The sequence below is a fragment of the Rhinolophus hipposideros genome (assembly GCF_964194185.1).
Source record: "Rhinolophus hipposideros genome assembly, chromosome: 3".
Lineage (NCBI taxonomy): Eukaryota > Metazoa > Chordata > Mammalia > Chiroptera > Rhinolophidae > Rhinolophus > Rhinolophus hipposideros.
The window spans coordinates 36,352,736-36,496,914 of record NC_138049.1 but is presented as its reverse complement, the minus strand read 5'-3'; the positions used below and the strand labels follow the sequence as shown (position 1 = coordinate 36,496,914).

The 144,179-nt window shown below is 35.9% G+C and overlaps 1 protein-coding gene across 2 annotated transcripts; it reads left to right on the top strand.

The window, feature by feature from the left end:
- Positions 1-74,061: 74,061 nt before the first annotated feature.
- On the top strand, positions 74,062-139,276 carry CLVS2 (clavesin 2). 2 transcript variants are annotated; one of them, XM_081031485.1, is made up of 6 exons: positions 74,062-74,759; positions 75,157-76,087; positions 86,611-86,785; positions 121,506-121,616; positions 125,959-126,179; positions 134,775-139,276. In XM_081031485.1, the coding sequence occupies exons 2-6, from the start codon at positions 75,699-75,701 to the stop codon at positions 134,860-134,862; spliced, it is 984 nt and encodes a 327-aa protein (XP_080887611.1). In that variant the 5' UTR covers positions 74,062-74,759; positions 75,157-75,698; the 3' UTR covers positions 134,863-139,276. The 2 variants fall into 2 exon arrangements, with proteins under 2 accessions (XP_080887611.1, XP_080887612.1); XM_081031486.1 differs by having other exon boundaries at positions 74,196-74,707.
- The last annotated feature ends 4,903 nt before the right edge of the window (positions 139,277-144,179 follow it).

Genomic DNA, 144,179 nt, shown 5'->3' with positions numbered 1-144,179 from the left:
CTGAATCCCAGTAGCTCGAGTACATCTTTATGGGAAATGCATTACCCTACCTTCTAGCCTGAATATGACATTAAAGGATGTGAGATAGGTTCCGGGGGAGTGGGGTTCCTGTTTGATTTAGAATTATGAAATATTAGGGCTGGAAGGGAATCGAAGTTAAACAAATCTAGGGTTAGCTCTTGAAGTAAAATATGAGTAAACTGAGACCCACAGAGTGATGTTCAAAGTCATACACACAGCAAAACAGAGGTTGACTCAACTACCCTTGATTTCCCCTTCTATGTAGTACATGATCTGGGTTTGAAAAATTTTCTCATCTATGTGTGCACCTGGGTTTTAGTAGGTCTCCAGCTTCCACTATTAAAACCTTAATGCTTTTGTGCTGCCCTCTGGTGACAAAGAGTATGTACTACAGTTACAGGATCTTGTCAAGCACACCTCTCCTTTATTCATTTCTTCAAAATTTATTGAGGACTACTAAATGCCTGCCATTACTCTAGACTATGCAGTTTCAGCAGTAAAATAAAAGACAGTATTCCTGCTGTAATATATCTTATGTGCTAGAGGAGAGAGACAAGACAGTAAACACATTATATAATTTGGAGATGCGTCTCTTGAACATGCAAGTGAAGACACCAAATAGGTAATTTGATGTGAGTTTGGAGTTCAGGAAAGAGATTCAGATTGGAGATATACATTCATAATATAAATGTATCACGTATTGCTTTACATAATTTCTCCCCACTTTTGGCTCCATTTCTTTTATCAGAACTAGATTTTTCCGTGTTCCATCCCATTAGGTCTCTATTAAGGAAGAGACAGACTAACACAATAATATAGTGTCATTGAGTTACTCTTTCCAAGTACACATTTATATGCTAATAAGTCTACCCACGGTCAACATCTTTGTCAAGCAAGCACAAGTAGATTTTACCTGAAGTGCCAATTTCTCTCTATTAATAGTAGCTTCCTGAAGTGTTATGTGCAGAAGGACTCTGAGACCATGCCCAGGCTCAGGGGGAAAGAGTACTATGATTGATTACTAATTTCTGCTGTAGGAGCAGGAGAGAGAATAGAGGCAATTGTACCATGTGTTTTCTCCACCTGTCTTAGCATAAAATAATGAATGGATATATTTGGGGCAGATGACACACAAATGACACAATGTACACTATCAACTATTCTGCTTTCATTGAGATAGATATTAGGTATATAAGCATATACCTCCAACCCCAAATTAGTCAAGAACACACATGTCTGTTCCATTTTCTCTAGTACCATGTGGTTGGAAAACAGAATGTTTCCCTATGCAAAACCATAAGTGGTTTCATTTGACATAGTAGCGGGTGGTGCCAACAGGCTAAGGATATCTTTTCTCTCTGCTTTATATCTTGTAGGGCTCATCACTGGAACCCCATTGTCTTTCCTGTGTAAGGGGCAACGTAGAAGAACAAATCTATTCACTAATCTAAAAGTTAAGAAAAGATTTACCTGTAACATCAGAGTTAAACCTTCTTTCAATTACATTGAGTTCTATATTCAAGCTTGGCTTGTATAGTATTTAGAATATAGTATGCTCTCGATGAGTATTTTGTGAATGCATTAATGTGATCTTTAAAATTTTCTACCTTGAATAAATACCTCAGCCTATTTTTGAGGATTTTTCCTGGAGGAAAATTTTGACACACTGGGTTAACAAAACATCTCAGAATAGTTGGGAACGTTTAGTGGCATAAAGGCTACTAACTGGGGCAGATCAGTCCTTCAAAAAGGTGAACTTAACCTAGACGTGAGACAGAGGTTCCATCATTGTCCGCAGAGCACCTATCATAGGTCATAGTCAACCCCTTCAATTGACTCAAGCAGAGTTAGTTGCACTAGAGAATTGTGTGTGCAGCTCCAGTTTCATTCAGTAGGACAAACATTGAAGGAGAACTTACTCTGGGGCAGGGTTTCTCGACCCTAGTACTATTGACATTTTGGGTTGTCTAATTCTTTCTCGTACTGCACTGTCTTGTGTACTGTCAGAGGCTCAGCAGCTTCCCTGGCCTCTGCCTACCTGTTGTCAGTAGTGTTTCCTAATCCAGCCCTCCTTTCAGTTTTTTTTTTTTTAATTGGGGGAAAGGAAACAGGACTTTATTGGGGAACAGTGTGTACTTCCAGGACTTTTTCCAAGTCAAGTTGTTGTCCTTTCAATTTTAGTTGTGGAGCGTGCCGTTCAGCTTCAAGTTCTTGTCCTTTCAGTCTTAGTTGTGGAGGGTGCAGAGCAGCTCTAGGCCCAGTTGCCGTTGCTAGTTGCTAGTTGCAGGGGGCGCAGCCCACCATCCCTTTTGGGAGTCGAGGAATCGAACTGGTAACCTTGTGGTTGAGAGCGCACTGGCCCATGTGGGAATCAAACTGGCAACCTTCAGAGTTAAAGAGCACGGAACTCCAACCGCCTGAGCCACCAGGCTGGCCCCCCTCCCTTCAGTTTTGATGTTCACAGATATTGCCCAATGTCCCCGGGAATAAAGTCACTGCCATTTGAAAATCATTGCTCTACACATGCACCTTTGTGAATAAACCCTCCTTGAATCCTTGAATTATCCTATTTTGAGTATGACATCTGTATCCTGTTGGAATTATGACTGATACACAGTGTGTGCAAAGCTAAATGAAATGGTTGTTCAATTTGTAAGGCGCAAGGATAGATAATAAGTATTTGGTCATAGAGGATTTGGCTAACTTATAATTTAAAAACTCACTTTGGCTAGTATTAAGTGTTTGAAGTGCTAAAGTTGGAATTAGCCTAGACAGCTACAAAAATATTCAAGACATGTGATTCTGAGGGCCTAGAATAAGTTTCCCCACAGAATGGATGGGAAGAGCTGTGCAGGGAGACGGGTCCTCTCAACCCTGGGGATGGTGGGAGGAGTCCCCAGGCCTGTTGTCTCCAGCAAACTACAATTCGATCTGTTAACTTCTTTCGCCTTATATAGTTATTTTTTATATGTAAAGTATGTGAAAAGTATGGGGACACTGGCCTAAACTAATTCATTGACAATGGAAATGGTAAAGAGGGGTTAGATTTCCAAAATAATGAAGGGGTATTCTTGATTAGACTTGGCAGTTAATTAATGTGGAGTGAGAGAGTCGGATGGGTCAAGAATGACCAATGTATTTGCTTAGGGGCGTAGATACATAAAGTGATGACTTTGTCCACGAAGATTGGGAACACAGCAGGAAGAGCATGGTTTGGAGCAGTGATTCTCAATGTGTCATTCTCAGACTGGCAGCACCTGGAAACATGTTAGAGATGGAAATTCTCAGGCCCTAACCCAGCCCACTGAGTCAAGACCACTGGGGGTGGGACCCAGCAATCTGTTTTAATAAGCCCTCCATTGAGGTGATTCTGGTACTTGGTAAAATTTGAGAGCCTGTATTATGGAGGAAAGGCAATAATTTCCATCTGATACTTATTAAATTGTCTAGTAGGACATATGTGTGGAGATGTCTAAGTAGAAAGTCTACTATCACTTTCACGTATGCATTGTACTCAGTCACACGTATGTATTTTTGTGAGTGAATGAAGATGTAAGACTCCTTCACTTTTTTACTTCCTGAGGATAGCAGATAGGACCACAGGAAGATTTCTTTTAGGAACATGACACAAAAACTTGGATAAATGATGGTTATAGAGCTTATATTTCAGTCTTAAGGCTACTCTTTCTTTCCTAGCCCTGGAATTTTACTGACTAACTGGTGGCTTTATGTTCATCGCTTTCTACTATTTTCCTTTCTTTGACTCACTGGTAATTACTAAATGGCTTGAGTACTTCCTGTACACAGTTCTCAAGTGGAAGCAGGGATGTGCACGCTCATTGGAAGTTACTTTGGTGCCATCTGGACTCATCACTAGGTGTCAGGACCGGTAAAAGGGTAAAGGTGAGAAGGAAGAAGTAGTGAACAAACTCGCTACTTCCTCCTCCCATTAGTTTTGTACACAGTGTTCTGCAATGGCATTTAAGCCAAATCTGCCCCATAACCAGTTTTTTTGTGAACAAAATTTTATTGGAACATGGTCATGCCTATTAGCTTACATATTGTCTGTGGCTTCTTTTTCACTACATGGAACAGCTGAGTAGTTGTGACAGGACAGTATGAACTACAAAATCTAAAACCTTTACTCTCTGGCCTTTTACAGAAAAAGTTGGTGACCTCTGCTTTCGACCAGGGGTTCTCACATCAGATGGGGTCTTTTAAAACAGGAGACACTGAGCTTTATCTCCAGAGTTTCTAATTCAGTAGGTTTGGGGTACAGCCTGGGAATTTGGCTGGTGCTGCTGGTCCGAGGACCACACTTGAGAACTACTGCTTTCTGTAGTAAGTTTAAGCTCTTCGGACACCCATGTCTAGATCGCAGCAAAACTTCCTTAGCGACAAGGTCAAGGGACTATGTCAGGTTCTGCCTCTACCTCAGCTTGGACTGTCATTCTTATGAAACTTTATTTTATCTTGTGGGCTTTCTCCTTGTGTTCTCCTTCTCTGCCCCGGCCTTTAAGATAGGAAATTCATCTAAAAAATAAGCCAGAAAATCTTATTGTACTGAGGTAAAAATGTGCTAAAATTCTGGCATTTAGCTCTTTTCAAGAATTAGCATCTATTCTAATCAATAATGTATTTTCCTTGTGCTTTGCTCTTAGAGCTATTGGCCCTATTCCTGTACCATATCAAATAAATAATTTGAAGCAACAACTTTTGTTTTCTTTATTTGAGTGAAAGCTTCAAAGGAAAGAGAAACTGTATGTATGCTTCTTATCAGTCATAGAAGTGACTACATATATGTATCGATAAGTATTATGGATTGCTGTGCACAGACTTATTTTCAAGGCCCGATATGCAAGACACACCACCACAAGCTGGGATGAAGGGTTTAAAGAGTTTTATTACAGAGTGAAAGTAAGTAAGACAAGACAGAGATTAGGGGAATATATTATCATACCACTAACAAGCAAGGAGGCAATTCATCATACCACCAGGGCCCAGTCAATTACAGTTGTAGAAACAGCAACGGCCTTTCATCAGCATGGGCAAAATCCCAATCGAGTAAAGTTATCAGCACAGGAGAAACATCATGCGCAGAAACAGCACTGGCCCTTCATCAGCACGGGAGAAATACCTTGCAGCAGCCCAGGCAACCGGGAACAACAACTACTGCTGCTATGCCTGCCTCGGCTTTCTGGGGTTTTGAGGACTTCACTAACAACAGCGGCAAGGAGCCAATAAGCATACGTGTTAATAACACAAGGAACTAGTCTCGGATCTGGCTAGGAGCTGGGGCCAGTCCTTGGTAAGAGATTAGATGTATCGGAGCTCGGCCCACCTATACCAAGGTGAAGGCCAGGCTCCACATCCTGTAAATATTTTCTTGGTCCTTGGGAGGGTAGCCAATCCTTCCAAGGCCAAGCACGTATCTCAGCCACTGTGAGAGTTTACATCCCCAAATGTTCCCAGACAGACCTTCATATATTCTATTCCTTACAATATATCAGCTTGAAATAGGGTTTAGGGAGAAGTTGAGATTGTATCTACTAGAAATGGTGGTTACTTTCCCCATCTTGATGAGTTATGCCTTTATAAGATTGTTTCATTATGTTGTTAAAAGTGCTGTGACTTAATTACCAGAGTAATAGACAGGACCACATATAAACATAGGTAAAAGCAGGTTCAATGCTAAAAGCTTTTGTAATATTCACCATTCAGAACTATCCGTATGGCTTCTCCCTTCCATTGTCTCACAAATGTAAACGTGACTGCCTATGGATTTACAATAGAATAAAAGCTTGATATATTTCAATTGTGCACTTTAAGTTCATAGGAAGTAGGAATATTTGTTTTATTAGATGACCAGCTAGTGATAAAGTACTATATCCACCCAATTGCTTAATAAATATATGCATTTCCCCCTTTTCTCATACTATGCTTAATAAGGCCATTGTTCGTGGGAGAAACGACCAAAAGATAACGATGGTTGATAAATCAGTTTATTGCTCCCATTCTATGCCTTGAATAAAAAGAAAAATTGGTAATAGGGAAATGTGATTAATTCATCACCCAACTTTTAAAGAAGGTGGAAATTGATGGACTAGTTGAGTGAAGAGTAAGGAAAACAACTCCCCAATCTATAAATTGCTCAGCCAGAATGAAGAATTACCAGGCACTCTTTAAATATGAAATGTGCTAGTGCTGGTTCTATCCATTTATTATCGATTTTATGCCTCAAATATATTCATAATGTATTACAATGCTAAAGTTTATTCCTCACATGTGTATATATTTAATATTTCTCCCTCAGAAGATTTGAACATGGCTAAAGGCAAAGTTATATTTCTTCTTGGTAATAATAAAATACTAAAGTGTACACATAAAGGAAGTTTACTCTGAATTGATGACTGGAGCCATGCTGTAATTCATGCTGCAATAATGAGGCGGTTGCTCGGCGGACACAGTGACTCCTTTCAGCATCGTTACTCTTCTGTCTCAAGACCTTACTTAACATAAATAGGCATCTTTTCAAACCTGGCAAAGTCAGATCTTGATCATTCAAGATGATGTACTTCCAAAAAGAAAAAACAAAAACTAAAGATACCCTGAAGAATACCTTAAAGAAACCAAATATGTCTAATTATTATGTATTTGATTTAATACCAAATGGATAGTCACACAAATACTACAAAATGGCAGAATTGTTTCTACGTAAAAGTGCATTGGTAAAGCTATTCTATGGTGTTAGGAGGTAGAATGGTTATACCAATTACATATGGAAGGTAATCCCTTGGAAAAGGCGTTAGGGATCTTTGGAGGTGCTGGGAATATTGTTTCTTGATCTCAGTGCTTGTTCCATGAATGTGCTCATTTTGTGAAAGTTCACTGAGCTCCATAGACTTATGATTTCTGTCTTTGATGGGTTAAACTTTAATAAAAATGTTTATTCAATAAAAAAGTACAATAAATTAGGATGACTTAAAAAATCAATTCTACCTTTTTTATAGTTGAAATTTTCATGTGTGAAAGTGCTATGCACAGTGAAGTTCTCTTTAATTTAGAAAATATCCTTAAAAATTATTTTGTGTTGCCCAGCCGACATGGTTCTTTGTGCCTGGACATCCTTTCCTCTATTAGTTGCTTCTGGGATTATAATATTTCCCCTTGCTTTTGACATTATTTTTATTGTGGCATGCCCAGTTAGGGCATCTGTTCATGAAAACACAGCAAAGAGTTTTTTTTTCCTTTATAGAATTTATTATAAATTGAACATTCTCGAGAATGACCCTGGAAAGATGCTGACAGGATCTACTCCTCCAGTTTACTTCTATTACTTGAAATAGCCCTGTAGGAACAAAACACAGCATAATATTTTCATTCAAATAGGCGTGGGAAGGATAACAAGCATGATTTATTAACATTTCTGGGTAAGAGTTCATCATAACCTGTCCTATGATCTGACAGCCAGCTGATGGAAGTTCAGTAGAGAATTTAAATAATAGGACCAAAGATAGGAAAGTCCAGTGTGGGAAGATTCATTAGTATATGGGTCGGAGGGCATGCTTCACACTTTGAGCACCACAAAACCTGACACTAGTGGTCTGTGACCACCCGTTGGCAAGGGAGTTCTTGCAGACATAGGGAAGAGAGATGTGTAGAGGGGTGAGGAGGGCACTGAGTTGGCTCCTGCAGTGCTTTGTCAACACTGATGTATGAGTGACATCAATAGCTCCTTCCTAACGTGTATGATTGGCTACTCAAAATGCCCTGGCCTGCTGGGTAGACACATGATGAAACGATTCAGCCCATAAAGTTAATAACACCATCAGATCATAAATTACATCTGCTGCTCTAGATTGGATTTCTACAAATGAGTGTATACATTTTTATTGAAGGCACTTATGCACACAGTCACGCCGTTATGCTTATAATGCGAACATAAACATTTCCACAATTTTCAATATAAATATCAAGTAGCTAGAGTGTGTGTGTGTGTGTGTGTGTGTGTGTGTGTGTGTGTGTATGAAAACATTGTTACATGACGTTGCTTTATTTGGCAAGACTGAAATTTCTAAATGTCGCAATTAAAGTTTATATTAGGTCCTCCTTCTATGTCTTGCATAATCTCCACTCTAAAAATAAAACACCTGCAGAAAACTTTTATTAGCTTTTCTCAGAGAGTAATTTATTTCTTGATGACAGAAAACAGTTTCTTTGAAATAAACCCATAAATTACATTTTTGTATGTCTAGAAGCTAAAGAGAATAATAATAATAATAATAAAAAAATCCCAGGGGAGGGATTCCATATATGTTGCCATCTATTGTTGAATTGTGCAGTGATTGCACTGGGTATCTCTTTACAAAGAGTGCTTCTTTTTGGTAATCCACCAGTGTATTTTGAAAATGAAAAGTAAAGCCCAGGGTATCCTCATTTAACCTATGGAAACAATTAATAGCCCACCTGGGCCTAGGAGAGGACAATGTGATGGTGGATCTGGACCAATTTCTTGGTACTGGTTAAAAGTATTAATCCTTAACCTCATTTCAAATAAAGTGAAGACCAGGAGTTTCTATAGATAAAAAGGACAAGAGTCCCTTGGTTATATCAGGAAAAAGAAAAACAAAAAAAGATTAGGAATCAGAATCTGTCAGTTCAGAGTCTGTCATTTATGAGTACTAGGACTAAGCTTATAACCAATCGGAACACTGGCTTCTCCATCTTTAAAATTAGCGTAAAACTGCTCTTCTGAGACAAGACATGAAAATGAAGTAAAACATTATAAAACCTTTCAGAAACTATGACTGTGATTAATACAAACACACCAAGGACCTGTATGCTTTGTGCCCTTGGACAACCTACACAGAACGTGGGAGGAGCATTTGGAGCAATTTGCTATGTGACAGAACTTCCTTCATTGGAGCATGAATGGACTTGATAAACTGTTTTTAAGGAGACAGGTACAGCAAGGCTGGGCTTGCTCCATAAGTTTCAACAAGGGGAGAGAAGGAGAGAATGAGGCTTTCTTGAGCTGTTCCATCTGGCTCTGCGCCTTGTTTGCTAATTTGTCCCTATTGGGAAATAGAGGATGTCTTTTGCTCAGTGCTCCACATAAGAAGGGAAAAGTATAAGTAGATGTAACCTGTGTTGATCTTTTTGACTTTAAATGAGGAAATCAAATCTTCTATGGGGAGAAGAAATAGAGAAAACTTGATTGTGGTGATGGTGGGTTAGGGTGGGTATTTCCACTGGCGCCCAACATTTAAAAGAGGTCAAAGAGAGAAGCTTCACCAGCAGGCTGTGGAACAAGTCTGGGTAAATCTGATTATTACCTAATGTTATCTTGAGTTGAAAAAAATGCTTAGAAAACTCTTCAGACTAATATCTATCTCGTGGTGTTCTGAATCTTTTGTTCCTGGTGTATAAATGCATTAATTTGGGACTTGGTAGGGAGAAAGTGATCTTTCCTGACCTTTGTCAAAGATTCCCCTAAAATATAATTTCTTGCATATAACAAGTGACATGTTTGATTGCTCAATCTCCTCTCCCTCTTCTTTAACCTATTTCAAATAAATTGCTAAGTTCTGTATTTTTGTGCAAGAATTGCCATTTATGTGAATTTCTTTTTTTCTGTCATCATGGCCATGACTATGAACTTGACTGCTACAAAAGTGAGTTGTTTCCTCTCTCTGTCTTGGTCTCTCATGCTCTCTACATCTACTACATCCTATAAATCATTGCCTACTCTTCGTAGAGAATTTTTAGGGAAACTTTTAGAGCTTCTCATACCTACGAAATTAGGCTCACTCCTCAATCCTTCATTAACAACCCTCTCCATTTTAATCTCACCCTACCTCAGTTTTAATTCCCACTCTTCTCAGGCATTTGTCAAATATGCTGAAGTAGTTTCCATCACCAAATATGTCCTGTGTCCTTTCATCCAGACCTTGATCCACCAGTTAACGTCTCTTTGTTGGACATGTTTTTCATCTTTCCCTGACCAGGGCAGGTCAGTTGTAAAGTCCTGTCAATATAATGGTTTTAGAGAGAGGAAGGGACCCAAGGACCACTGAATATGTGCTTCCAGGGTAAAGTGAGAAAGGGAGGAAAAAAATCTTAACACCAAGAAGAAAATGAGTTCTCCTTCCATCACCATATATTTGATCCCCTTTACCCTCATCTCCCACCCCCCATCCCCCTTACCCTCTGGTAACCCCTAAACTATTGTCTGTGTCTATGAGTTTTTGTTTCTTCATTTGTTTGTCTTGTTCCTTTGTTGTTTTCAGTTTTATATACCACATATGAGTGAAATCATATGGTTCTCGACTTTTTCTGTCTGACTTATTTTGCTTAGCATAATAATCTCAAGATCCATCCACGTTGTTGCAAATGGCACTATTTCATCTTTTCTTATGGCAGAGTAGTATTCCATCATGTATATGGTGATGGAAGGAGAACTGACTCTTGGTGATGAACACACAATGTGATATATAGATGATGTATTGCAGAATTGTACACCTGAAACCTATGTTACTTTACTAACAATTGTCACCCCAATAAACTTTAATTAAAAACAAACAAACAAAAAACATATATAGTGAAAAAGAAGAAAATCATGCAGTCCTGGAACAATGAAGCCACAACAGTGTCCCATTCTGAGAGCACAGTTATTGTTCAATAGTTCATTTCTTTCTGTTGCTGAATAGTATTCTATGGTATGATGTACCGCATGGTTTATTTATTTATTCACCTGGTGAAGGACATTTAGCTTGGTTCTACTTTTTGGAGATTGTGAATAAAACTGCTATAAACATTCATATGCAGGTTTTTCTGAGTACATAAATTTTATTTTCTGTAGGGTAAATACTAATGTCTTAGTTTGGGCTGCTATAACAAAACATTGTAGACTGCGAGGGGTGTAAACAATAGAAATTTATTTCTCACACTTCTGAAGGCTAGAAATCTGAGATCAGGGTCTAGTATGGTTGGGCTCTGGGATGGCAGACTCTCTCCTGGGTGGCAGACTGCTCACTTATCACTGTATCCTCTCATACCAGAAAGAGAATTAGAGAGCCCTCTGGGGTATTTTTTATAAAGGCATTAATCCCATTCATGAGGGCTCTACTCTCAATACCTGATTACCTCCCAAAGACACTGCCTCCTAATACCATCAGGGTCAGGATTTCAACACGTGAATTTGGAGGGACTCATTCAGTTCATAACCGCATGTAAGTTGGATTGCTGGGTCATATGGGAAGTGTATATTTAACGTTATAAGAACTGACAAACTATTTTCCAGAATGGCTATATCATTTTTCATTCCCACCAAAAATATATTCCTCTTACTCTGTGTTCCTTCACTAGCACTTTGTGAGTATTTTTCATTATAGCCATTCTGAGAGGTGTTTAGTGGTATCTCAATGTGGCTTTATTTGCATTTCTTTAATGGCTGATAATATTGAATATCTTTTTACGTGCTTATTTCCATCTGTGTATCCTTTTGGGTGAAGTGTGTTCAGTTCTTTGGTCTACTGTTGAATTTAGAGACTTTTTATGTATTTTGCATACATGTACTTTGTTGAATATTTCATTTGTAAATATTTCTCCTAATCTGAAGCTTGTCCTTTTCATTTTCTTAACAGTGTCTTTAGCAGACTAAAAGGGTTTGTTGTTGTTGTTGTTGTTCTTGTTTTTTTTTTATTAACTCCAATTTATCAAGTTTTTTCTTTCATGGATTTTGGTTTTGGTGTCATATCTAAAAATTATTTGCCTAGCCCCAAGTTATTGAGATTTTCTTTTAAGAGTTTTATATTTTTATATTTACATTTAGATGATACATTTTGACTTAGTTTTTATATAAGATGTGAAGTTTAGGTCAAGCTTTTTCTTGTTGTTTTGTTTTGTTTCTGTTTTGCATATGGATGTCCAATTGTTCCATCACTATTTATTGGAAAATAATATCCTTCCTTTATCAAATTTTTTTTGCAAAAATCTATTGGCCATATCTGTATGGGTCAATTTCTGTGTTCTCTGTTCTGTTCCACTGATCTATGTGTCCATCTCTCTGCTAATACCACACTATCCTGATTACTGTGATTTTATAGTAAGTCTTAAAATCTGGTATTATTATTATTTTTTTTATTTTTCAAAATTTATTATTATTTTTCAAAATTACTTTAGCTGTTCTAGTTTTTTTGTCTTTCCATCTAAATTTTAGAATTATCTTGTCTCTGTACACACACACACACACAAAAACACTGCTGGCATTTTTATTGGAATGCATTAAATCTATAGATAACTTTGGGGAGAATTGCTATCTTTACTGTTTCAGATCCTTGCACATAGGATGTATCTCCATTTATTTAGATCTTTGATTTATTTCATTAGAATTTTTTAGTTTTCAACATACAGATCTGGAATACATTCTGTTAGATGTATACTTATTTTGTTTTTGGAGGAGCTATTATAAATTATATTATTTTTTAAAATAAGTTTTCAAACATACATTGTTAATATATAGAAATGTAATAGATATTTGTGTGTTTACTTTGTATCTTGTGATCACACTAGTCACTTGTTTAAGATTGTTTTTGCAGACCTGTTTTTTTCCCCCCAGATGGACCTGTTGAAATTCTAACCTTTCTCCAAGTCTCTTATTAAATATAATTCCTTTTTGAAGACTTTCTATTTCCCCTTACCAGACGCAATTTCTTTCTCTCTTAAATACACAATCATTTTTTCATTACATGTCACTTGTCTATTTTCCCCTGTGTTATGGTGAATTGAGCACTTGTCCTATTCCTCCTGTATAATATGGGGATTACGGTGGTAAGTATGTTTAATCATAAATCTGTCTCTTCTCACTCTAGGATATTGGTCAAGTTTCCTAATCTTTTTGACTTTCCAAGATTTAGTTTTATTTGTAAAATGGGAGTAACAATAACTATTTCATAGGTTTATTGTGAGGATAATGTGTTAGGAGCTCAGTAAATATTAGTTTCTTTCGTCCATTCCCTGGAGTTATACATTTTTGAGAACATATTGCTACATACTTGCTTGAGTCCTCTGCAGTGTCTGGGCTGGAGAAGGTCTTCTCTAGATATGTTTAATCATAATGACAGAACTTAGCACAGGAAAAGGCACATCATCTGTGCTTAGCAAACTCTTGTCTTACAGTTCTTCATTGTTCCTATGACAAATTTTAATATTAAATGATAGTGAAGGTCTTTGGGAAATGTGCCAACCTGAAGCACTTACATATGGAGAAAATAAATTACACCAGGTTCTTTAAACAAATAAATTACACCAGGTTCTTTAAACAGCTACTTAATAAATTTAAGGGAAATTACCATGAACTGGGTGGGGGATTAAGAATAGAGGAATCAGGAGAAACAGGAGGGAGTAATCCAAAGACCAAATTTAACAGCAACTGAAAAATGGATGGGGCATGAGAAAGACTATCCACTTCAAAGAGATTACTTTGGGATCTCAGGTGGAAGAGATAAGCAGGGAAGCATCCAGCTTGCTGGGTTAGAGGAGATAAAGAGTAGTATCTTACCCACACTGGTCACTATGGAGTTCCCTGATGGGGTTACAATTCTTGCTATTGCTATCACAGTGCCAACGGGCTACCTCACAGGCAGAATTAAGGTGTGCCTGTTTGTGCACCACAAGATAAATAAAAATGACTTTAACATTCAGAAACTTGCTTTCAGTCCCTTGATACCAATTCAAGTTACCTAATATCTTAGCTCAGGCGGCTATCACAGAAGTACTGTAGATTGTGTGGCTTAAAGAGCATTCATTTCTCACACTTCTATCTGGAGGCTGGAAATCCAAGATCAAAGTGCCAGCAGATCTAGCGTTTGGCGACGACCCACTTCCTGACGTTAGACAGCTGCCTTCTTGCCGTGTGCTTACGTGGCCACCAGAGAGATGTCTTTTTCCTGTCTTTTCTTAGAAGGGCACTCACTGATCCCATCCATGAGGGCTCCATTCTCATGACCTATTATTTCTCAAAGGCCCCGTCTCCAAACACCATCACACTAAGAATTAGGCTTCAACAGTTTTGGAGGGACCTGAACATTCAGGCCATTGCACTGAGAAAGAGCAAGCTTTTGCCGAAAACTGTTGATGTCTAAATTTTATTATTTGGGTCAGTCTGTGAACCAAGGAAAAGGAGGGAAACATTTCTGGGGTCAGAGCATTGGAGGCTATGTTTCATCTATGAGTATGGTAAGAAGCTTGTAAGAGCCGGTTGCATTCCCGCGGGAGTCCAGCAGTGCAGCAGTGAGAGGCGAGGGCAGGGGAGCACCCTGGGGAGCTGCTCCCAGGAGACCTCTCACCCCGCTTAACTGAATGCCTGGGCTCTAGAAATGTGTGGCCAGCTAAATCTGCTCCGTTACCAGCTTCATCTGTTCCACACTGGAAAAAGCAAGGCTGTGTAAGGAAGAATGCCTACTGGTCACACAAACACATCTCAACACCAAAAACACTAAAAACATCTAGACCAGGGATATACAGAATAGAAATATATACCTTGACGCAGTCACAGGTCAACTAGGTCTGAAGCAGTTTTCCAATTGTAAAAGTAGAGTTAAAGGCCGTTAATTATACAAGACAACACAATGGAAAGAGCTGGGGACTTTAATAATGTCGAAATACGTAGTTTTGGGGCTTAGAGATCACAGTCTATGCACTGAGTTGTACGTATAAATTATTAAGCTCTATCAATGCTTGAGAGAAGGAAAAAGTGAGGTCAGTGTTTTCTTTTCACAGCTTTGGTTCACCAAGAAATGGGAAGAAAACTCAGAGGGGAGCTGTTGTGCCAACAGCACTTACTGAGTAATCCATTCTTTTCTGACTGAGGTGAAATGTGATCTTTCTCGACCACTGACTGATTACACATACACCTCTGTGTTTAGACTTGAATATGTTCTATTGATTGTCTGCCTAGTCCTCTGCCAATAGCACATTGTTTTAATTATCCTTTGTTATTTATTTCAACTTGTTTGTTTTTGTCTAATAAACATTTATATAACACCATGCTCCAAACATTATTTTTAGTGATTTATAACTATTAAATCATTTCTTTTTCCAATAACCCTCTGAGGAAGGTCCCCATTTTCACACTGGCAGTCAGTCAGGGGCTGTTCTGAGCTCCAAAATGTCACATGCATTCCTTGCTACACGGTCCCCACCATCTTCAAGCCACCTTCAAGCAATGGTACGCTGATCCAATTCTTTTTGCACTTCAGATCTTTGACTTCTTCTTCTGCCAGTTGCCAAAGAAAATATTCTGTTTTCAAAGGCTCATGTGATTATATTAGGCCTACCTGATAATCTTATCTCAAGTTTGACTGACTTGGGATCTTAATAACATCTACAAAATGCCTTCAGAGCAGTACTTAGATTAATGTTTGATTGAATTACTGGGAGTTGTGTGTATGCCAGGTGCTGAGAAGCTTGGGCCATGCTAAAATTCTGTCTACTACATCCTATTCAAGTTTAATATTTGTTTCGGGAGGTTTTTGTTCCATAATCCATCCTTAATTATGAAAGCAACATTGCAGTATTTAAAAAAAAATGCTTTCATGATATCCTGAACAAAGAACAAATCTGTATAATAAAATAAAACAACCAAACAGCCAATCAACTTAATTTGTAAAATATAAGAACTAATCTTCATTCCCCAATAAACGTTAAAGTAAGGAGTTGTTTTCTCTTACATACAACTTTTTTCACAGATAGGGTAGGAACAGCATTCCAGGGCAGAGGAAGCAATACACAAACTGCATAGAGGGTGAAACTGAGTGCTGCCATCCAGAAACTTGAAGTGAAAATTTTAAGCTAAGGAGTGACTTTTCATATATATATATATATGAAACATCAACCTAAGGCCAGAGGATGGGCTGGTTTTGGAGAAGGTTTGGAGGCTGGAAGGTCTGTTAGGAGGTTTCCAAATGGGAGTGACGAGGCCTGTAACAGCAGGGAGGGAGAGAATGGTAAGGAAGAAGAGTGGACAGAATTTACTGACAGATCAGAAGTGTGAGGGAAAGAGGGGGAGGTTAAGAGGACTCCTATTTTGTGTTAGGTTTTATTTGTTTGTCTCTAGAAAAAGACAGACAGTCTGTTGTAAAGGGCAATCTGATGTCTTGGTTGCTGTGCTTTGTGGTTAGGGAAGTGCAGGGAGAGTTGGAAGGAAGGAATGGATTAGAGAAACCACATTGAGGGAAGAATGCTTTTTACCCCACAGTACTGGAGAGGGCCCCTAAATCACCCGAGTATGTGACAATAGAAAGAGGCTTGCTTTTGGCATTAGGTTTGACCCAAGGACTACATTCATTTTCATTTTTTTTTTTAATTAAAATTTATTGGGGGTGACAATGGTTAGTAAAATTTACATTCATTTTCAGTTACCAACTTCTTTCTCCCTCTTTTCTACTCTCACTCATCTGTATATCTCAGCTACCTCCTAACTTATGCCAAGAGAAATAACCCCTAATAAAAAATGATTACTTACATTTCAAACATTAATGATTACCAAGCATTTATTCATAGGCATTGATTTAGTTGATCCTCATCACAATATTGTGAGGTTTGCAGGACAGATGTCCTTCTGATTTGATAGATAAAGAAACAAAATATCAGATTAAATTAATGCTGTACTCCACATCCTGTAACCATATATGTATTAAATTATAATTGACATTCAATATTATTCAGCTTCAGCCTCAGGTATACAGCGCAGTGGTCAGGCATCTATACCGTCCATGAAATGGTCTCCCTAATAAGTCCAGTGCCCATTTGGCACCCTACAAAACCTTTACAACGTTATTGATTATATTCCCCAAACTGTCTTTCAATCCCTGTGGCAATATTGTGGTCAGCAATTTGTGCTTTCTAATCCCCTCACCTTCTCCCTTATCCCTACCCACTCCCATCAGTTTTTCCTCTATATCTAGCAACCATCAGTTTTTCCTCTATATCTCTGAGACTATTTCTGTTTAGTTTGTTCATTTATTCTGCTCTTTAGATTCCACATATAAGTGAGATCATATGGTACTTGTCTTTTTCCGTCTGATTTATTTCACTTAGCATAATGTTCTCTAGGTCCATCCATATCGTTGCAAATGGTAAGATTTCTTTCTTCTTTATGGCCGAGTAATGCTCCATTGTCTAAATACACCGCAGTTTCTTAATCCAGTCCTCTACTGATGGGCATTTCTGTTGTTTCCATCTCTTGGCTATTGTGAATAGCGCTGCAATAAACATAAGGGTGCATATACTTTTTCTAATTAGCATTTTGGATTTCTCTGGATAGATCCCTAAGAGTGGAATTTCTGGGTCACAAGGTAGTTCCATTTCCATTTCTTTGAGATACCTCCATACTGATTTCCATAGTAGCTGCACCAGTCTGCAATCCCACCAACAGTGCACAAAGGATTCCATTTTCTCCACATCTTCACCAGCACTTGTTGTTTGTTGATTTATTGATGATAGCCATTTTGACTGGGGTGAGGTGGTATCTCATTGTGGTTTTTATTTGCATTTCTCTAATGATTAGTGAGGTTGAGCATTTTTTAATATGTCTGTTGGCCATCTGTATGTCCTCTTTAGAGAAATGTCTCTTTATGCATGTCCTCTACCCATTTTTTAATTGAGTTGTTTGTTTTTTTGGTGTTGAGTTGAATGAGTGTTTTATATATTTTAGATATTAACCCCTTATTAGATCTATCATTGACAAATATCTTCTCCCATTCAGTAGGATGCCTCTTGTTTTATTGATGGTTTCTTTTGCTGTGAAAAAACTTTTTAGTCTGATATAATCTCATATGTTTATTTTTTATTTTACTTCCCTTGCCTGAGGGGATATTTCAGTAAAAATATTACTCAGGGTAATGTCTGCAAATTTACTTCCTATATTTTATTCTATGAATTTTATGGTTTCAGATCTTACATTTCAGTCTTTAATCCATTCTGAATTTATCCTCGTATATGGCGTAAGGATGTGGTCCGACTTCATTTTTTTTTTTTTTTACATGTTCCAGTCCAGGTTTCTCAGTACCATTCATTGAATAGACTCTTTACCCCAGTGTAAATTCTTGCTTCCACTGTCATAGATTAAATGACCATAAAGGAATGGATTTATTTCTGGCCTCCCTATTCTGTTTCATTGATCTATGTATCTGTTTTTAAGAGCATTATGTTTTATGTAAGGATCTAGAGCAGTGGTTCTTGTAATATTTCACTAGTGATATCTTGACCCAGTTTTGAAGTCATGTTTAAAAATTCTCACTTCCCCTCTGCTGACAGTTTGCTAAGCTCCCACCCCATCTACTCCCCTTATCAGGCTGTTAACACCACTGCATTACAGTTCACATATACTCAATTACAAGAAAGCCCCAGATACCTAACTTTTAGGGATGACCCCTTCTTCCTTGGACTTGAGGAATTTTTCAAAATAGCCAATCTCTAGGAAGTCCATGAAACCTAGCTAATGTCACTCCCACCCTAGTTAATCCCACACTACTTGCCACCTCCTCCTACAGTTCTAGTTTACTGCTACTGTGTCACTGGGGACATCCTTCTATATGGCCCTGCACAGCAGCCTTCTCTCTGACAAAGAGTTTTGATTTCCATCTATCTGAGTACATCTGTGTTGTGTCCCACCATCCAAAGAACCTGTAATCATACCTAAGATCATATAACAGTTCTCATCCTTGGCTGTGCACTGGAAATCCAGAGAGCTTTACAAACTACTGATGCCTGTATCCCACCTCAGAGATTCCAATTTAATTGGGAAGAAGACTTGGAAATTAAAAGTTCTCCAGATGATTCTTTATGCAACCATGAAAGAGATTCTGCTATCGATCTAGACATTGTGGGGGAAGTTCAGAAGTGAACGGATCTCTAGAAAGTCCAGTATTCCCAAAACCCCTTAGATTTTACCAAGTATTCCCAATTTGGCCCCAACCATGTGTAAAATTTAGTAATGAAAAACTGAGCATAGAAATATTGTGAAAGCACTAAGGCATCATTTCGTAACAGATTTGTAATCAGATGTCCTCAGCATTGATAATGATTATAGCTAATATTCACTCTTTATTGTCCGGTACTGCAAGGACTACATTTATTTTATCTCATTTTACCCTCACAACAAAACCATATAAGGGAGTTATTATTATTACCCTGATTTCACAAACAAGGAAGCTGGGTCATAATGGTTAAAATGTAGTCAGGATTGGAGACTCAAATGCTGGTCTGTCTGATTTCAAAGCCGATGCTCTTAGCCTCTGAAATGTACCTATGGATAATATTGAAATGTGTAATATATCATTAGCAAGCTAAGAAGTTATTTTGTCCTAATCCGCTATTAAAGAACACAACATACACACTTGTACACTTAGGCATGCACATGCACATAAACAGACCCAGTAATAGGAAGACCTTATTTACTAGATTTCTTAATTTTGCAGGTTGTTTTATTTGCTGAAAGTGGAGTTTATTATAGTCCATCTATAGTATAAGAATTGTAAAGGGTAGAAATGAACTAGGAATTAGGAAATTTGAGTCAGTGACCGCTCCCTACCTGCCTCCACACCCCAGACCAGCTCCAGAACCCTGGGTTAGTGACTATTGTACCCGCAGTTGTACAATGAATGTGTCATTCGCTTTTGAATGATCTCTAAGACACTTTCTAGTTAAAAAGGCAATAATTTTATTACTGAATTATTGGAAACAATTGTGTTTCTTTTTCATTTTCTCTAGTACTTATTTATTTAATGTTCTGGACTTGCATTATTTATTTTATTTTTGAAGTTCAATTTTATGTCAAATAGTTCAGTGATAGTAAATTAATGATCATGATAATTATAACAATAGCTAACATTTATGAAATACTAAATTCTATATGTATTTATTAATTATATATGTTAAATCATTTAAGCCTCATAAGTGTCTAAAGAAATAGAAACTATTATTACCTCATTTTAGAAATGATGAAAGTGAGGTGTGGTAAAGACGGTAAGTAGCCTGACCAAAGTCGAACAGCTAGTATGTGGCAGAAGACTGAGGTAAACTATCACACTCTATTCTTCAGTATTTTTTACGTGCTATAAATGAAAGACTTATATGTCAATTAGTGTAGTTTACTTAATGACCCATTAAAAAATGTGGAACCACAAAATAATAAAGCTGCTGTCAATGATATTTGATTTAATAAAATTCTGGCTTTTTATGACCACCCTCCAACATATACACACACAACATACCCTGAAGTCTATTCCTTGGTCTATTTATAGCCCATGAGACAGACAATATCTGGGATATTCCTTTATAAGAAAAACATAAATGTCATATTTAGAAAAAAATAAGAGTATCTATTTTTATGGTCAGGACATTACACTTCATTTTTCTCTGCCTCCTGGGAATTGAATTAAAATAATAAAATAGAGAGAGCTACCATAGTTTGTCACATAATGACAAAAAAACAGAACAGTATAAAGTTAATTCCTTCTTTCCACAATGTGGTCTTATCTGCACATTCATCCAGAAGTGGATGATGCCCGTCATATCAATAAAGGGCAACAAGTTCCCCGCAGACTCTGTAGGATTGGCTGATGGGGCAGCAGTGTTTCAAGTCTCAATCATAAAGATCTAGAAAATGACACAGGAAGTGACACAGGAAGTTGTCTTGACCATTGCGGTTTGTTACCATGGTTTACAAATCCGAAGGTAGAGCCACTATAGCTTTAGTGGCTTCTGAGTACAAACCCTTCCTCCCAAGGCAAAATACTGACTTGGAGCAATAATCTAGCTAACAGTCACAATGTGATGCAAAGGTGGGTCCCCACGCTCCAGGAATGATCGTCTAGATAATAATTGTAATCATTTTCCATTGCTTGGATAATATGCTGCTAACCCATCATGGAACACATGGATTAACATGTGTTATGCTTTTAGATAGTGCTGTGCTTTTATGTGAAAATGGACTTTTTTTTTTTTTTTTTAAGATTTTTATTGGGGAAAAGGAACAGTGTGTATTTCCAGGACTTTATTGGGGAACAATGTGTTTTTCCCAGGACCCATCAGCTCCAAGTCAAGTTGTCCTTCAATCTTCGTTGTGGAGGGTGCAGCTCAATTTCAAGTCCAGTCACCGTTTTCAATCTAGTTGTGGGGGACACAGCCCACCATTTCATGTGGGAGTCGAACTAGCAACCTTTTTTGTTGAGAGCTCATGCTCTAACCAACTGAGCCATTTGGCCGTCCCACAGCAGTTCAGCTCAAGTTGTTGTCTTCAATCTACTTGTGGAGGGTGCAGCTCACTGGCCCATCTGGGAACAGAACTGGCAACCCTATTGCTCAGAGCTCACACTCTATCCAACTGAGCCATTCAGCCGCCCCTGAAAATGAACTCTTGCAGAAATTTTTGAGAATTTTGTCTTTCTAATAGCACCTACAGGATTGTACATATTAATATATATTAATGATATATAATATATGCATGTATATTAGATATTAAGACAGCTGAGACAAATAAGGACAAAAATGAAACATTGTAGATAGTCTCCAACTCACTAATATGTTACTTTCCCAAAGTTTCTGTATAAATTAGTTGTTTAGGAACCCGTAAAGCATTTTCCTATAGAAAATAACAGTCTGGCTGATTTTTCTTTTCACTTTTACTTTATAAAACATATTTAGCATTACATGCGCTTTAAATATGTTACAATTTTTCTGGTTCCTGGAGTTAGGAGTCTTTTGTTGTTATAAAAAGAGGGTTTAGAAGAAACCAAAGTTCATGGAGAGGTCTATGGGAAATTCCACGTTCCCTCATACCTTCTGCCTCCTCCTCATTCAGCTGGGTCCCTGGGCTCCTCTGCTCCAGGAGCTATTCTGAATCTCTCTCCAGGGCACCACACACAGGTGAACCCTAAGCTCTCACAAGGACTGCTTTTTAAGATCATTCTCTTGATTCTTTTTACTTATCAATCAAAAGCACACTGATGTATATAATTAATAACAAGCACAAATCCAGATTTTTCACACATAAGGAATACACAGATTTCTTTTTTTAAAATAGATTTTCCCCATGATGACTGTATAATCATTATCACAATATTACTTTAAAAAGATCTATAACCATATTACCAGGTATAAATTTCTTATACTTATTGCTTTTAACACAGCTAGAAATTAAAACTATAAAACATTTATAAATCAAATGCAAAGCTAGAAAATTCAAATAACATTAATATTATATAATGAATGATATTTGGCTGAAAATAAATAATTAATGTTGAGTTTAATAATAGAAATATGTTATTGGAGTACTTTATATTTCACTTGTTTTTAGCTTGATTCTTTAGATTTTTGAGTGTGAGAGACCATTAACTGATTTTAAAGTATTAGAAGTCAGAACTAAGTAATAAGATGGGTATTTGAATGGCTATTCTAATTCTAAGAAATTATCAAGGAATTCATAAAAAATTAGGAAAAAAACAAAATTTAAAAACATATAGAACTCCTAAAATACAACCATTTCTGAAAATGATAGATGCCCTTTAATTTTACTAGAGTGATTTTTCAGAGAATACAGCATTACTGTCTAGTTGCCTCCCCAGCTCAGAGTGAGCCCTCTGCATTCCTCAAGGGGCATCAGGGGAGATGATCTCATTCTCCAGAGGATGAGCACTCACTCTGCTCAGTTCTTCAAGTAGGATTTTCCAATGGAGTTTAGCTTCTAGACGCTTTGAACTCTCTTTAATGCCTACTGCAAAGAACAAATTCTATGCCTCATACCAGGTCCAGATGGAACACATATACATTTTGGGCAAGTGAATGATTCACTTGATAAAGCACTTCTCTGATTATTGCGCATGGCTTAGAAATTTCCTTAATCTTAACTTTCTCAAGTTAAATTTAAGCATGTTTGCTAGAATAGCATTACACATAAACTGAATGATGGTAGAACTAGATCTTTTATGATGATGTGATATAACCTCAAGAATTCACCTTAATAAAAGTTAATGACATGCCTTTCTGGGTGGTAAGCATTAGTGGCGGCATCACTGGCAGAAGCCTCACCATCACAGTCATTGTTGCAAACCTCATTGCCTCTTCTGCCCATCTGTTCTTTTGGCTTCTTTACTCTCCAATTCCTTAGTTTTGCACTTGGCTCTTTGTACTAAGGTTTCAACTTCCTGCACCTTACCTTTTCTTAGGGGCAGACTTGCTAATTCTTAAGTATCACACATATTTTATTCAGGTTCCTAGTAGTACATGTATTATCACAAGATACTAATTTAAAAATCTTACTACACATTACATACATATTCATGGTATTTTCACTAATGCAACTCTAATTTCATAAACATCCTCATGGAAAATCTCCCACTGAATATAAATGACAGTATTTTTTTCCTGTCTTTTTATCCCCTTACTTTTTTACTGAACATATACTTTTATTTTCATACTTATATTTACTTTTACACAAAATAAGAGCCACTACCAACCTAAATATGAAGTCTGTATCAAACATAAGCAGAAACACATTTTTAATACATATACCATGTGACTCGGAATCATAGAATTTATAGGTGAAAGAATCCTGAGGGATCATTTAGCCTAATCATTTATTTAGTGATAGAATTTCCTTAATTGAGAATACTGTTCCTGATGGATAACTCCCTGGCCCTTGCTTTCAAACACTGTTTGAAAGTCTTTATTAACACAATCTATTTTTCTTTCTGTATATTTATATATCTGAAGGACCTGGGATTATTTGGTTTAGGCTGTACTTAGTGATAGTTGATCTAGGTGCTCGTGGTAGAATGGGTAAAGACCCCTCAGAGATGTCCACGTCCTAAACCCTGGAACCTGTAAATGTTATTTTATATGGCAAAAGGGACTTTGCAAATGTGGTTAAGAATCTTGAGAAGGGGAAATTTTTCTGGATTATCCTTGTGGGCCCTAAATGTAATCACAAGCGTCCTTGTAAGTGGAATGCAAGAGATCAGAGTCGGTAGTAGGAAATGTGAGGGAGGAAGCAAGAGATTCAGGGGTATGGCCATGAGACAAGGAAGGCAGATAGGCTCTATAAGTTGGAAGAGACAAAGAATGGATTCTTCCCTGGAGCCTCCAGAAGAAACAAACCCTTCCAACACCTTGACTTTAGCCCTGTAGGACTCATTTTGGATTTCTGATCTGCAGAACTATCAGAGACTAAATTTGTGTTGTTTTAAGTCATTCAGTTTATTATAACTTGCTATAACAGCAATAGAAAACTAACACAGTGTTTTGTTTGTTTTCTATTAATTTAACTTCTTCCTGTAAATCTAGTTCCAGACCGTTTGTTTCCATATGAGATATTCACTGGGTGCTACTATGAGTGGAAAGCAGGTTGGGGGAGTATACATTCAACCATGAAATAGCATGAAACTAAATTGTATTGTTCAAGGGTTTTAGTTGCAAGGATCAGAAAACAACTCTGACAGATTTAAGCAGAAAATTAATTTACTGAGAGAACACTGGGAACATTATCAACTGTAGGGTTCGACAAGTAAGGTTGAGGGAGCCAGGCATCAGCTAGCACCAGGCTAGCAGTATGTCCCAAAGGGTCCGGTGGAGACATGGCTCTGCTGGTACTGACGCTGACTGTCAGGGCTCAGCGCCCTGACCGTTCATCAAGACCCCAGCCCCGGAGTGCCACCTCACCTAGCTGTCCCTGATGATTCAGAAACCATTCCCTGATACCAGAATGGGATTTGCATGGCTTTTGCATCTTTGAATCACTAACTCCTGTTCATAGTTTAAGTTGGGTAAATCTGATTCATCAATTCTGGATCGCGTTTGGCACACCTGAGCTGCAACAAAAGCTGGGAAAATGAGCTTTCAGCTTCATTAGAGAGAGGTTGCTCTGTTTCTCACTGGGACTGGTAAGATACAAATTCTCAAATCATAGGAAAGAGTTTCAAATGATAAGTGTCTTAAAGAAGTACATATGTTCATGACCCAGCTGTTAAGGGGGCTGGTATAAAATGCACTGATACATGAGCAGAAAAATTAATATAAGACTATAGTAAAATAAGCATACTAAACAACATATTTTGAGACTTGGGGAGATCAAGCTTAAAACAAAAACAAAAACAAACAAAGAAACCCACAAATGATGAAGTATCATTATTCAAACGAATAATAGTAATAGTTAACATTTATTAAGTGCTTTTATATGTCAGCACTCTTCTAGGTATTCAGCACATGTTAACTCTGTTAATCCTGTAGGATAGTGTTTACCTCATTTGTAGGTAAATAAATGAAGTCATCAGATATTTAAATAATATGCCAGAGGTCACTCATCTAGAAGTATCAGACTCAGGCTGCAAATCCAGGCAGTCTGATCCAAAGCTGTCATCATTAGAGAAGTTCATTGATACCTGAGAAAAATATCTGCTTCTTTAAAATAAACAAATAACAACAACAAACCTTTACTGCCTTTTTAATTTATGCTTATTGTGGAAACAGCAAACAATACAGAATTTATTTGCAGTGGAAAGCAATAGTGATATTCTCCTTTTTCCCATAAATCCCACACCACCCAGATGGACATTTATTGGTATAGTTCACGTTCTTGTGGTCTCTAAATTGAGTTGTCAGGCTGACACTGTATTATATAAAATCCTATGAAACTGATACTATTAATCTCAGGAGACTCTCTGAATGAGAATTAAAAAGGCAGATAAACTTTGGTATTTATGATGTAAAAAATTTCTGTTGGGCTTTTATTTTATCCTTTTTTTTTTTCCTGAGCCTCATCTTACACATCTGGGTTTTGGATAGTTTCAACATAAAATTTAAGTTCAGATAATGAGCCAATGACAATGATACATTGATATTAAATTACAGTTGCATTTTGTGTGTGTGTGTGGGGGGGTGCTGGTGGTAGGCTTCAAGGTAGCCTATTGGATTTGGTGATTCTAGCTTAATGAATTAAATTATAATTGAGTACTATCTGAATTATATCTAAGAATATTTATAAAAGGGTGCAGTATGGAGATATAGATAGGTATATATTCTTAAAACTTTTGGAATTTATATTTCTCCATTGATTTTGTCAAGCACTCCTCCTTGAGATTCTAGTTTGCAGATGTTAACCATTGAATTACATCATAGGATAAAATGTCTAAAGATCTTTAGGGAATTGTGGGAAATGCACATTTCACCCAGCCCTCAAACCTCCAACACTCTCACCCAAATCTTCAATCCAGTTAATGATCCTGCTTTCTTACTCATATGTGAAAATACTGAAGCTATCAGAAGAAAATTTCAACAAACTGCCACACACATGCACATCTTCCCACCTCTTAGCTTCTGTCCTCTTACACTCTCTGCTCCCTGCCTCGTTATCATAGAACTGTCTCTGCTCCGTGGAAGGCAAATCTCCCATCCGTCTGCTGGATCCTGTTTCCTCTCTCCTGCTCAACGCCATCACTCCTGTGATTTCCCCTTCAGCTGAATGTTAGTGGAGAATACACAACCATGCTGACTGCTATCCTTTTAATATTTTCCCGTGAAAAGTTATTTGAATATTCACTAAAATTATTGTAATGGAAAATTGTACCACCTGATACCACCTGACTCATGCTGGCAGAATGTCCATTCATTTCTCCCCAGATCTTATACAGTAAATCAGATGCCTCATTCTTTGCACTCTTTGCTTTTCTCCTATATTATCTACCAAAACAAAAACAAAAACAACCCAGACTGGGTGGTTCTCTTATTTCGTTAACTCCCTCCCACCTCCCACCCCACCTGTGAAAATTCCTCAGACCTTAGGGAATGTGTCATGTATAAGTATTAGGAGGGGGAGGCTGGAATTAGAAAGGAAGATCATTGAGGTTTCTTTTTTATTTTAAAATAATTTTTTAAATTTAAACACTGCCTACATGAATAAAAGCATTGCTAAATATTTCCACCCTCATGATCTAATCAATTCCCAAAGTCTCTACCTTCAAATACTGTCACAGTAGAGGTTAGGATTTAAACATATGAAATTTTCGAGGACACAAGCATTCTGTGTATAACATCCACAACCAGTCTATCAACAAAAAATATACTGAGAATGTATTCACGTCTCATCATTTCTGCTTCTACAATCCTGGAACAAACCACCATCATATTGCCTCTGGATTGGTGGACTTACCTCCTAACTGGCCTTATTTTTTTTCATATCCCTTGTTTACACAACACAGTGCAGCCAGAGGATATCTTTGAGTAAATATCAAATCACTGCTCAGGTGAAAACACTCCAACAGTTCCCATCTCATTTGGAGTAAATGGAAAACTACTTATTATGGTCTAGAAGGCCCTATTAAACATGCTACCCTTTTATTTCTTTGACTTTATCTCCTGCTTCTCTATGCTTTCTACCATAGTTGCCATATTGGACTCTCTGCTGTTCCATGAACTGATCAGGTGTGCTCCCATCTCAGAGCTTTGGTACTGGAATGCTTGTCTCTCAGGTATCTTCATGATCCATCCTGTCAACTCTTCTGGGTCTTTGTTCACATTCTATCTTACCAGTGAGATTCTTTCTTGACTCCCTATTTAACATTGTGCTTCCCACTACTAGTATTCTCTATTTTTTATGTCTGAATTTTTCACAATGCCAGTTGTCATCTAACATAATATGGCTGTATATTTACCTTATTTATTTTGGGCCTCTCCCAAATAAAATGTAAGCTTCACCAAGGTAGAGGTTTGGGTTTGTTCTAATCATTATATCCCTAGCATCTAGAAAAGTGCCAAACACACAGTTAATGCTTAATACATATTTGTCAAATTAAAGAATAAATATTAGGCTCTCTTATTCCATCAATAAACAAACACTGAATAATTTAAGATTAGGGACAATTGTAGGAAAGACTTAGGAATTTAGTTGATATTAAACTGTATGACTTGTCAATGGGATATGATTGACTAAAAAGATGCTGTTATCTTAGGCTACATTTATGTAGTTTAAACCTGTGAGCAATGGAGGTAAGATAAAACATGAATATTTTACTCAGTTTCTTTTAAAAGAAATACAACCAAACTGGGAGTGGTAATAAAGAGACTTGGTTATGGAATAGTATAAGAAAATAAGATATAAAAATAGAAGAAAGGAAGACTCTGGGATGATAAGATAGTTGTCTTCACATGCTTGAAATGACTCCTCTTTGAGAGAAGCTGTAAAGTAACTCTTACAGGACCCCAAAGGGTGGACTTACTACTGGCTGCAATAATCATGAGACAGAGTTCTACTAATGTAAGTGGGACACATGGAAGAACTTACCTCCAACCATGACTCCTTAGATCCCGTTGGTTCTTCATCCATCCTCAGGAACTTTCAGACTTCAGGCATTCATTTTCAACAAAGCCTATAAATAAGACTGGACAGCAGCCATTAATCTTTCCTCTCTTTTTGTCTTCAATTTAGACCCCTTCCAGGGAGTCTGAGGAAGCACCTAGTATCCAGAGACCTCAACCCTCAGAAGCCAGACTTCAGTGCAAATGGTTGCTCATATTGTACCACATACAATGTGCACAATAGTAGACAGTTACTGTTCAGATGGGTTCTCTGTCTAGACTTTAGTTGTATCCCGTGAAAGCAAAAGGTCCCTCATACACCAGAAGCCAATAGAAATTAAAATAAATCCTCATGCATATTTATGATCACCTAAATCTACACTGGTGTCAGCCATTTTATCCTCTGTCATTGCCTAAAATGAAATGGTTCTGGATCACATGTCCTTCTTATTCCCACATCTGCATTCTACTTTTTGTTTCCTATTTCCAAACCTAACCTTTTCTCTTCTTTCCCCTCTATAACTTTTTAGTACGCACTGTTAAACCACAGTTCAGTTGTTAACAAATAGCCCACATCCTTGATTTCTTTACTGATATTTCCTCAAATTTCCTCTTTTCCCTTGAAAATTATCTCTCCTAGAGAACATCATGTCACCTGCATTCATTTCAGAATGAGGCTATAAATCTTACCCCCAATCTTAGGGGAAAGAAACTGGCTCTCAGTCCACATTACCATGTTGGAACCACTAATCAGCCTCCTTCACGTAAGTTTCCTTTGTCTTTGAGGGTCATGCAATAAGTGTGCTTTTTGTATTATCAATAGATGTTGTCATCATTATTTCTTTTTCATCCTTTGCTGTCACCCTTATAAGAATCAAGGTGACATCAACATCTCTGGGTAAAGAGCTGACATCCAGGCTGCCCCATCAATTGTATGCCTCTTCTCTACTGACATTTTCACCTTCTCAGTCACCTGTTTCCATGGCCATATTCTGGACCAGATTGTCACTCAAAACTGTTCTACTCTATCACCCCAGCTTTTAATCTCTCTACATATCTCATTCAGTGTATCAGTCAGATTTTTTAACTGCAAAAAAAAAATAAATAAATAAAAATAAGTAAATGAAATAAAATCTGGTCTAGCCAGTTTAGGCAGAAAAAAATATTAAAGTATATTAGTTAGCTCAAGGAAGCCAGAGAGCCTTGCCTAAATGCCAGAAATCAGGAATGGTGTTTTCCTGATTTATGGGCTACTCTAGTGAAAATATCCCTGCTACCACTATTCAGTACCACTGTTGTCATTGGATGCTCAAAACTCCGAGCCAGTTCTCCTGAACAGCCAGGCATCTTTGCTGATATGGTTGCTAGGAAATGAATCCCTCTGGCCCACTTCCTCACATTGCTTACGTTTTAAATTTGACGTTCTAAGAAGACGCACCAAATAGTTGTACTTTGGTAGAAAAGTTTTCCAGGGAAGTTTCTTGGTGTCTACCTTGGATAAGAAGGACTTATAAGGCAGAAAAGGCCAGGCATCTTTGCTGATATGGTTGCTAGGAAATGAATCCCTCTTGCCCGCTTCCTCACATTGCTTACTTTTTAAATTTGACGTTCTAAGAAGACGCACCAAATAGTTGTACTTTGGTAGAAAATTTTTCCAGGGAAGTTCTTGGTGTCTACCTTGGATAAGAAGGACTCATAAGGCAGAAAGTAGTGAAATATTACACAGGTGTTGAAAAGGTTCCTGGAAGCCAGAAAATATTACAAATAACCACTATATTAATTACTTCTTTTTACATTGGTTCTGCCTTATCAGGAATTCTAGTACAGATTCCTCTACACCCACCTTACATTTTCCATTTTCATATCCTCTCTAAACTAGGTTAGATTAATGGTGCACAATATCAGTCAATCCCTTACATGTATAATGAGTTCTCTTGACCCATTATTTTGTCACACAGACAAACCTAATGTTGAAAAACATGTAACTCTTTACATTCTTTTATGTGTGCATAGGACTGTGCAGTATTGTTGGAAATGATCACATAATCAAGCAGGTAATTGCCAGCATAAATTAGTTGTTCTGGGGGATGTACCAACCGGGCCCTCAAGGTTGTCCAAGAGTTCTGTTTCCCTTGTCAGTTCTCTCTCTTTCTCCGCAGATCATTTTAAATGCTTTATTCTGTTCTTAGACCACCTCTCACTCTACACTTCCATTAAACCCTGTTATATTTTGAGCAAATTATCTTGTCTTTTATTTCACAAAGAAAAAAATCATCAAATAGAATATTTTCAAAATGTCACCCAAGAAACCCAATATTAACACCAAAATTTTCTTCTCGGCCTAGTAAAATGAGAGAACTCTTTGGAGTCTATCTCCTTCCATCAGAGTTTAAACACTCATATAATTACATGTTAAATAATTTAACACATTAAAAACTAAGTAAACGATTGGACAAACACACCTGTGCTGTGTCAGCTACTATGCTGTTACTTTCATTCTTCAAAGAAAAACTTCTTGATTTCTGCCTTAACTATCCACCCAAATACCGTATTTCCCCGAAATAAGACCTAGCCGGACAATCATCTCTAATGTGTCTTTTGGAGCAAAAATTGATATAAGACCCGGTCTTATTTTACTATAATATAAGACCAGGTATAATGTAATGTAATATAACATAATTTCGGGTATCATATCATATCATATCATATCATATCATATCATATCAATCATATTACACCAGGTCTTATATTAATTTTTGCTTCAAAAGACACATTAGAGCTGATTGTCTGGCTAAGTCTTATTTTCAGGGAAACATGGTAGCTGTTTATAAGGTTACTCATTATTACCTACTTCACTTTCTTCCTCCATCCCTCCCTCCTTTTTTCCCTCCCTCCCTTTCCTCCCTTCCTTTTCTTCCTTCCTTCCTTCCTTCCTTCCTTCCTTCCTTCCTTCCTTCCTTCCTTCCTTCCTTCCTTCCTTCCTTCTTTCTTTGTGGTAAAGTCAATACAGGGTTTTTTGACATTATCTTACTTGACTTCTCTAGGTCTTTAAGGATAGGGCCTCTGCCTACTTCTTCAGCCTCATTACCTGGAATCATGGGAAATAGCATTATTATCCTGGAAAATGATATCTGGTAGATCCACGATTAAACCTCAAGTGAGTTTGGATTCAAAAGTGTGTTACAAATTCTGATAAGGTTATACTCCATGAGTCTTTCTGTCATGGTCTGGAGAGTCTGGTTGCAAAGAACAGAAGCCCATTAAAATTAGCTTAACTAAAACTAGGAAAATATTGGATGGATTCAGAGTTGTTTTGTGGGACTGACCATCTGGAAGCACAGATGGTCCTCAGAAGGGCCTGCAGCCAGGAGCTAGACAGTGATGACCTGGTGCTTCTTTCTCCATGTCTCAGGGCTGTGAGGTGTCTCTTGGTGGCTTCTCAAGGAAGGCAGCTTTATTCTTACTCTCTGTAGATTGTCTTCTTCTGTTTCCCAGTGCACAGGGGCAGCTGAATTTGGATTTGTATTTTCCATACATAGTGGAGATACAATACAACACTTGAGCTCTGAAATTAATGTTTTACTTGTATTTTACTTTGGACACAGGAATCTTTCTGACTTTGTCCCTCTTTTTCTTCCTGCTCTAAAATCTTCCACTGTATCCTGACTGATGAATGCATGCAGGTGTTTTTGTGACCTCAAATAAGCTAGCTTACCTCTTTGACAGTTTCTTCATGTGTTCCGCTCTCCAGTTCTCTAAGACACCCTCTTCTTTACCCTTCACATGTCTTACTCCTTTTATTTTTTAAAAGCAAGTCTCAAATTGTTTTTCTTAAAATATCGTATAATCTTTAAAAAGGTACACACTCTTATTCCAGTAAACATAGATTTTAAAAATAAAACCATCATTTATATAGTTAGTTATAAACATCTATTGAATGCATACTATGTATTGTGTGCTATGTTAGGCTCTGGATAAACAGAATGCATAAGATTTACTCCTTGTCCTCCATCTTCTGGCACCATGATCTTTGCCTCAAATATTAGCAACGTTATCACCATCATTTCATAGATGAGAAAATTAATCTTGGAGAGTTTAAGTAATATTTGCCTGAGATTCCATGGTTATAAGTGTAGAGACAGGATTCAAACTCAAGCCTGAATCCCCCAAATCCATATCAAATTCTTGTGGAAATCTTTAATGGTGGCAGATGTCCAATCTTTTTGTTTGGTGGAGAATTATGTTAAATGGACGCTCCAAAAGTTATTTGGACTCAAAAGTTATAAGAAAGACATTTTATTAAATTGGTATGCATGATAATCACAATATGAATATAAAGTTGTAAGTTTTGTTTTTTTGTTCTCAGAACTTGTATACAAGCAATGGCAAAAGAAGTTCCAAAACTATGTTGACTATTGACAGCCTTTCTGGAATGGAGATATATATATATATATAGTAGTTTTCCAAGGTGAAGGAGACTATGAAGAATAACTTTCAATTATATGTACAAGTTCTTTGGTATTAAAACAAATCTTATTATTTTGCCATTAGTTCTGGAAGGCTTTTAAGGCTTTTAAAACAATATTTCATTATCCATCATTACTGCTTTAGGCCAGTTAGTTTATCATATTAATTTCTGTTACTTAGGAAATCTAGAAAGAATGTGCGGGCAAAGAGTTTTCAAATACTAAGCAAAAGGCATTCTGAAACATAATAGGTTCTATCATAAGTTGGACATAAATGTGTGTTTGTGTAATTGGGCTAGTAAAAAGATTAAGATCTATAGAATCTCAAAAATATGTATTTCCGATACTTTGATTTGGACTTTAAATCAACCTTCTTTAGATTGTAGCATTTTTAATTGAAGGAAAATGTGATCTTCCCTTTTGTAACTCACAAAATTTATTTATGTTCATTGTTTGCTCACCATGTCATTTTAAAGGTGATTTTATATCCCTTCAGATCTTTCTGGATTTTCATTTCATATAAGATAAATGTGTGTCTTCATTCTTGTTCAAAAACACAGACAAATACCATCTGTTCCTTGAACTGTTCCAGGTACAGTGACCACCTATTGCTCTCCATCTGTCTGATGTACATTTATCCATTTCATCTGTGCTGCTTTTGATTCTATTCTTTAAGACAGTGGCAGTAGTCTCCTGTGTCTCTTTTTATGTTTGTTAGGTGTGGAATTTTGATTTACAAATAAAATATGAAACTATAAAATAGTAAATATGGTTTCCTAAGTTGACTTGGAAGAATATTTCAAAGGAGGATTCCAAAAATGGTTGCAGTATCATTGGCATATGTAGTATTTAGCCTTTCAAGTTTTGTTGTTTGGATGTTGACACTCATTTGGATTGTTTACTGTTCAGTAAGTTAAGCTTTTAATAAGTAAAGATTTATTTTATTGTCACAACTTACATAAGTAAATATTATAATAGTAAGCATATTAGAAAAACTTAAATAAAGGTAGGCATTTAAGTAACAAAAATTCACACTGACTCCCAAATTTTAAGCAGCTTTTATTGTGATGTTAAAACTTGTTTAAGCAATATTCAAATTAAAAAGTTTTGCCTCAAAACTTAAGTTAAATGAAGCTAAAAGGAAGAACCCCACAAATCACAGGGCATTGGACTACAATTTCTAGATTTTTATTAAAATAATTCTATCTATTTGTCTTTATAGTTGAAGAAGTTAACTAGGGATTTAAAAAAAAAATATGAAACACACATTGATAGAAGGAGTTCATGAAATGAGAGGCCCACAAAGATGTCAACATACGAAGTCCCAGCCCTTATTGCCCCCACAGAAGTAACTTTTTGATTATTTACCTATGATACATGGACCAAAATAACTTTATGAGAAAACCAGAATCCAGTTAAAAAACTGTCATACTCCAGGTGAGCACAAAACCAAGAACAACCACACTGAAAGGGATAAGAAAAGCAATCTCTCTTTGCCTCTATTGGCCCACCCTAAGAAGACACAGCTCAGTACTGGGAAAAGAGTGGAGTTGGCCTCTGATAACCCTTTCTTTTGGTGCATTGCCCAGGGGCCAGTTTCTGTCTCACCTCATATGTCGTACTGATTATACTGACATAGTTCAGATGCCTAGGTTCAGTTAAAAACAAAGGAAAAGGAGTAGGTGGCATATTGTAGCTGTCATTGATCTATCAGTTTGAAAGGAGGCACAGAAACCTGAGGCTGCTCTCCCAGGAAGTAGTGAGACTCATGATGCATGCCTCTACCATCCTACCTTTCCAGTGCATTGCTTGAGGGGCTGGATTCTGTCTTGCCTCACCTGGACGACTAATAGAACCTGCATAGAAAGATGGAGGCAGCTAAGAACGAAGAAAAAGGGGCAGGAGACTTTTTATATCCAGCACATCTAGGAGGACTAGGAAGACAAGTGTCAGTGCTTAAAAAAAAATGGATTGAAGATATTAAATATCATTACAGAGAAAACACAGAATATTATAAATATCGCCTGAAAGACTATATATAGAAAATCCTATTTGACTATTAATAATGCCTCCCAGTGGTGACTTACCCACTTTTAAATATTTTAACTATTTCTTCTCTGGTTGTCTTCATATCTCTAAATCATATCCTCATATGGATATGTTTTATGTTATCCATTTTATGCTTCTTTTTTTAAATTTCTTGCTATGGTGGCTTATTTATATTCTTTCATTCCCCTCTCTCATTTATTCATTCAAGAAATATTCTCTGAGTCCATACTATGTACCAGGTGGTGGGGAGGCAGCAATTTACAAGACTAATAAGCTCCCTGCTCACAGAGCCTCCTGTCTAGTGAGGAGAGGGATCAGCATATAAATGAATTAGTGAGACAATTCAAATTTTTTTTGCCCTTTTTCCACCTCTGACCCCTACTGCAGTTCAAGCCGTTGTTTCTCAGTCTACTTGTATAGGACGCAGCTCCCTGGCCCATGCTAGTGTTATGAGCCTTGTGCTCCCCCCTGTGAGGCAGTTGGTTGCTGGTCATTGGTCAGCTGCTCACAAAAGCTCATAGCAGCTCTTGCCCTGCTGCTGGCCACTCACGCTGGCCACTGGCTGCTCCTGGAAGCACACGGCAGCCCACGGCAGCTCACGCCCAACCTTCTCCGGCTGCTCTGGGCAGCCCATCTCCAAGGAGAGCCAATGTTCACAATCTTAGCTGTATAGGATGCAGCTCATTGGCCCATTTGGGAATCAAACTGGCAACCTTGGCGTTAGGAGCACAGCGCTCCAACCACCTGAGCCACCGGGCAGCCTGACAATTCAAATATTAATGAAGACAAAAAAGCATGGAATGTTAAGGGGAAAAAGTGGTTGGAACCATGCACAGTTTTACACAGGTCTGTAAAGGAAGGCTCAGCTGGGGAGATCTTGAGCTGGGATCTGGGTAGAGGGATTCCTCTTATGGAAATGGATGGATCTTGAGATTATCATGCTAAGCGAAATAAGTCTGACAAAAAAAGTTGAGAAGTATATGTCACTCATATGTGGGATATAAAACTGAAAGCAACAAAGGAACAAGACAAACAAACAAACAAAATCTCATAGACACAGACAAAGTTTGGTGGTTAACAGAGGGTAAGGGGGAGGGGTGGTAGATGAGGGTAAAGGGGATCGAATATGTGGTGATGGAAGGAGAACTGACTCTAGGTGGTGAGCACACAATGTAATATATAGGTGATGTATTATACAACGGTACACTTGAAACCTATGTAACTTTACTATCCATTGTCACCTCAATAAATGTAATTAAAAAAAAATTGGGGCACTGCATTCCAGACAGTAGGAACAGCAAAGATACAGGCCCTAAGAGGAATTTTCTGTCAAGATTAGAGTTAGCCATTACATACATTTTCACATATTTATATATTTGAACAACTGTTGGCTCCATTTATATTAGATACCATATCTTCAATTTTCAATATATAAGATAAGGATTTTAGGTTTCCTTTCCATCTTTTCCATTTTAGGGTGTTTCATCTAAACATTTAAATTGTTCATGTGAATGATATCTATATTATGCTCTGTAACCAAGTGAGTCATTCCACTTATCCATAAGTTAATTCTAAAAAGTCTACAGTAAAGTGTTTACACTATTGTGAATAGCAAAAATCTTGCTCTTTGCAGAGCCAGGGTTTTGCCACGAGCTTTTTGTGTGTGTACAGTTGTTGGCTTTCCTTAAGTTTCTCTTGCTTTTTTTCTTTATTTGTACTCCTTGTTTTATCATATTTTCATTTTTAAATCTCTATATACATAAGCATTCTATTAACGTCTCCTTTTCCCTAGAGGCTCCCTTCTGAATGTTTCCTGTTCTTATTTGCTACCTATGCCTATTACATATCAAATGATATCCACGAGGGAGAAACTAAGATTATTTGAGAGAAATGTAGACAAACCCTCTCCTTTAAAAAAAAAGAAAAAAGCAGGACTATGGTAAGATTGATTATTGAAATGTGTCTGCTGTACTTTTTCTTGACTGAGACCTTTGCTGACTTGGGAGTACATTGCATTAAATAGTGTCCAAAGGAAAAGGATGTAGAAGCAAAATTGTTGGGTCCCTGCAAGTATGAAAATGTCTCAACTTTATTGTAAAAAAGACTGATAATTGTCTAGTTTTGGATGCCTAGAATGAAAAAGTTTCCTCAGAACTTTGAAGGGATTGATCTATGTCTATCAGGTTCCAGTGATGAGAATTTTCATACAAAACTTTGTAAGTGAACAGTTTTCTGGAAGTTTTAAAAAATTTTTATTAAAATATAGCTAACACACAATGTTATCTTAGTTTCAGGGGTACATCATAGTTATTCAACATTTATATACATAAAGAAGTGATCACCATGATAAGCCTAACAACCATCTGATACCGTACAATGCTATCACAATATTATTACTATATTCCCTATGCTGTATATTACATCCCCATGACTTATTTGTTTTATACCTGGAAACTTAAAAGTCTTATTTCCCTTCACCCCACAACACTTTAAAAATTTTTTCAATTACAGTTGACTTTAGTATTATTTTGTATTAATTTTAGGTGTGCAGCATAGTGGTTAGACATTTATATAATTTAAGAAGCGATCCCCCAACTAGTCAGTACCCACCTGGTGCTATACATAGTTATTACCATATCATTGGCTATATTCCCTATGCTGTACTTTATATCTCCATGACTATTTTGTAACTTCCAATTTGTACTTCTTAACCCCTTCACCTTTTTTCACCCTGTCCCTCAACCTCCTCCCATCTATTACCCCAACAAATCTAGTACCTATCTGATACCATACATAGTTATTATAATATTATTGACTATATTTCTTATTCTATACCCTACTTCCCAGGAACTACTTTGTAATAACAATTTGTACTTCTTAATTCCTTCCCCTTTTGTCATCGGCACCCGCAAAACCCTTCCCATCTGGCAACCATCAAAATGTTTTCAGTATCTATGAGTTTGTTCTGTTCTGTTTGTTTATTTTGTTCTTTAGATTCCACATATAAGCAAAATCATATTGCATCTGTCTTTCTCTGTCTTACACTCCACTAAGCACAGTACCCTCCAGGTCCATCCGTGCTGTCACAGAGGGCAAGAACCCATTCCCTTCCATGATGGAGTCATATTTCAATGTATATATGTACCATCTCCTTTCCATCCATTCTTCCATTGACAGACAACCAGGATGACTCCACGTCTTAGCCATTGTAAACTATGCTACAATGAACATATGGATGCACATGTCCCCTCGAAGTAGCATTTTGGGTTTCTTCAGATAAATACTCAGAAGTGGGACTACTGGGTTCTTCTCTATCTCCTGATATAGCCTTTGTTTTAAAGTCTATTTTGTCTGGCATAAGTTCTGCTACCCCAACTTTTGTTGTTTTTTGTTTTGTTTCCGTTTTCATGAACTGTCTTTTTCCATCCATGACTTTCTGTGTGTGTCGTTCAATCTGAAATGTTTCTTTTGTAGGCAGCATTTGTAAGGGTTTTGTTTTCTTATTCATTCAGCCCTCCTATGTCTTTTGATTGGATAATTTAATCCATTTACATTCAAAGTAATTGTTGATAGATATGTAGCTATCACCATTTTATTATTTATATTTTTTATCTTTGTTTTTTCTTCTTCTTCTTAAAGAAGTCCCTCTAAGATTCCTTGTAATACTGATTTGGTGGTGATGAATTTCTTTAGCTTTTTTTTTTTTTTTTTTTTTTTTTTTTTTTTTGTCTGGGAAGCTCTTTATCTGTTCTTTGAATCTAAATGTTATCTTTGCTGGGTAATCTACCTGCTTGCAGAGAAAGTGACTCCAGAGTTAGGGGAGTTGGGTAGAGCGGGTTCCCAGTGAGTCAGCAGGGTGGAAGAGTGGAGCTCACCAGACCAATCAGATTCAGATTTGGCCATGTGGGAGAGAGCTCAACAGAGGTAAGATGGTACCCACCCCTGCTGGCTGCATGGGAGAAGGACTCCACGTAGCACAAATGACAACTTTCCCTCCAGCCCTATCCCAAGGCCACACACCTCAGTTTGCTCCCTGTATGCCTGACTTCCCCCACGTCACCATCTCTCCATGGGATCCCAGGGTGAGAGACTGAGTGAGTGAGTATGTGCAGGTCTCTTAAGAGGACATCTGGGTTTCCCACAGACTTCTGTCCCACTCAGATGGTCAGAATCCCCACTGTTTTTCATAGCCAAATTTTGTGGGGGCTTCTCTGTTTGGCACCGGTACCCCAGGTTTGGGATTTTCGTGTGGGGTGGTGTTTCTCACTTCTCCTGGAGGAACCTCTGTGGCCAAGATACCCCTGCTGATTCTCAACTGCCACATGGAGGTTTGGGGCCAGGCTGTTTTGCATCTCTGCCCCTCCTACCAGTCTGGACATAGCTTCTTTATATCCTTAGTTATAAAACTTCTGTTTCTCTAAGCTTCTGATGATTCTTCAGGTTTATTGTTCTATAATTTAGTTGTTATTTTAATAACAATTAAAAAGGATGGAAGCAGGCACAATGTTTATGCACTCCTCCATCTTGGATCTCTCCTCTTCTGGAAGTTTTTAGGATATACTCTTCATTCTTGGTGTGCTACAGTTTCATAATGTGGTGTTTTTAAGTTAAATTAACTTTATTTATTTAATGCTGTCCACCTTTGAATCTAGAAAGTTTTCTTTTTTCTTTTTTTTTTATTGCTTCCACTTTGGGATACTTATATTGCTTAAATAATAATTTTCTCCCTTCCTTTTCTTCATTGCTTTTCTCAAATTTCTATTTATTATATCTTTGATGGCATGAATTAGTCTTCTAAGATTCCTTAATTTTATCTTTTCTCTCTAATTTTTACCTCTTGTTAATTGTCATGATTTTTGTGAGATTGTCTTCCTTTCATCATCTAATTCTCAGGTGAATTTTTATTTCAGTAATCATATTTTTAATTTTCATGATTTAAAAAATTTACTCCCATTGTTCCTTTTTCATTGCAGAGCATTCTATTTCAATTGTAGACACAATATGTCTTCTCCTGTCTAAACTTCATGATTTTGAACTTACAAAAAGATTGAAGGGAAACTTTAATACCTGTTTCTGTACAGAGATATTAACTGTAAAGTTTTGCTTTTTGACTGATGAGACTAATTCGGGCAGAGTGGAGAATGATGTATGCATCACCAACAACATGTGATGGCCAGCATGTTGATTTCAGTGGTGTGGTCTTAGGGATACTATCAAAATTTGCCATTGTCAAAATGCTGAATTTGTGTTGAGTGTTATCCTAATTCTCTTTCTTTTTTCTATTCTGTATTGGCATTGTTTCCAGTTTTTGCCATCTCCAAATTGGTTACTGTTCTCATTCTGAGAGCCTACTAATGCCTTCCTCCCCCTGCCAAAGTTCATCTAGTTTACTTAGACTGTCCTTCTTTATTACTGCTATTCTGTAGTAAGAAACATATGAAAATTAACTGGTTAATATGTGTTGAGATGTGAATGATTGATAGTCCAAAGAGAGGTATTGAAAACTCCATAATCTTTAATTTGCATAACTGAGAAGGGAGATATTTTTGAGAGCCTTTCCAGGGCCTCTTGTTTTCTCTAGACAGACTCTCAAAAGTCTGTTCCAAACTCATTAAAGCAGCAACTAGCAACTTAATGTCTTGATTCTGAAAGAGATTTTAATACCAAAAATGATCTGTAAATGTATTCAGTTGCTATAAATCTACATATACATCATATACTCTGTTTTTAGGCTGATGAGTATATCTGACTTTCCATGTTTTTAAACATCCAAGTACACATTATACCAATATCTTTATAATAAAGTCTGTGGAGCAAAAGAATTAGCAGGGAGTCCTTATACTTTATATCTTCTTTCCTTCTCAAAGACATCTAATGTCATTTTGACTACAACTTGAAGTTCTTTCTAATATTGACTGAAGGAATATATTAGCTAGATGATAAACAAGGATGTTGCACATGTTTTTATGTATTAGTTACTGACTTAGGAATGCATTTTGAAGCATATAGCTGGTTGTTCACTCTCTTTACTGTGCACAAATTTGTCACATATCACCAGAGCTGCATTGAAGAACGAATGTTAGTTACATAGCCAGAATGGAAGTCCATGGCTAGTATGATACACATGTACATAGAACCCCCAAAACGATAAGGTTTCCTTTAGTTGAACTTGCCCTCAGTTAACTCATTATCATGGAACCACACATAGTTGTGCTAGATAAGACTTGTGTTTTCAGACAGTCTATTTAATGTTGTGATCACACAGCCCGTGTATATACATACATCTACTATTCACGGTGTCTTTAAAGGAAAAATGTACTCAGGTGAACACACACCTCCCTGCTATATTTGAATACAAGCACAAAAGAAAGGAATTATTGTATAATTTAAAGAATAAGAACTTTGGAGTTGGACCTAGGCTTAAATTCCATTTTGGTAATTAACTAATGTATCCATTTCAGCAAGTTACTTACCTCTCTGAATTTCAGTTTCCTCACTAGCAAGAAGAAGACATATTAGTAATTTTAATAAACTATATAATTATATGAGATAATTTATTGAGGATACTTTAGTCTTATCAGATAGTAGATTCTTAAAATACCCGATTTTCTCCTCTTTATTCCTTGCAGGTCACACTTGGAAACCATTCTTTTCTGGCATAGCTATTAATCTGCTGCACACACATATATACATAAATGTACTCAATTATACACATTCTGACATAAATATGTGCACTTAGATTTACTGAGGAGGATTTTGTGACTACAAATCACGATAACTGAATAGATAGAAAGACAGAAAAAGAAAGTTTTCTTTACAATGTGAGAATCAATGATGAGCAGTAAAATCAAGTGTCAAAAGCTGAATATTAAATTAAAGAATCAAGCTTTTCTATTACAATACAGATGTCACCAAAAGTGTATTTTGAAAAGATAGATCTAGGTTTTCATTTTGGAATTATTTTTAACCATGCGTTCTATCAATTTCCATACACAACCCCTTTGCATTTTATATGCTAATCTCATGCGTCTGCCCATCTCTGTATAACCTGGAACATCCCATTCCCTACAATGGCTTTTTAAGTTCCTGTCATACAACTATAGCATGGGAGGTTTTGAAATAAAGAAATGTGTTGGTTGTTAGTCCCAAGAATAAGGAAATGTCAGTAAAAATGGAAAGAATATTTGCTGTTGGTGTCAATTAAAAGAGAATTGATGTTACTGATGTTTTTTGAAAGGGTTGTCTTGGAGTCACTCCAGAAAGACATAAATTTAAAAATAATAGCTATATATGGTATATATAGCCTAATGGTATATGATATTTATAATTTTAGATGGTGCATATATTTAAATGCTTAATTATTTCCAATTATAATTTTAGCCATATCATGTGCATTGAACTATTTTTTGGTAACTTCTTTTGTGTAAAAACACCCAGTTTAAGTAACTTAATGAGGTATTGATTTTGACTGATATAGTGGGAATTACAGTTTGAGCTCAAATTATATTCATATCTGGGAAGTGGGCATATGATATGGACATTTCTGGAAAACTGGTGGGACAATCATATGGGTGTCCATTTCTATGGATGGTAATTCACCCTAAGAAGAAGGAACAACACACTGAAGGATTGACTTAGTAAGAAAACTTAAATGAAGTGTGAATTTTTCTCTGTTACGTCAGATTTATGAAACTTTGGCATTTTGAAGACTTTAGTGCAGCTGCTTTGGTCCAGACAAAGTGGAGATTAGCTACATTAAGGCTGCAGGAAAGGCCTTCAGTGCTCGTGAACTTGGAAGCACTCATGAAGCAAAAACCTACACAGAGCACAGTGAGCATGGCCTGGACCGGGCTGATGATAGATAATCCAGTCTTTAGGAATACATTGTAATTAGTTATTTACATGACTTAAGCTCAGTAGAGTACAACCAGGAAACAGGAGTTTTTTTTTTTTTTTTTTTTTACCCCCTAAAACCATCACTCAAACACCCTCTTCAGGACTAATCTTTCTTAACTCTTCTCAGAATTTTGGAAACATTTCAAACGTTTTAGTCATGTTTAGATAATAAAAAATAAAATCTAGTGTAAATGAAAATTCTAACTTTACCTACAATTTAATGCTTTTCTCTTTCTTAGCCCAAGTGTAACCCAAGTCTTAAGAACAGAAATGGGAAAGAATCAGAGAGAGAGAGACACACAGAGATAGAGAGCACGCACATGCTTAGGCAAGCACCTGAGTCGAGGTGACTACTTAAGAAAGCACCACATATGGTGCAGAAAATTTCCCTTCAGTATGACAACACAGTGGCCTTTAGAACACAGTTTTAAAAAATGATGGCCAGACATTTCCGGTTAAAGCTTTAAAATGCAAAAACTGAAATACATTTTATTCCTTTTCAAACCATTTCTCCTGTGGCATTGGGAAAAACGGTTTAAATGAGTGATGAGGAGAGCAGGGAGTTTTCATATCATCCCAAATGTTTAGAATGTATGTGTGAAAACATAAATTCTATACCCTCATCCCTGCAAATTTGAAACTGGGAACTTAAAGCTGTTGGGTAGTGATACGGATTGAGGTTACCTGGAGAGAAATAAGACATGCTGATGAATAGTTATGTTCTCAGTGAAGATCTGAAGAATTTCTTTTATGGTCACATGGCTAAAATTGCTGTGCTGAAACTAAAGTCACAAGTAACAAGGAATAGAAACATGTGACTGTGACCAACACTCAATTAGCAATAGCTATTTTACAAGCACTCTATTGAGCAGTTCCTTCCAGAAAATAAATATTGGTGTTGATGTCATGATGCATGTATATTTAAACTTCTGTAGTTTACTGGTAAACCTTTGAATAAAGAATTATTTATTTTCCCGGTTTTAAAAATTTTGTATAATAATGTCCATTATACAAAATTAAGAAAACCATTTTTTAACAAAAAAAAGTTTAAAAATTAGCATCACTTGGAATTCTACCACCCAGAAATAATAACTACTGCAAAATGTTTGATTAATGACTTTCTTTTTCTTTTTCTATGCAAATATAAACTTATACATACTTTACAAGTGTGACATATAAACTATATTTTCAATTTGAATATTTTTCATCTTATGATTTTTTAAATAAGTTAATATGCCATATATGTATATATATATATATATGTATATATATATATATATATATCTACTTTTATCAATAGTGCTACAATAAAAAGCCTAGCACATATATCTTAGGTGCTGCTATGATCTGAATATTTGTGTCTCTTGCCAAATTCAGATGCTAAAATACTAACACCCAATGTGTTGGTATTAGGAGGGGCACACAGTTGAGGGGTGCTTAGGTTAGGAGTGTGGTCTCATAAATGGGATTAGTGCCCTTATAAAAAGAGACCCTCCAGAGCTTCCTAACCCCATATGCCATGTGAAGATACAAGTCTGCAACTTGGAAGAGGGACTTCATCCAATCATGCTGGCATCATAATCTCAGACTTCTAGCCTCCAGAACTGTGAGAAATAAGTACGAGGTGTGATCAAACCATACAGTAAATGTTTAAATAAAAATAAAATTATTGCAGTAAAAGACACATTGCCATTAATCTCTCTCAAAACACTCCTCTTCTCTTCAAACACACTTATCCCATTGTTCTTCCCCCTTTCCGAAGCAGTTCTGGAAGTCCTCTTTCATGAGTGTCTTTATTTGCGCTGTTATGGCTGCCTTGATGTCCTGAATCATTTTGACTTTAGGGAAAAGTCAGAAGTTGCAAGGTGCCAGATCTGGTAAATAAGGTAGATGAGGACACACCGTAATGTTTTTATTGGACAGAAATTGCCACACCAGAAGTGATGTGTGACACGGAGTGTTGTCATGATGGAGGGTGATTCGTGGCAAACTTGAAAACATATCTCTAAACCATAGCTCACATCCAACTGACTGCACCTAGTAAGTTGAAACTTGTCCCCCACTGTTACTAAGCTTGTTGGATGTGCCTCTTCCCCTATTGAAGACCATGCCTTTCCTTTGGCTAGCACGAGGGGGCAGCATGCACCATATATATATTTATTTATTTATTTTATCACAAGGGAAAGGCTCTATGTCACACATCGCTTCTGGTATGGCAACTTCTGTCAAATAAAAACATGGTGTGTCCTCATCCATCTTACTCATGGGATCTGTCACCATGCAACTTTTGGCTCTTTCCCAAAGTCAAAATGACCATGAAACATTAACATTTTGAATCGATTGAGGACATCGAGGCAGCCAGGACAGCACAACTTAAAGACACAAAAGAGGACTTCCAGAACTGCTTCAGAAAGTGACACGAACAATGGAATAAGTGTGTTCAAAGCAAGGGGGACTATTTTGGGAAGATTAATGGCAATATGTCTTTTACTGTAACCAATTTTTAAAAATTTAAACATTTACCACATTTTTTATCATACCTTGGATTTGTTATATATAAGCCACCCAGTCTGTGACATTTTGTTATAGCAACACAGATAAAGACAGGTACACATAAGTTCATCATTATTTTACATTTTTGATGGAGTTGTGCTTTTCTTTTTATGTACTGCTTTATCTCTTTTAATGGATTTTGCCTTAACTTACATTTCATCTAAAATTAATATGCTACCTTAGCTTTCTTTTGGTTAGTTTTTGCAAAATATATCTTCTGCCATCATTTTATGTTCAACCTGTCTGTGTATATGTTTGTATATATGTGTATGTGAGTGTTCTGAATATTTCTCTTTTCAGCAGCATAGAATTGTTATTTCTTTCAAAAATCTAATCCAACAATCAGTTTTTTAATAGGTAAATTTAATCCATTTACGTACATTGGAGCTAATGATTGTAATTAATGTTAGTGATACGGATTTATTTTTGCAAATTATTTTGTGTTTTCTGCTTTTCATTTTTTTTTCTATTTTTGCTTTCCTGACTTCTGTTGGATTGTTTCTTTTTATTCCTCTATTATTTTAGAAATTTCATTCAATTCAATATTAAATTATCAATATGTGTATATATATATATATATATATATTAAACTAAGTATATATTTACTATTTGAAACAGCTTCACGAGTTATATACTGTTAGTATGCTTCTTTTATGGATAAAGGAAAATGAGTCATAGAAAGATGAAATAATTAGTCTACTAAAATCACACTGTCAGTAAGTAAGTAAAAGAAACAGAATTCAACCCAGATATTTTTATTCCAGAGTCTATGCTCTTCCCAACCACTGGGCTAAATCAGTGCTATGTAACAAAATATAAAGTATTGGACAAGTCTGTGGGGAGGTTCAATATTACATACTACGGTAGTAAATAACATGGTTAGAAAGGCCTCATTCAGAAAGTGATATTTGAGCAGAATCTTGAAGGCAGTGAAGAAACAAGTCATAGAGATATCTGGGAAAAGAGAATTTCAGGTAGAAACAAGTACTAAGCCCTATAGTGGTGGCCAAACAAGGAGTCTTTGTGCCTATGAGCAAGCAAGGGTTCAATGATGACTGTGCGCAGTCTGGAGGCCAGGTCATAGAGAGCCTAAAAGGTTACAGGAAAAATTGCTGTTTTATTGGAACACAGCCATACCATTTATTTGTGAATTATAGAATTGTGGAGTAGAATGGTTCTGACAGAGGCTGTATGGCCTTCGAAGCCTAAAACATGTACCTTCTGGCTGTTTACAGAAAAAAACATGTACAATCTCTGTTCTACTTCAAAAATGTTTGTTGTGTGAATGAACAACTCAATTTTAGTACTCTATTATACAGTTATATTATTATAGACAACAAAATGAATATTGTATAATATACATTGTACATTAAATATATACATGTATATGTATACAGATATAAACCTATATATGTAAATATAATATTCATTACATGTATATTAGATTCATATTTAAAGTATGTTATTCAATATATAATAATATATAATTTCATAAATACATATACTATATAATTATGTATAACTATATAACAATATATAATTATAGCTCTATATAACTCTATGTAATACATGCATGCATGTATGTATATGAAAAATATTTACCCATCTTTATAACTTTTATTCTCTTTTGTCAACTAAATTCTAAAATAGGAACCATATCTTATAATTTCTTTTCCCAATTTAGCCTGGTGCTAAAGTATTTAATAAATACTTGACTTAATGTAAAATTGTTTAAACTGTATTAATTCTTTACCTACTAACCCATTATAACCTTTTGTTCCTAAACGGGAGGCTTATATCAGAGCTCTAGAAGACAGGAATATACATAGTAAAACAAGTGATACAAATATAAGCAGTAAGGTAAGAACAGTTATCTGCATGCAGAACAAGTACACAATCCTCTGTGAGTTGTAACTAAGCAGTTTCATAAACTTCTTAAAAGTGCCTTATTAGTAATGAGTAGTTTATACATAGGGAGTAGCCAGCTCCATGTCCTATGGGATCAGAACTTGCTTTGTTAGATTTGTATGCTTCTTTTCCACAGGGGTTTTGGTCCATTTTAAAAGCCATGAACATTGATGGATTAAAAAGTAATATGGTTAGTATTGCTTGAAACCATGTGGTCTCAAACTGCATGCTGCCTTGAAGCTGCTTGAAGTAGTGTAACTCTTGTTTAAAAAGAAAATGGAAGTTGGAGAAGTGAACACAATTTGGAGGAAACTAAATCCACAAGTGAAGGGCAGTGATGTATGTTAAGTTGGGAAAAAAAAATGTCTTTGGTAATGTGTGCTGAGAGCAAACATCTATAGTAGAATTGTATTAGAGCTAGCTTTCTCTTCTATTATAATCTGTCACAACTGTGTGGGTGTTTTAAAGTATCACAAACACTGCCTGACGACACACAAAATTAACAACCTTCTTTATGTTACACAATGGACACTACTTGTATCGTTGTCATTTATCCAATGATGCCACAAACCGCATAAATGATATAGTTCATAAATGCACAAATCTATCTCAAGGGGACATGAAATACTAAATTTTTATTTTATCAGCTTAAGTCTGTTCTAGCTTATTATCTGTCATAGTGTCTAGCTGATTGATACTCCAAGATCTCCATGAAAAAAGATGGAAGTGTAAGCCATGATTTGCATGGTAGAAGTTACTGAATTGATTGATTTCTTGACCTCACGTCTCTCACTACTTTTGCATTTTCATTTATATATTTTGGGTTGACATAAACCCATTGGTCTATTCTAGTGCATACCATGTAAGTACATCTTCTCCTGTGCTTTCATGTAAAAATTACTGCCTAAATATAACCTGTCGAGTTTGCTGGGGAAACACTCTCTCTGGTCTTAGATTTGGAACATGAGGTGTCAGCTTTGTATCTTATGTTCCTATACCCTGATTTTTATAACATAATGGACAACAGTTATTTCAGGCATGTAAATTTAAAATTTTTTAGAGAAATGGGTGCTGGGCTATAAGGGTAGAAATTAGTAAGGAATTTGCACTAGTTTGTTACTGGGAACAGAAGAGAAAAAAACATTTTTCTGGTGGAAGAATTGTACTCCTTCCTCATGGGACCCCTGAGAAATGTATTTATTTTTACTTTAGGAAATAAGAAACAGGAAGAACTTCTTGATAAGCCTAAGGTTATGAGGAGAAAGAAATACTAAGCCTCGGTATACAAGGAAGGAAAAGGAATAGACATTTACTGAGAACTAAACGTGTGTGATACTATAATAGGAGCTTTACAAACATTATGACATTTAACCACAATAAGAACCCAACAGATCTGAAAACTGAGTTTTAGACATATTAATGACATTCTCCATTTTAATCCATAAGTTTGGGTCTGCAACTATCAGAATATGTAATTTAAGCTTATACCTAAGGATTCACATTGCATGAAATCAAAGCTCAGAGGTGGGGCGAGGGGGTTAGCACCGATTGATTCAATGGACCAAATATGTTATGAAGTAGACTATTTTGGTCTCATGCAAACATAAACAGTTCGGGCTTCAACCTAAAGCAAGTTCCTCGTGGCTCTAGGATGCATGCCAGTGGCAACGGAGCTTTATGTTTCCTCATTCACATGCGGCAAGAGTGAGAGAGAACATTGCTTTTGGAGGCTCTCCTAGAAGAGCAATGCAGACTTTTCCAGAACCCTCAACAATAGCAACCTTTTCCTCAAATTTCATTCCCCAAAACCCAATTAATCTCACAGGTAGCACACTGAGGATTATAACCCTTATACTATTGTGCACTCATAAAGAATCTGTAGTTCTTTTCCTGTAAAACCCTGTCCCTGTATTGCTATATAAGGGTCTCAGAGTAAAGCAGTAGTCCAATATCACGATTTTGAAGGCCAAATTTTATTTTTATTTTTAATACTATATTAAATTTGTACATATTCTTGGTTTTAGTCTTGTATTATTTAAAACGATATATGTACTCTAAGTTCCATAAAAAAGCTTAAAATTAAAGTGTGCTAAGCCATAGTATATAGAATTTGAAAACAATATATTCAAATGGTAGTTTCTTATCATGTCTCCTTTTCACATTGTTCTTATCATCCATTATTCTGAGAATATATTTTAGTTTTTTTAATGTATCATTTTTCCTTTTACTGTTTGTTTGGTTAGTTCATGGAAGAATTTGAATACTCAATAAATGTTTTTGAAAAGTGAACATTTTATTGAATAGGGATGAATTAAGCAGAGTTTTGGCCAAAACTCTAAGGATTGAAATCTTGGACTTTCTTCAGAATGAATCTCATGTCAGCATCAGAATTAATCATTCTCTTAAATAATTTACCAGGTATGCTCCCAAGTGAATGTTTCAAAATCCTCTTTATTTTCTGTAACTTTTCCTCATCAGGATTTTCAAACATAAAAAATTAGAGAGAATAGTGAATATATAATGTATATAAAGTGTACCTTTAAATCACTTGACATTTCAGTCTTTTGTCAATAAAATACTATATAATTGACAGACATTTTCACTTTTGATTTAGATGCTTTATTATTATGTAGTAACAGCAAGAGAAATACTATGTTTTGCTACTGCTTAGGTTAAAGGTCAGATCTTTGCAGCTAGTTTACAACCTGTGTGGTTAGGGTACATTGTCGCCTGACATGGTGACTAAATGATCTTCTCACAGGGACTCTTGTTAATCCTTGGTTGTTTACTGTAATCACAGTGATTGATCATTTGCAAGAAATTATGTCTTTCCCTAAGTGAGTTTTTAAAAAAAAGTAACACTATTTTGGATTGGTTAAGTTAAACTCAGTTCAATTAGACACAAAAATATTGAATTTTGCCTCTTTGATGAGTACCATTTGTTTGTGCCTGTGAGGAATGCAAAGATGAAAAAGTCATGGGCACTGCCCTTTAAGAGCTTGCAATCCTGTCATAGAGAAAAACATGTAAAAAAGTTCTGTTGCTAGACAGAATAAAATAAGTACTTTAATAGAGGTATGAATAAGTGAGAACAAAGGAAGGCACAATTAAATCCAAAGGAAAAGTAGAGTGGGAGTAAACAAAATATTGGACTAGTGGGTTGCAATTTGCAACAAAATCAAATATAGGTAATATATTTTCTTGCCCTGAGAGACCACTAAAAAGAAAGAAAAAAATTGCACGAAACAAGTGTGAAGTCTAAAGAAATCAACATAGGTTTTTCCTTTCCTTTTTTTCTCAACAAGCTCAAAGGAAGGTTTGTAATATGTGTAGTATTATAGTTGATAATAGAAAAATATTACTAATAAAAATAAAATAAAAGATGGCTATAATCAGCAGTTTTTTCTAAATGTACTATAGAACACTGTAGGATTAAATGGTTTCCGTGGGAAAAAATGGCATAGAATTACAGTCAGCTTTTTAGCCAAAGCAGTTGCTCTCATGATTTTGTGTAACACTCACTGAATTCATACTACCCAAAGAGCTTTCTCAAGCACCATGGTGGTTTGCCTGTTTCATGGCACTGCAATACTCAATTGTCTGTATAAACCATAAAAGGTTTACAACGTCTAATAAATGGAGCTGACGAGATTTAAGGCCTTTGTTCTCATCATTCTAGTGCTATGTAACACACCATGTAGAACCTGATAATTTATTTTTTCCATTTAAAAAATGCCGTTAGGGAATCTTTGAGTGTATCATAGTTGCAGTGGGAGGACTTGAGAAATTTCTGTGGCTGTGAAGAGATCGTGAGGGATACATCAACACCCAACACTTTACAGGCACATTTTAAAGGCACGTACTTTATGCCTGTACCCTAAGGAATGCACACCACCTGGCGATAGTGGAGAAGGGGCCTTTTCTGCCCCTCACCCAGATACTCCTCTGAGAGCAGTTTTTCTCTTCCAAGAAGAAGCCCTAGATCTACCTGGGGTCAGCTCTGCACAGTTTTCTCTTCAGTGTCTTCATCAGGCTAGCTGGCAGCTAAGTGGCATGTATGCAGGCCTGCATCTGGTGTTTCCTTGGTCACACATTCTTTGGGAACATCCTCAGCTTTCTAGAACACTAAAACAGTGCCGTGAAACATACAGAGCCCATCTTTCTCCCCAGCCATCTTCATAGCTCTATTCTCTGAGACAGTGAGGGGAGGATCATGCTTATTATACAGATAGAGTCAATTGATTTCCATTCAGTGTGAGTTATATTTGCTTTAATTGGTACATAATCAATGCTGGTTCTTCTAAGATAGTATGCTCTTTTGATGAATTGCTTTTAATTTGGCTCTGACAGTTTGTGGACAGATTCTCAAAGGTGATATTACCTTGTTCATCTAAAACTGGAAATTCCAAGTCTGTATAGCAAGATGGAAATGTACTGAGATTAAATCATACTCATTTGAAGAAGTATAATAGTAACATTTTGAATTCTCTATGCCACCTTTAGTACTGTTCTAATCAAAGTAGGTAATGCATGAAAAGTTACTAATAAAACACACAGAGTCAGAGGAAAACACCATCAATTTGTAAGTGAATTTCTAAGGTTGAATCATACTGATTAGAATTGAATTACTTAGAGTAGATTCAAGAGTGGGTTTAGAGACACCTTTTTAATTGAGACAAACTGTTTTCTACTTCAACTTTATTTAAGAATCAAAATTGCCTTCAGTGGCAAAATCACAAAAACAAACCAATTTATCAGGGGAGTGTGAAAGATATTTAGTCAAACCCTAATGGTTATAAAGATATATACTTTTCCTTTACTTACATTTTATGCAACTGAGTAGAAGTAAACAGACCATATTGTTATTTAAATAGAGTGAGAAACGTTTGTACTTTACATAGATTTTACTTAAATGTTATTATCTGAGTAAAGAATATTAAATTTGAAAGAAATCTTGGAAATTGTCTAACTTCTTTTTTTTAAATTAAAATTTGTTGGGGTGACAATGGTTAGTAAAATTACATAGGTTTCAAGTATATAATTCTGTAATACATCACCTATGTATCACATTTTGTGTTCACCACCCAGAGTCAGCTCTTTTTCCATCACCATATATCTGACCCCATTCACCCTCATCTACCACCACAGCCCCTTTACCCTCTGGTAAGCACCAAACTATTGTCTGTGTCTATGAGTTTTTGTTTCTTTATTTGTTTGTCTTGTTCCTTTGTTGCTTTCAGTTTTATATCCCACATATCAGTGAAATCATATGGTTCTCGACTTTTTCTGTCTGACTTATTTTGCTTAGTATAATAATCTCAAGATCCGTCCATTTTGTTGCAAACAGCACTATTTCATCTTATGGCAGAGTAGTATTCCATTGTGTATATATAAAGTCAGACAATTAAGTTCACAAACTCATCCTAGAAAAAGTACTATATACTTCATTGCTGAATATCGCTACGGTCACCTCTGAAGTACGCCCCTTGGAAAGCTATGCACCGACACCAGCACTGAGTCCACCCTTCATAGAAGATTTGGAACTCTTTTTCTGGAATGGCCATGAGAGCTATCATTGTATTACTCTTGATGTCCTGAATGTCATCAAAATGTCTTTTTTTCAATATTTCCTTTATCTTTGGGTAAAGAAAGAAGTCATTGGGGGCCAGATCAGGTGAGTAGGGAGGGTGTTCCAATACAGTTATTTGTTTACTGGCTAAAAACTCCCTCACAGAGAATGCTGTGTGAGCTGGTGCATTGTCGTGATGCAAGAGCCATGAATTGTTGGCGAAAAGTTCAGGTCGTCTAACTTTCACGCAGCCTTTGCAACACTTCCAAATAGTAAACTTGGTTAATTGTACAGAATTATATACAATTGGTACAAATTCATAATGAATAATCCCTCTGATATAAAAAAAATATGTTAGCAAGATCGTTGCAACAAGTTCACGAACCTAATTGTCAAACCTCGTATGCCACATCTTCTTTATCCATTCATCTATCGAAGGACACTTTGGTTGTTTCCGTGTCTTGGCTACCGTAAATAAAGCTGCAATGAACATCAAATCACATACTCAGATATCTTTATGGATAAATGTTTTCAGATTTTTGGGGTAGATACCCAGGAGAGGGATTGCTGGGTCATATGGTAATTCTATTTTTAATTTTTTGAGAAACCTCCACACTGCCTTCCATAGCGGCTGCACCAGTCTGCATTCCCACCAACAGTGTATGAGGGTTCCTTTTCCTCCACAGCCTCTCCAACACTTGTTATTATTTGTCTTGTTGATGAAAGCCATTCTGACTGGGGTGAGGTGATAGCTCATTGTGGTTTTTAATTGCATTTCTCTGATGATTAGTGACATTGAGCATCTTCTCATATGTTTATTGGCCATCTGTATGTCTTCTTTGGAAACATATATTCAGGTCCTCTGCCCATTTTTAAATTGTATTGTTCATTATTTGTTGTTGCTGAGCTGTATGAGTTCTGTATGTATTTGGGATATGAGCCCCTTATCAGAAGCATTGTTTGCCAATATTTTCTCAATTTGGTTGGTTGCTCTTTATTTTGGTGATGGTTTATTTTGCTGTGCAGAAGCTTTTTAGTTTGACATAGTCCCATTCATTTATTTTAGCTTTTACTTCCCTTGCCTTTGAGGTCAAATTCATAAAATCCTCTTTGAACCCATGGTCTATAATTTCGTACTGATATTTTCTTATGCAGTTTATTGTTTCAGTCTAATGTTTAGGTCTTTGATCCATCTTGAGTTAACTTTAGTACACTGTAACAAATAGCAGTCTAGTTTCATTGTTTTGCATGTGGCTATCCAATTATTCCAGCACCACTTATTGAAGCCGCTTTCTTTTCGCCACTGTGTGTTTTTAGCTTCTTTGTCAAAAATTATCTGTCCACATTTATGTGGGTTTAATTTTTGTTTTTCAATTCTATTTCATTGGTCTGTGTGTTTCTTTTTCTGCCAATACCTTGCTGTTTTGATTATTGTTGCTCTGTAGTACAAGCTGAAGGCAGGGAGTATGATACCTACAGCATTATTCTTTTTTCTTAAGATTGATTTGGCTATTCAGGGTCTTTTGTGGTTCCATACAAATCTGATGATTTTTTTGTTCTATTTCTTTAAAAAATGACATTTGGATTTGATGGCGATTGCATTTATCTACCACCATATCACTATGAATGTTCCTCATCTCATCTCAACATCCTTACTTTACAAATAAAGACAAAGTGGTTAAGAAATCTTAAATAACTTAACCTAACAGCACAGAAAGTAAGAAAGACCTGACTAATATCTGGTTTCTTGACTCCTACCAATGCAATTTCTACCATATAATTCATAAAGCTATTTCTTATCTGTTTTAAATCGATGCTATTTTAAGATTTTATTTGATATATTTATCTGAGTTTTTTAATTCCCTGAGAAACCTGGCATTTTCTTTAAACCAGAAAATCAAGTGGCATTATTCATTAATTCAGCATACAGAGGGTGCCAAAAAAAGTATATACATTTTAAGAAATGAAAAAAAAAACTATTAAAATTGTAATACAATATACACCAATAACAAAAGATGAATACAATCATGTGTATACATCTTTTGGCACCGCCAGTATTTTATCACATCCCTACAAGACAAAACCCTAATTTTACAGAACTTACGCACGTTAGGATGCAAGATAAAAAAGAAGAAAGCAGGCAATTATGCTGGGGCATGATGTACAACACAAAAAGGTATCATACAGTGTTATGAATACAAAGTATGAGTCCATTTTGGACAGAGGTGGGTGGGTTGCATAATGCAGTTGATTTCAAGTTGAGCCCAAAATTACCACCAAAATGAAGAGGAAAACACAAGTATGTCACAGTATTAGGGAAGAGAATGTGTACCACAGCTCAGAAGCAAGACTGTGCAGTATTTTTGCTTTCAAGGATGTGCTAAGAGATTTATTTTTCTGAAGCTGAGTGAATGACAAGAGAAGTGAGTAGATAAATAAGCAAAGGTAAGATAATACTTAGATTTCAAACTGAGGAAAATAGAAATCTACTGAAAGATTTTAAGGAGGAGATACAAAATTTACTCTGATTGAAAGCCAGGTACTGACACCACTGTGACCACGATGATTGTCTTACTATGTAATTTTCCCGCTTGAAATCATTCAGTGGCTCCTATTCTCCTTAGGACAGACTCTAATCGCCTTACAAAGTTTATAGGGATCTGCCTCTGTTTCTTGAAAACTGATGTCAATTTTAGCCATACCCATACTAGAACAGAATGTTTCGTGCTGAGAAAACTGGCCTCTAGGACATTGAAAGTGATGCTTCTTGCCTGGGACACTTCTCCTCTTCCTCTTTGTCTAGCCAGTATCTACTCAGACTTTAAGTTTCAGCTCAAGTGTTACTTCCTCCAGGAAGTCTTCGCTGAATTCACTCAGTCCCACTCAGTCCCGCTGGTTTTTATCTATTCTGTGTCTTCCAGATCCTTCTGATACTAAGACGATCATATTGTTATCTTATAATGCGATTGCATTAAAATGCTTATGTTCTTAAAAAATTGAATGTTAATAATGTATGCATGATATTTATATGAAATAAGAATAATAAATCTGACACTGATGGAAACAGAAGCTGTGACTGCAAATTTACTTAGCTTTCTCCCCACTGGCTATAAACTGTGTTCAGTAAGTACTTCTTCCATAAATGAATTAGGATGGTATAAAGCTGGGGCAATGAGACCAATACGAGGTGGTTACAAATGTGATAAACACACTGACGAAGGGAATGAGCTCTAGATGGAAGTGGATGAAGGGGATAAAGGGGAAGGACGACTGGACCAGAGACCAGTTGTGAAGGACAGTGGCAGAATAGTTGTTGACCTTCAGGTTTCCGGCTTGCACAATGGCTTGACTGCGGTATCAGTCACTGAACTAGGGAGCCCAAAGGCAGAGTATTTATAGAAGGTGAAGAAGAAGACTTCAGTCTTATGTATGTTTCAGTTTTAGGCCTGAAAAATTTCCAGGTAAAAATATGCTTGAGACTATGGAAGGGGAGCTGGAGCTCCTCAGGGTAATTTGGCTAGAGCAGTGTGTCACTGGCATGCAAGTGGCCCGGGAAATGTATCAGGTAATAGGAAAGAACTGGCATGCAACTCAGAAAAACACAAACATTTTAGGTTTGGGAGAAGAAGAATAAAGCTATAAAGGTGTAGCGAGGTAATAATAATCGTCAACATTTACTGTGGGCTTACCATATACCACAGATAGCGCCAAATGCTATATTATTTAATCAGTCTGACAGTGCAATGAAATCTCTTTCCCTATCTCTCACCTTCTCTTTTACATTTTATAGCCATCAAAGTAATATGCACTTTTATAAAATTCACAATGATATAAATATATAATTTGGAAGGCAACTATACTATATAATCCATTCCACAAAACAACTTTTGGTAAAATTTACTGCGTATTCCTCTAAATTTTCCTAGTCTCTGCATATTTATATTGCTAAAGATAATTCTTTTTTTGTTTAAGGATTGTGTTACTTTTGTGCAACTTATTTTTTCCAGATGTCTGCAACTGATTTGCTTTATATTTTAAAACAGTTATCTCATATTCTGTTGTATAGATTGAATAAGCAGTGCGAGTAATGCTGCAATGAATAACTTTTACAGTGAAGAAAATTAGGCTTATAGGTAAAAATAGGCTGAGAGTAAAATTTTCAAGGGAAAATGGCTCATAAGTGCTGGAAATAGGACTCAAAATAGAGAAAGGAAATAAATATCAGATCATGGAAGCCTAAATATGACTGGATAATATGACAAGAAAGATGGGAATATTAGTAGTAAAATGCCACCGAGATTAAGTAATATTTAGTAAGAATGTGCTAGTGACAACCACTAATGAGTGATGAGGACAACTTTAATGGAGCAAGCCAGAGAGCATGGTCGAGGGTGAATGGAGAGTGACTAAGAGGAGATGGTGATTCTATGTATTTATTTATTTTTACAGTTTTTATTTTTTTAATTAAAAAATAATTTATTTTCTAATTACAGTTGACATACAATATTATATTAGTCTCAGGTATACAACATAGTGATTAGACATTTACATAACTTAGGAAGTGATCACCTCGATAAATCTCGTACCCATCTGACACCATACATAGTTATTACAACATTATTGTCTATATTCCTTATGCTATACTTTACATCCCCATGACTATTTTGTAACAACCGATTTGTAGCTAAGTTAATTTTCATGTAAACCAGACAGTCTAAGCATTATAGTAAAAGATAAAGCTTATGCGATAAGCTGAAGCTTTTGCTTTGACTGATGCTCCTAATTTCATGACATTTCCTATTCTCATGGTATCTAATATAATATTTTATGCTTAAAGTTATTTTTTTTTTTCTGGGTTAAGCACTAGTCTTTCTTGTGAATTAATGCAGTTCATTTAGTGGAAAGTATGTGCTGTTTATAAAAGTGAGTCTCACAGAAGTCTAAGTCAAGGCACTGGGCTAGTGATATGAGATGAGAGAAGGCTAAGATGGGACATTATTCTGGAGGTACATGACCAGATGTTAATCAAGTCAGTGCTCCTCCACATGTACTCCTCATCGATCCCATAATATAATCATGGTCACCTTAAAATCACTCTATCACTGGAGTATAGCTAGCCATGTCCTTTAGACAGGCGTTTGGTCTTTCACAGAGATCGTTTTTAGTGTTTAAACAAAGTGAACTATTTCAACTTTATATTAATAAATAGATGCAATTATTTTTTATTTATTTATTGGGGTGACAATTGTTTGTAAAATTACATAATTTCAGGTGTACAATTCTGTATTACATCGTCTGTAAATCCCATTGTGTGTTCACCACCCAGAGTCAGTTCTCCTTCCATCACCATATATTTGATCCCCCTTACCCTCATCTCCCACCCCCCACCCGAGTTGCAATTATTTTTACCAGATTACTTTTTCCCTCTTTTTAAAATATCTCAAGTACATTTTGATTTATTGATCATTTCTGAAACAATGTATAGTTCTTGATGTTCTGAAAGGCCCATTTTTTTTTTTTTGGAGACAAATAATTTTTAGTCTCATAATCACAAAACATCAAATCAGCATGAACCTCCACAGCAGCTCCTTTGAGACAGGCTTGCATCTGGTATTGGGAAGTCAATATAAATCAGATTTAGTCTTTTTCTAAAAGAAGCCCAAGGATGTCTTTGTGGATGCAAGCAGTCAGTCATGCCTCCTGTTTCCACAGCACACGTCAAATGCTGGGGTTATACTCAAAGACAATTTTACCTCAAACATCCACTGTGTTTCTGAACTGCCAACTCTGAACCTTTTGGTTCCCTCGCACGAGACAGAGGAATATCCTGGAGTCTCTGCCCTACCTCTGAATGTCAAGGCAATCATGTAAGAGAGACCATATAATCAGATGACCCAGGCTTCCCAGGCTGCAGACACACTAGGTGAGTCCCGAGAAAGTCCTTCCCAAATCCAGGGCTCATATTCCTCAATCATGGCCACCTCATAGTCCTGTAGACATTTGATCACCTGACCTGACAGGTATAGTGCCATCACCAGTTCCGCCCCTTATTTCCTCCCTGCTTCCATTTATGCTATTGATAAAATAGGTTATCTCTCTCTTTTTTTTACCATTCCAGATGAAATATAGGATGTCCAGTTAGATTTGAATTTAATTAAAACAAAATTGTAGTGTGTCCTAAGTATTTTATGGGACATATTCATGCTACAAAATTTTTATTTGTTGTTTATCTGAAATTCAAATTTATCGGAGCATTTTTTTTCCTTCCTAAATCAGGCAACCCTGCTTTCAACTTGCATTAGGTAGCCCAGACCCCAAGTGACCAGGGCAGTTTTGGCACTTGAATGTTAAAGCTCTAGCAAGTTTGAAGCGCCCTCTGTTGAGAAGTCTGTCCACACCTTTGACCATCTCCACTCTGAGTCTCCAAGCAGAGAATAATGGGTGGCACTGGAAGAAAACGTATGATTATAGGCAACAGCGAGCAAACCATTTGCATAAAGCAGGGTGTATTTTGAAGATTTGGGCTGGAAATTGTTTTTTGTCCCCATTATTTTATATTTTAGAAATTCGTACAGCCTTACAAAGTCACTTATTCTTTGATTTGAAATCATAACACCAGTATTTTATTTCTTCTGCTCTGTGCTGAATATATATCAAACTCTTGGTATTTTTTTGTAACTTGGTTCCCAGAAAATCTGCAGCTATTTTTTAGAGTCCTGTTTTGTAGCTTCTAGAGGATTATAGGATCGGAAGATGGAAGTAGTATATTATTTTCAGTGATTAGTGTTCTAGTAATAGACACTTTGAAAACTCTAGTGGGAGAAAATTGCTACTAATGTTTTTTCTTATTATAATGTTATATTCTTATTATGTTTTCCCTCATAGTGAAAGTTGTTCTAATATTTTTCCATAGTAACTTGATAGGCATATGCTACAAAGTTGCTGAGGTGTGGGAAAGTATTTATAGTAAATATGTCTCTTAGTCTTTGAAACCAAGTAGTGTGAAAATGGACAGCTAACAGTTTGGCCAAGTCAAAAGCCACGTCTGCAGGGCAGTGTATCCTGGTCTATTTATTATGGATGGCTTTCCATCTGGTGGCCAACACCAAGTTCTGCATCATTCTTGAAATATGAGGAGAAACTTAATCCAGTGAGTGGCAACCTGAAGGCCTGTTCTGGCTTCTTCAAAGTATATTTTCCCTTAAATTGTAATTTTGATGAACTCAAAAACATTGTTTGTTGAATAAAGGAAGAAAGAGACAGAAAATCTACTCTGAGATGTTGCTGGGTTCTGGGCACTGGGGGGGGAGGGGCTTATGTCTTTTTCCACACAGTATCAGAGAAGAGATGTGCTCTTGCCCATGATTCTGGAAGCAGTAGGTAGGTTCTGAGGCCTGGATGCATGTTCAGGTAGTCAAGGTACAGCCCCTAGTCCTTAGATTGGCAGGAGAGCATTCGGAAGTAGAGAATTCATGGTCAACTTCTGGAAAAATTGTCCATTGAGCACTCATGCCTGGTTTGAAATACAAAGTGATGTTCTAGCCACAACGAGAGTAACCCGAATCAGCAAAGCAGAAAACAAGATGGCTGGTAAGTAAGTAAGGTCTTGGACAGGCTCCGTAGGTCAGTTCCATGCACTGGGTCCAGTTGAGGGCCAGATATAAGGGAGTTCTGAGATACTGACCTGGGGAGTGCACAGAGGCTGCCTAAGGCCAGCTGCTGGGGCACCATGTCCCAGCGAGGATGGCAGCCTGAGTGATTGAGGTCGTGGGCAGCACAGCTTGAGCACCCAGAAGCTGCAGTGATCCACAGAATCTCAGGTTTGCACATGACAGTGGGATAGCTTAGCAGAACATAGTGGTTAACGTCAAAGGTCTCACCCTGCCAGCCCAGCAGGTGTTTTGGTGGCTTGCACAGTATGTAAAGAAGTCAGTATGCCTGGAAGCTGAGTATACTTTCAAGTTTGCCACAGTTATCATTACTCCCTGTGGGTTACACAAGCTCCTTCTCATTGTAAGATACCGTGCTGCTGGATTCCTAATGACATTTGAATAGGGAACCTCTGGTTGGCATCTTAATTTTGTTATGATTCATCCAGGAAGCTGAGAAGGGCCAGAATGTTCAGAAACAGGTAGCACTGGACTCAGCTGTGAGGAGCTGGGTCAGTCAGAGACAGAGAAGGTAAGGTAGCTGCTGGCATCGCTAAAGAGAAATCTGTCACCAAAAGTACTGTTATCAAAGACACCTAATTATTCAGACACAGAAACTAGCTAAGCTTTACTTCAGTTGATGATGCCCACGCCGGGAGCTCTTAATTACAGGGAGCGAACAGACACGCTTTGTAATAATCAGTTGTGAGCTGTATTACATCACATTGCTACCACTAAGACTTCAAGTACTGACATTTGGATATTGTATACCTTCACACATATAACTGAAAGTAGGATTCCAGGTTGCATTCTTATAACTCACTCTTCCTTTCTGATAGTCTTTGTTAAATAGAAGAATATTGGATAAAGTAAGTTTTCCAGAGATTGCACAAAACCCAAAGTCTGTGTTACCTATGGGTTCGTGGGATGGTATCTAAAACAGATTGACAAACCTATTTGAAGTGGTTCAGAAAAACTGAGCTGCTCCTAAAAGGATGCTAATAGAAAACATTTTTGGTATAGCATCAATGTGAAGAGCCACAGTATCACTGGTGTCTGTTATTATTTTGAAGAATTCTTTTTGAATTTATAGCTCTGTTTCCATCTTAAAGAAAACATGACCTTGGTAATATAACTCTAAAAATGAGGCTTTTGCAAAATAAGTGTAATAGTTCAGGTCATTTATCGGTAGTACATTCCGCAGTGGTGAGCTGAAAACGAAGCAGAGAAGAAATTTGGCTAGCACAGGGCCTATATCAAATTGGTTTTGAATAAATATTTGGTGATAGAACAAATGACTTAGTAAAGGACTGAAACTCCATTTGCATCTTTAAACAACATTTGCTTCAAACTTCACATGAATATTAACCTATGACTTACTGGAATGGTTTTTGTAAAGCACTTTCTGTGTCACTAAGAATGCCATCTTATTAATCCATCAACACATATCCAGCTGGAAAGTTTCAATGCTTTCTTTAGTAAGTCAGAAGATAAACAGTGTGGGAAAGGCACAAGCATGCCTGTAACTGTAGCCTGAAAGGAAGTGAACCATTTAAAATCTAAGGGAAACACATTCAAAGGATAATTTAGCAGAATTGGGCAAGAAATCATGGAAAACCAATTTATAATATATTGAGTCAAATGCCAAAGATAACTACTTTCAAGAATCTAAAATATTTTACTTGTATATTATGTGGATTATTTCCACTTAAATATATTGGGCCTATAGATGGAACACATCAGGGTTTTTTCTGTTTTTTGTTTTTTTGTTTTTTTAACTTCACAAGTTATTCTTTTCTTCCACTTGTTTTCACTAGTGGCCTTTTTTAGTGCTTAATATGTGCTGAGCCTGGGAACTATAAGGCAGGGCAAACATTCATATGGTTTTCTTGTGCTTGCTGTAGAAAATTTACTTCTAACTATTATGAAGTTTATCTAATTATATTCCATTAAAACAAACCCAGTTCTTATTAGATGATTATTAACAGACATGATGCAATAACAAGACTGTCAATATTTTTGAGAACAAAATCATTCTTTAGAAAATGAAAGATTCAAGTTTGAGCGGTTGGTATGAATATGTGTTACAACTGAAATAACATGCCTCACGACAAAAGCAATGAGGCAGAACTGAATTTGTTCTGATCTACTGACGAGACATCACCAACAGGGTGACATTTAGTCACAGGCATGTTTACAGCCATCGACAAGCCTGGATACAACTGTATTTATTTAAGAAATGACAATTCTGGGGAATTCAGGAAAATAGCAATTTTTCAAATATTTATATATTGAAGTATCTTCAACCTGATAGACTCTTTACTATCAGAAATTGGGGGATTTATTCCAGGGGAGGTTAGTGTTTATACCAAACTGCTGCCCAGGGACTATATGGTTGCTGATTGTGTCACACATAGTTGAGGCTCATATCCATCCATCCAGACCTTCATAATTCCTTTTACCTACAACACACACACACACACACACACACACACACACACACACACACACCTCAAACCTTTTATGTAGTGTTTTTCCTTATGGTGGCTGTTGATGATTATTTTAATCCTTTCACCTGTACGACTATACCAGAACTACTGATATAGCTAGGTAAATTATGTCCTTTTAGGAAATAATTTTAGCCTTTATTAAAAGTATAGTGTAATTTTGAAAAATAAAGTAAAATAAAGCAAATAAAATTAATATAGATCTGTGACATCAAATAATATTAAAACAGTCATACATAATATGTATTATAATTTTAAATAAAACTTGTCAGACTAATAAGATTTAATATAATCACCCCTTCGATTGAATTTACTTTTCAGGAAGAAAGGAGAACAGTGCAGTCACCGCCACTGCATCTAATAGGGTCTCTGGGAAGCATTTGTATCATCAGGGGAACAGCTGAATCAATTTTCTATTACTGGTTTCTGTGAAGGTGTGATATCATTGGTAACACAACACTAAGATGAAATGAGAATTTGTCAACCACAGCTGCAACACCTACTGTATGCAATGTTTTTAAAGGCAATACCTTAGTTTTAATTTTTAACTTATCTGTAATACTACCTAGATATGAAAATTAAAAAAGGAGAATAAAAACAAAATAAACCTCTGGAAGAAAGAATTTTGCCTATTAGCTATCACATTGGAGACTGAGCTATTATTGTGACAATGGAGATTGTCAAGATATTATTCAATGTTCTCTTAATTCTCGCATGTGTTGAGACTACTGGTTATCCATCACCTAATTGCAGAAGAAAGAAAACACTACAGTCTTCAGTGAATTTAGATACAGTAAGGGTACTGTTTTTTGTCTTTGTTTGAGGGTTACGTAGAACTTATGGAAGTGGGTGTGGCTAAAAAAAGGGAAACATAAGGGATTCTTGTGGTGTTTGAAATGTTCTCTTGACTGTATCACTGTGAATATTCTGATTGTGATGTTATCAGTGGAATAAACTGAGTTAAGTGTGTATTAGATATCTCTGTATTATTTTATAAAACTGCATATGAACCTCAAATTATCTCAAAATTTAAAAGATTAAATAAAAATTCCCAATTTTAAATTTTAACTTAATTAATTTAAACCTATAAAAGTTTTCCTATATTTTGGGATCAGCTGTTGTTTGTCAGTGAAACTTAAAGATGATGAAATACATAAGTACTTGAGAAATAAATACTACATAGGGAAATTTAGAAATATATTCTAATTCTTAGGTAAATTTTTGCTTTTTTGTGACCATGTACTCTTAGTAGTGACTTAATAATGTAGACATAGTTCCTGCTGGTAAAATAGTTTCATATATATTTTAATTATACATTATAGATATAGATATAAAATTATGATCATCATTAAAATTTGTCTATTAGTAATAAGAATATTTAGAAATTGGTTTGAATTATTTTGCAGTCTCTTTAGAAAAAAAAATCAGTTTAGGAGATAAATACTCCTACTGAGGACATCCAGGAGTAACAATAAACAAAAGCAAATGCTACCTAAATATACCAGAGAGCCAGTAATATGGGATTAAAGGAAAGTTAGAGGAGGTAAACCCAGTATTTGGGGCCACATTTTCTCTCAGAAGTATTTTATAATTGAGAGGAGCATAGAGTCAGAGAGGCTAACCAGTATTTTTGACTACTTTGGAAGTCTATAGGAGAGGTATTAAAATCCAGGGCCCACCAAAATGGTTAGACACTCAAGCACATAATACAATATAAATGGAAACCAGCATAAACAATAGATAAAATAGTAGATAATAGAGCAGATCCACAAGGAACCCAGACATTGGAGTTATCAAAGACTTTGACATTGCTATGTTTATTATGTTCAAGAAGATAAAAAACTGATATTGATAATCATAGCATAACTGATGAGTGTGTGTGTATTAAGTAGAAATTCTAGAAACAGACAATACAAATTTAATAATTCAATGAAGAGACAGTCAAGAGACAGAACAGTAGATTACTCTTAGTTGAACAGTGATTTAATGAATTGCAAGCAGTGAGACAGAAAATATTCAAAATAAAAGATGGAGAGAAAAACAATGATGGCAAAATATAAAACATACATTAAGAGATATAGAGAAAACAGTAAGGAGATATGACTCACATATAAGTGGAATTCCAGAATCAGAGGAAAAAGAAAAGGGAGCAGAAGCAATATTTGGAGATACTATACTGTGACTTGGATCATTCCAAAACAAATGAGAGCCATCACAATAAAGTCAAGAATCCCACAACAGGATTTTTAAATATGTGCAAAGTAATACAAAGAAATAAGAGTGGTAAGATAAAAAAGTGATAAAAAGAGTAAAGTAATGTTGCTGAAAATGAAAGACAGGGAGGAAAAAAAAGTCAGCTAGAAAAAAATAGAGAATACTGTCTAAGGAATAATAAAAAGATTGGTAGCTAACTTTATAACAGAAATAATATGTTGGAAAATAACAGATTAAAATATTTAAAGTTCTGAGAGAAATTAGCTGCTAATCTAGAACCTAATCCCTCCTTAATGAAATGCCACAACTAGACACATCAACATGACTAATTACCATCATCTCCATGATCCTCACCCTATTTATCATAATACAGTTAAAAATCTCAATCTTATACCTAGCAAAAATATTTTTTTCTTTATGAGTTTGTTTCTGTTTTGTTTGTTTATTTTGTTCTTTAGATTGCACATCTAAGCAAAATCACATTGCATATGTCTTTGTCTGACATATGTCTTTGTCAGCACAATACCCTCCAGGTCCACCCATGCCACTGCAGAGGCAAGAACCTATTCCCTTCCCTCGCCAGGTAATATTCCATTGTATATGTAATACCGACCATTATGTCTTTATCCATCAGTGGACACCCAGGCTGCCTGTACATCTTGTAACAATGCTACAATGAACATGTGGACGCACACATCCCCTTGAAGTACCATTTTGGGTTTCTTTGGATAAATACCCTGAAGTGGGATTACTGGGTCCTTCTTTCTCTTGTTATAACTTTGTTTTAAAGTCTCTTTTGTCTGGTATTAGTATTGCTACTTCAGATTTTTGGTTTGTTTCCATTTTCATGAAATATCTTTTCCCCACCTCTTTACTTTTCCATCTGTATGTGTCTTTCAATCAGAAGTGAGTTACTTGTAGGTAGCATATGTAAGGGTCTTGTTTTCTTATCCATTTAGCCTATCCCTATCTTTTCATTAAAGCATTTAATCAATTTATATTTAAAATAATTGTTGATGTATATGTATTTTTTGCCATTTTGCCTGGGAAGCTCTATATCTGTCCTTTGATTGTAAGTGATAGCTTTGCTTGGTAAAATAATCTTGGTTGTAGGTCATTTCTTTCATCACTTTGAATATTTCCTGCCAGTCCCTTCTGGCCTGTAAAGTTTCTGTTGTGAAATCAGCTCACGGTCTTATGGGAGCTCCTTTGTACATAACTAACTGCTTTTCTCCGGATACTTTTAAGATTCTTTCTTTGTCTTTCATCTTTGGCATTTTAAGTATGATATGTTTGGTATAGGTCTCTTTGGGTTCATCTTGTCTGGGAATCTCTGCACTTCCTGGGCTTGTATATTTATTTCCTTTCCCATGTTAGGGGAGTTTTCTGTCATTATTTCTTCAAATAGGTTTTCAATTCCTTGCTCTTTTTCTTTTCTCCTTCTGGTACCCTTATGATGCAAATGTTGGTACACTTCATGTTGTCCCAATGGCCTTTTAAGCTAGCCTCATTTATTTTGGTTTCTTTTTTTTTCCTTTTGTTGTTCTGTTTGGATGTTTTATACTACCTTATCTTCTATATCATAGGTTTGATCCTCTGCTTCATCTAATCTACTGTTGACTCCCTCTAATGTATTCTTCGTTTCAGGTATTGTATTCTTTATTTCTGACTGGTTCTTTATTATGTTTTCAATCTCCTTTTTTAATGTTTCTTATTTCTTTGCTGAAGTTTTCCCTGAGATTAATGAACATCATAATAACCAATGTTTTGAACTCTGTGTCTGATGGATTGCTCGTCTCCATTTTGTTTAGTTCTTTTTCTCGAGTTTAGTTCTGATCTTTCATTTGGGACATGTTTCTTTGTTTCCCCATTTTGGCTGTCTCCCTGTGTTTGTTTCTATGTTAGTTCGAGCCACTATATCTCTTGGTCTTAGTAGCATGTCTTTATTTAGTAGGTGTGTTGTGCGGCTCAGTGGCACAATTTTCCTTGTCATCTGAACCATGTACTCCAGGTTTGTTTTTTGTGTGGGTTGTGTGTGCCTTCCTGTTGTAGTTGATCCTTGGTTACTGTTTGCACATCAATGGGAGGGATTGATCCTTGGGCTGGTTAGTCGTGAGGACTAGTTATGACTATAGTGGAGGAGCTGTTGTGCTGGGGCTGAGCCTAAGGAACAAGATTCACTTTAGCAGGGCTCTGGTGCCTTCCCACTGTACACTTGGGGTGTGTCATCCTCAGAAGCGACTGAGTGATTTTCCAGCTGGGTTGAAAACAGGCCAATGGGCATGCCAGCCCTGGGGCCTCTTGAGAGTGGACCTGCTGCAGGCCAAGTGCAGCCACAGCCTGTGTCCTTCTAGAGGACCACCTGGCATAAGCCACCAAGCAATCTACAAGTGGGCACCACTCATGCTGTGTTTGGAGGTGCCTTGAGAGGCCAAGCCAGAAACCAAGGCTGGCTGATTCTAGTGCTGGGCTTAGGGCTGCTCAGCCAGAGGTGCAGGACATGCACCTCTGCAGACACTATTTGTTTGTGTTTGGTGAAACTTTGGAAGATTTTAGGAAAATCTGCAGCATGAGCTAAGGCAGTCAATTTATATAGAAAAGCCACTGGAAGCAGCTTGGGTGGTCTCAATTATTTAGGTGGGGCAGAGTTTCAGGGAATCAGGGTAAATAAATGGTGTTAGCCATGTTTATGAAGACTCAGATATTGAGGCTGCCTGCATCTACACACCAGGATGCAGGGAATGCTCAAGAAAGAAACAATGGTTTCTACCAGCACTCTGTCTGGGAGAAAGCTGCCCCTCCAACTCTTGCCCTGAAGTCAGAATTCAGTTTCCCCTCCATATGTCTCTGGTGCCTTTTGAGCTACTTCCCAGTGCTGGAGCTCAGAGTGAGTGAGTCTGTCAGCAAGTAAGCCCATGCATGGGCCCTTCAAGAAGGTGGCTTGGGACTGCAGCCATCCTCTGACTCACTTAGTCACAATCTCCTCTGGTTTTCACAGCCAAAAGTTATGGGGATTTCTCTTCCCAGCACTGAAACCCTGGGCTGGGAAGCCTGATGTGGGTTTGGGACACCTCACTCCTCCGGGTGTGACCGTTACAGCTTCTAGATTTTTAATGGCCACATGTGGCTGTGAGACCACCCCATTCTGTGTTTGCACTGCTCCTACCAGTCTGGAGTTGGCTATTTCTGTATATCCTTAGTTGTAGGACTTCTGTACAGCTAGACTTCAGGTAATTGTCAATGATGGTTGTTCTGTAGTTCAGCTGCAATTTTGATGTGGTCATAAGAGGAAGTAAGCACAGCATTTACCTACTCCACCATCTTTGCTGAATTCTAGCAAAAATACTATCCTTGAAGACTAAAAGTAATGTAAAGTGACTTTCAGGCAAACAAACAAAAAGTTATTTATACCCTTAGATATGTACTGAAGGACAGATTAAAGGGTTTTCTTTAGGTTAAAGGAAAATTATTCTATATGGAAACACAGAGATACAATAAAGGATAAAGAACAATGAAAAGGATAAATATATGCAATGATTCTCAAACTTTAGTGTAAATTAGAATTGCCTGAAAGGCTATCCATAAAACATTGTGCAGTAGGTCTCCCCTAAGATTTCTGATTCAGTATGTCAGTGGTGGAAATTCATATTTCTAACAAGTTCCCAGACGATGCTAATGCTGGGAACCACGCTCTGAGAACCGCTGAAGAATATTGGTTGTATACAACAAAGATGTCTCGTGGGATTTAAAATTCTTATTGAATTAAATCCATGGATTTATGGACAATTATTTTGTGGCAATGGTAGATCTTCTGTTCGGCAGGAAAAAAGACAGTCTTTTTAATAAATAGTCTCTACACATGGTGCTGAGTCAACTGGATATTCATACAGAAAAACAAAACAAAACAAAACGATTCTTGATCCCTTTCTCACATCATGCATTAAACTCTGTCACAGGTGGATTGCAGGTCTAAACATGAAAGATAAAAACAATAAAACTTCTAGATGGTAATACCAGAGTGACCCGTTTAAACAGATTCAAAAAGCAGTATTCAAAGGGAAAAAATTGTACTACATTAAAATTTTAAATTATATTAATCAAGAGACACTTTTGAGAGAGTGAAAAGGCAAGCCACAGAAAATATTTGCAATACTTGGAACTGGCAACTGGCAAAGGGTTTATATTAAAAATCTATTAAGGACTTTTAGAAGTCATAATTAAACAATAAACAACCCACTTATTAATATAGGCAGAATTCTTGAAATGACACTTCCCACAAAAAGTTATACAAATGCCTAAAAAATATGAGATCTTGCTCAACCTCATTAGTAATCATGGCAGGGAATACCTAAACTACAATACAATATCCCTGTTCAAAATCAGAACTGATAAAGTTCTAATGAAACACAATAATAAGAACTTGTGAGACTATGGCACAGTGAGAAATTTCATATACTGCAGTGGGGATGGTGAAATCGCACAACCATTTGGAAAATAATAGAATAATCAATTCTATTATTGATAAATTTTGAGACACACATCCTATACAACCTAGTAATTTCATTCCTAGGTATGTCCATGTGCACTAAAAGATATGTCCCCGAATGCTCATATATCATGATTTATAATAGCCCCAAATAGAAAAACAACTCAAATTTTCATCAGCAGTAGAATGGATCAGTATATTGTTTATAAATGAAAATTCTATGCATCATCATTGAATATGGATGAACTATGTGCAATAACATCAATGAATCTCACAAACTTAGTATTGAATGAGAGTAGCAACAATCACAAAATTACATATGAATGATTACACTCAAGTTAAAAAAAAAACAAGAAAATCTAAGTTGTAGTGCATAGTGATGTAGTTTGTAAATTTTTAAAGAAAAACATTGTTTTATTTTTATCTTAAAAATGAAGTTAGAGTGGCTTCCTTTATTGGGAAGGAGAAACCCGTAGTTAGGAGAGAAAGCGAGGAGGACTTTTTGGGCTGGTGGTGTTCTATTCATTAACCTGGGTGAGTGTCCACACAGGTGTTTGCTTTGTAATATATATTGAGCTATATATCATTTTTGGCCCTCTCTCTCTCTTTCTCTCTCTCTTTCTCTCTCTCTCCCTCTCTCTTTGTGTGTGTGTGTATATATAAACATATATACATATATACACACACACATATATATATATATATATATATACACACACATATATATATATATATATATATATAATCCCCGTATAACACAGTTATTAGGTTCATAAAATGCCGTATTATGCAAATCCGTGTTATATGAAACAAAGAAGTAGTACAAAAAAGGGGGCTAGTTTCCAAAAATTAAAAAAAAACACATACTATTATATTTTTATACGTAAAAGAAATATCTCTATTAAAGCAATTTTCACCGAAAGATAACATATTGATATGTATTAAACAATGTTTTATTCATCATCAATTCTAAGCTTTTATTACGTTCTGTGTTGTTCAGGGATTTTACTAATTTCGAATGAGATATCTTTAGCTCTTATTACGCTCTGTGTTGTTTGGGGATTTCTCTAACTCATGAACCGTGTTAGAGCGAAACTGTGTTGTAGAAGTGCCATGTTATATGGGGGCTACCTATTTATATATAATTTAATAAATAGGATACAATATTTTAAAACATAAATTACTTACTCTACTCATTTTAAATACAGCAGTAAACCAAACTATTACTTAAGTTGCTTAAAAACACCTGAAGTCCTTGATTTAATTATGTTTCCAATAATGCTTCAGTTAATCCTTTTTTGGTTAATTTATTCTCACATTCTCCTTCCTACATTACTTTGCATTAATTTGACAAAGTAACTAATATTGAATGAGAATCAAATGCTGTGACATCATGTGGGGACAGAGCCCCAGAGAGCAGTTTCCAGGCTCTTGGCCTCAGGTGGAAATGTGCTGACTCGGGTAGTAAATGGCCATCAGCTGTGGCTAGTTGGCTGTCAGCTATGGCCCTTGAGCCATTGGCCCCTAACATAACTGCCGCGGCTGCAGTAGGGAGGGAAGTCGAGGAGAGAGTCAGTCGGTTGGCAGAAAGCGGACAGCAGGTCGCACGTCGTGTGAATCCAGCCTCCAGTGAGATTATAGCGGTATGACTTCCCTACCTATGGCTCCGTGGGTGTTCCTTTTTGGCCTCGCCATGTCCTGCATTCTTATGTGGGGAGCGGGACCAGAGGCCCCGCAGGCTGCCCCGCACGACACATCATCTGGATAAACAGCTTGTTAAATTCTTAGATTGCTTTGGGTATTTATTTTAGTTTTAGAACTGACTTCAAAGTATAAATATAAAGAGAATGATAGTGCAATCATTGGGGGAAGGACTTAAAAGTTTGTAAATATAATTGTCATGCATGGAGTCATGCAGGGTCTCTGGTCCTGCTCCCTGCACAGCAACTCAGGAAATGGTGAGGCCAAAAAGGAATATCCATGGAGCCATAGGTAGGGGAGTCATACCAGTATATTCTCGCTGGCTGCTGGGTTGGAAGTACAGGAAGCAGGAGCCACACTATCTGCAACCTGCTGTCCATTTCTCTCTGCCAACCAACCTCACTTGCTAGCTGCAATCCACCATGCTAACTGCAATCTGCTCTTGTTAGTTCAGCCACCATCTTCTTGCTAGCCCCCATTTGCTGCTAACGTAGCCACGGCAGTTACATTAGTGACCAATAGCTCACTGGTTACAGCTGATGGCCAACTAGCCACAGCTGATGGCCATCCAATCACAGTTGACGGCCATTTATTACTTGAGCCAGCACCTTTCCATGTGAGGGCGAGAGCCTGGAAACTGCACTACTAGCTCTATCCCCACAATAATTGAAAAATATATTTACATGTATTTAACTGACCTACTCTAACAACCCTACTACATATATTGATATATTAAAATGAACCTTTTTTGAAGCAATTCTATTATTGATAAAAATATGAACATCATTACTAAATATAGGTACCATCATATAATGGACCAGCAAATTTAATTTAATTTTGTAAATTTCTGTCTAAAAATATAGTCTACTATTTCCTTCTGAGAGAAAATAAGCAATTGGTTTCCAAGCACCTTGAAAAATGTGAGATTTAAGCCTACTTGCAAGCTAACAAGTTAGCTGGCCACAGTACATGGATGCTGGTAGGAGACACAAAACTCCTGGGTTAGAAATAAAAGGCTATGGTTCAGGTGTAGAAAGTAGTAGGCACAGCAGCATATTTTGTTCTGGTTTCCTGAGCTTCAATTCCCACAAGCCTAAGAGAAAAATGCCAGGTAATATTAGGTTGGTGCAAAAGTAATTGCGGTTTTTGCAATTATTTTTAACCTTTTAAACCACAATTACTTTTGTACCAACCTAATATTTGCACACAGTGGGTGGTGTTATAGGAGGGTAGCTTTGAGTTGAGGGAAATCAAATAAGCCTGCCTACCCCTTGCTCAGGAGAGAGACACTATCTCTGTCTTCCAAAGCCCTAAAGAAGTCTACCCTTTGTTCAGATGGAAATACTATCTCTAGCTTTCAAGGCTGTTCAAAGGCTGTTCACTATAAACACAGCTTGGAAAGGTAGTCTGGAATAAAGGGCAGTTAGTGCCTTGCTCATAAGACATACAGAAATGTAGGAGATCCATGAAGAACTGTCAATGTTGGTTGATAGCTAAAACCCTTTATACAGTTGATGTGAGGTAAATTTTCTTCAATTTCTAGAATACTGGCCTGAAATGAATTTAAAAAACTTAAAATGGGAACCAAATTATTTGACAGTTCACATTGCATTCAGAATGTTTGGGATGGTCATAATCACATTGTAGGACCTTAAATATACCACATATAGTGCATATATATAATACACACATATCCATATGGCTAATTTTCTGCCTTCTCAATTAAAATGTAAATTCCTTGAGAATAACGACTATGTATGTTTGTGCATATGTGTGATTTAGTCTCTTCTTGTGATTCTTACATTACTTTGCATTAATTTAACTAATAACATGGTTAAAATTCTCTCTCTCTCTCTCTCTCTCTCTCTCTCTCTCTCTGTTTCTTCCTCTTTCTTTTTTTGTCAACTCCATTGCCATAAGAACAACAAAAAATGTTTCTGTAATCTGAGGGTTCTAATAGTCATCAAAGATGACAATATTTTCTCATTTTCAAGATCATCTATGCATAGACTCTGGCAATGCCCCACACATAGTGGAAAGTCAGTGAATGTTCTTGCATTGAGTCTGCTTGAACTCAGGACCCCCTTTTACAGTTGGTAAGCCAGTAGTTGTTCTTAGTGATGTGTTCAGTAACACATGCTGTGCTTTGAAAATAGAAAACATACCTTTTCCTTAAACCTGTAGAGAGTCACCTTAAGTTTAAAGACTCCTGTTCATTTATGGCGATTCTAGCGTACAGATGTATAGAACTGAGTGAGCAATCATATGTGTGTCTCCAGGAATATTTGCTTTAGTGTGAGATAAGACATAAGTCAAGGAGTACCTCTCTTTCCTTCCTTCAAGAACTGTCCCTCGCCCCACCCCCCTCATTTTAATCCTCTTCAATAGGAATTGAGTAGCCAGAGTTTATGGTTGAAATACGATTCACATAAGTTCCTCCGGAGGATTAATCATCCAAGCAATGCTTGGGAACCACTCTGGTCTTCTTTTTTATATGAAACATTTCTATGAACAACAAATGCGGAAAGTACACGATGTTTCCGTCCTCCTTCCACATCAAAATGACCTCCCACAGGAACCAGAAAATGTGTGTCAATGTGAATTACCGTCTAGAAGGTCAGTCTCCCGGCCGCTCCGGGGTCTCGCACACAAAGGGTGAGGCCGCGCCCGCCCAGGCGCTCTCTGCAGGAGTGGGCAGCTGGGGACTGGGGGCCAGGAGCAGGCTAAACTTGGGGCTCGGGATATGTGAATGCCACCGAAACTGCTGTCCTACCCAAACGAGTCAGGGAGAGGGGCGAGGAGTGCCTGCGCGAGCCGAGTGCTTACGTAGCAGCGAGATCCGCGCTGGGATAATTGGAGAGGAGTTGGGCTGCGCCGAGTCCTCTGTCAGTGCCCGCAGCTGCGGCGGCAATAGCGGCCACAGCCGGGGGGGCGCGCCTGACTCCCGCCGCCCCCGCGCCCACCGCCCCGGCGGCTCCGGGTTCACAAAGGCGCGGCCGCCCGTGTGGCCTTCTCCATCCAGACGTCCGATTCTCGTTCCCTTCTCTCCCGAAGGCGACAATGGCCGGGCTGGGCGAGGACCCGGGACAGCGGGGGCCCTAGCTCGGCACCCCCACCCCGCCTGCTGGGAGTGGCAGCCGGCTGCTCGCGGAAGATGTGGCCACGGCCGCTCCCCAGTGCGTCTGCGGCCGGTGTCCCCGCTACCGCCCCTCTTCTCGGCTGGATCCATCCCACCGAGAGGAGTTGATGTGGCTGTCGCCTCCGCCGGTGCCGAAGCCGCGGCTGATGGAGGCCAGGGAGTGCCGCATTGCTTAGCGTCCGCGCCTCCGGGTTTGCGGGTAGGAGCCGTCTGCTTTCTCTTCTCGCTCGCTCTGGGGCTTTAGAGAAAAGGTAGAGACATTTTGAGCGTGTTCACCACTCTTATTCTCCACCCGCACCCCACCCCGCATGTGTGATGGACGTTCCCGGAAAGATCCCTTAGGCCTCCCGCAGCAATTCCGTTGAAATTAAGGGCTGGAGGGAAGGCAGAAGTTGGGGGTGGGGTTGGGGGAGCCCACACGGGTGCCAAGGCCACCGAAAGCCCTTCTGGTGTCTTCTGAGATCACGGTGTACCTAAGAGGGGAGGAGGGAAGGTGTGCTGTCTGCAGAGTCTCCACCTAATTGGACTAGAATAATTTTAAGTGAAATCCCACACACGTCTTTTAAAAAGAGAATCTTTAATAAGCAGAAGGAGAAATAAGCTCCTTTGCCCCCTCTTTCTCTTTCTCTCTTTTTCTTTCCGGCAAAGATGCTCTCTCCCCGCCTGCAGCTCAGCGCTGAAGAGACACCTTATTATTAATCAGAATTCCCATCGTTATCCCTGGCAGCAGCATCCTTCGGGAGGGACCGCAGAAGCATCACAGTGCTGGGGCTGAGATGTGCGTGGTGTTTGTTTTTGTTACATCTTGGGAGAGAAGAGGACAGTACCCAGATCAGCACCACCCGTGCTGGGTGCGATTAGGGGTGTTTTGTTAGGAGAGTGAAAGGACGAGAAGAGGAGCGCTGGGACCGCCAGAGGTCCACATCTTTTTAAGGGAAAGGGAAGAGGGAAACAAAGTGGGGGCGTTGTTTTTAGGGGCTAGGGAAATAAGTTTATATTCTACATAGAAAAGCTGTTGGAAAGCAGGAGCAACAGGGTACTTGATTGGCCACCACCACAAATCATTTCCTGTAAAAAAGAGGAAGCAGGCAGCATCGAGTTCTGGAGGTCAGAGTGTAGTGGTGACAAGAATCAGGTTTGTTGCGGGACAGTCATTAAGAAAAAGGGAAGGCTTGGGAAAAAGTAGAACAATGACTCATTTACAAGCTGGGCTCTCTCCTGAGACCCTGGAGAAAGCGCGCCTGGAGCTCAACGAGAACCCAGACACACTGCACCAGGACATCCAGGAGGTGAGGGATATGGTCATCACCAGACCGGACATTGGCTTTCTGCGCACGGATGATGCCTTCATCTTACGCTTCTTGCGGGCCAGGAAGTTTCATCACTTTGAGGCCTTCCGCCTCCTGGCCCAGTACTTCGAGTACCGGCAGCAGAACCTGGATATGTTTAAAAGTTTCAAGGCCACTGACCCTGGCATCAAGCAGGCACTGAAGGATGGCTTCCCTGGGGGCCTGGCCAATCTGGACCACTACGGCAGGAAGATTCTAGTCCTTTTCGCTGCCAACTGGGATCAGAGCAGGTAAATACTAAATCCCAACTGGTATTGAGATTTCTTTACTCTCCCATTTTCCAGAATTTATCCTCAGTCGTGTCATAGCTTTACAGCTTTGATGTCTATGTTTATTTGACTGGGAAAAAAGAGAAACTGAAACTGAAAAATGAGTTTTTGGTGGTTGCCTTGTGGGGGTTTGTGTGACAGGAGACCTTTTGTTTTATTTTTTTTCCTTTGAAACTCTTACTTCACCAGCACCCAGTTTGTACTGCAGTTTTAAGTGCTTCCTGAACCACATTATTGTGCTGCAATCTAAGTCATTTAACTTCTAAATAAAGCCGCTCCATTTTTCACTTACTGAATAAGTTTACTGTTCTGTGGAGAAATTATATGAGAACGGAGAGAACTTTTTCCCATTCCTTCTAAAGAAATTCTTAAACTAGATTCATCATCGTCATCATCATCACCATCTCACTCTTTAGTTACTAAGATTTTATTTTTTAAGAATAGTCTGACGTTCACCAAGATCAAGTAGTTTTATTGCTTGGGACCTTTTCTGCTTGGTGATGTATAGATGAAGGAATAATAAGATGTGTGTCACTTCAGTGAGAGGGAAGAGTTGTATCCTCTGTCGCTGAGCATGACAACTGATGCTGAAATAAAGGCTGACTAGTGTGCTTGTTCTACACCTGCCCCTAATCTAAAGAATATGTTTCCTGTCTGATGTGATTTTCATCTTTTAGAAGGAGCAGAAAATGTTCAGATATGTCACTTGGTAGACTTTTGGAGCCCTCTTGCTTTTTAATGGAGGAGACAGAATAGTCTTATTTAATCTACATTATGATAGAAAAAGGCAGAGTGACTCTTCTACTTACTTCCTCAATCAGAATTATTTACTCAGACTGAAAAATATAAGAAATTATAAAGGCTCTAGTATAAGGTAGTTTCAATTAAGTTCAAAGTTAATATATTTCATGGAACTTGAAAATGTTATCAGAACTATGAATCATAAGAAGCTGGTTGTTGAAACATTGGCGTATTTTTAGTTTTGTGAATGGTGAATTTTGATGCATCTGGTTAGTTTAAACCATCTCTGGAAATTGTAAAAGACTTCAGTGACTGAGAAATATTTTTAACTCTGTAGATAGGCTTCTCAGAGTCTTGGGATCTTAAAATGTAATATTTTTTACCAGATTTTTACCCTTTAATTTTTCACGTTTTCTCTGTATTTCTAGTTTGAGAACTACCCTGATCTTTTTTTTAAGGTAAATATATAAAGACAAACTACTACCCAAAGAATCATGAAATTATTAAGCTAAGAAACACAGACAGAGTTAGCTATTGAGCGGGAATAGAGTTCCATTACTTACTTGGGTTAGTTATATAGAGATATCACTCTACTTTTTATCAAGTAGTAAAGTTTAAAGAACCATGAAATGTCATGCTTTGACCACATTTTCTTTAAAAAGTTGTGTTTTTTTTTTTTCATCTGAGAAGTACATTGTAGGGTCACGCAAACCAATGATTGTGTGTATCAGAATTGAAAACTTTTATTCAAGAAAGAACCTAATATCCATTTGTCAGACTGAAACTTCATTATTAAGCTACAGTGAAATGGGAGTGGTAGAAATTTTATATTTAAATATCTCAAAGTCTGCTAAAGATATCATTAGGGAGGCAGATTGCATTTAAGGAGACATGAATTTACATTAGACCGATTTTTATTTATTTTTATAAGTGAACTAATATTCATACTGATTTGCAAACCTAACTAAGATGAAAATCACTTATCGTTCTCATGTATATGAGAAGTTGATTATTGCAGATTACTAAAGCAAATATGTTTTTGTTGTCACGTTGATCTCATGCTTTCTTACAAAGGATAGATAGGTTACTAGTAATCAAAATCTAGCCCCTTGGATATCTGCAGTGGGAGGGAATTTATCAATTGGTATGTAGAACTATTTTTATTAAATCTACAGAAAAATTTAAATATTAAAATTTTGCATATGTGAAATTAAAAATGAGAAGCTGTGTTCTGTAAAAATACCCTATCAGGATGTATAGGCTAATAATTATAAATCTGATTTCTATGGTTGGAAATGAACAAACATAATCAAGAAGATGTAGTACGTCAAGGTCAAAAGATATAAAAGTTATTTAGAGCTTGTCTAAAATTCAGTTGTTTCCTCCTCCTATATTCTTAAAAAAAAAATAAAAAAAGTCACTCCCTCTTTGTCCCTGCCTGTCTCCCATTCTGGATCTACATATACCCAACAACAAGAACTAGTGGATAAATAGGATTGTCTTCTTGCCATCCTCTGTAAACCTTTATCATTGGGATATGTGCATAAGAACTGCCCTGAAACCTGCAGGACAGCTGCCTTTCTGGCAGTACCCAGATGTCACCAGCTTTTCTCCTACCTTTGGCTTGAATCCCCTTTGTTCTTCCACTCTGCAGCCTCAAGTCTTATCTGTCTTGATGCCTACAGAAATTTCTAGCATTTTTCCTAGGTGTTTACCTTACTATTACTTCGTTAATTGGTATGCCCCGTGCCAAATCCTGTCACTCCTCCCCTGTTCTGTGAGCCAGATGTTCTCATCTCCCTTCTCTGATCCTGCCACCCATATAACTTGGATCTCTTGAGAAGACTGCTCATCTGAACACCTTGTTTTGAGTTGTCAGTGAATTACCTGGCTTTCAACAACTTTAAAAAAACTAGCATTGTTTTAAAGAAGTAAAATAGCATTGTTTTAAGGAAACAATAGGTTTCCTTAAAATGTCTACTACTACAGGGAAGTTCCAAATATGAGGTAGAAGATAATGCCCTCCTTTATTTGGAAAATAAATTATTTCCAACTTCCCAAAGGGAAAAGGAAGATTTTTAAAATAAATTCTGCAGAACTTTGTAAAGAATTCTGAAACAATTGATTTGTATAACAAAAAAAGACTAAGCCTAATGTTATTATCTTTGTAACAGCACCTGAATTAGAGTTAATCCTCAATAAATATTTGTTGAATTGAATTGAGTTATGCATTTAAAAAAATAATTCTAAGTAGGAAGTCATCTGATATATTCTTTCTCCTATATTAAACTTGTAGGAAAGTTTTCTGTGCTCCTCAGGAGACCAGAAATAGTAAATGTGTGTGAGATGGTGACTATAAATAAAACAGTGTCTACTGCAATATAATGCAGGTCAGTTTCAGGTTATTGAATTGGACCATTTCCAAAGCTTTTACAAGAGACATGAAATCTTCAGGAAGACAGGGAAAATAATATTTACAGTGTATCTACCTTCTAATAAATCTGAAAAAATTGAAATACTGAAATGTCAAAATGAATTTCAGTGTGGTCTGTGGTTCTTTTTAAAAAAGAATAGAATAGGCTCAGATGACTTATTACATTTATTGAGCAGGCTATCCTTGGGAAAAAAATCATAGAATTATTTTATCCTCTTTCTTTCAGTCTAACATAATTTCTGCAAAAAACAAAAATAAATTGCACAAAATAAAAAATAAAAAAATGGAATGTTTCAGCACATCCCTTGGATGTAGTAGCCCGCTGTGCATTCATTACATGCTTTATTTCTTTCACCAGTGATAGTGCCCTGCTTAGGACTCAGCAGATTCCTTCAAATTTCCACCTGATTTCAACAACAGAATGTGAGGATAATGTTCCATGAAGCTAGAAGAGATTACACTACCTTAAGTAAAGGAAGTTTGGAATAAAAGTAGATCATGGACTACACTCTAGGGCATGAAAGCAGGTATCTGAGAAATCAAAATTTACTGGTATATACTTATTGGGAATATTCATGAGTAAATTGCGTCACCTGAACTATAATAATGACATCTATTCTGACAATTGCCTGTAATTTTTCAGTTAACCTGCAAGTAGTATTTTATCTCATTAAACTTATAAAGTAGTTCTCTAGATTTCAGTGTTGTAAAGAACCATTTATCAAGAATCTGGTTAAGAACTGTTAAAAAACAATTAAATGCAGCTAAACTGAAATGATTCTTAATACAGTGGCAATTCAGAAGCACTGACTGTCTTGCAACACTCTTTGGCTTGCCATAATGGACATTGATTATCACTTAGAATATTGAAGTTCTGGAAGGGATAGAGGCTGACTGGTCAGGCAATGCTATGATCCTCAAGCTTAACCCAGAATTTGCTAAAACAAGCATTATTGTCAATTTGTTTATTTTGTGTAGCTTTTTCATAAAAATGAAAATATCATACAATGGTCAACCATTTGCAGCTTGATTATGCTCCCATTTATTAAAATAATGCGACCAATTTCCAAACTGAAAGAAGGTTTATGATAATGTTAGATTAAAATTTTCAAAATAACCATAGACAATACAGATTTGCTGTAATCTCCGCCACAAAGCTAGGGAGATGTACTAAAATAAAATAAAATAAAGTAAAATAAAATAAAATAAAATATAAAATAAAAATGACTAGGAATAGATTAAAACAGTCAAGAGCAATTAACTAAATAATTAGGGAGAAACACTCTTATTTGGTAATCTTAAAAACAAAAACCAACCAAACAAAAAAAGGTATTACATTTTCTTTCGCCTGATTTTTTAAGACTTCTTGGCTCAGTTTATCAAAATATTTAAATATTTCTCAACTTATTATTTCATGGTGTTACATATTGTGAAGGTTAGGAATTTTTACCTTTAAAATCCTGGAGACATTGTTGTACTGTATTATGGGCAGATTTTGAGATTAGGTCAAAACTAGAAATTGCAGTTGTGAACTCCATGGGGTTTCTGTCCCAGCAGAGCTTCCTTATTGCTTTTTTTATACAGATGCTCTTTTAACAAATATTTTGGAAACTATAGCTTGTTGCAAACTATGCCCTTGGTTCACACCATGCAAAATGGGAGAGAGAAAAAAAAATGTCCTGAGAAACATTAGTTTCTTCAAATTGGAAGAAATCTCTGAGAAAAATAGGACAGTCTCTAAAAACTGGGGCAATTCTGAAGTAATTAGTGAAGTAATTCTGAAACAACAACAAAGACCAAGAGTGCTAACTTTCAGTAGGACTGATTGGGTCCAAACTAGGCTATTTTCATGTTTCAAATATGCAACTTTCAACAAATGTGAAGAAGAGAAAGAATTTGAGGTTAATACAGCATACTGAAAGAATACCTCAAAATAAATGTTTAAATATGTTTTAAAACATGAGTCAAGTTAGTAAATTAATAAATCATCCTTAGTAAATTAATATATGTCTACCACTCTCGTGGAATTATTGAGCTCTTTTATGTCACTGAGGGCAGGTACATGCATTTTGTTAACATAGTAAGAGTGCTATTGATATGAGGGAAAGAATGTCCCTGCATGTGGGGTCCTTATAACAGCAAATAAACTGAGTGAATAGTCCTCATATCAAATCAATTTCTGAAAAAAAGCACACTTTAGTCAAGCATTTGCTATATACATAGAAATTTAGAAAGTGCTGGGGGCAAATAAAGACACAAATAACACATTCTTTGTACCATCAGGGGACATATAACCTCTCTGGGAAGAAAAAAAACTTGAAAAGCTAAGTAAGTACCAGAAAGATAGTAAATGCTTAGTGAAGGTACCCTTTGCCATTGCTGGAAGTTCAGGGTGGAGGGGCAGCTGGGGCTACTCAGTGCTATGCAGAGAGAACAGCCTACTGTTCTTTTATTATTTTATTTTAATTAATTAACTCATTCATTTTAGAACACCCTCATAGCATGTGTCAGGAACTCTTCTAAGCACTTAACAAACATTAATTCATGAAATCCTTGTTACAATCATACGAGGTAGGTCCTGTTAATAAGCACATTTTGCAGATGAGAAAACTGAGGCACAGAGCAGTTAAGTATTTCACCATCACTAGTGAATTGGTCAAACTTTTTGTGTGTATAGACAGCAACATAAATCTGGAAAAAAATTACAATTAAATATAATTGTATCAAAAAAGTAAGCTCTTAAAATGTAACATATGGTTTAGAAAATCTTCAGTAACATCAGAACATAGACAATTATGCACAGAAAGTTAAGTTGATAGAATAAATCTTCTGAAGCAAAGATTGTACTAAGTGGCACTTGCTTAGAATATTTTTCTCTGAAAAGAAGAGTTGACTTTCTGATGTATTTGTTTTTCCAGCTCAATTTTGTTTTGTTTTATTTTATTTTGGTGGCTGTAGGTGCACAGTTTTTAATTTTTTTTCAAAGAAAGTCATTTTTCCTCTAGATATTTTATTTCCTATGATTCTCTTGTTTTCACTCACCTATATTCCCACAGCAGTAAAGTTAAAGCAAGGCTCAGACAAATAATCTGTGCTTAGTGATATAAACCAGACACATGAATATTTCAGAATTTGTATTTTCTCCAGGGTTTGTAGACTTATCCTCTTCCCAACCCAACACTTACGAATGTCTGTCGCTCTTTCTCCACGAAAGCCCCATGCTAAGCCAGGCTGGAATGTGCCCTGGTACCTGGCACGGAACCATGCTGGTATTGACTTCCTGATCTATCTTCTGACACACATTATGCCACTGAGACATGAAAAAGCAGAACAGCTATTCATCAAACTCTGTTCTAGGTATGAGACACCATAGGGAGTGGAGAGAACTATGGTGTCAGAAAGACCTGGTTTCTCATTTAGGCTTCTGTTTTACTCCCATGGTGATTCTGGCAAATTGTTTAAATTCTGTGAGACCTTGTATCTTCATCTCTAAAATTCTCTGAGACCTCATCTGTGTCCTCATCTTCAAGATAATAGGAACAAAGCCAGCACTGAAACTTGGGGTTTGTTTTCAGAGTAAGATAATGCATTGGAAATTCCTTTGGAAATGTTAAATGATAGCACAAGTAGGAGTATTATTATTATTACCCCTCAGTAATATAAAACATATAGATGGGTTCATCAACTCTAGCACTAATGATACCTCGAGGCATTAATAAGGGTAATTCTTCTTCGGTGTCTCTCCCATAGAACCTTTCTAACAGGAAGTGCTTCAGACCTGGCTTAATGAAAACTGAGGTGCGGGCGCAGCCTTAATGTATAATTTAATAATGGCTGATTGATTTAGTGACAAAGGGGAATTGCTTGGTGTTGTGCTACTCCATGTGATGCCAAGATGCCAGTTTTTCCCTGTCAGACTGAAAGAAAGGATTGGAGAGTAGGAAGGAAATAACCTGCTTGTGATTTAGGTTGCTCTTTGCACTGATTGTAAGCTGTGGATACAACTCTTTGCACTGATAGTGAGCTGAGGATACAACTCTGTGAAACCCAGAGAGAAACATAGGCCACATAGCCCCCCAAAACCTTGCATGGACAGAAGTAGCAGAGGAAGCTTCCCTGCTCTTTATTGCACAGGCACTAGTAAGTAGGAGAATTGAATGTCAAAGTCTTCTCCATCTAGTTTCGACATATTATAGCAGTTTTGATCTCTTTCAAGAGCAATGGTTTACATAGGCTGGTGTCTCAGTTGTGAAATATTTTTCTGGTGTCCTTACTTCCTCTTACTATGTTCTGGGATCATCCTTTCCAAGTAGATTTCAGATTCAGGCTTTAGTTAATGCTATTTTGGGAAGCACAACCAGGAGTCAAGAGCTGCATTAGTTTGTTATTTATGGCTTTCTTCCAACACACAAGGGGAGAATAGATGGTGGAGTGCCTATGATTGGGGTGAAAACCCCAAACGTAAACATGTGGAATACTTATTGTGCTGACAATTGATAAATTGTAACAGTTAAAAATAATTTCAAAGAGAAGAATGATGGTGAGATTCTTGAAGAAAGAAAATTCGTAAAGTGCTCCATTTCTTTGGAAGGTATTTTACAGACTTTGGCAAGATCTCGTTTAGTAATGTTCTGCTTCGGATTAGCCTGCTGAGCTGCTAATGGTAGTAATGTGACATGTTTGACAACAGGTCTGCAGTGTCCAGAGTGGTGTTGACCTGCCCTATGAGTGAAATTAGCTAGGGTGTTTTTATGTTTCTTTTCTTAAACTTATACATCGATAGGATTTATTTATGTAAAGATCATTTGATTCTCTTTTGGAGCAAGATATTAGAATTTAGAACTAGGTTAGATTTACTCTTGAAAACTTTGCAAACCTGTTTTTCTTCATTGCTGATCCTGGGATTTGCCTTATTTCAGTTTCTTTGGAATGATAATATGTACATAAAGTTGTCTCTTGATTTGGACACAGTTTTGTAAAACCATACTTAAAGTGTGTTACTTACAACAATTTGCCTCGTGTTTTCAGCCCTTCCCGGTGCCATGATTTATTCTTGCTACACACAATGCACCATCCTTGCAAAGCTGATTTCAGATTCAAGTTTTACTTAATCCTATCTTAGTTGTAATACTATTTGGTATTCGTATAGGTAACAAGAAGGATCATGAGGGAAAAGTTCTGAGTTGGACTTTTCTAATTTTTAATTTTCTTCACCATGATATTATTATAAACTTCGGAAATTAAAAATGAGTATTTTTAAAGAGGAAGGTCTACATTTTAACCAGAAATATAGCTTGCTCAAACTTTCCAGTTTGTATAGGTTTATAGGCTTTTGGTCATAACACTGTTAAGCTATTATATTTAAAAAGGAGATAGGCCAGCAATACATATTTCACTGATTTGAAGACAAACAAATAATAGAGTTCTACAAAAGTTTTATTTGCTTGTGTATTCAGGAAGTATTTTGGGTTGTCATGTCCTTAGGATTGTAAACAGCCTGTATACTATCCAGAAATTTAAAAATAATCCCTTGATCTTGCCTTTCATAATAGTAATATGCTATCTAAAGATCATCATTCAGGTTTCAAGTAAAAGATAAAAACAAATATTCTTCAGTTCTGATGATACCCTGTCCTGTACACTACATCTGTGGTTAACATTACCAAAAAAAAAAAATACGCTGTGTGTATTCCAATCAACCAACATGTATTACATCTGTTGTACACCTAGCATTGTGTGAAAGCTTTCATCTGAATCATGCCTTTGACTTCCCTTCCTGCCCCCATCGCCCACCCCCTACCACTGCCAGTGATTTGAGCACAGGTGCTTCTTCTACTTTCTCTGCTAAGGGAACTGAGCCTCAGAATTATAAATCAATGACATGCCCAGGGCCACACAGCAAATGAGGGGTAGAGAAGACACCATACCCTATGCTTGGTTAATGCTAGGATCCAAGAGAGATCCTATTCCAGCAGGGAAGGAAATGAGGCTCAGAGAATGTGAGAAGTCACCTGAAGTATCACTGATAATTTATTCCTTCCTTTCTGAACTACTATGTTTTCTCCATTAGCCTCCAACTGTTTCTGGAAGTAAAAACATTACTATTCTCTCTTATGTATTCACTGTCTCATACTGTCTTCCTGATGAGGCCATCACTTCCACGAAATGCCAGTAATTTCTACTCCCAATCCACCACCCTCACACCTCAACTCTTCCTGAGTTCAAAATTTCTTTCTCAAGCTTTTCCTGGACATCTCTACCTGAATGTCTGAGGAGAAAACAACTTGAAATGTGGTGTGCTCAAAAATCGAAATTGTTGACCTATTCCATACATTTGCCTATTTCTTTTAAAATGCTGAAATTCCCTTCTTAGAATAATTATCTCATTTTTCTCTCAACTCTGACTGCGTTACTTCCTTCACTTCCCTGAATTTAGGATGTGTGTGCTTTTGATTCCAGAATTTTCAACCTGGAGCTCTTCCTTAGTTTAGGATCTACTTTTTTTAGATGTTTAGTTGATACTAATTGGTTGTACTACATGTTTCCCAAGTCCAACATGTCCTATCCCAAACTGCATTTCCAGCCACCCCCAACTGTATCCTCTTTTTTTCATTATTGATTTTGATTACAGATGTTACCATTTATTCAGGCTCTGAAGCTAGAATCTGTGTCATCCTTTGTTTTTCCCTCAATCTTAGTCCCTACATCTAATTGTCAAATTTTAACAAGTTCACTTCTGAAATATTTATAAAATTTGGCTTCTTGTCGCCATTCTTACCTCCACTGCCTTTGTCGAGGCAGTGTCTTAATGTCGCTGCACTCTAGTCCATTTTACAGGAATATAAGGAGCATTTATTGGATTTCTACAATGTGCCAGGTGCTGTGTTAAGGTGCAAGGTTGAAAAAGATAAACACTTGACCCATAAATTCCGATGGCCTGTGTTCAATAGATAGGTGATTTTCCCTTTTGTTCTCATTGATCTTCCTTTCTTTTTCTCTATACACCTTTCCTTCTTTCTTTTCTTTCATCTTTATGATACAAACTCAATACAAGTAATTAAAATCTGTTGGCACTTTTAACCATAGCTGTTCACATATATACTGTTTTTGTTTATTAGAAGAGGCTCCTCAAATCTCATTCGCAAATTTTCAAATATGTGGATATAAACTTTCGGTATTGCTGAGAACATTCTTGAGTTATTTAAAAGTCCCATGCTTAATTTTTAGAAGATTTTAGTGCGCAAACCTTTCTATAGTTTCTACAAAAGTGGTTGTCAGATTTAACGCTGTGCTTTTCTGTTGCTGTTAGGTACACACTGGTGGATATTTTGCGTGCAATCTTACTGTCGTTAGAAGCCATGATTGAAGATCCTGAGCTTCAAGTGAATGGGTTTGTTTTGATCATAGACTGGAGTAACTTCACCTTCAAGCAGGCCTCTAAACTTACACCCAGCATGCTGCGATTGGCTATTGAAGGCCTTCAGGTAAAGGTTTACAAATTACCCACTTTCTTAGTCTCCAATGTGTGTGTGTGTGTTAGAATACCTAATGTGTTAGGATAGTAAAATGTCTTACTTAAAGAATAAAACATTTTTTTTGCATAGTTTCCAAGCACAAACGTTCAAACACTAACGGGGCAAAAGATTTTGGATGAAACACTGAAAAATGTGCCCCTTTCCGTAGAGGAGGATTTGTGATACTTGGCATAAGCTCTCACTGAGCCTAAACATAAATATGGATGATAAACTGAGATGGTTTATCTTGATAATCAGAACAAGCAACATCTTTTGGATTTTAATTTTTAGCTAGTTAGGCTTGTTTCTTTTTCCATTTCTGTGTATATTAGTTAATTAGTTAAAGGTTTGCTCCATTATTTCATTTAACGTGGTGAATTTGGGATATGACTGGCATTATCTTTATGTTGCCTAAAAAACTGTTGGAATGTTGTGCAATATGTTTTTTAGTCTCTAAGATACGGAATTACTGTTTTGAATTACTTTTCTAGACTTAATATTTTCTTTTTGGTGAAACAGCTGTCACACAGAATTTCTACAGGAATAGTGCATCTTCCAGTGAATGACATTTAACTGGTTGGGAATCGTAAAGTGGAAAATCAGTCATTATTTAGTGGCATGTCATAAACCTACTACTGACAGTTTCTTTTGAACTTTTAGGATGTCCTTCTTCTTCTGTCTTTTAACTTGTTTCATGCTCCATTATATACAATATCTATGGATTAAATTTTAAAATTTTAAAAAGATTTTCAAATTAACTTTCGAGTGATGTTAATTCAGTTTTTATTTTCTGTATGTTCAACATGCATTTCAGAAGTTTGTAAGTCAAGAGTTATTTTTTATAACTTTTACCCCTGAAAATATTACTTGTCTTAAAATAACTTTGTCATTCATTAGGCCAGGATGTTAAACTTTTTCTTTCTTTCTTTTTTTTAAATGTTAAATAATCTGGCATTTCCAGATCTCTGCTCCATAGTAATTTCTGGCTGTGTATAGGCACCTGAGTTGATGGCTGATTACTTCCTAAAAATGAGCCATCTCTCCAGGTGTCAGGACATCTGAACCAAATTGAATTCACAGCTTGAGTTTTGCCTCTGGAGTGAATAAAACACACTGATCCTTCGTCTCTGCATAGGCTTTTCCCAGTGCAGGTTTCCTGACTTGCTCTTGTGGAGTCACCTTTGCTCCTTTCTTGAACGACACTTTTTTTTTTTTTAAACTCCATAGAAACAGTTAATAAGGATTAGGAGAGTACACAAGATAACACATGTTTGGAAATGTGCATATCACGTAGAATCAGTCCTAATTCTTCCCTGTTTCAACAGTGTATAAAGTGTTATTAATTTTGTAAAGAAACTTGGTTACCACCATGTTACTTAACAAAGAATAATAACCTAGATTTTTAGAATTGTTATCACTATTTAACCTGTTTTCTCTTTGCACTAAAGGTAGATAAGGCCTATAACTGCCTGAAGGACTGGAGATCTCATATTATTTCTAAGAAATTTTTAAAAAAACACCTTAAGGATAGACTCAGTGCCTTGCTATTTGCCAACTTACAGACCATATGGAGACGTTTAGTAGTAATGTGAGAAGTTATTGCAGGAGAAAAAACTTGACAATTCAGACATGTTTGGGAGCTTCTCCATTAGCCATGGCAACTATCAGAACTTCTTTAAGTGCTATAGTCAGATTTAACTACAGTACTTGTGTTAGAGAAATAAATGGTCCCCTGCCCTGCAGGGACCTATACTGGCTGCACACAAGGAACTGTCTTATCTCTATTCCCCATAAATGTCTCAATCTCCTTTACTTTCTCCCAGAACCCAGAGTGAATAAATAGGGTTCATTCTTCCTGGCTGCCAGTTAGGAAGTCACTTAAAGGAGATTTTCCTGCCAATAAATTTGACATGTTCTTCACCTTTAAACTCAGTGTTTCTCCAGTTCAAATTGATTTTTTTAAAATGCTCTATATCTATGTCTATATCTGTATCTCTGTCTATGTCTGTATATCTAAAAACAATGGTTATTTTGAATAGAATTACAAAATGTGCTAAACACATTCCATTGCAACATGCAGGATTTCATATTTAGTTTTAGATTGAAGTTACATTTTCTGACGTACCTAATCAAGTCTTTTTTTGCATTTGTTATGTGAGTAATATTATTGTGTATTGATATGTTTCATTCAGAGAATGAATAAACTTATATTTGAGATTGACATAAGACCACAAAATGTTTGAATTAAAGATATATTCACAATTTTAGGTCACTAAACACAACTATCACCATCAGCAAGACAACCAACACACCACAATAATAAACACCTTCAATTGACCCAGTCAGGGAAAGTAAGAGATGAGGATATTTTTAATAACTCAGTGATGATTTATATCATGTCATAATTCTGCTATAATGTGTTACTTTTATTTAGACAAACATAAGAAATATTCTAGGAAGTTGAACCAAAAATAAGAAAGGCTACCAATGGGCCTCGTGCCAGAGAGGAACGTTAATGGTATGTATTATTAATGGAATGTAACTGTGTTTTGGAGAAGCCTCATCTCTTCCTCTTGAAGTGACTGCATAACCTCTCTATCTGTACACACCAGAAACCTTTTTCCTCAACAAAAGAGTATTTTGAGTGATTCGACTAGAGATAGCACCTAATATCTTGAATAAAGACACATAGACCATTGTTAGAAGATCCACCCATGATCATAGTACAAGGCCAATAGAGAGACAGTGTGGAAGGGTAGAAATACAATGGGCTTTAAAGGCAGACAGAGCTGGGTTTGGATGACAACCCTGTCATATATCAAATACTTGGGCAAATTCCTGTACTTGTTTAAATCTGTCTATTCATTTATACCTATTTTAAAGTATTATATTAGAAATCATACATCTTGCACCTAGCAGGTGATATCAATGCTGAGAGTAATTGATATGTATGAGCTCATTTTTCAGGTGGTGTATTTCTCTGCATATGTGCTGGTTTTCTCATAATTTAGGGGCTACCTAGACTGTGAAGAGCTCATAATTTAGTGATTGACTACTTAGTTGATTGACTTTGGGAATCTGAATAATATACTCGTATTTTGCTTTTAATGCTCAGATGATAGATACACAGAATGCGTTCTTTAAAAATCACTTCACTGTGTGGTTAAATAGCATCTAGATATTTTCATGTTAGATGCCAGTAAAATGTTTTTTCATGTTGGAAGTCAAGCAAAAATTGAGATCATTTCACCTGGTGAAAATTACTCTTTGTTTCTTTTGGGAAAAGCTCCAGGTACAGTTGGAAAAGTGGTAATTGTGGAGATATCCTTGACCTTGAGGGTTGAGCAAGAGTTTGCCAACTGGACAAGAACAGGAAGAGCATTTTGGGCAGGGGAACTGTGGGGAGGTGCTTTGAACAACTACAGCTATAAGAGGTTGAAAGTATGTGATAAATCTGTTTTGATAGGTTAGAGTGAGACATGAATTGAGGTGAATGACCAGAGATGAGCCGGGAAAAGCAGGCTGAGCCCTTGCTTGATGGGATGAATGACGGCATGCTACTACTTATGTGGTGTGGCCTATGTTCTCCAGACATGGGGGGGTTTCAGGCAGGAAAGTGATCTGGTCACTCCTCTGCTTTGGGAAGATCTCTCACGGAAAAGAATGGACTTGGATCAAAGGAGGGAGGGGTTAGATCTAGAGAACCGCAAAGCTACCTTGTAGATGATTGTATTGATCCCATTTTGTAAGACAGGAAGTGAAACTTTAGGGAGTTTGAAACCCCAATTTTCTCCACCTCTGTTCAGTGTTGAGTCCAGATTGGCTGACTCTAAACACCAATGTCTTTCCTGAATCTTGTTGTTTCTATTGTTTCCACAGCTGTGACTAAGAAAAAGTGAATAGGCTCCTTTTAGGGTGACTTCCCTCCCTTATGCCAAATCCTCACATTTTAATACAGGTGAAATGTGTTTATTGGGATAAACAAAACAAAGCTCACTAAAGAAGTCACAAATGGCAGGCTTGTGGCCTTGTCCTTTTTTTTTTTTGACACCGATTGGCACAATCATTTTCTTCTTCCTTGAGTCACTGCCAGACTCCCAGTTCCCTGTGACTGAGGTCAAGGGAAAAGTGCTTTTACGATAGCTGGAGAGAACTTATATCAATACAACCCCAAATTTGTAAGCCACTCATTGGTTTGAGGCAATCCTGTGTGCTTTCTCTGTGTGTGGAATATTCAAACTTTTTTTGTTGTTGTTTTGTTTTAATGAACAGCATCAAATATTTTTACCAACACAATGTAGTACTTAGATAGATAAGAGGCGACATCAGATATTTTTGTGGAAACAAAGTATTCAGGTTTCATTGGAAAGGAAAAAAAGAGAAAATTGTTCTTTTACCTATAAGAAGTTAATTGACTAGGGTAGTTATAGTAACAGGAAGCATCTCAGAAAATCAATACAGGATTAAGTGGATGTGACTTGTAGACTCTAAGATATCTGCTTGGGAAGTCAACTAAAACACGAAATGTTTGGAAATACCTGGAACAGCTTAGACTGTTTGAATTTACAGAGAAGTGATGTGCTTTTAATATTTTTTGGTCGCAGTTGCTATATTTTTATTTTTATCTTGTAAAATATTCTTGTTCTTAAAACCTCTTTAATAATGAAAAGCTCAAACTCTCTAGGAACCCAGAATCTCTTGTGAATTAAGAAAGAAACAATTATCCTCACTCTGCCTGTGCTGTCTTTGCCCTTTGGATATATTTATCTGTTATTCCCCCTAGCTCTGTCCTGCCATGTGTGTGCTTTTGCTTTCACAATTTCACAGGAATCCCTAAACTCCATCTGCTGAAAAGTACATAATGTAGTCAAGATGTGGCTCTGTTGGCAAAGGGTTTGGCTGTAACAAAGAACTGAATAGCTCTTTGAATTGCTACATTAAGACTCAGATGTAGGGCCATCCCAAAGTGCCTAAATCAGTGCCAGATATTGTAAGAGCCCTTAATAACCAAGACTTGTGAAAGAATAAAGAATGTGTAATTAATTCACTACTTAATGCCAGCCCTTTCTTTTGACTCAAGGGTCCAGTGTTCTGAACAGCACCCAGTCTGCTGACACTCTGGTCACTCATGTGGAAGGCAGAAAGTGCTGTTGCTATAAATGCTGGCTCTGACTGTTTGGAAGCTCAGTCTTACCTAGGGGTTTTTGCAAAACATAGAGAACATGTTCCAAGGACTTGGAACATCACTGTCAAGGCTAGCGGGTGAGAAGCTCCATTAACTTGTCGAGCTTTAGCTTTTTGAGTCCTCCAAATCCTACCCACAATTTCTGGAAGCTCTGAAATTGCACGTGTGTGTGTGTGTGGATGGTTTAGGGAGAATATTAAAAAGGAATTCTGTGAGATATTGAATAAATTAGGGATTCATAATAAAACAACAGGACTCTATTGTTGCTGTGCAGCAGTGATCTTTACAATGGTCCTTAACCTGTCAATTCTTTACAGGCTTCTAATGCTCAGGACAATACATACTAGAAACCTTTTGCATATAAGCTACCCTGTAAACTTAAGGCAGCGTCATGGTACATTGATGGGAGGGGACTGAAACAATGCCTATCTTTTTGAAAATGAACACAGAGGCTCATGAACCTTATTCATTCATACAGCCTGGAGTTGAGAGCATTTATTTCCACATTTTGTATATGCAGGCAGAACCATACTGAGAAACAGTGACAAGGGCAGCATGTAAAAACCGTGACATTTTGTTCATCACATGCATAGCTGTCTGAGCTAAGTGTGCTACCTTTCAGTTGTTACTTAACCTAAAACAAAATGAGTGAAAACTTTAAAGTTGCTGTTTTTCATAGTGTGAAAATGTGATGGTTTGGCTGAGAGATTTAGTACCCAGAAGAAGGGCATTTGAAGCCTTTTTAAAAGCTGACAATAGGCATGCAAATGCTATATATAATATTTAGTTCAACAAGCAGGCTAAAGATATATAACCTTTACACACACACACATGTATATATGCACACACGCACACAACACACAGGCATGTACATATATACGTATACAGAGGGAACCAAAAAATGTATACACATTTCAAGACAGGAAAAAACTGTTAAAATTGTAATACTCAATACATCCAATAAAAAAAGGTGAATGTAAGTCACGTTTGACTTCTGCAATTATAAGAGATGCTCAAAGTGGTTGCCATCAGCATCCAGACACTTTTGATTACGGCAAACTAGTGCTTGAGCAACATGGACCAAAGTGTCCACTTGTATACATTTTTTGGCATCCCCAGTATATGTGTACATATCAGTGTTTTTCTTGTATTAAATTGCTGTTTATTTCTTTTGAATAGCAGCTAAATCTGTTTAAAATGTCTAGTTATAGAAAGTTGGTGTCAACTATGAGAAAATTGAAGAGAAGAGTGTTCTAGAGTTATTAACACATACTTACAGTAATTAGCAATGAAATTTAGTAACTCTATACTTTTTTTTTCTACTGAAAAAGAGACTAGTTATCATTTAGCTTCCAATAGCCCAATAATTGAAGCAACAAAAGGGAAAGAAGCAAATGACAATCTTTTGGTCTGAGTCATTGAGATAATGATAAATGGATAGAAAGTAATTATCTATAATAAAAAACTGAATGAATAATATGAGCTAATCTGCATTTAATTGTATTGGCTATGTTGAGACATGTCCTTAACTAGAGGAAAAAAAAAGATGAGTAACTGCAAGTTCTCTTTTACTCTTTTTAGTAGCAACTTAAATGCATCTTGACATCCGTTCTATCCCAGAGGAACATCATTTTTCACTCTCTTCAAATCAAAACTGCCAAATGTGAACATCTACTTATACTTTCAAAAAATTAGTTTAGATGTAATGAAATACTATTCATTGGAATAGTATGTAATGGAATACTATTCAATGGAAATCCTGCCCTTTGCAACAATATGGATGAACCTGGAAGACATTATGCTAAGTGAAGTAAGCCAGGCTCAGAAGACGAATACTGCATGATGTCACTGATACGTGGAATCTGAAAAATTGAAATCATGGTAACAGGCGTAGAATGGTGGGGAAAATGGGGAGATGCTTGTCAAAGGGTACAAACTTTCAGTTAGAAGATGAATAAGTTCTGGAGACCTAATGTACAGCATGGTGAATATAGTTAATAACAATGTATTGTATACTTGACATTTGCTAAGAGAGTAGATCTTAAGTTTGTACCACATCACATAATGGTAATTATATGAGGTGATAAATATGTTAATTAGCTTTGTTGTGGCAATTATATTGCAATATACATGCATAACAAAATGTCATGCTATACACCTGCAGTATATACAATTTCTATTTGTCAATCAGACCTCAAAAAAGCAAGAAAACAATTACTTTAGGATCCTACTGCCATCAGATTTTCCTATAGATGTCGATAAAGTTGACATGTCTGTCTTTCAAATGTTTAGTCATTTCACCTTCATAAATTTAACCTCATGGGCATCTAAACCAAAATCTTTTGAAATCTCAAATTGAGGTGTCAGTTTTGGTTTCTTAAAATTTAAAGTTCTGGTACTATATTCCCAGAACCTTGGAGGTGAGTGATTCTTCTGTCTCATCTCTTGTCATATTCTCTTAAATTTTATCTGAAAACTAGAATACTCCTTTATTATAATTATTCTGAAGGTCTGTTTTTAATGGATTTAATTTCCTTCATATTTGCAATTAGAGAAGCCACGATAAACTCATAAGAGGAATGCCTCCTTGAATTTATCCTGGGTTATTATTTGATGCAGTTAATAACTGTTTCTATGGTTTAAAGTCTACTGAATTTTGAAAGGCTGCAATCAGAATTTTAAGATGTGGGTGAATGTGGGGTAGTTATATAAAATATGATAGCTGCTGCAACAAACCAAAGTGTGTACATTGGCTCAACATGTGGCTGCAAAGTCCAGTTAGGCGCTTTTGGTCAATGTATGGTGATTCTCCTAGTGAGTCAGTGACCCACTTTCCTTACGCCTCATGGCCTTGCCATTTTCTTTATGTGGCTTTCAAGGTCCTTTTGCTCAATCCCGTTCCGTTTCCCTTTAAGGTGATAAAGCATGTAGGATCACATATATTTCTATGGGCCAGATCTGAAAACAGAGTATACTGCTTCCTTTTTAATTATATTGGCTAGAAAAATCATTTGAGTGAATACTCATAACTGCAAAAGATATGAAGAAATGTAGTCTATCTGTGATCTTAGGAAGGAGGGCAATGGTGTATATCTTGAACTGTCTTTTACAATGCTGATTCCTTAAATATTAGGTTGGTACAAAAGTAATTGTGGTTTAAAAGTTTAGAAATAATTGCAAGAACTGCAATTACTTTTGCACCAACCTAATAACAGTGATGACTCTTCAGTCATCTCTACATACCATGTTTGCATATGTTCTCTGAAAGGAAGAGGTGATAATTAGTGTTTCAAGGAAGTTTAATTCCTATATACAATCACAAAGCAATAAATCTATCGTTCCTGCAATTCATTGTATGTACTAACTGCAATCTCTATAACTGATGAGTTTTGCCTAGATAGGGGGCTGACAGTTCTATGTAGCTAGGTCACTGTAACTATATTTCTATAACTAAGGTAACACAGCTGTGATTCAATCAATTCAACTCTCCTAAGATGAGTATTTCCAACCACCCTGAATTTAAAAGGAGAAAAAAGTAAATCATTCCCCTACAGTCTTATGACTCTGTCCAAGGAAACTATAGTGATGCTTTTGTAGCTTTTCCTTGAAGGTAGACATCCTCTGAATTTGAAATTAATTTTCATAAAATGACAGTATGCATTTTTTTTTGTATGAGATGACCTATCTGGAGAAACTCCCAGAAAAGAATACTAGATGCTAACGCACAGAAAGGTTGTCACTCATAACTCCTCCTGTTGCATGGAATTAGAGAGTAGAACCACTGTCAAACTTTAGGATGTAGAGTCCACCAGCATTCACTCTTTTGTCAATATTTATCACGTGGTTTAAAGACCAGTTGTAGTTATACTTATTGTTTAGTCATATCGTGAAAACACAAAAAGTCAATATAATTTTAGTCAGTACAGAAATTAATAAATAAATTAATTAATTAAAAGTTACATTAGGACCTAGGTTTTCAATCATATTATATGCTGTAAAGAATCTACTTTCCTTTTGAAGGTATTCTAGGAGCTCTTTATTTCATGTTATGATTTTTATCTCTTATTTTTTAGGTCTATATTAGTTCTATATTAGGTTTACAGTTAGGTCTATATTAGACCTGTCATCCTAGAACATTTTTAAATTTCACTCTTGTATTACATTAGCTGCTTCTTGGATGTTATTTCCTTAAATTCTTGAATCTTTTTCTCTTTTCAAAATTTTTTATTCACCTGAAAAAGTACCTGAGAGGTAAAATTGTAGAGAGTGTTTGCATTCTTTAAAATATGTTTATTCTGCGTTCACATTGATTGATAGTTTTTCTAGATATAGAAATATGGATTCAAAATAAATTTCCCTTAGTACTTTAAAATCATTAATTCATAGATATTAGGCATCCATTATTTCTGATAAGAAGCTTCATTTCAAATTTCTGTTACTTGGTAGGTACCTGTACTTTATATGTAAAAGATGTTAGGATCTTTCTTTGTCTTTGGCATTTATAAGCGTGCGTCTCAGAGCAGATCCTTTTATGTGTCCACCAGACCGTAATGCGTCCTTCAGTTAGTAAAAGAAACATTTTTATTGTTCTTTCCTCTCAATTTTTCTCTGATCCCTTTTATGGTACTCCTATAACATGGTCTTTGTATCTGTGATCTTAATTCTCTGTGTATCATAAAGTTTCATGACCACATGTATTTTTTATTAAGTTTTTCTTTCTCATTTTCAGATCATTGTAGATTCATGTGCAGTTGTAACAAATAGAACACAGAGATCTCATATGTTCCACTTAATGGTAACATCTTGCAAAAATATTACACAATCTCACAACCAGGATATTAACATTGATGAAACAGGAATGAAAGTCCTGGCTGCTCACTCACTGGTGGGTGACACTACACTGCTGGAGGGTGGGGGCCCTTATTACAACTTGGTGAAGGTGCAACTCTCGTCTCACTTCTTCCTCTTTGCTGGTGTGGGTGGGAGTGAGGTCACATTTTTTTTTTTCTTGTGGTATTTGGTTTTAGTAGAGTAGTTATGGCCTAAAAGTTTGTACGTTAGTATACTCATTTCCTGGTCCTTTGCCCACAGAAAGCAGCTATTATAAGGTTTTTTTGTTTGTTTTGTTTTGTTTTCTTTCTGCTGATTGGAGTTTCCAATTACCAGTTTTCTGAGTTTTAAATCTGGGATATATGTGGCAAAATCAAACTCAAGCAATTTACCATCATGTCATTCTTTGAGTCCCAATATCCCTAGTTGGTCTGCCTTCCTCCAGTAATCCTTGATAGTCTTCTCATCTTTGTTTTATGTATAATGCCCATGTTTTTTTGTTATACTGAATGGGAAGAATAGGAAAAGTATGACTATATCATCTTGCTGGAAGTGGAAGTCAGAACTGCATGTATTTTTATCTTCCAAAATTTTATCAAATGTCTGATTTAATAATGTAACTCTGCTTCATTTAGTTTTCAATGCTGTTGTAAATTTATTATAGTTTGTACTATTTATTATCACTTAAATTTGTGGATGGAGGTGAGGAAATTGTACTTATTCAGTTTGCCATGTTGATTTGGAAACTCCTTAACACCTTAAAGCCAGTCATTATTTAGTATATGATCACAGGATGATAGAAATGAAGTCATAAACCATCATTTACCTTACATGAGGCTCTGGGAGAGAAATTATTTTGCTCCTATGTGGTAGTAGTTTTTGTTGTTGTTATTATTATGCTCTTTAAATCCTTAGATATATTTTTCTGGAATGAAATATTGAAAATTTTTGTTTCCAGAAATAAAAATTCTAAGGAATAAACTCATAATTCTTTGCAAATCAATATAAGCAGACCTAATCTAAGACTATAAAGCTTAGAAAACCAGCTTTATTTGCAAATGGGTAGTCATTCAGTCAACTTTATCATCTGGTTTCAAAAGAAGACTTCAAAGAGTTACCTCTGGTTAGCCCATTATCTCTCCTAAAATGGCTAAGAAGGTTATATTTTATTCCACGCAGAACAATAATCGGTTGCTACATCTGGGAGACAAACTACATTTAGTGGTAACTGAAGCCTGCTGTTTCAACATGGGGTAGATGACCAGCGTCATAGTGGGTTATTGCTATATGCTGAATTTAGAGATGTAATTTAGTAAGTGAAAGGAGAGTGGAAGCACTCTGTTGCAAATCATAAGATACTTTTTTTGTCTGTTTGTTTGTTTGTTTGTTTTCAGTTTCATAAGTATTTAGAACTGGAAAAAACCTTAACTCAAAGAATAGCTGACATGACTCCAATGCTGCATAGAAACCATTAAAGGAGACAGGCTGAATTGAGCAGCACCATGGAGAGCTCCAAGAAATTTCTTTGCTTTGGTTTGTCTTTCCTCCTTTGCAGTTCTGGTTTTCTTTAGACATCACTGTTTCCAAAGTAAGCCCCTCTACTTCTTAGAATAGGTCACAGTCCCCGCAGAAGTAGAGAGTGTCTTCATTATCCCTTAGTCTCATAATTTATGGGTTTGAGGCTACATTGTGAAGGCTACATTTCCCACGTGGCTCAAGGTTCTCCTTTTAAGACTTATTTTTCTTTATTGGTAGCTCCTGTTTTTGGAATTATTTACTGGAAGCTCATGTGTTAGCATTGGATTTAAAACTATCCCCTCCCTTTTATTTTCTCTTGGAGGCTTCCCGTAATGTTACTAATAACCTAATTTTAAAAACACAAAACATTCTTAAGTTGGATCTAGGGTGAGATAAGTGACATTGACTTGTATTTCATCTTGAAGCCATGTAAGGAAGAAAGGAGTCATCTTCTTTCACCCAAGCTAACCTCTGAGAAAGTCATGTTTTGATTGCCTGCTTTCCTCATAAAGAGTTGTTTGGAGAACAACTATATAGATTAAAGTTGAAAGCAATGTTGTCTTTCCTCTTGACAATTGCTAGAATAGGTCAAACTTTAGAATAAAGAATGCCTGGGCTTAAATCTTCCCTCTGTCACATCCAGATTCAATTTCAGATAGACTACTTAACTGGTCCTCGTCTTTTTTATCACATCTGAAAACTGAGATTAATACCTTCTGCCTGGTGGTATTATGAGGATTAAACAAGATAACATATGTGAAAGAGATTGGCATGATACCTAGTCAGGGAAGGCACCTGACTAAAGTCAGTCCTGCCCAGGCACTTATCCCCTGCCCTGTACTTAAGAAGAGAAACTAAGCAAATTTATACAACAAGAAGATTATTCCTTTAGACCAAAATACAATTATTATATAATGTAATCAATCAGCTTATCTTGGTAGATCATATAAAACTGACCAACTGAAGTTAGGTGGGATGAAAACTTCCCCCACATTTTCTATAAATTATTAACCTTTTAAGAGACTGCAGGCAATTTTCAAAGTTTATAGTCCCTGCTTTTGTTCTCCCAGGTTGTAAGATAATGGTTAAATACGATTATAACAAGTACTGGTGCTTTATAACATGTGGAACTCATTGGTTTATTCCTAGGATTTAAGACTTTTGGATTTTCACTCTTGGGAGAATCACAAATATTTTCTGTTGAAACCACAGGAAGAGACTTGTATAAACATGGTTAATTTACATGTATCTCCTCATTGTTCTCAACTAGATAATGAGCTCCTTAATGGCAAGAACGACATTCAGTTCAGCTAAATAACACATAAACTGGCTGGCAAAGAGGATCCTATCTCTGGTTCTGGGTGTACTATAGAAATATTGTAGAACTAGGATTCTTAAAACTTTCACCTGTGGTAAAAAAAGGATGAGATACTTTTGGAAAAGCATACAAGCTCAGGCATTTGAGAAATTCAGGGGATGTAGTAATCAAATGGACTTTGAGGAAGAGAGCTGATACATTAGAGAAAGTTAGTGAAAGGATTTCCTGAGCAATGGGCATGATACGATTCAGAAATAATATTGGCCAGGTGATGGCATTTAAGCATAAGAAATATGTTGGATGCAATCATTATAGTGAGTGGCAAGATTGGATTGGTACCCATAAAGGCATGGCATTCAGAGAGCTATGGATATCATTACTAAACATGGTGTTCCTATATGAGAGATGGATGGGGAGACAATAAGTACTGTTTAAAATATTCAGCCCAAAATGAAAAGGAATAAAGTCAGCTATCCCGATATGAAGTTAGACTACTGTGCTTAGTTTTCTGTCCTGAAACACTCTAAGATTCAGAACCCATGAGCTGAAGGAGAACACAGATTCCCATGAAGAAGGACCTGCAACACTAAGTTGTTTCTATCAGGGATGATCTTTCAACTGTTGAGAAGTAATGTTTGCAAAGAATTTGCAATAATGTGGGCAATGGTTATGTATAACGTTAAGTGAAATGTGTGTGATGTAAATAATGTAATATATGATCACATTTATGTTGATAATATGATAAAAAAAGAGGAAAAGAAAATGCATTGGAATTTAATCAATGCTCATATTGATTAAGAGAGCAGTAGGACTATGGTGAATTTTTCTGTTTTGTACTTTCTGCATTTTACACATTTTACCATTGGGAACATGGTATTTTATCATAAAGTACTTTATTTCAAATATTCATAATATACAGTAGAAAATAAAGCAAATTTTTTAACATGTAAATATACAATGTGCCATGTTATAGAAAGGCTAACTTCTATTTTAAATAATATTAGCATGCTTTAATGAGTAAATTAATAGAATCAGGCAGCTGCAGCTCCTCATCTTAAGAAAATGATGCAGTGCTAACACATATGGCTGTGATGGGGCACATTTGGGGACCACAAAAGAAATTTATAACAAGACCCAGGGAAAGCAGAGTGAGTGGAAATGTAAATATGCTTTGGAGAAAAAAAAATCAGCTATGTTTAAAAAAGCATCTTTTATGAAGCTACCAGGCTGATTTATAATCCAAAATATTATGCTAATATACACAGAATGTAGTAACCAGTTTTTGGTAGAAGGAAGGAAGTTGAATTCAGTCAAACAGCCACCAATCAACCCTATTTAAAAAATATTTTAATGCAAATATGAATAAGATAGCAATAGGTGAATTCAGTAAAAGACAAAAAGTGGACATAAATTACACCTTATAAAGACAATCAAGCTTTTAAACAATACATGTTATTTCTGTCTGCTCATTATATTCTTATATTATTAAAATCAATTCAATAAATGACAAAATAACTTTTGGAGACAGAAATTGTTTAATAGTTCAGAGGAAGGGATTATGGTGTAAGGACTAAAATGACATAAGGGTTTTGTGGAAGAATTGTAAATTGAGCTAGAATTTGAAGGATGGCATAATATGAGTATGTAGAGAGACATAGGGAGGGGAACAGTAGAGCTAAGGTCAAGAGGTAAAAATTCATATATTGCATTTTGTATATGTAAAAAGTCTAGGCGCTCTGATGTGAAGGGTTGAGATAAAATGGGTAACAAGGAAGCTGAAGAAATCTATTAGATTGGGGTCAAAATGGAAGGGACTTTTAATTTGAACTATATCCTATGAGGGATGGAGAATCAATGAGTATTTTGACGAGGAGAACAAATCATGAAAAATGGCTGATAGAAAAATTTATTTGACATTATTCATTTGTTCATGATTTCAACCTACAAATGCATGTCGAGTGTGATAATTTTAAAGAAAGAAGTTAGAAAAGTGGGAATTTGTAGTAATCCAGCCAATAGATGCTGGAAGTCCACATTAGTGGCAGGCTAAGTGGTAAAGAAAAAGAAGAGGAGGGTACGTTTTGTCTATGTCTTTTCTTAGCCACATTTTTGTCTGTCCTCGTTTGAATTTTTGTTAACTCTCACCTTCGTAATCCCAAAAGACAAATCATGGCCTTGCCTCCAGCTGGCCCCTGTCCAAGCCCTTTTCAACATGGTAATCATAGTTGTCTGTCTAAAACATTATCTTGTCACCAGACACCCTGTCCCATCCCATATCTTTGCTCACGTTGTTCCCTCTGCACAGATAAGAAGTCAAAGCTCTGTCATGCCATGTAGACTAGAGCTCATTAGGCTTACTTTAAATAAAACAAAACAGAAGTTTTGTCAAGGCAATAATTTGGGACATAAGTTAAAATGCCTTTTTTTTTTTTGCCTTTTAAAGATAGTCTTGAAAAAAAACTAAATAAATTGTTATGCATGGTAAAGTCTCCTGGAAAAGGTATTCTTGAAAAATGTTTACATTTGTCTTTCTCAAGATCTAATGATAAACTGTATTTATGATATTAATGTGCTGTGCATTTAAAGAGAAGTACATTCTGTTTTATATAAATTTTTAATGAAATCAGTTTTCTTCTAGAACCTGATCAAATGTTGGTAATGATAAACAACTATTTGTATACTGTAAATATTTAAGGATTACAGATTCATCATTGGGTTCTTCTTTTTTCCTGTAGACTTTCTAGACTAATAACTAAATAAATGTAAGTGAATAGAAAACTGTGTATTAAAATATTGAAGAGCATCCTAATGTAATATTTCTCATCTAATAGGGAGGCTATTTTTTGCCATTCTATGTGATTCTGTATTGGGCTGTTGGCCATTCTATATAGATCTAAATCGGTTTTAGCAGGTGCACAAACATGCTATGTCAGATGCTGTAATGAAAAGCTTAACACAGACATGTCTAGAATCTTAGAATCATAGCATTTGAAGGAAACTTAGAAGTCACACAAGTCATTTTATGTAAGAATTACTTCAATGGTAGTCTTTGGAGATGATTATGCAGCTTATGTTTGTATATAATCAGTCTGCTAGTGCAGTGCCTCACAAGGCAGCTCTTTTTTTCTAAATTCAGCTTTGAATGCTGCAGCCATTGATTCTTATAGCAATTCTTGAACACAGGATTAATGCCACTCCACCAAATACACTGTCTTTTAAATAACAACATTTCAAAAACATTGAATATCTGTTCCTTTGAACATTTGAAGCTATCTGATATTTTTCATTTTATAATTTTTTTCTCCAAAGACCTATGGACTATCCCTCTATCCCTTTCTCTCATGACATAGTTTCTAAATAGTATATCATTCTAGTTGCTTTCTTCTACATTAGAAACATTTTGTAAGTTTATCCCCAGATAATAATAATAATAATTAATAATAATAATACATAATAATAATAACAATAACAACGATTAGTCCATATGTGTTTTGATCAGTGTAGCTAATATTTCCCATTATTACAAAATGATATTATTAAATAGCCAAAGGTGATGTTAATTTAAAATCGCAAATGTTCTGTAAAAGTGCAAATAACATACCAAAGGAAAAGAAAGAAAATGGCAACTATATCTTAGTTAGGGAAAGGATTAATAAAAAAGATATCCACAGCAGTCCCTAGGAGGATTTTGAAAGAAGGAAAATGCATTGTTAAAAGCATTATTGGATGAAGAACAGTTGGGGAAAAATAGAGATGAATATGTACATGATGCATTTGGGTATTGGCAAGTAGGTTAATTTATTGGTGTCTTAGCATTCATGAAGAAGTAAAATAAGAAATAAAGCTGCAAAAGTTAGTTGATACCTAATAGTAAAAGGTCATGAATGTCGCTCTAAAGCAATCAATTTTTCGAGAAGTGTATTTTAATAGATAAATCTAGTGGTCCTGTGATAAAGGATGGATTAAACAGAGAGAAACATGATAACAGTCCTAACATGCTTTTGATTCACATTAAGCATGCCTCAACCATATTTCTAACAAATACTCCCTGATGATGGAATTCATAGGTAGCCAGGAAGCTGTGTATTAGAACACAGATTGATGGGGCAGCTTTTGTCAAAGCACTCTGAAAATAATTCTCGTGAATCATCTTACATGTAGAATGCTGTTAGACTTGAAGATGCATTACTCTCCCTTAGTGAAATGCTCATAACCTCTGCACATTGGATATTTAGAAAGCCATACAGAGAGCAGACTCAAAACTCAGTCAAAGCTCTGCAAATGCCAACTGTCATAAAAAGCAAGAAGTTATAGTTTATTACCATCACAGTGTCGTCTTATCCCAGGTCTCCTTTTATATCATTTCTTTCTTCTTTGAATTGAGCTTTTAAATAGGCCATTAATAAAGTGTGTACATTTAGTTCATGTTAAATTCTATCTGTGCCTGATCTTTGATCTTATTTCTGATCCTATGGAGCTATATTATAAGAGACAGATAAGAGACTGGATTCTTGAATTCATTGTGTAATGTTTAACCGTTAGTGGAGTCGCAGTTATCCAAGAACCTTATCTCACATTCTGTTTTATATAATGTTCTCTGTGCTCTAAGCAGTAAGAAGCAGGAATGAGTCATTTTGAAGTCAAGCTTTCTTCACATTAAAAGTATGTGTTGATCAGATTCATTTATGAATGCTTGGAGAATTGCTCACTTGCTGCTGTTGAAGCATAAAGGTCAGCCCTGTCTTCTGTAACGTTTTATCTAGATCTGCTTCCCTTTGTCTCTTTTCAAAGCTTCAAACTGGACTCGGCTGCACAGGTGGAACCAAGCTGTGCACGTCCAAATGACAGTGTATGCTTTCTTCTTCATGTGAACATCTGAGACAAAAACTTGCTTCACTAAACTACCTGGAGTAATTTCTAAGACCCTAAAATGCTACTTTATTTGCTATGCTTTAGGATGGCGTCAAAATAATTTTGTAAGAAGAATTTTAAGCTTTTCAGAAAGGCTATTATTTTGTTCCTCACAAAGCAGAGGAAAGATGAATTTCTATTGTGTTAGGAGTCTCGGTTAGGCCACCTCTGTTCTCACAAGCAAATGACAGTTCCAAGTCCAGCTCATGTATTTGTTAAAGAATCTGATGAATATTTAAGTGGCTAATTCCAGAAGAGTGTCTGAGGTTACAACTTCAAATTCTGCTGCTAAAATGCCCAGGGATATATTTGCAGTCTACTGGCAGTATATTTTTTATTGCATTAATGTCATTATTGATTCGCTTGGTCTTATTTTTCTTTATTTTATACTTAACTCCATTTAGAAATATTATCTCAAAGAAGATATTTACTTCTCATAAAAATAAAAGAGCTTATAATTAAAACAAAAACTTTTTCCCACTACTTACTGCCAATATCTTATAATTATCTTTTTATAGTATTATCTTAAGAAATTATTTCTATTTTAAAAAAAGTTATTCTTTTTTAGCCCAGTCACTTCTTGTAATTTGCCTAACTGCTTTCTAGTCTTGCAGCATGGTTATCATCCTGGATTGTTTTTCACCGAACTTTTGGTTTAAATCTATAGTTTTCTATATAATATCCTTACTTCTTTCTCCTGGTTTCCACACTACATTGCCTCTGTCTTTTCAACTAGACTTTTATCTCCTCCTATTGTAAAAATATTTGGAAAAAATTCATGTGACGGTGTCTTTCTCTGTCTCTCTCTCTCTCTCTGTCTCTCTCTCTCTCTCTCTCTTTACCCACTTCTCACACTACTAATATCTCATTTCCTTTAAAAATATTAATTTTCCATCATTTTTAATGAAGCCTCAGCAATACATATGCTCAATCTGCCATTTTAAATCAGAAAATACTCATCTACTTGTAAATAATTTTATATATTATGCAAACCACCGAAATGCTCTCTGGTAAAACAGAGTATAAAAATTTTTCAACCAACTGGCAAAATCCACGTGTGGCAGAGATGGCGTTTCAGTTACCGTCATAAGGTAGTAGCAAAAAACAATGGGGCTTAACATGTTTCTTAAATAAATGTATCATCAATAAATGTGATTTTCTTCTCGTCTAAAGTAAGAAAATAATAAAGGTGGATGTTAGTTTTACAGTGATTGAAGCAGTGTCACTCCTGCGGGAGTATATGCAGTATTTTCTTAGTATGATATTTATCTCTAGTGTAATCAAAATTTGATCTTTTTTCACTTTCTAATGAATTAAAAAATCACACCAAAGTGGACTAAGAAGTAGAATTGAAACTAGAGTAGATTTGAAACTAATAATTATTTGATTGATAACAGCTTGAATTTTTTAAGTCAGCTTTAATCTTCTAAATCATTAAATTTTCTGTGTTTCAGTTTTCTGTTATAAAATTAAAATCATGCAATGACAGACTTGTCCAAGAGATTATAGGCATTCTCTAAATTATAAACACCAAAAGTCTGTTTGTTGTATATTGTTACACATTTTTGACACAGTTTTTTTTTGTTTGTTTGTTTGTTTTTGGTTAATTCTTAATTGTATTGTTTCCAAATTTTTATCAATATTTAGGTATGTATTTTTGACTCAGGATTTTTTTTTTTATCTTTTTCATGTTTGCTTGTCAATCTTTTGTTTTAAAAGAAACATTTTAAACTAACAACATGTGGCTCATGAAACTGAATGATTTTAAATACCAGTTAATTTTCCATTTTTTTTTTTCTGGGGAAGGATTTGCTGCCTTAAAAAAATCAATTTTTATTTATTTTTCAAAGAACAACATAGGGTTTTATTTGGAAAATATTTTACATTAATTTACATTCTTAAAAGAAATAGATTTTGGTTTTGTTGTGTCAAATCTATATAGAAACAATAATATTAGAGAGATAAATATTAGTATGTTGACCAAATGACAGATAGACACATAGATCAATGGAAAAGAATATAGAACCCAGAAATTGATTTACACAAATATTTCCAACTGATTTTTAACCAAAGTGCAAAAGCAATTTAATGGAGGAAATATGGTTTTTCAACACAGACAAAAAAATGAACCTTGACTTAAACCTTAAACCTTATCTAGATTATGGAATTAAAGGTAAAATACAAAACTATAAAACTTAGGAAAAAAAATAGAAGAAAATATTTAGGATCTAAGTCTAAGCAAAAATTTCTTAGAATTGATGTTGAATGCTCAATCTATAAAAGAAAAAACAATAATAAATTGAACTTTGTCAAAATTGTGACACCACCCCCTTAAAAGGATGAAAAGACATGCTACAAACTGGGAGAAAATATTTGCTAACCACATATCTGGAAAATAACTTTTATTTAGGAAATATAAACACACTCTTAAAAACTCAACACTAAAAAAATCCAATAATGAAATGAATAAAATACACGCATACATATTTCCCTGAGGAGGATCTACAGATGACAAACACACACATGAAAGATGTTCAACATCACTGCCGTTAAGGAAATGCAAATGTTGATGCATGCCACAATTTTGAGGTAGACGAGTATCAAGGGTATTATGCTAAATGAGAAAAACCAGTCTCAAGAGGTTGTATAATATATGATTATACTCATATAAAATTCTCAAAACAACAAAATTATAGAGATGGCAAACAGATTTATGGTTACCACAGGTTAGGGATTGGGGTCAGATGAAAGGGGTAAGGTGAGGGAGTCCTGTGGTAATAGAACATTTGTGTATCTTGGTGGTGAAGGTTACAAAAAGTCACACAGATGATAAAATTGCATTGAAGTACATACAAACACACTCCCAAATCATACTTGTAAAACTAGTATCATTTGAATAGGCTTTGTGGATTGTAGAAAAATCAATTTCCTGGTTTTGATGGTTCGTTCTAGTATAACATCTCATTGTGGGAGAGTAGGGAAGAGAGCATGGGATTTCCCTGTTCAGTTTGGTTGCATTGTGTGAGTCGATGATTATTTCAAAATTTACAAATCATTGGGTCAATAGACAGGTACAGGTACCTTCGGAATGGTGAAAAAATTGAAAATGTCAGTCTCACCAGTATCACGCCCATGTATAGTAGACACAATAAATACTTGTTGAATGAGAAAAAAATAATTTTGTTAATCTCTTGGAGAACACCAAAAGCAAACATTCAGAAAAACATTTTTCTTTTGCATCTTTAAAAAAAGTAGGATATTTTTTGCTGTTTTGTTTTGGTTTTGACCATATCTACATGACAGAATATTAGAGAGATAAAAGCAAAACTCTTCAAAGTAAAATCCACCTCTTCGTTAACATTCTCATGTAAGAGAATTCCTTTATCACTTTATCTAAATGTGCAGATTAGTTTTTGAGAGTTAATATATGAACCTTTAAATGGAATATCCATCTACACACAAATACTGTGTTTCCCCGAAAATAAGACCTACCCTGAAAATAAGACCCAGTTAAGATCTCAGCCAGACAGATGCATTTAGTACATTATGACGATGTTCCAGAAGATGACATGACTGTATTTGAATAAATGTAGTTTGTTGTACATGAGAAAAATAAAATATCCCCTAAAGAATAACCCATAATAGAGCAAAAATTAATATAAAACCCAGTCTTATTTTTGGGGAAACACGGTATAGCCATCAGGGATATATATGTAGATAGATAGATAGATAGATAGATAGATAGATAGATAGATAGATAGATAGAAAAAACCCATGATGAAGGAAAGGAAAGTGGATGATAGAAAAAAGGAATATCAACAAGGCCTGATCCAGTGATAAACTACACGGATGGGGTGGGGAGAGCGAAGATAAAGATGTTGGATACAAGCTGTAGCTTTCTGTTTTATCTCCAAAATCTCTAGAATCCACCTAAATTCTAAATCACAATTGAGCCTCAGTCCAAAGAGTAGAGAGTGAGTTTTTAAAAATTATATAAATCAAAACAGCCTAAATATTTCACATACTTCAACATTTAAAATGGTATGCATTGCCCCAGTGAGATTCACAAGTTATGTAAAACAGGTATCTACCAGTTTTATCACTAGTTCAGAACTGTTCACATCACTTAAGTTTCAAGGGTGGGAGAAGGGCAAAGAATGGAATCTCCTCTTCTACTCATGAATCGCAAGGAAGAGATTGAAGCTAGATTGCTCTCTGAATCACACAAACACACATCCATACACATATTAATATTTGGAAACAATATTTCTTTATTCAGAAAATTCTGTGCTTCCTTGATTTTATGCAAATTTCTGTGGCTCGGTTCGAACCTTTTATCTATTTATTTTATTTATATGCCATGACTGAGATTATGGAAAAACTACAGATATGTGTGGTTACCCTGATATGAATGCTTAGACAAATAGAAATGCATATCCTGTTCATTCAAATCCACAGACAGAAGACTAATATGATCTCTCCAATTCCATCGCGATACTCAAGAGTGAATGGAGATCTTGAGTTCATCGCAATGCTATGAGGACATAATAAGTGCTAACTATTGACATCTGCACTCTAGTGAAGTGCACCATAGTCCAAAAACTTGTTGACTATTCCTTCCTAAGGAGTTTTATTTGTAGGAGGACTTTGTAGCAATGTGAAGGAAACCTTCTAGGGAATAGCTTTGGATGGTTATTTCTTGCTAATAAAGTCACAGGGGATAAAACAAGAGGAAGAAGAATCCTACACAGGCAACATGAATTTCCTTGTGATTTTATTAGAATTTTCTCAAATTAACCAAAATCAATAAGTGTCTGTAAGATTTTGTACTAAACACAAGAAAAGCATAGTAAAATCTATGATGTATTGAATTAGAAGTTCTTTTTTTGTATTTAGTGGTACATTTGTGACATGTTTTTAAATTTTGAAGAGGGAGTGATGATGCCAACTGAACGCTTGCTTCCTTCCAGTTGTAAAACTAATAGGCAAGAGAAAGTAAATATTCCCAGATTAGCTAAACTGAGGAATCATCCTCCTTAACCCCAGCCTTGCAGGAAACATTCAGACTGAATAAGAGTCACTCATTAGCAATGTCAGGGGGAGGGGGCAGTCTAAGCCGTGAGCCTTAGTCGTGCTGTTGTTCATGTGTGTTTCTTTGCGAAACATGTGCTTGAACATCTTTAGATCTCCTCAAGCTATCTTTACAGCCCACTGCCTCACAATCCATATGGACACCACACAGTCTTGGAAGGAGTTGGTAGAGCTAAAAGTGTTCTGGCAAATGATTGGAAAACATCACTCTAGCTTCAGTGATCTTTTCTCTCCAATTCCTTACTGAAGCCAGCTATACGATTGGTCAAGATGTTGGTCAACTAAAATTAGGGAGAAAAAATGTATATTATTATGGTGAAATATACAGATTACTATAGCATTTTAAAGTACCTTTCGACATATTTGTAAATCTTATTTTTTTTTGCTTTGTTTCTGCTTTTATACATCTCTACCCCAGTCTGCATTATTTGAACTTGGGAACATCTCCCATGGCCTACTGATACTTGAAATTTGACATATCACACTTCCCCTCACCTTCCTATTTCAATTTCTAGTACAATTGTTGTCTCTGTACTAACCTGCGTTCCACCATTTTCTCATATGTTTCCTCTGTATCCAATCTTTGTTAAGTTGTATAGCCTCTATCTTCCTCATGTTTCTAACATGTGTACTTGTTTTCCTTTTAGTCAACTCCTTGCTATGACTCAAATTCAGGCTCCGATTACCTGCATTGTGCTAACAGCTTTGACCCCATTTCTCCATTTCACTTTCTCCCTACTTGAAATCAAGTAAAGTAGTACATTTTGCAAAGCTTCATCAAACAAATGAGCTGGTCAAAACATAAAAAAAATCACTGTTTTTTATTCAAGAAATGTGCACCAGAGACACCCATGATCTTAATTCCATCTTTATCTCCATTAGTTTTCCAGTATTACTCCAGTCCTGTCCCATTCTTAACCCTCACATCCTGATGGGGGGACCTTGGTGGATGGAAGTCTCTGTCATACATTACTTGGTCATTTAAAGAAAGAAAGGAAGGAAGGAAGGAAGGAAGGAAGGAAGGAAGGAAGGAAGGAAGGAAGGAAGGAAGGAAGGAAGGAAGGAAAGAAAACTAAAGTAAAACTCTAGTAATTTTTTATTTTTTAATGTAAGATAGATGTTTCCACATTAAAGTGATTCCACTAAAACATCAATATTAAAATGTCAAGTTTCCATAACAAACTACATACACTTGCCAGATTAATGACAATACGCCAATGCTTCCCAAGAAGGTCCAATGCTAAGATAAACACAAACTCTTCTGTGAGACAACTTGGACGGTCCGGGTAGACTCTAAAACCATCTTCTCAGTCATACTACCAACAATGCCTCACACTTCCCTTCAACTCCAGGCAAAGAGTCCTGAAAATTGTATTCCAAAGGTGGCCCAATCTTCCCATCTCTGGTCCTACTGCTCTTTCTCCTGGGGACAGTCTCTTCTACTCACTCCATTCCCTCATCCACAATAACCAGATTCTCGTTGACACCCCAAGATCTTTTCTAAATACTACCTCTTTTGGGAGTTCTTTCCTCATCATTACCAACCTTTCTCTTCAATCTTTTATTCTTTCTCTCCTTTAAACCTCATAACATCTTTGGAAATTATCTTTCCTTGTTTTATGTTACTTATTCTCTTTATTGGATTATAAATTCCTTGAAGGTAAGGAATTTATTCATACTGCTTTATTCACTTTCTCCTTCCATTTAACAGGTTTGAGTAGCTTTCAGTAAATAATTCTTAAACTTTGTCAATGCTTAGAATACTATATTATTATCTTTGTGTTGTCTTTTTAAAATTATATTTATAAGGGTGTTGTGTGTGTGTGTGTGGTACTTGGTACTTCAGATCACTTGAAAAATAGAAAATAAACACAGAATAAAGTAAAAGTCATATGTTATTTCATTACATAGAGTTAACCAGGCTAATATTTTGATGTATTTTTCAAAGTCTTTTATATTCCTTTTTAAATAATAAATTTAAAAATTTGTCTGATTTGTTAACCTAATTTGTTACTTTGGATTTTCTCCTGTTGACATATTTGATTGAAATTGGTGCTTCATGGATTGTGACAAGGTGTGAGAATGGCTCTGTGTCCTGTTCTCCATGTGCCTGGTACATGTTCTCATCCCCCACATGTACCAGGCACACACCAGCAGTGACTAACTTAAATTTATCCTCGTGTCTTCAGGTTAAGGCTCTGTGGCTGTGATTTGCTTCAATCTGTTTTCAACCTTCTCTAGCAGAAAAAGTAGCTGGGGAGAATACCACACTTGTTTTGCTCACGAAAGAGATCTCTTTTTGCTCATTCAGTGACATGATGACTAAACATGTTACACATTAGTTTTCAGTATTTGTTTTACTTCAAGAAATATTTTCAGCTAAGTAGAGCTCTTTTGAGGAGGAATATTTAATATAATATCCATCTTTTAGTTGTCTGCAGTTTACTGTATTCATGACCCAAACATTCTCCTCCATGTGCAAAGTTGATGCCACCCAGTAACTGATGAAATTGAGAGATTTAGTCAGGTGTAAGGATTTCCCCATACTAATACACCAACATCATTTTTCTGGATCCTTCACAGGATGGGAGCATGTTATTTGAAGTAAAGTTAGCCAGTACCAAGTGATCATTTGTAGGCACAAATATCAATGATAAAATAATGATTTATCTGGCATTAGAGTATACCTGAGATTTTAAGATAGATTGGTCAGTTCTCACCACAAATTTCCCAGACCCTGATCATATAGTCATAGTGTACTCTAGTAGGTGTGCTCTCTATAATAATCCCTCTGTTCTATTTAGTAATTCTGTGTATGTGACTGGGAGGGAAGGAAAGAGACACTTTTCCTGACAGAGACACATTTATCTAATAGGTAAGTGGATTTATCACAGGAACCTAGAAGCCAAGAGTGTTATGGATTACTTCAATAACTGTGTCCAGTACATAACAGAAAAAGAAAAAAAAATAATGTGTGTGTGTTTAATGGAATCATAATATAACCATTATTTAGAAGTGACAAATTACTAGTAAAAGAGGAAATGAGGTTATTTTTTGTAGATTGAAGCAAACCAACTACACTGTTATTTAAGATTTTAAAAACAATTAAAAATTTGAAAATGATGGTCTACATTAAGTTTACAACAATGATGAGAACATCACAAAACTCTAATTTTCAGGTGAGTAGATGATGATCATGTGCCTTGAATGAGGGTGGGATAACTTTTTGCTTTTCTCTGGGCCTATAGCTTCATACACTGGAGCAGCCCTTGGCTACCACTGTGTTCTGAATGGTGGAAGAAGACCCTTCCTAGTCCTTTTTTTTTAATTTATTAGTTTCAGTTGTACAAGACAAGGTAATACTTAGACGTTCATCATTTATATCCCTCACACTGTGAACCCCCCTCCCCCCATCCACTATCCCTCCGACCTCGCACCGAGCCATCACATTATATATATAAAATTATAGTTGGTATTCATTATTCTTTAGCTTCTGGTGTACAGTGCCAAGATCAGGCATCCACAGTATCCCTGAGGTGGTCTCCCAAATAGGACACATGTCCATTGGATACCCAACGAAATCTTCCTAGTCCTTTTGAGTGGATGTTGAAAGACTCTCAGTCTAAACAATAAATGCTGATTGTAGAATCACCAAAGCAATGCAGGCAAAACATTTGGCCTTCAAATGTCGTGTGGGTCGTGCTCTCACAATTTAAAGGACATGATCATTTAACACCTTAGTTTCCAAGTAATTTGCATTGATAAGATTTCCAAGTAATTTACTTGTCTTCTAGTAAGCCCTTGTAAGATTTCTTTGTTGTACCCTATAAAGGAGAATATCAGGCAATACCATTGTACTTGGGCACCATTTTTAATTAACTTAAAAAAATAAAACTAGAGGACACCCTCAGATGAAAGTGAAAAAGAGCAAAGTAAGCACATCTCTATAATGGAAACTGAATTACATAAAAAGGAGAGTGACAGGGTAAAAGAGAGATCTAATCGCCGTCACAGTGTTTTGAAGTCTTCTTTAGCCAAATACTGATGCATATAGAATGGGGAAAACTGGCTATTTAAAAAAAAATAGAAATAACAGAAATGATGTTTATTTGCCTATGAGTAGAGCATATTCTATTGACTACCTTTAAAAGAAATACACGTTCACACACTTGTATTCACCATAGACAATTTAAATGATAGCTGACATTTTGCTAAAGGTTTTAAACAGATACTGTAAAATATGCAAATGTAAATTTAAGAACATCAATTTTCAAATTTAAAAATTCAACGTAAAAATTGTATTTTAGTTCATATTTAGATTTGAGACTTTAACTTTTGGAAAGACAAAATTATTTTGAAATATATTTATATCTCAAACATTGAATTTCTAAAAATAATTTTACCTACAATGTCACATGTTAGTAGGAAATTAATGTATCCTGTTAATCACTCTTTTAAATGGTCCATCATGGTTAATCCATGTTTCTTAAACACATTAAAATTAAGACATTGTTTTCTGAGAAATCATGAAAATGTAATTTACATGCATTTTGTTTCAGAGATTGCTCATCAAATAAAAAGCTTTGCTAAGTTCATATTTTGAAATACAATGTGATATGTCTTTGAAGTTTGACTTGTTTCCTGTAACAGAAATTGGCTTTATTTTTTTAAGCATTCAATTTTCCCCCCTCTTTTTTTCTAATAACAAACTCCTGAGTGTTAAACAAACTGGTTTTAGGAAATGTTAATCATTATTGTTCCTGTGTATATCAGAGCAATTACTTTTTTTGGTGAAATATTGCTGCTATACAATTCTTTGCATCTAACAAAGTTAATTTATTGTGTGCCTACCTGGATAGCATGACATTTTAATGGGCAGCTGGAAGTTAAAAGAGGATGGAAGTGAAGCATTTCCCCGAGTGTGTACAATCCCAATTTGAACTCTTATCTCTGTAAGAGGGACAAATCCTTTGTTTTCAATTTAGCATTTGCATTTATTTACATATGGCTTATTACCAATTATGAGACAGGAACAGAAAAAGCATTCCAATTAGCTGGTAATTAAATAGTTTTCTGGCTGTCTCCTCTCAATTTGGCAGGAGACACTAGTTAGAAAATGTTTTAACAAAAGTCTTTGTTTCCCTCGTGAAAGCAATTAAATACCTTTCCTGGATCTGTCTGTTCACTATTGATAAGACTAAATATATAGGATCACAATTATAGTTCCATTATTTTCAGTTCCAGACACTACACAGGGTGCTAGTGGTAGGGAATAGGAATAGGGCTTTGGAACCAGGATAAACACGACTTTCTTTAAGAATCTCAGCCTTCTAGAAAATGGGTAGGATGTGTATACAAATAGCTAATACAACAATCTAAAAGATGGATATGAGGTATACAACTAATATATCATCTAGAACATATACCACCAAAAGATATGTTCAGGAAAACATATATCAAAACGTGTATCAAAGCAGATCAATCTTAAGTTTAAACATATCTGAAGGAAACTACCATGTTTCCACGAAAATAAGACCTAACTGGAAAATAAGCCCTAGCATGATTTTTCAGGATGACATCCCCTGAGCATGTGCCCTAATGTGTCTTTTGGAGCAAAAATTAATATAAGATCCGGTCTTATTTTCAGGGAAACACGGTAATATCTTACTTAAGGAACCAGTAGTACCAACTATTGGAATAATCACCTTCTACTTTATATACCTAGGCACAATTTTAGAGTGATATATCAGTTGTACACCTGTGAGTCATTATAAAAACTATTATCATAATTCCAGACTGTTAGAGTTTTATGCCATGTATATAAACTTAACTGAAAAAATTTGGAAGCCTACCCCAAGAGCTTAGAATATTGCTTTTGTCTCTGTTTGATAAGGTTATGAGTGACTTTTTAAAAATTATACATTATTTGTTTCGAAATTTCTACAATAAGCATGTTTTATATTTATACTAAAAGTATCATAAAAGAATGGCACCATATTTTTGATCCTAGTATTTAGTGATAGAGTTGTGGAATTAAAGGTTGTGATTTCCACAATTACGGTTTATCATTATGTGCACTTTTCTGTAGTGCATATAGTAATTGAAACTAAGTGCTTCAAAAACAGTGCAAGAAAGGGAGAAAAGAAAAACAAGCATTTAAAAAAGCTAAATAGATTTAATTCTGAATGGGTGAGTTACCATACAATGTTTGCCAAAGGCCACACTGAGGATACTTCTTAACACAGTTGATAGGTTTAGGAACCGCAGGCAGTCTTGCGAAACAAGAATAAAATTATGTATTTACTTTTCACAGAACACTTCATTTTGCTCAAATTTATGAATGTAAACTGTACCCTGATTGCACCAGAAATTATATCGATTTATTCTCAAATCTGACAATTTTAATAGTATTATCTTAGCACACAATTTTTATATTTCATCAAAATCAATTAAAGAATTTGAATAATGTTTTAATAATTCAGATCCTCCAATTTTTCTTCTTGAATAACTAGGTATTTGAGGTAAACATATTTTTGCTAGAAATATATGAATAATTCACTTACATATATATGGTACAGGTAAATACACTTATACACATGATAAGATTACCTTCATGATCTTTTCCACATGTGTAAAGTGGGGGTTGATAGCTCATATCAGTACCTTGGAGGTGTGGTCAATGATTAACAGCTCTGATTAGCTATTAGCAGTCCCTTAAATGTTCCCATTTTACAGATAAGGAAATTGTGGTTCAGAGATGATAAATAGTTTACTGAAATAGAAAATATCAGAATCTATTCCATTCAATAAACATTCCTCTAGTTCCATTTTAGGACATATACACAGATACACACATACACACACATTTTTTGAAATGTTGGACATATAGATATGAATCAGGTGCAGTCTGGCTCAGAGTTCAGTGCACAAAAAAGAAATCTCTCTAGATGGCTCAAGTAAAAATGGATTTAGTACAGAGAGTTTTTGCTTAAAGCCTCATTGGGAGAGCTGGAGAAATGAAAGTTAGGAGAGGACTGTGAGTGCTCTCTTAGTTTTGAGGTCCCAACCCTGCATATGTGATCCAGAGGTCAAGAAACTGCTGTCTTCACTCTGTACTGCTGCTATCCCTGAAGCCTCCCACACTCCAAAGTGGCACCTAGAAAATGGGAGGTGTGGTCCAGACACTGATGCAAACAACTGCCCCTCTACGGTGTGCTTAGCAGCTGTCGTTGCAGCAGGAAGGTGACTACTTCCTCCCTTTGGTCCTTTATATCTTGCTCAAGTGCATCTTGTTGAAAGACTTCTCTTATTCAGAATCCCAGCTGGAAGATTCATATGTTTTGTCTTTCATCTCTTGCCCTATTGAGTGGGATATGAAATAGGTAGACATAGATGCCAGGCTTAGCACTAATAAACCACGTAGAACACACAACCTCTACACTCAGAGAGTTCAATCGTTTAAAAGTGCAGGCAGATGAAGAGACAATTTTGGGGTAATATGGCCAGTACAGTGATGGACTTCGGTATTGTGCTGGTGATGGCGGGTGATGGGAGAGGATGTGGGGGCATAAATATTGCAAGACTTGGGGCATGATCAGAAATAAGGGGATTAGACTCCCAGTTTTTGGTTCCACATATAAGAAACTTGGAAGTTGCCACTCTCTCCTAACAAATAAAAAAAAAATATGGAACAAACTGAAAAATCAACAACTCTTCCTAGATCCATAAGAGAGGTGAGGACATGGGGCAAACCACTACCTCCAAGACTGGAGAGATAGACAGGTGAATACAGTGAATACAGGGAGACACCACTTACTGGAGAGAGGAAACCAGTGCAGGAACCAGTGCTGGCGCAGGGCACTCTGAACTGCAATTGACACATTGCTAAAGGCTCCTTGGGAACAAGACTGAGAGTTAAAAACTCCAGGGGTGCCAGTCAGAGTGGAGCCCTCCACACTTGTGAGATTTATCTCCAGGAGCTCAAGCACATTCTGACAGTTAATATTGGGGGAAAATAATCCCCTTGTGTTTCTGTCAAGGGAAGAGCCAAAGGAACCATTTTGAAATATGCTTAAAGCACTATTTTCTTAGCAAGGCTTGCTCTCAGGAGACACTGGTTAACCTGCTGAGGTGTTATTAGAGCCTAACTGATATGGAGATAGGGAAATAACAAACTCCAGCCTTCCACATCAGAGAAGGGAAATACTCAACTCCAGGCTACCTGTCCCACCTAAGGGGAAATAAAAAAACTGAGGAACACTTGTGAGTTCATTGTCCAGCGGCCCAGGCTCACTAAAAGACTGAGACCTAATCTTAGGACTATATTATAACATGCTTTCTCCTCCCCTCACAACTTGTCAACCCATTACTAAAGGTCTATTTATGACAGTTCTTATTTACCTGGTACATTATGTCAGGCTATTAAGAAAAAAATAATTACAAGGCATACTAAAAATCAAGAAAAATAACACAATTTGAAAGACCTCTTTCTTTCATCAGAACCAGACATGGCAAGGATATTGAAATTATTGGACCAGGAATTTAAAACAACTTTGATTAATATGCTATGCGAAGGACTCCAATGGATAGACAGCATGCAAGAACAAATGGACACTGTAAGCAAAGATAGAAATCCTATGGACTGAAAACACCGTAACAGAAATGAAAACTACTTTTGATGGCCTTATGAATAGACTGGGCGTAGGTGAGGAAAGAATCTCTGAACTTGAGCATACAACAGAAATCATCCATGATGAAAAGCAAAGAGAGTGAAGACTAAAAAAAACAAAACAAAACAAACCCAGAAAAGAGTATCCAAGGACCATGGGATAACTACAAAAGGTGTAATGTACGTGTATGGTAATACCACAAGAAGAAAGAGAGAAAAGAAATGAGGAGTATCACAGTGAGGAAAAGGAAAGAATCAAGGATAATGTCCTTGTTTTGGACGTGGATGCCTGCAAGACAGAGATGGCATGAAGTCAGAATTTTAACGTAGAGCTACTGGACTGCCAAGTCAGTGCTTTCCCTTCTTCTTCGCCCTGTCTCAACTGTGATTTGATACTGATCACACCATTCTATTTCTAAAGATAAATGCAAGAAATCTCATGACATCTTGTGTGGGTTATGTGTCTATGAGTGCATATTGTTCAGGATAGAAGTAGCATGGCCTCCACGAGATTCTCAAAGCATAAAAATCACTGAGCTAAGACTTTTGGCTTAATAACTTGATAACTTCTGTTCATTCAGTTTTGTTCTAGGAAGCATATGCTCGTTCAGAATTATATTTTCAAAGCCTACTAAGTAGTTGTGCTTCAGGTAGTGCAGAAGGAAAAGTAAATTAAAGCCAAACCAGGTTGACAGCACCTAGTAGGAGCTGATACAGATCTTGTCTGGAGAAAGGCAGACAAGAATCCTCAAACTTGCTCCTTCAGGATTCCCAATGATTAATACTAGCCAACAGTAAGTTCAATATACCATGAATAAGAGCAGCAGAGACAGCAAACAAATTCAGTCCCTCAAGGACTCAGAAACAAAATACTTATGTGTAAAGTCATTATGTTTTCAAACAGTGTTGTTAATGATAGAATTAAACAAAATGAGCAAGACCAGGAACTCGCAAACTAGTCTCATGAGAATCTATTTTATACACTAGACTGGCAAAAATTAGAAAGGTTAACAATGCCAAGTGTTATATGTGCAACAGTTGGAACGTCCCTTCATTACTGGGGAAAGGAGGCATATAAATTGGTAAAATTGCTCTTACTGAGTTCAAGTTGAGGCACTCATATATACACTCTAGGACTCATCAGTGACACTGTTTATGTAAATACCCTACATGTGCACTTGAACCTGCTCAAGAGATATGTTTAAGAATTAAATCTGCAGAGCATCAATGCTGGTAATGGCAAAACAAATCGAAAATTTGGAAAATAATGTGCATGGACAGAAGAAAGTAAATTAATTGTGGTGTATCATACAATGTTATACTACATAACCGTGACAAGGAATTATAGCTACATATAACATGTGCTCGTATAAACCTCAAATACATTGGATGTCAAAAACAATGTTATGTGACAACAGATTATGTTCCCTGTGATGACATTTTTTTATAGTTTAAGTACTTAGAATATATTTTAGGGGTACATACACATAAAGCAAAAAATATAAAATATAAACAGAAATAAAATAAAATAAATACTAGATGTATTTATTGTATTTGTAAAATAAAACATAAAATATAAGCAATGGAAATTTTTATATTTGAAATATAACATGAAATTTTAGAATGTAGGGGAGAGTGAAAAGAATATGAATACAGTGTACTTCAAGGTTACCAACAGTTTTCTATTTCTCAGGCTGAGTGGAGGGTACATGGGTATTTATCTTAGCATTCTCTTTGTTTTACATTACCTTCTTTTTAGATATAAAAATGTCATAACTTCAAAACATACTTGTTTGCATTTCTACCTGATTTGTTTCTATTATTGTACTAACCTCTTGATGAATGAAACTATAATACATATGTATGAAAGAAGTAAAGACATTGACATAAAAGGAGACACATTTTGTCTTCAGCTATTCTAATTTATTAATTTTCTGAAGTACTGTGAGGTGTTTTTTTTATAGTTTTTGTTCTCAGAGATAGAAATTACTTTGCAAAAATGCTCATTGGCTCTGAAAATCAGTATATAAAACAGCTTTAATGACTAATTCTCATAAGTGTCCCCCAAAACAAAATATTTTAATGGGGTTATATCAGGCATAATTTTTAATCTTTTGAATCTTGTTCAAGAGAACGTTTAAATAAAAAAATACGTGTACATTTTTTTCATTTTCCTTTTCTTTTGTTTCTGTTCATGCTCCGAGTAGAATCCAGGAGAATGCAAATTATTATGATGCCACTTGAGAGATACTTTCTAGTCGCATAGTTTAAAGAATACTTTTGTAGTCAATTCAGTGTGGAACTCTGAACTAGCAGGGATAATCAGGTCATTTATGTGGAATCCATAGCACTGTCAAATGTTGCAATTCATTTGACTTAAGGATTTCTTTTGTATTGTGAAGTGGGCTTGGGATGTGCATATTTAGTCATGGAGAGAGAGAAAACACCTCTCTACATCTCTTCAGATACAAGTGTTACACAGGTAAGTTCTTGCCGAAGGCTAACGTTATGATAACCCCATTTTTCTCCTGTGAGGTAAGCTCAGAGGGTTTTGATTTTCACCTATAATCTGGCGAAATGCATCTCCAAATTTCTTATACTACAACTCTAGATTTTTATTTTGCTTAAGCACATTACGTTTTGTTTCCATTAGGCTGAAATAAGGAAAGGAGAATGTTTATAGTAAAGCTGATAATAAGAAAGAGAATAAAGTAAGTTTTGATACCTGATAATGCTCACATTATAGGTGACCATAGTGGAACTTAAAAAGGCATTTTAATTAAAATACACTTTAATGTAAATATAAATAATTTAATTAAAACTTATTTATATTATGTTCATTATTTGACAAATTTCAGTCTTTTATATGTTTCTTGGCCTATAACGACTATTGGCAGTTTGCAAGCTTCAAATATGGCATTCCTAGACATGGCGAAATTCTTATCAACAATCTATTCTTGAGAAGGATTTGCTTTGTTACATTTTGCTTTAGTTTCTGTGTGGAATTTGCGATGTTTAATGCAATAAATTTCTTCTTTCTTCTCTTAACTATACAAATAATCTCATTTAAGAGTATAGAATAACAAATTTGTATACTATGGCCTTCCCTGAACTTCTCAATACATGGAAGCATGTTTTGACTTTTTTTTTCCCCTCCATGTTACTTTAGGACAGTTTCCCAGCACGATTTGGAGGAATTCATTTTGTCAACCAACCATGGTATATCCATGCCCTGTATACTGTGATCCGGCCTTTCCTAAAGGAGAAGACTCGGAAAAGGGTATTTGTTTGTTTCTTTGTTTTTATATTCTTTCTCCTCCTCCATCTAATGAATTATGGTGCGTACTGCATGCATGATATTGGCTATGGTGAATGTGCTCCTATATTGTATATAAATATTCAATATTTTAAAATTCTTAGACTTCGTGTTAATTCTGAACAGTGTATCTGTGAAAGAAACATTTAAAAGCTAGCTCTCCTACTTTTCCACAAATGGGAAGGACATTTTAGCACATTCTTTATATATTAGAGCCTCAGTTTAAAATTAAAAAAAAAAAAAGCCATGTTACTGTATTGTTATTGGTATGCTAAATTTCAAGTAGGTCTGGACAAAAGCAATAATTTTATTCATTGATAAAGTGATGCTAGTTATTTCCCAATATGTATTGCCTTGAATATAGTGAATTTTGTGATATCTAATGTAACTTTGTAGTGATTGTCATGATCAATCACATTTGAGAAAGTGTTAATGTGTAGAAATATTAATATTTCTTTAAATTACACATTACACATTACTTGAATTCTGAGATTCAGTTTCATCTAACAATGTGGATCTTCACAATACTTACAACAAAATAATCATTTTTCTGAGAATAAGATAACTTTATTAAGCATTTAGCACCGTGCATTGGCACATGACAAATGCTGATCACGATGTTAATAATATTGAATTTTAGAAACACATTTTAATGTTCCTTGTTTTATCATCCATACAGTTCTGAATGTAAGCTTGGTAAGCATTATATCCTGGTTCAGAGCAGAGGAAAGTGAATCTTAGAATTGATAAGTAATTTGCTTACTCAGGTATACAGCTGTAAGTGGAGCAGCAATATCTGAATTAAAATAGCTCCATATTTGGAGCTACTTTTACCATCATGCTGTGACCAACTTTCAAATGATTCGTTCCACAGGAAAATATACTTCTAAATCTATATGGGAGATAATGTGCCATGTTTGTCAGTGAATGAGAAGGCACTTCAGGTATTTCAGTGCCATAGAAGCCTCATTGTGAATGGGAACGTGAAATAATTGTTAAGTATGTGTTTCTATCAAACGTTAGTGACAGAGAGTTTTCTGTTTATGAATTTGTGGAAAATGTTCTGGTAGTTTAGGAGGAAGAACTCTGTCAACAGTTAAAATTTATATTACAAATTATTTCTACCACTGAGAATCAAATACATTAATTTATTTTTTAGAATTCAGAAAAATGTATTGACATGACTCACAAGTGGCACTTTGAAATTTTGTTTTATGAAGGGATGATCATGTGATCCAAAACACCTGCAGGGACTTTTAGTACAAATTATACTAGCAAATGCTTTTGTAGTATTCATTCTTTGCCACATGCTATTCTAAGTACTTTATATTTATTATCTCATTTAATCCTTAAAACAAGGTTTTCCCCCTCTGTTTATAGATGGGAAAACTAGGCATGGTTGGTTAAACAGTTTACTCTGAAACACTGCTAGGAGGTAGTAGAGTTGAACAGTGGATTTAGTGGGAAGACTGTTTCAGATAGAGGGAATAACAAAAAAAGAGTTCCTTAGCTAGAAATGCTCCAGGTGTTATCTGACAAATAGCCAGGAGGCCAGAAAAGCTGGATCTGGATGAGGTTTTGGGGAGGGCAGAAGAGGACTGGGTAGGAGGGAACAGGGTATGCCAGGGCACGGAGGGCGTTGTTCACCATTGCAAGATTCTGGGCTTTCAGTAAGAGTAAAATGAGAAGCACTTGCGAGATTCTGAGTATAGGGGCAACTTGTTCTGACGTGATTTTAAGATGATTCTGTTCTGTTGAAAAAGACTGAAGAATATCAAGTCTAGAAACCAGGAAAGTTCCAGGTTTGGGGGTTATTTGATTGACTTTGACAATTTTGACAATGCTGGAAGAATGCACTGCTAGCATGATTCTAGATGGAACTTCAGCATATTAATTAAAACTATGACTTGCAAATTTGCATATGAGGAAATAATTACAGTTAAAACACCTTTCATTTCTACTTATTTAATCAATGTACAAGACAAAGGTATTATATTTTCTTACTGGCATTCCAAGTAATTTAGCATCACAGTATTACTTAAATACCTTAATACTTCAGATGCTATAAATCTATGTTCTGGGAAACTGGTTTAAAAAAAAAAAAACCTAAGGAGTAATTTTGCATCTTCTTTCACAAAGAATACTCGGTTCTTTGTTTTTTTAAATTAAATCTAGGTGTAAGTCTCCAACACACCAGACTGATGGGAAGGAATACAAACCTTGGGTGTTATGGGGTTCCCTTCTCATCACACCAATACCTGGAATCATTCATGCCTAGTCTGGATCTAGAACCCCATGGCTAGGCTTCAATCCACTACTCCAGTGCGCTCTTCAACTTGTACCTGGCTGTGGTCTTGCCACTCCCCAAGAGTTGGCAGGGAACAGGTTTCTCTTCTAGTTTATACAAATTTCTATCTCTTCCTAGATATAGTGGACTCTCTGCTATTCCTTGATGATTTTTAAAAGTATCCCATCCTCCTCCTTTTCACTCCAGTCACCTAGCTTATTCTCTTTCATGATATAATTTAGGAAAATGAAAGTATTATTCAAGCTAATTTTCAGAATTGTGCTAGGAAGAAGCAAAGCATACGGATACAGATGCTGGTGGGTGGGTCTCATCTGGTTGCCCTATTTCTTTTTTTCAGTGAAAGAGGAAACAAGGCCAAAACCAAAAGTGATGTTGAGGGAGGAGGTAACAGAGTGTTAGTGAAGAGAGAGGAAGTAGTGTATTGGATTACATTTACTTTTCTAAGGATTTATTTCCATAACTCTTGCATGACTTCACAGAGAAGTTCTCTTTCATGAAGTAACACATCTGATAAAATAAAGGTTATATACCTAATAAAATAAGGTTTGCAGGTGCTAGAGCTTAGTTTTCCCAGGAAAATACTTTTCATTTCTTATGAAAAGAACCTAGCAGGGAGGGAGGAAGGGAGAGAGAGAGAGAGAGAGAGAGAGAGAGAGAGAGAGAGAGAGAGAGAGAGAGAGAGAGAGAGATCCAGAGAGAGAGAGAGAGAGAATTTTTTTTCCTGGGCTGTTGCATCTGCAGATAGGAGTGGGAAAGTGTAAAGTTTGCAATTAACTTGATTAACTTTGGGACAGAAGACATCTCCCACTTCTGTATGTATCACATCATGTATTCCGGGCAGCTGTTTTCTCTGCCTATTTTGGCCAGTGATTTGCTCTCATCTGCTTTTACTATTCCATAATGTGCTGAAATTATTTGTTGATTGGTGACTCCCATCCCTCTCATTTTATTTGATGTTGTAGACTAGTCTTTCTTTGTTTTTCAATATATTTACTTCAGTAGATTCTAAAAGTATGGAAAACAAAGATGAATGTGTTAGCCTGTTCATCTTGAACCTGAAGTATGAAATTATTGCTAAATCACTTGTAAACTATAATCTTTAAAAAAATATTATATAAAAATATATAAATTTATATGAGATAACAACAATGCTTTATCAGAGAAGACTGATCTGCAGTTTTGAGATTGAAATGAAACAAGAGGAAAGAGGTAGCAATTTGTGGAGAAACAAATCTTGAGTATGTAACTTGAATAATTTTCCAGTTTAACAAAAAACTATGTAGACAGTAACATCAATAATTAATATATACATAAAGCTTTACATTTATCAATCCATTATTCCATTTTCTATTTGAACATTAAGCATGGGAATCTCTAGTAGACAAAATGCTGGCAACACTACAGAACATAAGTCTTTTGGGACATGAACCTTCACTCAACCTTTCATTATGATGATGCTAATCTACTTTTATTTGCATCACATACTTTGCATTACAGAGTGGTAATTTAGTGGTTACAGTATTATTTTTATTGATGATAAAGAGAAAGCCATATTGGTGACAGCTTTTGGGCTTAATAACTTGGATGAGCTCTGTAGTTGATGAGTCCCTTATGAGAAGAATCTGTTTCTACAGCATTCATTAGCTTTGCACGGCTAACATCGGGATGGTATACAGATCAACATGCCCATCAGATTCTGCTTATGTCTCTGACTATGAAGCAGGAAAGCAAATATCTGGTTTCAGCGTTTTAATGCAATAGCTATCGGAACTTCTAGAAGCTGCTTAAAATCCCTGAGCTTCAGGATTTTTATATGAAATATTAGGATGACTGTAATAGCCTGTCTGTTTCTCAGAATGAATGAGAGGCTTAAATATTTTAACGAACATGGAACACTCTTATTTTTGGTTATCCTATCTTCACTCCCTCCCCTCAGCATTTGGATTGTATTTATTCTCCTCTGTGTGTTTTCCCTTATCCCTCTTCTTGCATTTGTAGATATTTTTGCATGGTAACAACCTGAACAGTCTACACCAACTAATTCACCCTGAGATCCTACCCTCTGAGTTTGGAGGAATGCTGCCCCCTTATGACATGGGAACATGGGCAAGAACACTGCTAGACCATGAGTATGATGATGACAGTGAATATAACGTGGACTCCTACAGCATGCCAGTGAAAGAAGTAGAAAAGGAACTCTCCCCCAAGTCCATGAAGAGGTATGGCGGTGGGTAGCTGGGAAGTGGGCAGGGCCAGAGTCAAGGCATCCCAAGTTTAACTCCAGGTTTTATATTTTTCTGAAGTAGATGCTTGTTGGGGATTTTAAAGCTTTTCCTGCATGCCCAATTGGATATCTAGGTATTTTGAATCAAAGTCATTAAAGGTAACCTCAACTTGGTGTTGTTCCAAATTCACAGACAATCTAGCAGGGCCGTTAGAAGTCACCAAATCCAGTGGTTTCTCAAGCTGTACTTCAGGGTTCTGGTGTAGTGCCTCAGGCAAAGCAGGTGACGTCGAGAAAGTGCCCATCTCCCCTGCAATAAAAAAGACTCTTTTCCTATCTGAGCAATTTATTAGACTTCTGTGTAAGATTTCCTTTAAAGAAAGGGATCCATACAGTGTGTGTGTGTGCACATGTAGACACACACACTTCAAACACTAACATTCAAAGCTTATGTTCTCTTTATGGTATCTCTGCCAAGTTTCTGTTTAATGATTTAGCCATTCCTGGGGCAAAACATTCTATTTCCCTACACCTTTAATCTTTATAAAGTTCACTGTTGAGTCAGAGTCTGACTCCCTGCTTTGATTCTCACGGTATTTTTATACCTGATTTCTTTCAATCAACGCATATTTAATCATTGCCCTGTAATGGACACTTTCCTAGGTGTTTTGGATTCAATGTGGATAAAATGTATATCCCTCCATCATCTAGTGATGATGAAGGGCAGGATAGTGGCCAAACATGCAAAGATGCATGATTGCCTCAGATTTCGCATTCTGTAGCAAACTGGAAGACGTCTTATTCCAAGGTTTCCCCAGGACACACCAGCCCAGGGTTCATGTAGATAATGTAACATATTATTTATTGGTTCATTTCCCATCACAGAAATGTAAAAACCACCACAGCTCCTGCAAGTCTGTCCTCACCTAGCTCAGGAAGGACCCAGGAGCATCTCACCTGACATCCTAAACACTGTCTTGCATCCCTCTCTAATGAAAACCTTATGGTCCTTTTGTCATTGTTCTGTCTCAGGCAGTGGCACTCCAGTCCTAAAATTAGCCTCCTTTTTTGTTTCTGCTGCTGCTGCTACTACTGTTGGTGTGTATGTGATATTTTCCTGTTCCCAGACTGCTCTACTATTCCTTGGAGAGAATGAAAAGGCCAGTGACATCTCCAGCTTTAATTTCTCCACTAATCATTAAGCTTATACGCAAACCAAGTTCAGTCTTCCTCAACTCCCTTGTCTTAAAACAGGCTTCTTAATTTGAGTTCTGTGCTCTCTAACGGAAGAGGTTTATGGATGGACTCTTTTTAAGTGCTTAAAGTTGTATTCAAAATTGCATGTGTGTGTCTGTGTCTGTGTATGTGTGTGTATATGTATATATAGAGAAGGTACCAAAAAATGTATACACATTTTAATAAAGGAAAAAGCTGTATTAAAATTACGCTGATGGTAACCACTTTGAGCACCTCTTGTAATTGCAGAAGTCAGACGTGACTTGTATTCATCTTTTGTTATCAGTATATATTGAGTATTACAATTTTAATACAGTATTTTTTTCTTTCTTAAAATGTGTATGCATTTTTTTGGCACCTTCTGAATGTGTGTGTGTGTGTGTGTGTGTGTGTGTGTGTGTTTGTGTGTGTGTAGTGCATTTTCAGGAGAGAGGGCATATATTTCATCAAATTCTCAAAAAAGTTTTCTAAAACAAAATTGGTTAAAAACCATTGCCTCGAAACAAGTTCCTTCTAATAAAAATAATAATTCTAATGATGATAGTTGTTATAATCTACTATTAGTTTGGTGCAAAAGTAATTGCAGTTTTTGCAATTTTCTTTAAATTAAAGTTTATTGGGATGACAATTATTAGTCAAGTTACATAGATTTCAGGTGCAAAATTCTGTAATACATCATCTACATCTCACATCATGTGTTCAACACCCAGAGTCTGTTCTCCTTCCATCACCATATAGTTGACCCCGTTTACTCTCTCCTAGAACCCCCCTACCCTCTTACCCTCTGGTAACCACTAAACTATTGTCTATGTCTATGAGTTTTTGTTTCTTCATTTGTTTATCTTGATCTTTTGTTGTTTTGTTTTATATGTCACATATCAGTGAAACCATATGTTTCTCTACTTTTTCTGTCTGACTTATTTTGCTTAGCATTATAATCTCAAGATCCATCCATGTTGTCGCAAATGGTACTATTTCATCTTTTCTTATGGCTGAATAGTGTTCCACTGTGTATATATACCACAACTTCTTTATCCATTCATCTATCGAAAGACACTTTGATTGTTTCCATGTTTTCTTGGCCACTGTAAAGAAAGCTGCAATGAACATTGGGGCACTTATTTCTTTATGGATAAATGTTTTCAGATTTTTTTGGTAGATATCCAGGAGATGGATTACTGGGTCATATAGTAATTCTACCATGTTTTACAGAAAATAAGACCTAGCCGGACAGTCAGCTCTAATGTGTCTTTTGGAACAAAAATTAATATAAGACCTGGTCTTCTTTTACTATAAGACCGGGTCTATAATATAATATAATATAATATAATATAATATAATATAATATAATATAATATAATATAATATAATATAATACAATACAATATAATATAATACAATATAATATACCTAATATAAGACTGGGTCTTATATTAATTTTTTCTCCAAAAGACACATTAGAGCTGATCGTCTGGCTAGGTCTTATTTTCGGGGAAACACGGTACTCTTAATTTTTTGAGGAACCTCCACACTGCTTTCCATAACGGCCGCACCAGTCTGCATTCCCACCAACAGTGTATGAGGGTTCCTTTTTCTCCACAGCCTCTCCAACACTTGTTACTATTTGTCTTGTTGATGATAGCCATTCTGACTGGGGTGAGGTGATATCTCCTTGTGGTTTTTATTTGCCTTTCTCTGATGATTACTGATGAGCATTTTTTCATGTCTATTTGCCATTTGTATGTCCTCTTTGGAGAAATGTCTCTTCAGGTCCTCTGCCCATTTTTTAATGGGATTGTTTTGTTGTTGTTGTTGTTGTTGTTGTTGTTGTTACGTTGTATGAGTTCCTTATATATTTTAAATATGGACAGATAATTTTTGACAAAGAAGCCATAAACATACAATGGCAAAAAGACAGCCTCTTCAATAAATGGTGCTGGGAGAATTGGAAAGCCACTTGCAAAAGAATGAAGCTAGACTGCTATCTGTCACCATGTACCAAAATTAATTCAAAATGGATCAAAGACTTAAGCATAAGACCTGACACAATAAGCTGCATAGAAGAAAACATACGTACTAAACTTATGGACCTTGGGTTCAAAGAGCATTTAATGAATTTGACTCCAAAGGCAAGAGAAGTAAAAACTAAAATAAATGAATGGGACCATATCAAACTTAAAAGCTTGTGCACAGCAAAAGAAACCATCGACAAAATAAAGAGGCAACCAACTGAATGGGAGATTTTGCAATTGTTTTTAAGTTTTAAACCACAATCACTTTTGCACCAACCTAATATTTACTATATACTTCCTATGAGTTAGGCCCTTACTACAAAGTGTCTTTTTTGGTAACATTAATTTATTTAATCATCACAGCAACCCTGTTCAACAGATATTTCCAAAGTCATATTGTCTGAGTGTAGTGAAAACAGGGTTCTGATCAGGCATAAGGTATAGAGTATTCCATGTAGTTGACATAAACATTGTCTACCCTCCCATGAAGCATGACAGAGTATCCTCACTCTACAGCTGAGCTGTATATGGATTTGGAGACAGCTGTCATAGGTGTTCCCTAATCTTTTCTTTGGCCAACTAACAATGCTCATTTCCTTCAGCTGCTTCTTCTGTGCCTTGTTAACTAACATGGTCCCTTCCTCTGAGCACACTTCTTTCCATTTACTCTATGACCTTGGCAGCACCCCATCACCTGCATTCTGCTCACCTGTGCTGCCTCCCAAACTTCCTACCTGCTGTCTTTGCCTCCTATCCTGCTCCCCTACCCTCCATTTATTATCCACATAGCAATCGAAAATACATTTTTTTTAATGTAAATCAGATCAGTTCACTTCTCTGCTTTAAAATTTTAAATGACTGCTGATTATACAATATAAAATCAACTACATCTCATGGCTTAGTGTGCTACATGATCTGATTCTGCCTTCCCCTCTTCTCTAAGTCTATTTACCTTTTCTCTGTCCACTACCTTTCAGACACAACATCCTCCTTTATTCTCCTGCAGCCTCTCCAGCTTGTTCCTATCTAAGGGTCTTTTTATTTGTCACCAGTGGCTGGAATGCTCTTTTCCTACATTGCCTAATGGCTTGCCCTAGTCAAAGGCCAAGCGGATCTTTGGGTCTTTCTAAGTCACCAGGTCTTAATCAGGTCTACTTCCTCCTCATTCTAGTCACTCCCTAGCAATCATTCCCTTTATTCTCTTCTAGCATGTATCAGTCTGTGAAGTGACTGATTTTGTTTAATTTTACACTGCCTCCCCCCACTCCCAAACCCCCAATGTAAGCTTCAGGGAGACTTCAGTGCCTTTTGTTTGTCTTGTTCTCTTCTGACTCCCCAGTACCTGGAATAGGGCCTGGCAAAAAGAAGGTGCGTAGTCCGTACAAGCTGAATAAATAAAGGCATCCTCTGCTCTCGGTGGCCCCTTTTAAGTGCCATTTTAGAACTGGATAGATGATAGCTAACGTTATTGCTACTCACATTGAGGTTCCAGAATCCTGGCTTTTCTGTGCCAACTTCATTGGCTGTCTTTCACTGTTATTGTTGTCACTGTCATTCAGGCAGCCAAAGCCCATTGCTGCCTCATGTTGTGAGCTCCCTAAAACTAGCAAGTCTCTTTATTTTCGGATCCATGTCCTCAGAATGCTCTATTTCTATGGTTAGTTTTCTCCTCCAGAACATTATTTTAATTGATTATCTCCATCTTGTTAGATTTGGCTCAGTCTATCTGCCTTTTGAAGTCTTTCTGGATCTTGATTTTCTTTTTCAATTCTTTAGGCCACTTTGTCTCCTGCAGACTTGGCTCACAACATATTGACCTCCCCAACCCTGAGTTTCTTGCTGCTGACTGGGCTGATTAGAATTTCAGACATCCCCCTTTGTTTGATGTAGGCTTTGTACCATATGCAGCTCTTATTGTTCTATTTGACACCTTCTGAAAAAATGAGGTTATGCAAGTTGTTTCACTTGGTTCTCCTCTTTTCTCTGTCAGGGAGTGGCAGTTCCCCATCAAAGATGGGAGAAAATTGTTTCTAGATTCTAGATTGTTTCTGCCCTCCTCTCCTTTATGTGCTTTGCCAGTTTTATGTCATCCTTAGATTGACGGAGAAAAACAAATCATTTCTTCACCAAGGAGTTGTAGATGATTCTTCCTTTAGGTGAATTTAACTAGATGTGTAGGGAGAAAACTTTGTGTAAATGTATGGAGGGATAGTATAGTGAATGAAAATATACAAAGTTCTGTAGATTGTGGGTGCCTTAAACTGGGGGAGTGTCTTCCATCTGACGTGTCTAGTTCCTAGGATAGTGCCTGGCACATAACAGTTATAGTGAGTAACAATACTAACACCATTTTAGTAGTATGACCTCCATTTTTATTGAATACTATTCAACATTTATTGCTACTACATGCCAAACCCTATCAAATGCTTTGTATATATTGACTCATTTGCTTCTCTAAACAACTAATAAGGTAGTGGTATCCCCATCTTATTAAGGAGGAGACCCAATACAAATACTTCCACATGTCACATAACTACAAAGTAGCAATGCTAATCTTGGAACACAGGCAATAGAATTATTTTAACTGCCTACCATTTTCGAGCTGCCTAACTTGTGCTGGGATTTATGCATGCATTATTTGGTCCTCAGTACATCTGTACGATGTAGGTGTTATGGTCCCCATTTTACAAATAGGGGAACAAAATCTTAGGGAGTTTAAATAGGCTTTACAGAGCTACTAAATAGCAGAACTGGAATTGGAATCCATTTCTGTCCAAAATCTATTCTCTTAAACACTAAGGTATAGCACAATATTGTAGATGCATAATAAGTGAATAAATGATACCTGGATAATTAAATTTAAATGATTGGTTTTCATGAAAAAAAGTAACTTATTTGTGCAAGACAGTAGAGGCCATGTGGAAATGGCTCACATATACTATGACTTAATGATGGACAGTTCCTTCTGTTGCAGCTGAAACAGACCAATTTATTAACAATTATGATCCTGCACGAATAACCCTGTTGTTTTGTGTAAGAGAGCAATAAAAAAATTAAATCTCAACTAAAATAACAATTAAACACCAAAAATTTCTTAGTCATCTTAATCAGAAATTGTTTCTGCTGGGCTTGTTTTATCAAGGAGTTGTTCTACCTATGGAGCCAACGTTCATCATCCAGCAGTCCAACAATTCTTACATCTGCAGTGCATGCCAACAGCAAACTAGAAACCTAATCCCAAGTTGAATAGCCCACTTAAATTTAAAATATTTCTTTGAAGTCACCATAGTAGATGTGTGATGTGTATTTTAATAGAACATTACGGCAAATGCTTACATTGTGTACTTTGCATGGTCTGCAGAGCTTTTGTGCATACTCCTTGAATATTATTAGGATAGACCTCAACATTTATACAATCAATTTAACTTTATGAGAATTTAAAAATACATTTTCTGTTAAGAATTTCTTTCTCCGTAGGATAATTGCTTCATCTTCATCAGTCTTCATTTTGAACACTTAATACTGAATTATCACTGGATAGCAGTTAGGACATCAAGATCCTACTGTAATAGACTCTGATACACGTTGTGTTTGCAGTAAGGAGAAAAACTGATAAGGTCCTTGGTCATGGAGTTTACAGCCTAACGGGTACCAGTTATCAAATTAACGCTTTAGTGCAGGACAGTAAATGGAACTCTGTATGTTTTAGCATGGATTTATCTTGGGAAACCAACTTTTTAGTTGAGTCTAAGAAAAATGATGTTAAAAGTCTAATTACTAAGAGTTTTGTGCAGTTGTTCACTGTGTTAAAATGTATTTTATTCATGTACTTTTTCTAAATAAATTATTATAGCTTCCCTCTCTTCCTCCCTCTTTTGTGTGCACACACACACACACTCACACACATTCAACTTTCGTCAATCTCCTTTTGGATATAGGCATCTGATACCTGTTACTGAGATAAAATAGTGAAAATGACTTAGGAAATAAAATCTCCCTGTTTTAGTATTCTCACCTTCCTTTCATTCCCTCTTTAGAAAGGAATTTAAGTTCATTTAAATGGACTCAATTTATCAATTAATCCTGTAATTATTTTTGGTTTGATAATTAGTTCCGTTGCTGTTCTTTTTCATTAGCATATGCAGTTGTAGTTTAGCTTATAGTCTTTCTGTTTGAAAGTTAATGAGGTCTGCTAAGAGGCACAGCAATAGCCAATTGGCTGGAATGCAGCAGCAGGGGAAAAATTCATTACCAAGGAGAATTTTAAAAGGGCAGCTGCTTCCTTAATGCCATAGCTATTAAGATGGTAGCTTCCTGCCACAACAGCAGCATGTTTCGTTAACTTTTCTCCTCCCCCATTTTATGTTGTTTCCGAATATATAATTCCCACCTGCTATCAAAGGCATGTGCAAAGGGTTTTCAAATTATTTGCTTTCCTAATCATAAAGTGCTGCTGCCTAAGGAAGAGGGGTTTTAAGTTTTTAATTAAATTTTTTTTTACAATTAGTTGACATTTAATATTATATTAGTTTCAGGTGTACAGCATAGTGGTTAGACATTTATATAACTTAAAAAGTGATCCCCCCAGAAGTCTTGCACCCACCTGACACCAAGTGTAAATATTTATTACAATATTATTAACTTTACTAAGCTGTTCTTTACATCCCTGTGACTATTTTGTCACTGCCAATATGTAATTCTTAATCCCTTTAATTTTTTTCACCTCAGGTTTTTAACTTTTTAAAGTCTTAAAACATTTTACGAAATTTTCAAGAGTTAAGATTGATTTTATGCTAATGTTCTACTGGGAAATTGAACAAAACTCACATTCAAATTTTGACTTATTTTCCTAGTGTGATTATTAAAAATAAAAAAAATCATTAAAAATGTATATTTACTTTAAATTTGTTTCATAGAGCCCTTTAAGATAAGAATCAAAGCTCCTATCATTTCTGTTTCATGTCTCAACAATAATTGCACTGCAATAATTCCCCATTTGAAGATGTTCTATTGGAATTCTTTTGTCCTATACTAGAATTTCTCAATTTCAAAGAAAAGATTCTTGCTTGATTGAGAAGAGGAGATCTTAAGTCTACTATTTTGTATTCAGAATCCTTTGCTGTTCATTATTCCATTTAGAGGCCAGAGGGGATTGTTTCCTCTGATGAAAAACACCTACAGTAAGTGTGTCTCTCTCTGAATGTGCAGCATTCTCAGTTCATAAATTCCTTGATGTAGGGGGAGATAATTCACTTCAATGCACGAAGTAATAATGGAGAAAAGACAGAAAAGAACGTGATCATGTGTTAATAACTCACTGGCATTGCTTTTATCATTTTCAGATCCCAATCAGTGGTGGATCCTACAGTACTAAAACGCATGGATAAAAATGAGGAAGAAAACATGCAACCTTTGCTGTCTCTGGACTGATAACTTCTCTACACTCCCCATGGATTAGAAATGGAAGGTACTTGTTTTCAGCAACAGGGACTGCACTGTGGAGGAATTTCCAGCTGGAAACATTTATTCTTGTTAATGTCGCATAACATATAATAAGGTATCGGGCTTTCCCATTTGCCTGAACCATGGGTTCCTGGTTCAGTTAAAAAAAAAAAAGTCAATAATTTATTCTGTAAGTGCCAAGTTTTTTGTAAATACAATGTAATCTTTATGTCAAGTTTGTAAATTTTGTTAATAACTAAAATTGGGAAAGTTTGGCTCCTGAGTTCATCCCAGTGATATGAACTATAACAAAACCCAGAAAAGACACATAAACAATCAAAGATAATTAAATGTCACCCTGTTTCCTATGAAGCCATATTTCAGCTCTTGTAATGGTTGTTTCATTGTTTTTCTCTGAAACTCTGTCATATTCAAATATACTTTCAATGGGCACAGGGAACTAGGGAATTCTAGGAAATTATTATGAAAAATGTGTTTCCTGTGATTTTCATTTCACAGAAAATGTGTTCTAGTGACTATCACTGGCCTTGCATTTTGGAGACAAGGAATGGCAAATGATCTGGTAAACTGAACACTTGAACTTTTCTATGTTGTTTAATTCCTGGAGGTTTGTGAAAGATGTTTCCCAAATTAAGGTGTAGAATTCTGAAACAGAGTAGATTTTTTTTTAAAACTGCTGTCTTTGCAATGTATCTTTTATTCAAGATGCAATTGAATCCCTGTCTGATGTAATTAAGAACATTTCCCCCTCAAAACTTTGACCAAGAGAAAGACAACTCAGACTGAATAGAGTTCTGACAGCTAATTTTGAATATAAAAGTTGCTGCATACAGATAAGGGGCTAATTTCTGATTATTGTGCACTGGTTGAAGAAACATGTATTCACACGCATATGTATTTTTACTGAGCGCTAATAAATCTTTGATGTGACAGGCTTATATAATAAATCATACATATTCAGTGCTCTTAGAGATGTTACACATTATTACATGAGATACTAACTCTGGAAAACTACTTACACTAAAGTTAATGAAAGGGAAGTACAGTGAAACAGACTTTTAGTGAACCTATTCAAGGTAATTCTAACTTAATTTGTAATGCCATCTGAATCTATGCCATTTTAGTGAAATATATTTTTCCCCTCAAAAAAACAACAGGTCTCAACATAGTGTAGACAGTGTCAGGTGACCAAGAGTTGTAATACAGTTTTTCTAAAATTCAAGTTAATTATCCTAATGATCCAATAACTACATTTTCTTTGCAGAAGAAATTGAAAGAACATATTGCATCCAGGTGATATAATGAAAGCATCTGAGGGCATCTAAGACAGCATATTATAATTTAAATACAGATTTAGAATGCTTATGGTATTGAAAGTTTTTATTTCATAAAAATTCTGCAGTTATAGCACATTTTTAAAATCTTACTTTAAATTTCAAATTCCAGTGTGAAAAGGCAAAAATTTTACCCCTTTTTCAGAGTGGTAATTTTTGAGATTGAGAATTTACCGTGAAAATATTCTTTTGAAAGAGAAATATCTCAAGGAATTCTTAGAAACCAACAGAAATAAAGGCGTATAACAGCCTTTACATACTTTTTGGCTAAAAGCTTAAATTTTTTCAGTAATAATTCTACTGCCAAAAATCTTAAAATCAAGATCAGTACACCAATCTGCAATATCACCAATGGACCATCTAATATTTGTAAAAATACATAAATAATATAAATGAAAAAATACCTTAAGAATGCCAATCTCCAGTCAAGTGAGAAAGAATAATGATTGTCAGGTAATTTGTTCTACATAATTATTATATGGTAGAGATGGGAATGAATTAGGGATAAAAAGCCACAGCAACTCTTATCTTTGTAAGAACCCTGACCATTTTTGTTCTTACCTTTTTGCCCCTGACATACATTTCACAGCCTTGGACTTTATAGATTATATAAGCAAATGTTAGGCAATATGATGCATTGGAATAAAACACAAAGAAAGTAAGTACAGATGGGCAGTGAATTTTTCATTCTCATTAATTTCTCTTGGAATGCACCATTTATTGCCAGTTTCCAGAATTCTACCGGCTTCAGATGTCAACAGGCATAGCCAGCTTCTCTCTGCTGTCATAAGACCAGTGTCATGTATAAAAATAACTATGAAGGCATATTTTTGTGTGTATACCTATCTAATTATAAATGTCATTCACACTATCTCCCTGCCCCACATTTGGAAACTGCGTCAGCATGGTTGCTCGTCTGCTTTTCTTCAAATGAGCATTTGAAAATTGGCTGGATTTTGTAAACTATTTTGAAGTGAATGAACAAATTACAACAGCGTTGCCTTTTAAAATTGCTCTATCTAGTTCAGTCTGAGTAAACTCATTTTCCAGGAGTGTTTTTGAAGCTGCTTAGTCAAGGGATATTTAGTTAACACTATAAATTTTCCACTCGAAATCAACTAACTAGCACTATTTAGGAGTTTTTTCACCCTCATGTGATTTTCTGTGTCTTGTAGCTGTCTGTTGTTACATAACTTCGCAAATCAGCATATTTTAATTTAATTTAGACACACACACACACACACACACACACACACACACAAACACTAAACTGTTTGCCCTAATGAATTTGCCTCTCAATTTTGAGAGCTATACGTTGGTTTTTTAGTTGTCTTCTTACTGAAAATATGTAGACATCAAAAAATTATCACATTTGATTTGGAATAGTCCAGTAGTTGATTTACGTCTCCCACCCCATGGGATCTACCTTCTATCCTTGTATCTTTTCTTCTTTCCATTGTTTTAAGGATGCTGCTGCCAAAGCTGCTTTAAAAATAAATAACTTCTCTTATTTGTCAGTGATATTTGCACACATTTTTGACTGATATTTTAAAAGGAAGAGATTATCACGAAATATTCTTTAACAACTATGAAGAGTGCCTTCTTAAAAATGGAATAAAACAATGGTACTAGATTATGGATTCTATTTGTACTCTCTTCCGAAAAGTAAATACATGAATCTATACTATAAGGGTAGAATATAGATATCATTTGAATAAGTATATTTGAGACCTTGCTGTGAGCACTCCTATACAGTTTTAAGTTTTTATTGTGTAAATTCAATAGAGTAATTCGAACACGTTATTGACAAACTTGGCACTATGCTAAAACAATATACAAATATTAAATAGAGGTTTGCAAGCAAGTTTTTGAAGGGGGCATGCATGATTTCTTTTATTTCAATAATAGTTTGCATAAGTGTAGGCAGAGACATTCCTGAAGTCTTTTCATATAAAATGCTTGCTTATAGTACTGAACATTCATACATTCATAAGCAGGAGAGCCAAACAGCTAGGTTCTTTTTAATATTGCTAACTAGGTCACATTGTTAAATTAAACATTTGAAGTGCCTGTAATACTCCTGAGGGGACCAGAGGTCCCTCTAATGAATGAAGAAAATGGAAAGTTGTTTTAGACATTGGGGAACACATTTATCGCTCTTCACAAAAAGAAGTCCTTAGACCCAAGGCAGTGTGACATCATGAACAGACTTTCTTTCCTAAAAACAACCTAAAGGTTTATGGACATGTCTATAGTCCTTTACAGAAGTTGTTATATCAAGAAAAATCTGCGGAGAGGCTGTACTCTGTTATTTTATCTAAACATCTAATAAGTCTGGTTAGTTAATAATTTATCTCTTTTGCTTCTTATTTTGTGTGTACTAATATGATTACTTCAAAAATTGCCAATAGCCATGATGACATTTCAGAATGATTTTCAACACACGAAATAAAATGAGTTGAGCTCTGGCATGGTATTTGAAATTTCAGATATGGTATTTACATTTTTTACATCAATAAGCTAATAGGCATATATTCCATTTTATATATGCCAAATAGGTATATAGTTTAAAAAACAGTGATGCATTTTAAATTTATGAGGCCATTAGATCACAAAAGAATCAACAGGCAATATAAAATATATTGGAACAAAAGTAGACTATTGGCTAAATATTCAGAATGTGTATCTATCCTCAGTAGTGAAAAGGATTTGTTTTTTTGTTTGAATTGCTGCTTTGCAGTATGCTGTTGGAACTATTTAGCACTGCTTACTGTTTTAAAAAAGGCAAATAGGTAAAAATACAAAAGGAGGCTTAGCCTTGAAACATTATATCATCATCTTAATGGCTTTGAGAATATAATTAGTTTTCATTAAGTTTTTATTTTGTAGATATCCATAGGTTAATCCTATGAAGACTATTCTGAGCTGAGTGTAGGACTTTATTCTCCAGAACTGTAGGAAAAAAATATAAAATGGCAATTCTGTGGATTGAAAGACCCAAGCTGTGATAATTTTTCAAAGAAGGAGGAGTGCAAATGATACTGTTGAAATAAAAAAAAAAAATTAGAAACCAAATAAGTATAGGACTTAAATAAAATAATTGCACTTTTATAGTTCATAGTGGACATTGTTACAATTTAGAAGGTGTTTGGTCAGTATTTGACTTAGTTTCAATGCAAATATGTTTGTCCTTAATGATAACAATGCAGATATTCTGTCAAAATCATTTCTAGTAGTGAATGAGAGGGACCTAGATGAATAGCAAAGTACATTCATCTAGTAATGTACTAGCAAAGTACATTCATCTGAAGACTGAACCAATCCTCAACTATTTTGAAAAATTGCAATGACCTATATATATATAATGGGTTTTCAAATAAGAGACGTTAAAAGCATTGTCCTGTTTCCAATCCAGTTTTTCAGTTTTGATATTTGTTCCAAACATAAATAAAACTCCAAAAAACAGCTTTTGTTTTCAAATATTACAGAAAAAATAAGATGTCTAAGAATTAATTCTACAAGTCCTTCATAAGAATGCTAAACAGACTATTTGGTGCAAATATCTCTGACTTTTTGAGGAACATACTTATTCCAACACAATATCATAAATGATATAATATAATTTTTGAATAAATACTCATTACTGTTACAAGAAAGCATTCATTTTGCATGTGGTAAATATTGAATTTGGGAGTAGTAGATATGTTGCATCTGTGAAATGGAAATTTCTAAAATGTCATCTAAAAATGGACAACAATAGCTTTGTTATGAGAGAAATTGTAGTTAGCTATTTAGATTAGGATACATGAGATTTTCTGATATTTGAATGTTTGGGGCTTAAAGGGGAAAACACATCATTCATTCATCAAAATTATATTTTCAGTATTCTAAACTTCTTGACAAGCTTTCAAAGATAGTTTGAATAAAGAAATAAATTAACTTTTAAGTTGCATATAGCAACGGAAATGATTAGTAAATACAATAAAATTTTCACATTTTATATAGTTATTGGATTAGACAAGTGACTAAATTCAGAAATTTGAATTGCAAAAAAATATTGATTTAAATAAATCCTATTAAAAATAATGCCAGTCCAAAATATTAAGTAAAATAAAAATATTCAGCCTGATTTGAAAATAATGCTTACTCAATAAATATTCATTTTTGTTATCTGTGAGTTTCTACCATTTATGTTACCTGTGGATGAAAGATCATCTAATGAGGGAAAAGAGACATTTACCTAGAACTCTCTATGATAGACTTTACTTTCTTTGGCTCAAACACGGATGATTTTCCTGTACCCAGCTTTTAAGGTTATCAAGTCATTATCCCTGCCTCTTCCTAAAGTGATGTCAGGATTGGCCCAAGTTTCTAGCAGTGACTAGAGATACATCCTGAGCGGGAATAAAGCCAGGGCAACCAGAGAATGCATGAAAAGCCATAAACAGGGTCTCCACTTCTTGTCACTAAAAAGTGTGGTAAAATATATTATTAATTATAAATACAGAAAACTATTTCAAAATGCCATGGGTTTCTGATATCAAAAGTTAAATACTTGTCCAATGAAAAGAGGCCGTGGGGTCAAGGTTCTGATTTGTAGCCTGTTTTCACAAACAACATCATCAAAAATCTTTCTCTCTGAGTATCACTTCCTATTTTAAGAATAAAAATAAGTATGCCCTTTTTTTCTAACTGAAATCATAAAAGTATCAATTAGACAGAGACTATAAACATTTTGTTGCCTTTTAAGAAATAAACGCTGAATATATATATATATATATATATATATATATATATATATATATATATATTCACACACACAATTTCACTCAGTTGAATAGTACTGAAATATTTGCATGCTGATTTATAAATTCTTACCTAAAAATTTAAAAATATGTGATAGGATTTTAATGCTAGAAAGTATATTCTTTGTATCTGGAATTCATGGTGAAAACTGGTCATATCCTTTCATCTGAATTCATATATCTAAACATTTGTACTTGGATATCTAATGGACATCTCACATTTAACATTTACAAAACCAAACTTCTCTTCCTCCACCCTGAACCTGCCTCCCCTTTAGCCTTCCCATCTCACTGTCAACTCCAACCTTCCAATGTCTAGGTCTTAAATTGTGGCATCATTTCTTTCTCTTTGATCTTTCTCTCCAAATCATATCTAATCAACTAGCTCATACTGTTGGTTCCCTCTCTCTCTCTCCCTCTCTCTCTCTTCACAAACATGTGCGCACACATAAACACACTCTCTCTCACACACACACAGTGCCAAAAAAGTATACAGATTTTAAGAAAGGAAAAAGCTATTAAAATGGTAATACTCAATATATACCGATAACAAAAGATAAATACAAGTCACGTTTGAGTTCTGCAATTATGAGAGATACTCAAAGTAGTTACCATCAGCGTCCAGACACTTCTGATTATGCTTGAGCAATGTTGACCATCTCTTAAAATGTGTATACTTTTTTTTGGCACTCCGGTATATATCTTTATATCCATGTATCTATGTATCTATCTATCTATCTATCTATCTATCTACCCACCCACCTACCTACCTACCTACCTACCTACCTATCTATCTATCTATAGTTATAGATAGATACTATGTGTGTATATATATATATATATATATATATATATATATATATATATATAATATAGATATATCCACACTCTGACCATAATAATCTGAAAACTATTCTCCTTCTTCTGGTCCTTGTCCCCTAGAGTCAAGTTACAACACATTAGCAAGAGTGACTTCAGATCATTTTATTCTTGTCAAAACTTGCTGCAAGAGTACCAACCAAAGTTCTTCTAATGGAGTATGAGAAGGGCTGGTATGAAGTTAGCAAACACCAGTACAGCAGAATAACATATTTTTTGAATGGGTTGGCATTTTTGCTTGCACATTACAAAAGTCATTATTCAATACTTTAATGTCGTACACATTATGCCCTTTCGCTCTGATCTTGATTCTTCTTAGATAATCTCTTAAGAATGTTTTCTATACTCTTATTTCTTGTCAAACTGTCATCCTTGTTTCCAGAACTTGCCAAGCATTCCTCACCTCAGAACTTTTGCTCTTCTGTTCTTTCTGCCTCTTTCCCCCAGATATCAACATGATTTATTTCTTCATCTCCTTCAGGTGTTTACTCAAATGTTACCTCCTAAAATTTTGAGGTTTCCAAATTTAAACTTACATGGCTTTGTTTTTTCATATTTTTCTTTTCTGCTCTATTTCTTTTCCATAGCTTTCCTTTTATCACCTTCTAATATACTATATAGCTTATTTATTTTATTTATTTAAAATTTTCCCCTAATAGGATATGAACTCCACACAGGCAGAAATTGTGACTGTCTTGTTTACTACTGTGTTATTGGTGCCTTGCACAGTGCCTGGAATTTAGTAGCAAATCCAAAAAGATTGCATGGAGATCTTAATTTTTCAACGAGAGTATTTATTTCTTAATAAGAAACATCTTTTTGTTATTCATCTTCAATAGGAAAATTTTTCTCTTTTATGATGATGGAATCATGAACCAAGAATTATATCCCCCTCTCCGAAGTTTTCTGTCAGTATTTGAGCTTTATCTTTGGAAATTATTCTAACATCATTGGACCCTATATCACACAAATGACTTTCACTTATTCTTGAAGAAACAGCAAGATACCTCAGATGAAAAGTCGTTTTGGGCTTGAAACTATAATAAATTGTTTTCAATGAAAAAAAATTTCAAGTCAATTCCAGCTTAAAATATTGAAGGAGGTTAAAAGACCATTATTCTTCCAACATCGCAAACCAGATTAAGAGAAAATGCCTATATGATTACTTTTACTAGAAAGGAGAAGGAAAAGAAGAGGGATAAAACTTATGATCACACTTTCTCTAAAACAATTATAAGATAAATAAGGAAGTTTTGTTGTGTTCCTAAGATCTTCCCATGATGTACAAATCTATATATTATGATAATTAATCTATGAACTCACTTAACAGAAGTCTTATATCAATTAGGTTTTATATTTGATATCTTTACATGTTTTTTATTTTGAAAATTTATAGTTGCATCACCACATGACAGCATTGCTCATGCTCATGTATTTTAACTGGCTTTCCAACTTTCTTCTCCATATTTTAATTGCAGCTACCACTTTCTGAACCTTATAATCATATTTGTTATCCTCAAATATCCCTTTGCTTTTATTTCCTACTATTGGGACTGACTTCTCCATAACTTTAGTAACCGAATATCTTAGATATTGGTTCTTGATGTGATGCGTTTCTGATTTTTATCCTTTGCAGTTTATCATTTAATTTTTACCAAACCTATGTTATTCCCTTTTATCCACTACACTGTGGTGCCTTTCTCTACATTGTAATAATTCAACCCTTCAGTTTTATAATCTCATATCAGGCCTTCTATTATGAAGACACTAAAAAGAAAGGATTGGCAGATGGTATTGAAGAAGGAACTATAACTTAAAGAGTAAGGATAGATGCTTGCAAATGTTTCCAGAAGACAACCAGTCTTTTAGTGGCTTTATAATGGGTACGATGTAACATATTGGTAGTCAGTATAGACCATGTTTCTTGTCAATTACATCAACACATGGCAATGAGGATTAATGAATAATTTGGAAAATCTATAGAGAAGAAACTAACTTGCTCTTGCTCAGGAAAAAAGTCAGAATTTTCTTATGTTTCTTACCGTTTAATCTTTGACAGTCTGTACAGTGGAAGCCATTTGCCGCTGTGCCATCCTTTTTTGCCAATCTTCGAGATGTGTTTAGCATCCCTTCCAAAATAAAGTGTTCAAGCTCAAGTATACACAATACAAGGAAGATACTGTAGTTTATGTTCTCTTCTACTAAATTTTGTTTCTTTTCAGAATTTATTTTTATGATTGATTCCTACTAATACCATTCTTGGTAA

Bases quoted from the DNA above. Each gene is read 5' to 3' on its own strand.
- CLVS2 (XM_081031485.1), top strand. From the start codon at position 75,699: ATGACTCATTTACAAGCTGGGCTCTCTCCTGAGACCCTGGAGAAAGCG. The intron at 86,786-121,505 runs GTAAAGGTTTAC...ATGTTACTTTAG, and splicing joins TGGCTATTGAAGGCCTTCAG to GACAGTTTCCCAGCACGATT. The intron at 126,180-134,774 runs GTATGGCGGTGG...TATCATTTTCAG, and splicing joins TCCCCCAAGTCCATGAAGAG to ATCCCAATCAGTGGTGGATC.